The sequence below is a fragment of the Perna viridis genome, chromosome 12 (assembly GCF_037379345.1).
Source record: "Perna viridis isolate PV_CMFRI_1.1 ecotype Kerala chromosome 12, ASM3737934v1, whole genome shotgun sequence".
NCBI lineage: Eukaryota > Metazoa > Mollusca > Bivalvia > Mytilida > Mytilidae > Perna > Perna viridis.
In genome coordinates this window covers 25,166,159-25,301,141 of record NC_142456.1, presented here as the reverse complement: position 1 = coordinate 25,301,141, position 134,983 = coordinate 25,166,159, and the positions used below count along the sequence as shown (strand labels likewise).

Sequence of the window (134,983 nt, the reverse complement as noted above, 5' to 3'; positions counted from 1 at the left end):
TTTTAGTTAGTCTATGTTCTTTGTTGTGTATGTCTGTTTTCCATGTCTGGTCTTTGTCCCTGGATTACATTCTTTTGATTACCGCTATAACCTTGGTTCCCTTGATTACTCTTTGATTACCGCTATAACCTTGGTTCCCTTGGTTACTCTTTCAACAAATGACATACTTTATTACATACGACCTACATGTTACTACCTTCGCAGTAAGATGAATGTTTACCTGCAGGACATGATTTGCCATGTTGAAATATGCAGTATTTTCCTGGTCCCCATTGACTGGTTCCACCGACGTTTATTGACTTTCTGGTACAGAAAAACTTTTCCCAGTTTGTTTGATCTGTGTCAATCTGGGCACCTTCTATCGCTGACTTCTTGCTCAATAGTGTGGCGAACCTAATGCGCCCCTCGACAAACCCCTGGGGACATCCTGTCTTTGGTTTTAGAAGAGTAAAACCATCACCCGGCCAATTTAATGTTTGGGTAAGATCTTTTTGAAATTAAAAAAGAAATATCTAAATCTAAGTGCATTTTACATTTTATAGTAAGTTACTACAAATGGACAGCTGAACTCTTGATTAGGCAAAATTTAGAAGTGCCATCCACCGTATTTGCTAAAAATAAGTACCCTATTATTTATTTTTACTTTTTTAAAAATCTGTTTCCTTAAGTACTGTTTTCTATCATAGACTCTATGTTAAAGAAAGGAATAATAATATAAAAACCCCAAAATAATCCTTACCTACATTACCCTATTTTTCTGCAAGGCAGTACAGGAAACAGCACACATATATATTGGCTTTATATCAACATTGTGAGCCGTTTAAACATTTTCACATCTATCCTGTTATTTTACATAAGTTAGCACATGATTTAAGTTCTTTATTTCATTACAGTCGGGTTTTAAAGCTTGGTGTCACATACTATACACTACATGATGCATAGTCGTGTACGATTCAATCAAACGAGTCGCACGATCCACGCATACACTTCGCATGAATAAATCAAACGAGTCACACGATACACGCATTCGTTTCGCACGATTAAAACAAACGAAGGACACGATACACGCGTACGCTTTGCTTTTGAATTATTCATTCAAACTAGTCACACGATACACACACATACACTTCCAATGATTCGATCAAACGAGTCAAATAGTACACGCATATGCTTCGAATAATACATATACAAATGATTCTCATAGAATTCATGCTATTATTAGAACACTTATTGATCCATATAGATTTGACTGTTTATATGGCTTTTATCCACTTACACAGTCGGATAAATACGGACCATAATAACAATAATAATAAAACAAAAAATAAAAACAAAAAAAGAATGTTGGTGAAAATTTGTTTCAAATACAACTTGCCTTATGTGCATAACACTACAAAAATTAAATTAAAATACTAGTTCGTTTAATGTTGAGGTAACCGTTCACAAAATTATGTAGTAATTACCTGCAAAATAAATGGACGAACATGCTCTGTATGGATCGAGACCATCAATACACCTACACTGACATCTCCCGCGAATTCGAGTAAGATATCCAAAATTTTTACATTCAACATTATTGGCACAGTCGTTACCTGAAAAATAAAACTGAAGTTGTAATCCATTGTTGTGCTAGATACATATCACAACTCGTACAGGAAGTTAATATCAAATTATTTACATCATTTGCAAAATTAATAAATAGCCACACACGACATTGGAAATTAATCCACTCAATTGCAGCTAATTTTTTGTGACGAAATTCGGACGGCAACAATGCGCTTTATCTACATGTATCTCAAACTTTCGAAACGGATAATTTGCAAAGACCCCTTTTTAGATAAGTTGTTAACAGGATTAAAAGAGTAATCAAGGGAAACAAGGTCACAGCGGTAATCAAAAGAATGTAATCCAGGGACAAAGACCGGACATGGAAAACAGACATACACAACAAAGAACATTAAGTAACTAGAATGATACATACACAGTAACAAAAACAAATGAGCAACTCAGACTCTGCTAAAAACTGAGAGCATAGGCCAGGTGCGCCGATAGGGTAAGAGTCCTCTGCTTTTCCAGAGACTCCCTCCGAGTTGCTAATGAAAAAAGTCAAATCCGGGGTGACGAAAGAGGAAAGGAAAACTATGACACGATGAACAAATCAGTTTTCATGGTGCAGATGGATACACAAACATGTTTGCTAAATTAAGATTTTCTGAGAAAAAAAATGGTTTATTGATTGAGCTTAACGTCTTAAGGTAAATATTTCTTTCATTACGGGACAAACAGTTCCTGGTTTGTTTTATACAAACACGCTTGGTTGGATCTTTATTGTACTGATTCACAGCTTACAAATATCCAAAGCACACATTGGAACATGCTTTTATCATCACCCCGAGCACACAGCCAATCAGTCGTCACTCTCTTCCTTAAATACCGTGGACATACCGGTGAAGCTGTGTCTACTAATGTGAAAGTTTTGACTTTACCGAAATATAACACACGACCTACCGCAATCGAGGCGAGCATTTTACACTGAGATCATCGAAACAGTAATGTTATTCTGAAGCTAATAGGCATTTCAGACAAGTCACTTTTGTTAATAAACCTAGCGAAATCGCAGTGTTGATTATTTCAACATAAACATCACAGAAGGATATTAGGTTGGTTACAGTTAAAGCCAAGGTAATATAATGTTAACGCATTATTTTCCGCTATTTTTGCGGTGAATTGAAAAGCGCGAATAAGGTTTCCCCGCGAAATAAATTTTTAAATCTATGTAAAACTAATCAGTATTTTTCAACTCAGCGAAGAATAAACAAGTGCATTATACCAATAAATTGTTACCAACTCATTTGAAAAAAAAAGATTAAATATGTACTCACGAGAACAATTGCTTACATCCGAAATCACTTGAAATGAGTAAAAGTTATTCGGATCTCCGTTCAGAAGAAGTAACTTGTCATCGGGATCTAGAACACTCATGGTGTCTTGAAAGTTGCTGTTATAGACCTGTAGCATGTAGAATCGTGTATTAGGCTCTATTTAGGTCAAGGTGTCGAAAGCGTTTCTATTGCATACTATTATAATTATGAAGGAAAATATTAGACCAAAGTGTTTGACGTTTGTAAACATTTAACATTGTACGAACAAGCGGATTTTTCTAATGAAACAAACCTTGTTCCTGGCTATAATGAACATTTTAAGGTTTGAAATATTATTTAGGGATTTGACAAAAACTATATATTGTTTGATGATATTTCACAATATAAACTACACAAAGAGAAATGTGGTATATTTTGTAAGCTGCAATGTACATTCTGTTTATTATATTCTTTAAAGACAAAATGTTTCTCAGTCTGGAAGATCAAGTCGTAAGAACTAGCATTTAAAACAGTGGCGGATTCAGATTTCGTAAAAGGGAGGTCAAGATATATCGGGGATTCAACGCTATTATTGCTCATTTTTGTCAAAAGTTTGCACGAAATTTACAAAGTTTTCCAAAAAGATGGGGTTTCAACACCTTGAATACTCCGGTTCTGTCATTGTAATACTAGTAGTTTGTACTCTAAGACTTTCATGTAGTTACCGTTGGTCCGTAATGCATGACAGATGACAGATCATATCTTCCGTATGATCGTACAAGTTGTGGGCTTGATACTCTGAAGTTTGGCAACTTTGACTTTGCGACTGAAAGTTAATAGTAATACGAAACGTGCTGATCTAGACAAAGTGATTCACTAGGTATAGATGTAACAACATTATTTTGAACATCCATGATTTAAGTTGAGTTATTCGAAATTAGACTGGTTGCATTACATGGAGACGAATTAGCCGTCGTTTAATCGTGATCTTAAATATGTGTACAACTTTAAGTATTATATGAATGATAAACAATAAGATGCAATGTACAAGTGAGATCCATTTTGTGTCTTTTTATTAATAAATGTTAGTGCAGCATAAAAAGCTCTTATTTAAAGAAAACTTGAAATGTGACGTTAATGTAACAGAATATGACTTATAAAAAACATATTATAGCTTACTTTCCATATCCATATTTTCATGGATTATCTGAATGAAATCTCTCCTCAAGGGACTTTTCTGTTCGTGGTACATTCCAAACGCGTGAAAAAGTTCATGAACACAAACTTGCTGTAAGTATACGAGAGGACTATAATAAATACACCTTTTAAGTGAAACAAGTTTCATATATACGTATTTACATCATGCCTTTCTTATACATCAACCCAATTCCGCATTGTTAAATCACAGTTCGCAAATTGCTGTTGCTCTATTCCGAAACGGTTTTAGCTCCATGTACCATTTCTAATACATTATGCTCTCTATATGCATTTTCCATTGCAACATCTTCTGTATGCATTTTGCCATTGCTTTTTTTCCCATTTACCGTCCATTATTCCCCCACTCCCTCCTATTTGCCGATCAATGTTGCATTGGAATAGTGAAGCTAGCATTATTACTGATATCTAACAAAATGACTGATAGAAAGGTCCACAACCTTTCTTATCATATGTGATCCCTATATACAGGACTTGCATAGATCCTTAATTTCATTAATTGTACCACATTTGAAACATGAAAATGAGGAATTATGAGAGTCGGAAGCTGACATCATAGGAGAGTTGTGCAGTTTTCAGCTTTTTTGTTTTTTGTTTTTTTTTTTTTTGTCATTGCTTGAAGTCCCTTATTGATGCCTGTCTTCATCATTGTCATGACCGTGACATAGAAATTTATATCATTTTAACTGTGGTTTCTTCTCATTTGTTTTAAAACCCTATAATATTTATCAATGAATATACAATGGACGAAATTTAAGATACCGGACAAACACATGGAATGAAAAAAAAAATATATTTACATCTTCACAACAGTTGACATTTTGTCCATCTGAGGGAGATCTGCCCACTAAACTGTTGCACCTACAAATTACCAGACTTTTAAAAGAAATGCAGTACATGAAATTAGGATTTGGACAATGAAGGAATATGTATTGGTTTGCAGATATACCCTATACCTAGGATATGAAATTGTAAGTTTATACATCTCTAATTTTGTAATACCTATAAATATAACCAGCGATAGGTGGTAAGTTTGGATGATTGCTGAAGCTAAAAATGAGTGCAGAAATTATATCAAACAAGATTTATCGACCATATCACCATTCTTGATCTATAGGTTTCTTCAAATGTCATCTTCTTTAAAAAGGACAACACGTACTATGCTTCGCTCTGACATAGGATGAATGACATCGTCGTATTTTTTTTCTAATTTTTGCATAGTAAAAGTAGTTGACGAGGTAGATTTCAGTACCATTATGTGTAAGAAACAGGCAATGGTTGGTACATAATTCGATTTGGTCTTCTTTGTCTCAAACATATGTAATACATCTAGAAAATTACCAAAAAGCTTATTTAAATTAATCCGGAATTATCTGTGAAGTAGATATTTTGGCTCCTTAATTTTCCCACCATTTTTCCATGTGCATTTCAACTGAACTTGCAAACTTTACACACAATCTGATGTTTTTATTTAGAGGTAGTGATGTATAAATACTTGAATAATGCAAATAAATCTGTGCGGTTTTTTTCTTTATTTGCCACACTATATATATTTTGTCTGATTCTAAGACTGACAAGTACTGAAAATTCTAAACTGTTTAACAAAGACATTATTTGCAAAGCTGACTTCAATTACCCTCCATTTCTTGTCATAAATAGTTTGCTATCATGATTAAGCTCGTATTGCGCTTTGGTTTGGTCCGTCCATTCTACTAATCTTAAGCATGACCAGTATTGCAGGTGGTTGAAAGCTCTCATTACACCTCGTTTTCTGATGGCATTTTCTCCTATAAATAAAAAATTATAAGCAAGCCATGGTAGTTTTCGTTACCAGTATCAAATGAAATGTGTATATATTGTATGAACTAACTGGCATGTTAACTCATATACATTGTACTCATCGATTGAATATTGAAAGGCTTTGTTGCTTTATTTTTGACGGGAGATTACCTTGATAAGGTTCTGTCCACGTGTACGGGATAATACCATTTGGCCAGTATCTTTCTGAGTTGGCGGTAGCAAGTCGTTTGCTTCTCCTCTTCTCCTTATACGTATGTAAATAGGGGTATTTTGCCTTTAAAGTATAAAACCATATTTACTCGAAGTAGCCGTTTACGAACGAAACTAGATATAAGTATTTCAATAGATAAGTATTGGTTTAAAACAATAAGCATAAGGAAATGAGAAAAAGAAAAGAAAATCCATAATGAATTTAAACGGTTCAATACAATCACATCTGTAATATTTTAGCATTTCAGTGGATGCCAGTTTTGTGCTGCCTGTTTGTTTTGGATTTGTTTTAATGAATTCAAATAGAAAGACAAATTACAAACTGTGTTTTGCCAATGCACATCGTCCTTGTCAATATAAGTATGTAAATCAGAAGTTACGAGCTGAATTTCTGATTTGAGACTCGTTACATTATGTTTCGTTCGTGGGGAGATTCGGAATAATTTCACCAAAAGTTAATCAAAAATTATTTTCAATATAATCATGATCAATAAAAATTGTATGTTCTGCAATTAACAATCACACTTTCGGTCAAAGGGCACAAATCTGTTTGTTGCGCTACAGTCGTTCCATATTATTTTTGTAACGGATTACGATTTTCAAGGCAACTTCTGACATACCAGAAAATTCTTCAGTTTTGGGGATTTCCATATTTTCGTTGGATCTTTGCCTTCCATTTCTGCAGCTCTTTCCCGATATTCAAAGTCATCTAATTCTACCTCCTCGTCGTCAACGTAAGTTTTCTCTTTCGCGATTTTGTTCAAATTGTGTTTCTTCTTAAGTTTCTAAGAATAATCAAGGAAACCAAGGTGATAGCGGTAATCAAAAGAATGTTATTCAGGGACACGGACCAGAATTGGAAAACAGACATACACAGCAAAGAACATAAAGTAACTAAAATCATACATACAAAGTAACAGAAGCAAATATGTAACTCGGACTCCACTAACAACCGGGAGCATGAACCAGGTTACCGGTAAGCGTCCTCTGAATTTCTAAAAACATCGGCCGAGTTGCTGATAAAAAGTAAAGTCCGGGGTAGAGGAAAGAGGAAAGGAAAACTATGATACGTTGACCAAATCAGTTTTCATGGCGCAGAAATGCAATATGATAAATACAGTAATAAGAGTAATATGTTTTCATTACTGATGTTTATGTTTGAAATATTATTTGGCAAAGAAATATAACAAAAAACATAATAAGATTTTACCCGTCACATCGACAATAATGCTCTATTACATGTACATAAGTCGGTTATTTGAGTTTGATTATGAAGGTAGCAAGTTAAGTAATGCTTCGTCCTATGTATTATAGCATGATGATGGACGCATGGTATTCGATTTTTTTCATTTGTTAACCGGTTAAAGAAGCACTTTCGACCAAATGTTGACCTAAAACACTTAATCTGTAATAGTTTAATTATTGATATAAGATGTGCATTAACTTATTGGAATTCATAAGAGGAAGAATTATCAAAATGAAAGACTTATTACTGTATACTCTTCAAAAGTGGTAATTCTTTGACACACATCTTCAATTTGTTTCTTGAAATTTTGTGTTTCCTGAATTTGTCGAAAAAAATAGCAAAACTTGTTCGTTCACATTCAAAGATAAATAGTGGAAGTGTATCATCAATCCGTCCACGATAATTTCATTTGTTTGAGAGTGTGACGGGATGCAATTTAAAACACAAATGAATGATTTGTGGCGTACGAGGAAGTTGAAAACAAAACTTTTTACCAGGTCAGTGCAAATTTGTTTTCGAAGAGGTTGACATGCTGGCATTTCCAAATATTGTAACATTTGCGGCGATATTTTTACGTTCAAGTCTATATAAATTCAAACACTGCCTATGATCGAGATGATTTAAGTTGTAGACAAACCACCAAACAAACAATGCGTTTTCTGTGCACATTTGCTATATTATTACGTAACGATAGTCTTTTTATTTCTGTATTTCATACTCTTTGTTTAGAAAATCATATATTTATCTCCCACTGAAAACAACGAAATCAACCCTAGCAAGAATCATTACTCTTATTTATTGTCAATTACATACACAACTTGTATAACGTCTTTTTTTTTGTTCTAAAAAGTAAAACAACCGATTAACAAACTTAGTTATATGGTCTGCATAAGTTTCAAAATTAGAAATGAAAGTCAATTGAGTGAGTTTTTGACATGCATGAATCAGTCTGATTTTTATACAGACTGCTACTTAATACTAGTAAGAGGCCATGAATACAGACAGTTCATTTTGACAACTCAAAATAAAGGACCAATTGCCTTATAAATATGTTAACATATTCTCACCTAACACCAAATAAACAGAAAAAAAAATGTAACGATTACCCGTCCCGAATTATCACTCTTTGCCCACACCAATCCTTCGTATTCATATTAAAGTTGCAATACTTATGAAAAGTACATTTATGGGAGGGTGTTGGTATACGGGGGTTAAAGAGGTGAGAATCGATGGTTGAAAGATAAGGAACCGCGAGTGAAAGAAAGGGAAGCGGGGATTATGGTTGGGAACAATAATAGGGGTCGGGAAGCCATAGACGGGAGGGCGGTGGTCTAGAAAAAAAGCGGGATAAAATACCCCCTGTCAACCCCCTTATTTATAAGTAGCGTTAATAATGGTCCATGAATAATATGCTCATAAAATAAGTGTTATTTACCTTTCAGATGACGAAGATAATTTGGGTTATATTTATACTCACTTCACATTCCAACAATTTCTGGAAAATTTTATATTCACCAGCCTGACTTCCTGTGACGACTTCAATCGGTCGATACTCGTACTCATCCTCGAGTGCCTGTAAATTAAAATATAAGATCGGCGATTGGAGGAATGGGAAATCCGATTATTTGCATTCACACACATCAGAAATGTCTTGTTTCTGTTATTACAGGGAAACCATTAGCTGTTTTTGGAATGTAAAATAGAAACAATGGTCATAAAAGCAGCACGCTTATGCAACACGGTGCGAGAGATTTGTTGCATTTCGCAATGATAAAAGAATTGCTTTAACCATAACAAATACATGATAAATATATTGCAATTAACACTAACTGATTATGACTACGTGTACAGCAAAACGAAATGAAACATCTTTTAAGAAAGGCAATAAATTTAACGTATATATGTTGGATTGGGAAACAAACAAGTATATTAAAACATACATTCAACCAATAAATTGTCGGTTAATTTTCTTGTAAATTTGTAAAAATCACCTTTTATTTTTTGTTTCTACACTTTTCCCTATTTTATTCAGTTAATTTTCCCATTTATTCCAGATAGCTATATGTAAGCGCATACGAAGTAAGTTTCCTTTCTGGAACGTTGAGCTAGTGCTTAAGGATGTAGACCTAGGGTAAGAGACATAACTCTTGAAATCAGTGACATGTCTGAATCATTCAATTTCACCGAAGCTTATCAAGCTTTCATTTGAAATAGATTGAAACCAAACCAAGTTACTTTGATGCTTACACGAGATTGATGTGAAACACTGAATGCAAATGTTCTAATGATTTATAAGAGTTGTGTCCCTAATATTCCAGGGAGTGATTCATCATATCTCAAGACAATCAATGGAACTATTCCAAATATATTTGTAACGTCCTAAACATAACTCTTCTTAAGTCCATTTTATTGAGTCTGCAATATATGTCGTGAAATACTTTTTTGCCTTGTGTAGGTGTAAAAATTCTGCCGGGATATATTTCCATTCTTTTCTGTAGAAGTACGTTACCAAATTTTAGTATTAATATCACTAGAGGGAAACTTTCATTCGCACTTTTATTTTTAATCCTTGTTCGTTAATTGTATTTTTTGGTACCATCAAGCCTTATTGTTCTCTCAGCTTTCAATACCCGGAAGTATAATAAGTCCCCCGTCCGCTGTCTCAGACACCTGGGTACAACAAAAGACCAGTACCATCAGAATGTACTTACGGAAAATAAAATCGTCTGTTATCGCTGATTCTGCCTAAATGTACATACGGAAAATATAATCGTCTTTTATCGCTGATTCTGCCTAACTTTACATACGGAAAAATATAATCGTCTGTTATCGTTGATTCTGCCTAACTGTACTTACGGAAAATATAATCGTCCAACATTGCAGATTCTGCTTAATTGTATTATCTGTATGTACTTACGGAAAAAATAACATGTCTTCTTCCGTCATGACAGATTCCATTTGTACTACGTATGTCTAGATGTATTATCAAATTGTACTTACGTAACGTAAAAGGTCCTCGTCCGTTATTTCAGAATCCTCAATACTACAAAAACCTGGCTGAAACATCAGATAAACGACAAGTAACAACCTTCCTTTCTTCATGGTTATACTTCTTTTACGATTTTTGGCTGCAGACAGGAACCTCTATGTATTTGGTGATAATGTACCGTGCACCTAGTGATAAGATATTTCATTCTTAGTAAATTTAGTCAACTGTGTTTTATGAATTGATTTGTTTTTTTCCCTAATTGGTGCCAATTACACACCTGGGATATTTCAAGTACTAAAATGCACATTAAAGTTTGTAATTATTCCAATTACATGTAGTTTAAAGTTGTTTATGTTATGTACAATAAATTTCAAAAAGAGAACAAACAGTCTAAATTTTAATTATTCATTTATCTATTGAAAAGCATATTTTCTACATGGTTTGATCTAGAGAGACAAAAATACTGAAATTATGCACATAAACAAATAAATAACTAGGACAACAACAAAGACTACGTTCAGTTCGCAAATGAACGCGCACGGCAAAGTATTTATTAGTTCGTCTTTATAAACCAACTACCCACAATATGTTAAAATATGTCAAAAACTGACCAATTGATATGAATTCAAACCGGGCATCTATACGGGGCCAATATGAAAAAAGAGGGCAAATATGCATCAAACCAGGGCCAATACGGCATCATGACTTCCAATCGTTTTACACCGCCATTTTGGGTTAGAATTAGACTTCATGAACATTGTTCACCAGGCCTAAAAGCTGCAGAAACACAAAAAAAATCTTCTATTTTATACAAAATGATATTTAGGATTGATTAATGCAAGTAAACCTACGTGTTCTTGGTAAAACACGAAAACAACTGTTCTACAAATCATCTAGTTGAGTTGGTTCATAAAATTGTCAATAAATATGTAAATTCATATTGGCCCTTTTATAGGTTTCGGGCAATCATATTGGCCACAATAGCCGTATTGGACCTCGGCGATGCCTCGGGACCAATGCGACCGCCTCGACCAATATGACAGACCTAAAATCTATAACAGGGTCAATATGAAATTACATATTTATTAACATATAAAATTGTCGGAATAAATATTAATTAAATTGAAACAGAGCAAGCTTGCAGCATAGTACATCGGTAGTAACGTTTCAAGGTAAAGAAGGGACTCCGTCAGTCATTGTGGTGGAATCAACAATAAAAATAAGTTATATTTGCAGTTTTCGTGTGATTTTAATGTGTTGTGTACATTTAAAAAACAAGTATAGGCACAATTAAAAGACAATTTTGCGTTTAACTTAATCAGATGCTATAAATCTGATCCTAAAATAGCCTGAAAGGTGACCAGATGTAATGAATTGGTTGAAAAAATTCATGTTGTTTCTTTTTCTAAGTCTTTATAAAAATCAGTCACGAAATAATACGTGCATATCAAAAACCCATCTTTATAGAATTTGTATGAAATTGATTTTTATCGAACGCAATATTTGGGATTTTGTTAATTTCGGTGGCAAATGAATATACAATTATTTCTATATAAAAAAATAATGAATAAGTGAACGATAGCCACGTTTAAAAGCTGAAAAGGAACCACATACAAATAAAATATAAATAAAACGTAAAAAAAATTAGTGAGCCTTACGGCCTTCGTCAGGGACAAAAAGGGTTGGAAGAAAAGTATCCAAAATATTTTTCTCTATACATATCTATATCTATAAACAGATGTAAATACAGAAAGGACTGTTGTTTCATCAAAATTAAGCCTGTATAAACCGAAAAAGCACCTTTTGTTGACATTTTTTTACAAATCTGTACCATAGGTAGTGTCTGAATTGTAAATAGAAGAGTACTTAGTTATGACTTTTCATGGGGTCCTGTAAATAAATTGAATGCACTAAAACCTTTGACCATTGTTGTTTCCGAAACTGTTGTACTTTGAAACTATTGAAATTGTAACTTAAAAAAAAACATCAGAATGTTCAAATCCTTAATAAATGTCTTTATTTCTATCTCTGCACACAATTTGCTTTTAATTGTACAGCTAGACAAGACTTATAATTTAGGTTGGGGGTTCCAATTACTGCCCGTACTTCTTTTCATTTTTACACACTTTATTACAAGAATAACACCAGGGTTGGGACTGATTTCTTTCAAATGTACTAGTAATAGAATAAATCACGCTTGCTTATGATTTCAATGTAATTGATTACATGTGATTATTTTTGTGAAAATATCATTATACAATGATTACATTTAATTACTTATGATATTTCCATACATGACAAAACGAAACAAAATTTACTTCAATGGCATAGTGATGTAATGACACATCTAGCTAAATTATGTATATAATTCTAAAGCAGAAAAATAATTCATGTCTTTTATATATATAGTTTCAAGGCGGTGGTAAAACACGACTTTTGAAAATTGTCAATTGAACATTAAAATTGAAAATGTTCATTTTATTATTATTAGTTGACCATTTGTATATCACTCTAATAAGTTGACTTAGTATCTGTGTAAGTGAGGTGATAAAATTTGACATACAATTGTATAGCCTAAGAAAATATAATTACAAAAATAGCATTGAGTAATATGTAAGTTTTGTAATTATGTACATTTATTTATTCTTTCTATAGGGTATTCCTATCTAGTGGAGTCTGAGTTGCTCATTTACTTTATTACTTTGCATGTATTATTATATAGATAGCAGTGATTTACCGAATGTTCCAAGTGTAATTTTTTTCGATAATTCACACTGTGAAATAAATTCGGTAATTTCACTGCTCTCGCTTTCTTCCGCCAAAACGTCACAACACGAATATAAATACGCCGTTCACAAAATTTTTAATTTATGTTTAAAATAACAATGCATAACGGAGGAAATCAAAATAATAAATAGAATAATCAGTTGGTTATCGTGAATAACCAAAATATGATCACTCGTGCCAAGAATGCATTAAGATTTAACTCATGCGCGGAACAAGTTCTTACAAAAAGTTGCTTATAGAAGTGTAATCTATTACAGCAGAATACGATTACCCTATCCCTGAATAGCATGTAAGGACAAACATAATTTAATCTAAAGGCAAGAGTACAATACAAAGTCATGTTAAAAAATAATCACAAATAACAGACAGTACATAGAAACCCAAAGGTATCTCACAGACTGCTAAAAGTTATTTGCACTTTACAAGGGTATATTTAAAAAAGCGGGATATTTCCTGAAATACCAGTCATATAAATTGTTACTTCAATTCTACAAAGTTAAACGGTTAATATTTTTATAGTTCATGATATGAATGGAAATTATATCTGGCTTTAGTTTGTAAATCCCTTAAAATATACACATTGTATAAACTTTCGAATTAACGGCAAAACAAAACTATTCTTCAATAGTCGACAATAACACATAATAGCTAATAAAAAAGAAGGTTACATTAAAGAAAAAAAAACAAACAGACAAATGGCTAAGATAAAATCCATTTTAACTGTCTTTAAAGTCCAATAAAACGTAAAAATGCTGACACTAAGAAAGTCAACACGAAATTATAAACACACATACAAACAAACAGAAGGTCATCAATAAGAAAAAAAAATACAAAGACAAATACAAAAACAAGAAAAAACAAAAAAACTTTTTTAAAACAAGCAATTATACTAACCAAGCCACAGATCATGTTCCTTCAATGAGAGTCAATATAGTGCATAACGTCTTACCCCTTATATGCATAGATGGACCGGACCTTAAATATACAATTTAATCAGTGTTTATTTAAACAGGAGAATTGACAATTCACAATATTGTAGTATTGATTGCAACATATAATGGCAAAATATAATTTTTCTTTTGATATGTTGTCTTATTAATACGTGGTAATAACAACAACTTTATGTTTCATCATGCACAATAATTGATTGAAATGTTCCATGTCCACAAATGACTTTATCACTTTGAACTCTCGTAGAGGTGAATTGATTGTGGAGAATATTTACGTATCCTGTGTCCTCATTAATTCTTTCATTGTTATAAAAAAAATAGGTCCTTTACACACTTGAGTCTGTTTTATTTTGTCATGCGTCGAAATTTATTGACAAGAGTAGTGCGCTTGCAAGAAATGATGTGTAGTTTGGCTGAAGAGTAGTACAAACTCACAAAAAGGCTGCAAATATATTTGGTCAAAATGACCACCATACATATAAAAGAAAGCTAAAAAAGCACACTTACCTAGTCAGTAAGGTATGCAAAACGTGCTTTAATTTGTGGTCAGTGATATACGCAGTTCAATTTTCTTTCTCCTACGTTTCTTTTTATTATTTCCAGACTGTCACATACAGCGCAGCTGTGATCGTTGAACTTTCAATGAACTGAAAAAAAATATCCAGTACTTTTCTGGAAAATGGTATATGTATTACAGTCAAGGTGGGTGTATTTAAAAAGATGCTTGTTTTTTTTTTACATTTGTGTTTGAGGTGTTTTATACATCACTGACTTTCAAAACAAAACGTACATGAAACATGTCATCACAGAAAAAAAATGTAACTTAACTGAGGGTTCACTGGTGACGATCTATTTAGCAACTTTTAATGATTCCATTACTTTATAAGGAAAAAATATTTTTCAAAATTTCCCAAATATCGATTGCAAAGCATGGAAAATAAGGCTTTCAAAGTTATTACTGTGACAGAACGATGATCGTAAAAGTTTGAAACAAAATCGACTTAAATAGATAAAACAGCAGATCTTAAGATTTACTATTTCTGCTATCTGGCAGCATGGAGGCGAATTATTCACACGTGTGACCAATATGCGTATATTGTTGTAGTAAATGACAAATACAACTTTTAAGTAAACATTTCCAGTTTGATTTTGTCTAATTTGGATCGTCATACATACATATTATTACTTTACTGCATAAATCTAGCTTCCGTGTGTTTTGTTACTACATAGAGAGTTGGCCATTTAATGCAGGTGTTGCAAATGAGGCGGAAAGATCCGCAACATTTTCCTCTTGATTCAGTTAAATGTTTTCATGTACAAATAAAGTTTTTGGTCTTGGCTTGCTTGCTCTAAACCTTCTTCACACTACCATGTCCTTCCACTAAACACCAATGTTACATTACAATCCATGCGTGTGATTATAATATAAACCAAACTTAAGTCATTTTTTATCGCGACTCTATTCAGGCCAAATCAACACCAAAACGTAGTACATCCAAATTCTTGCACTATAATATAAGCTGTACATCAAGTTATATATTTTATTACCTAGTTCGGAAGCAATTATTCTACTTGTGTTGTCGTATCTTCCATTCTTTACTAGGGGGTCGAAAATGTGTTCAGACTAATGTGAAAATGAAACATCGTACATTCTTTTATTTTATTTTTATCTGTAAAACGTATAACAAACAATCGTGATTTTAGACTGATGGTGGTCTTATAAAAAGGGGAGTACTCACCTTCCCGATGCACTGCAATTTATTGCCGTTTTCATATGGCTTTTCTGTTTATTGTTCTGCGTGTACTATTTTGGTATTGTTCTTGTGTCATTTTTTCTTAGTGCTCCCTGATCTTTTTTTATTTTTCTTAATTACACCCCTCTTTTCAACCTTTGCTATAGCATCATCTTCCTATAGAGCTTACTTTGTTACATTTGCAACCTCAATATACATATATATCCTAATTAATTTTACAAATACGTATCAAAATGTGTAGTCATAATCATAAACTTTGTAGAACATATATTCGGTCGGACAATTCCTCAAGAGGGAAACTTACTCGACAGGACATGACGAAGACCAGGCAAGTCACATTTGTCGTGAAACATCTCAACCCCATATTAGAGACTATTTCAGGCAACATTGACATGGTTTTAAATATACTTAAATATACATTTTGATAAATTTAATGTAAACAATATCTTATTCAACATAAAGTAAAAACTATCACACAGCAGGCAAATTCTATGTGAGTCTTCTCCTAGGTTTTCATTTGTATTTATGCATATATTTAATTTTTGTATATTTTATCATAGAACTGCCATGTGATACAAACAAAAATAATATATAATAATATTTTAAAATATCATTCTTGACAATTGTGATGAATTATGCAAGTCTACATTTACTAAATTTAGTTGTGCATTTGCATTGTAAAGTAGGAGAGAAAATCATCAAAATATGTTTGAAACCTTTTTACAATTGTACAAAAGACTTAAAACACAGTAACACTAAACCAATGAGTGGAGTTATTCTGTACGAAAATTGACATCGGTTTGAGCCCTGCCTGATCTGCTGACGTTATTTCTTCGAATTAGATCTTTCAAGTAGATTTAAAACTTGCTTTAAGTACATATAATATTTGCATTTATGGGAATAAAAACCATAAACGGGTACGTTAAACTGCAAGCAAGAGCAAAAATTATAAAATATGACGAGAAAGACGTAAAAAAAATAAGAAGTGGGTAGCACATCAAAAACATAAATTTGTTTGGCAAAAAGTAAAAATTAAACTGCTTTTGATACGAAAATAATAAATTATCTCATAAAATTATCCAAGTATCTCTTAAACATATCTTTTAAATTATAAATGGTCTCATTACACATTTTTTTTTAAATTCTAATTTTTGGACTATTTATTTAAATGGAGAATAAAAATGTTTTTTACTGACAATTCATATACTATAAGTATTTACAAGGTAAGAAAAGAATGTGGTTTTTATTAACTTCCTGTTTCAAAGAAAAGATATGTAGTCTGTTTGAAGTAATCCTTCACTTGTAGTCACAGTGACATGTATATAAAACTCGTTCGGATATAGTGGCGTATATTTTTCATGCCTCTATTATTTTTACAGCATATTTACAGCTGCTCGAGTATCACTCGAAATGTATGACAACGTTTATGTAATCAAATGTTGATGTAACATGATTAATAAATGCACAAGTAAACCTAACATGGTGAACAAAGTGTGAAATTTTTTTCATTTAAACTACGAACGTGTCCATCATTTGGGACACATATGGGTGCTATGAAAAACAGAATGTTAATTCCTATTTACTACGTCAATACAAACAAAACATCAAACATAAAAATATGTAGGCTAGGCATTTCGGCCATATATCACATTATGCATGATTCTTGGATGAAGTGCTACTTACTATCAAAAATAAAAATTTGGAGTCTTTTTGGAGTTGTTTCGATATCCCATATTACAGAATCTGCATGACTCTTACAAGCAGTGCGCCTTGCATAGTGTTGCAGTACTCAATAGATACACTTGTACGTAACCCCTTTCTCTATTTTTCAACTGAAACTCTTAAAGAATTTTCACAGTCTTTCACAAAATCATTGAAGAATATAATGTGATTTATTTGTTCAGAACAAGGGAAAAATGATAATGCTTTTTTAATTTTCTCTCTTTAAATATTTCAGTGGCCTTGATAGCAACTACATGTAAGTGCAAATTACCAGGGTGATCCTGTACCAGGATATTTGGCAGATGATCAGGCGCGGATCCAAGGACTGGCGTACCGGGCGAATGAATCCCCCCCAATTGGTAAGAAAAACATTTTCACCACAAGTTTCACCCCATAATATTTTTGCCTTGCTTTGCACAGCATTTAATTCAATTAACGCCCCCCCCCCCTACACTCAAATCCTGGATCCGCCCCTGATGATAGTCCAAAATGTAAGACTTACTTTTGGAATTAAAGCAATTAAAGGTAGAACAAAGTGCTTGTTACTACACAACATACAAATGTAGCTCCACTTAATGAGTTGTAAATATTAAAACCTTACAGATACTTCTAAGCAACTAATGGTATTTTGATGAAGAGAGAAGGGGATTAGGGGATCATATCAGTCAAATAAAATTACACCTAGTGTTTTTTTTTACTTTTTATGTTTGCAACAAATAAAAATTAGTCCCATTATTGTCAATGTCTAGTTATGTTTTATAAATTATGATATATTTTATATGTATTGCATGGTATATGGTACTATACAATTTTGCTAATAATGTGGAGCATTTATAATGTTTTAGACTTTTTTTCATTTTTTAGGTTGGTTGTAAAGCTCACATTGTGAACAAAAAGAATGAAATACTGGAGAGCAATATTGAAGAAACTATATTATATTTTATATAATGAATATAAAAGATTTTAGGAAACAACTTTTATACATTTATGACTATCAATTAGAGATGGGTCTTATAATGGTACACGTTCATATATCCATCCGTCTGTCTGTGTTAACATGTAACATGGTAACTTTAAAATCCCTTGAATAATAAACCTTATTTTTATACTTTATTAAGTTCTTTGTTATCATGGTCTTATGATCTGTATACTTTTAAGACAAAATTCTAATTTAAGTTTCTAAGTTATGAGACTTTTCCAAAAAAAGGTGGAGGGTCAAGATTTTACAGTATTTTGGAAAATGCATATTCGATTTACTTCAAACTTTGCAAAGTTGTTTGCTACCACTGTATAAGGGGAATACATTTTGGTAAAAAACATATAGAAATATCCAACCAACACATTTGACTCTGTGGAGGGATTTTGTTCAAATTATGTAGGATTGTTAGTCACTATATGTAATTGATCACATTGGGCCACCATTTTGATTTAACAAGTTTTACAGGAGTTTTTGGACTTTGTTTAATTGTACATGTACTCTATAGAACACTTCTTGGACACAACTCCTTCGGATACAGCTGTATAGATCTTCTAATATGGGATTGATGGTCATCATACTTAATATACATGTAGTATTATTGTGTAAGGTTTTCATTTTGGTTTAGTTATTGGTCCAATATGGTCATCCGAGGACAAGTAACTCAGCCAATATGGAAAGTCTCACCTAATTATACCTGTATTAACTAACTAGTCCAATACCTCATATTGGTCTATGGAAATATGGATTTTTATTAAACCATTATGACGTATTAAACGGCTAAATCCTGTGTTTGTGCACTTTTGTTCTTTGTATTGTGTAGGCAGTTTTTAATATATAAATTTAGGCAAATATTCGAACATTAGTCAATAATTGATCATTTTCGGCTACCATTTTAATTTGACCAATTTTACAGGAGTTATGGGACTTCGATCAAATTGTGCATGCTACATAATAGGAGCACTTTATTGGATGCAACTCCTTGGAGACAGCAGTACAAATTTTGTTCAAAATTTATAGGATTGTTAGTCACCACATTACGTTGATCATATTGGGCCACCATTTGGATTTGACAAATTTTACAGGCGTTATGGGACTTTCTTAAATTTGGACATGCTACCCTAAAGGAACACTTTGTGGATGCAACACCTTGGGAGACAGCTATACAGGTTTTGTTCAAATTTTATCAGATTGTTAGTCACCATTGATTTGACTAATATACATGAGTTATGACTAATGAGAACCAAACTTGGTATAACTGTTCCTTGGGATATCCTGCTTAGAACTGATGTGGGGATATTTGATTCATCGAAAAACATGGCCGCCGTTACTAAAAATATAACATAGGGGGTGGGACAGTAGATTTTTGAAAATATCTCCAAAACCGTTAGGTTTTAGATTAATTCTGATAAAATAAAAGTGTTCAGCATGATAAGATCTACCTCTGATAAAGTTTTGGTTTTAATCTGTTAAGCCATGTTGGAGTTATTTCCCTTTTTCAACAATTTTTTGCTATTTTTAGTGTTATTTCTTTCAAAAATCTTCTTCTCTGACTACTTGACCAATTGAAACCAAACTTGGTATGAATATTTCTTGGGATATCCTGAGTGCATAGAACGGATGTGGGGATTTTTGATTCGTTGAAAAACATAGCCGCCATTACAAAAAATAGAACAGAGGGGTCAGCCGGTAGTTTTTCGCATATATCTCAAAACCGTTAGGTTTAGCCAAACTCTTTCAATTGCTGAAATGATCCTTATTATAAGGCCTTTAAAAGTCTTCAGAGATCAGAGTTGTCAGGCGACTCTTTGTAAGAGTTATTGTCCTTGAAAGATAAGAATTATTTTTTTAGTTTCAGCCAATATCTTGAAACCTATAATTGCTGAAATGATCCTTATGATAAGTCCTACCGAAGTCTTCTTGCGTCAAAATTGTTGGACATCTCCTTGTTAAATTTATTACCCTTGAAAGACAAATTTTAACCAGGTGAGCAATTCAGGCTCCTGGGAGCCTCTTGTTTTGCAGTTCTTTTCTTATTGTATTGTCTTATTGTTAATTTTTTAAGTTATTTTACCATTTTCTTTTTTTTCCAAGAACCTTATGCTATATATCAACATTTAACCTTATCGCATCAAGTTAAAATGTTGTGTCCTGAAATGCCTAAAGTGTTCTGAAATTGACCTTTGCAAATCCTTTTTATGAGTTTGGAAAAAAGGGTGGTTATATAATAGTATGCTGTTATCATTGTTTATAGACACTTCATGTCCGGACAAGAACTTGAGTATGAGTGTATATGTTTATACCAGAAACGAGCATTTTCATGATTTTCGGACAAAAACGTGAGTAATATGAATGAATCTCTTTGAAATTGTACCACAAGGTGTCATACCACGAAAGGAAGGCTAGGATTGAATTGGGGTTGTGCTTTGTGCTCATTGACGAATAAGGTTGCCACTGTGATTCTGGTAAAATTAGTTTCCTGTATTAAATATTGAATCGCAATCAAAATTCAGAACTGTATCTAGCTTGAAAGGTGTGTTAATACTTGGCCAAATTTTCAGGGTTCGATCTCTGTTGTTGCATCAAGCTGCGCTGAGTAGAGCACATTTTTTTGCTACGAGTTCTGACAGGTTTTCAGTTTACTTCCATATGGGGACGATTGTTACGTGTTCAGGGCACAGCTGTTTATATTTCCATGTATTAATTTATAATATTTTCCTTCTTTTATATATTATAGGAAAAAAACTAAATGTATTGTAAGTTGTTGATGTTCAAATAAATAGTAAATAAACGATTAAACATGATATTGATTATTCATATTTATACGTTAAAAATTGATGCTTTTTCGAAATAAAAAAAATAAAAAAGTCGTTCATTTAAATTTGTCATTCTTGTACTGAATAAAAAATGGTTATATAAAACAATCAAGAATGGTTGCATAACACATTCTGCTTGTAATTTTATATGTACATGTACCAAGTTTCATTATAATGTGTTCATATTCGAACAAATGAAAACTCATACAACTTACACAATTTAGAATGCATTTATCCAGAAATTACATGTAAATCGATATAACAATGGAAGGAAACCAGAACAAAATATCTCCAAAACGAATCTTAAAAAGATGTTTGGAGTTTGGTCCGCATAAAATTGTAAATTGGTGTAGGACAAAAAACTTTAAAAGAAGAAGACAACAATACCTATATTCAATGAAGGCATACTCATGAGAGGTGAAAAAAAATCAGTAAATATCATAGTTTCCTTTGAAATGAAAAAGTACTAAGGAACGACAGAAAACCACAGTATTGAAAAATGACTGAAATTTACAGTACTGAAAAATGTCAGTCATTTTTCAGTACTGAAAGTTGACTGAAACTTTCTGTACTGAAAATTAACTGAAAAATGGCTGAAATTTACAGTACTGAAAAATGAATAAAATTCAAAGTACTGGAAAATGACAAAAAAAGGTAAGTACTGATATTACCGAAAGAAATTCCTTACTGAAATGTTATTCGAAAGAAAAGTACTGATTTTATATCGGCATTAAAAGTACATGAAATCTGTAGTTAAATTCCTGGTTGTGTATTAAACTTTGAACTTAATTTAACTATCTAACGCAACACTTCCAAAAGTAGACATAAGTTTTGTGTTTTTGCATTTACCCTTCATATCTTCCTTCAATTCTTCGGGTGAAGTCATAAACATGTCACATTTTATTAACTTTAGCATTTTGGACGCGCCTTGCTCTGGCGTCTGAGGATGACGTGGTATATATTATCAAAAAGGGATAATGATTATAACAACAATAACAAATATATAATATTTGTTTTAGTCTGTGTGTCAATTTCGTTTTGTGTGAATACGCATTACGCATTAGTTTATGGTTACATTTGGACCTATTAACATCCAAGCAACCTCTTCTGTAGAATGTATATTCGTTGTTTCGCTTTTACACTTCTGATCCAATAAGTACTAAACCCCTCCACTTTGTGTGGTGCAGTACAATGGAAACCATTTCGAGGCTTTGTAATGAGCAGTGCTCATGCGTTTTGATTTTTAGATCCTGTATATCAGAGTCTTTAAACTAGTGGAGTAATTCTTCAATAAGGAAGAGTTCATACGTTTGCAGAAGAGTATGGCATCCAAATACTTTGGTGCCATAACATATCAGAATTTACACATTTGCGAGATCCATATTGCGTATTTGGTTGTTTTGTTTTGTTTTGTTTTTGTTTTCGTATTGTTTTGTTCTTGTATTTGTGGATCAAGTTAAACAGTTGTCTTGATACCATATAGTGAAACATAGTTATATACCAACATTATATCAATGTTAAAACAGAAAAAAAAAAACAATACAATTAGTATGTATTTTGGAATATCGACATCCCATCACTAAATATGGTAATAATATCAAACATGTCAATAAACGATAAGAGACACGACACAGATTTGTATTAGCGTTTGTACAACACACAATTATATTCAGTTAATATTGTTGACGTAAGCACTGTGTGAGGTCCGCTATTTTTTTAATTCTGAAAATTGAGCGATAAAAAGTCAATTATTATAAATTATAACAATATATTCTAGCTCGTTTATCTGTACCATAACCCCTGAATGACGAATCAATACACATAAAAAAGTGGATTTCATTGGCATTTTATGGGTACAAACAACTGGAAAAAAAGATACCTGTTTTAAAGAACCCTAAGGGGACGACCATTTGAATTTGAAGTGGATCCTGGCCTACTTTAGATAGTCATTTTATATATTTTGCAATTATAGGAGTCAGAATATTAATTTCAATTACATCGGCGCAGGATTTCCATTTCATTGTATGAAGTATCTGAGATCAGAAATTGTACTTACTTCGTAGGAGTTGTAGGCCAACTTATTTTCAACTTTTTCCAGAATACTTATTTACAAAATACCAGCCTACTCAAACTGAAATGGTATCCCTCAATAACTATTTCTATAAGATAAGGGTCATTCAACTTCGTGCCCTTCTGGTCGTCCGGCAGTATATACTTGTGTAATGAGCTGGGACCCAGTCGCACTACGGTCTCTTGAGAAAGATCATATGTGTTTCATTGTTATAAGAAGTATACACTACAAACAGATTAAGATACCGTAAACATACTCGTTTTCGTGGTGTACATGTACTATTTTTTGCTATTTTTTTGCGGTGGCAGATAATCGCGAAAAATAGTACATGTGAAATTGATTTTTAACACCGAATAACGCTTATAATTTTTTGAATCCGCGAAAATTGATATCCGCAAATATGTTCCGTTGACAGAATCCGCGAAAATTTAGCAACCGTGAAAATTATAACGTTTACAGTTTTTTATTTGCAAGAACGTTAATGCGTATCGTACGAGTGGGATCACACTTTATAGAGGCTAATACACTATTTTGTATAGGGGAGGGGGGCAAAATAGAATAAAAGATCTAAGCGAATCAAGGAAAAATATTAGGCTAAAATTTGTATAACTCAAGATCCAATACAAAACCAAATTCCCAGTTTTAGGGGAGAGCATACGTCAGTCCGCCCCTGGTGAATCCGTGTCAATACCAATGTTTATATACATCGTATTCCATGTGACTTCACAAGTATCTTTTCTATATTGATATTTATCATTTTAAATTTTTGTTATATTATGGGTATATAATAATACATTAACCGTTCAAAATTGTTCAGTTTAAATTCAAAAGCTGATAACGAGCAAATATTCCTACAGATCAACGAGGTATACAATATCAATTTGGAGTGTTTTCTATACAAAAGTAAATTAAGCTTTCAAATGCAATAACAGTAGATATTTCAAGTAAATAAATACTCCAGATTCAAAATCTACTTTACTGCATAGAAGATGTTTTGTCGAAAAAGGTATCACACGTTGATTATTTATATGACACTGCACAAAAGCAGTAAAACACACGACATGGAACAATCCCTACAACTGCATATACCATTCATGTACTTTGTTTTCTCAAATGTCAAACATGCCACATCTGAACGACAAACAGACTTTTTATGTGGTTGTTAATTGTTTCTGAATTAAAAATTAACCTGCATTTTGTGGGTGTTTGAAATGCATGAATCGCTTCTTATCTAACGATTATAAAGATAGCTGCTTAGAATGGGAAGACACTTTCGACAGACTTCATCACCTCGGTGGTCTCAGGGTAGAGTGATCGCATCGAGAGCAAGAGTCACAATGAGGGGATAGAGTGGTGACTAGTTGGCTAATTTTTCCGATTGGGGTGAAATGCCTACTTTCGGGCTGTTTTCTCTGTGAACTAGCACAATAAATATCCAGGTTAGTGTGTCGGTCTAGTGCAAAGCAGGATCTGTTCGATTGGTCATTAATTCTCGTCATGGGAAGGTATATCATATTCAATCAATCAATCAATCAATCAATTGGTCGAAGGTCTTATATCTGTGTCTATAAAGAACCATAATGTAACGCATCTACAACATTTTGACAGATGTAAAACAATAAAATACATGAAGTGTAAACATTAAAAAAATCTAGAAAAACAGTACTGTAAACTTATTTATTTTCGCGGTTGCCTCTAGAACGCAAAAATTAGTACCCGCGAAAATATATCCATATTACCTAGTCATTTTACTGTTCTAATCATGGTTTCCACAATTTTGAATAGAAAAGTCGTTTTGTGTAAGGGTCGTGTCATTCAATGCAATCAAGTATGAATTTATAATGAAGCCTTTTATCAAAACGTATATGGTAAAAGCATATTTATATCAATGTACATATAGTACCTGTTACATCAAAGAATAGAAAACAATACTGTGCAAACTTTTTTTATTCACAAAAAGAACAAAATGTAAGTGTTAAACGCACATTACAGGTCATCATCGATAAAAGGTTACCGTTTTACACACGCTGATAACTGTTAGGTAAAAGTTAAGCCGTAAACATGTAATTAAAGTGTCAAAAGTTAATCCCTACAATTACCTACGGCTTGGGCTATTAAGTGAATTATTTTAACACTGTTTGATTTAAATGGCCAGAGGAAACAATTTGGAATTGTCATATTAACGGCCGTCATTAATTTCATTGAAATATTAACGGTAAAGTAACTGATCAAACGAGAGAACACACACTGTCGAGACTATTGAAAAACTTAATTTCTTCAACATTGAGAAACGCGAAAATTAATACTTGCAAACATGTTAACTTTTCAAAAACATCGAATATTAGCTGCCGCGAAAATTAATACGTTTGTAGTATGTCTAAGAGTAATGACGGGAACAAAGATTCTAGTAAAAATCATTAGATTGTAATTCAGGGACAAAGACCAGACGTGAAAAAAAAACACACAAGCGCAACAAAGAACATAAAATAACCAAAATAATACATACAAAGTATAAGAAGTAAATGAATAACCCAGACTCCACTTAAAACTGAGAGCATGGACCAGGTGCACCGGTAGGGTAAGCGTCTTTTGCTTTTCTAAAAACACCCGTCGATCTCAACTGAGATCTCAAAATGAAAGACATGGGTCATCCAATATGAATGATTTGAAGTTGTACGAAATGTAAATCCCATAAATGACAGCTGTCCAATAGTCATAAGTTTTCTCGGTTTGTTTCTTAATATGGGAAACGTATCAGCGGTTGTTGCTATTTATGGATTTTATATACAAACGAGTTTTTATACATAACAATCCGAAATACTAACTTTGATCCCACTATTTTGTCCTCCTGGGCATCAAATGATAGAATTATGACAGTTAAGTAAAAAGAAACAATATGTCTGATTTATTCAATAGAAACGAATACTAAGACAATTTTCAAAATAGCTCAAAATGTTGAGTGTGGAAACAACAAAAATATGAAAGCAATGATCGAAACAACCTATTAATGACTGACTAATTCTTACAAGAAAACTTTGCTTTTTTACACTTATTCCAATGTAAGTACGTCGAGAAAAAACAATAGGAAATAGAAATATCTGGAGGCGGTCCATGTAAAAAGTCATATGATATTGGTGGCACATAATAGTTTTTTCCCACTGATTTTGTTTTTTTTTTTTTTTGTGCTCCAATGAAGTGTTAATATATCTGTCAAAAAGTGGTCATCAATGGTTGGATCAGACATTTATTTTAAGTTCTCTAAAGAAGCAAAACAAATTTGCATATAAAAAGGCATAAGACATAAGATAAGGCATCAAAATTTCTTCTGGCTTTTATACACGAATTTGATTATTCCACTTCAGGCCAGGCAGATGACTTGGAATCGCAATGCCGCTCCCTTACAAACTGTCAATCATAATACATGTGTTTGCATTATTCCATCGATCAATTGATGTTCAGCATCGTAGATCTGGAATCATCTGGTTTCCGATCGCGTCAATTTTCACCGTAAACCTATAAATCTGAATGTAATACTCGCTGTTTATACACTGCTACTGAGACAGGTAAGAACTGTGTCATTCATTGTGTCAATGTGAGAAAATACTATATGTTTTTTTTTCCAAAATATAAGTTTAAATGCATGTATGCTAAATCAATTAGAACTTACTAAATTTACTCGATTGTTTCATCTCTTAAATTCCATCGACTCAGTAAAAAAAACAAAATATTTAAGAAGCAGTTTGTAATAATAATAAAAAAAGCAGACAATAGGTGATTCACGCATGTCAAAAACCTACCTATGTAATTTTATTTCTTATTCAGAAACTGTAATAGACAACGTTCCCAGTCATAGTTTGTCAAAATGTTGATGCACTTTCGAGACAAAAATATAGATTGCGTATGAAATCAGTACTTTACAAGAGTTATCGTTTTTCATTTAGTTAACATGGTTGATTTTGGTTTGTGATGAATCTATGTTTTTATCAAAGTACACACCTAAATACAGGAAGGACTATCATTATGTAAACAATACAGCACATGTAGACTGATAATCATCGTTTGTTCGGTGAGTTTGTCTATACCATGAATCTCCTCTACCGTTTGTACCATCTGTACCATGAAAACTGATTTGTTGAACGTCTCACTGTTTTCCTGTACTCTTTCGTTCTCCCCGGACTTGACTTTTTATGAGCAACTCGGTGGATATTTCTAGAAAAGCAGAGGACTCTTACCCTACCGATGCACCTGGTCAATGCTCTCAGTTTGTAGTGGAATCTGAGTTGCTCATTTAATTTTGTTACTTCTTATGTAGATTTAGTTACTTTAAGAAACATCGGAAAAAAGCTACAGACATAGAAGAACACAACATTTTTTCCATGTCTGGTCTTTGTTCTTGGGGTACATTCTATTGATTTCTGCTAGAATATTGGTTCCCTTGATTACCTTTTGCAAAGTTTGAATTTTATATGGACTTGCATTTAAGTATATCATATCCATTTTTTTCTTTTTTTTTTTTTTTGTAAATGCAAGTAGGAAGCCTCCGTGCAAAATAAATTTGGATACCACAATCAAACTTAAAATAACGATTTTGTGTGCTTTTTAGTTTAGTAAAGCAGTGCCTATGTTTTATTTAATTTTCGGAATTCGAACTTTTCAATTCATTTCCAAAAATCAAGTCGCATGTATCGATTCGTCAAAGGCAAAGTGGACCGAACAAAATAAATTAATTTCCCTCATGACACAATTTTAACATTCCTTGGATAACAGGAATTAACAATAGTATAGCCCTGTCGTTTAGTCAATCATAATCATGTTACCAAAATCTCTCCTTTGAATGGTTTCCACAAGAAATTGATGAATCCGATTAAGATCACGTAAAAATATTTTTTTCTTATAAATCATCATACATCTGTTCGAACTTTATATAATCGCCAATCCTACGTCACATTTCTATATTCATTTAAACGTAATTATCCGGTGAAAAAAGAAAAAAATAACTGACATAAAAATGCAAAATATGAAGACAGAACATTCCATGTGTTCTATTGGTTTGATGTCTTTAATTTCATTTTGTTGTTTTCCGTTTTTTTTTATCTGATTTTGTTTGTTTGTTTGTTTGTTTGTTTTTCTTTTACTTTTTGGTATTATTTTTTATTATTTTGCTTTTTTCGTGGGTCTGAATTGTTTTTCTCCTTGGCCTTTAAAATTTATCTTTGTCTGACCTTTTTGTGGTCATTTGCAGATAGCTACAATGAACTATACAAAACAATATCCTTGGCATGGAACTAATTGCGATTTGTGATTCAACACGCACTATCAAACAATTGAGAACTAACAAATGAAAGATGTCTTTTTCTGCAATGACCAAAAACTGTGGTTTGATATTAATAGCGTACAATTTGTTACTTATAATCAAAGAAGTAAAATATCAAGAATAAAAATTTGATTTATTTAAGTATATGTCAATGACATATATCAATGACATAAAATATAATGCACATAATTTATAGAATAAGGTCGAAATAATTCTAATGTCATATGATACCCTACAAAGATGGGATGCATCCGAAAGCAAATGGTATCCATTTCAATGTAAAAATCAATTATTCAATGTAACGTACCAAAGTATTTAGTTATCAGTGGGATTACAGGAAACAACAATTTTACTTAACGAAATATCTTAACAAATTTTTTGTAACTACTCCAAATAACTTGAAATAAAGAATACTACAGCCACTGTATTATCAGCCTCTGATCTTGACCTACACTTAAAGATCGAGGGTAAAGGAAAACTATTGACCAAATTTTACAACAAAAGCGATGACTTTTCATTCTGTATTGTCAACTTTCCATTCATCTGTGGCAACATTCCTTCAACACATGCGTATGGAATTTCCATATTACAACTCATACGTTATACCAGAGCTACGCAGACTTTGTTTTGCGCTATCCTTCTTACAATTGCACCGGAAACACTGGATCGCGCTGCATTCTTGATTGTTCAGGCTACAGACATAGAAGAACACAACAAAATGCACTTTAATTAATATCAAATCTAGTTGCTTTGCAGTATATGTGGATGAAAAGTATAAGAAAATGTGGACATTTTTGTAACATTTGCGAGTTCCTTTATTTGTAAAGTTTTTGCCTAGTACAGTTGTTTGTTTTGGTCTGCTATTGTTCCTAGCTCTGTTTATCAATTGTGGCTTTTTTATACTTTTAAAATATTTATTAATGATGTTCGCTATCCTGTTAAGAATAACAATGATTTCGATAGGATATAACCTTTTTTAATCTTTCAAGCTCGAACAATATGATAAAAAATAATGACGTGTTAGTGTTCTTGTTTTGAGGTATACGTTTTGGCGCGAAAAGGATTTATTTTGAATTTCGATAGGTTTTGTCTCACTTAGTTTTATCTATAAAACAATCTCGAAGAAATAATGAGGATTTCATAAATAAAGCGTAAAAGAAAAGTGGGGTTCACTGGGAAAAAAGTTTTAATGCTATGAAATTGCTTAAATCAGAGGACTTTGAAAATCTGAAAAGAATGGTTGATCCTTAGCAGCTACAATCCTAAGTTATAATATTAAATTGCACTATTCTTTGGCGCTTCCATACATAAATTATTTCTATGCTCTCATGATAAGATTGTTTGATCTTTTTTAGATTGACACAATGGCAACAAAAAACAAGATAAACCCCATCAGAAGGTCTATTACTAGCCTAAGAGAAGTGGTCAGTCGGCTAGATAAGAGGGGATCAAGCTTAAGTAATATATCAATTTCGTTGTCTGGACTCAACGATGCCATTATTGGCATGATACAATCAGATTCAAAACTTCAGCAATGTAGACAAATCTGTGTTGGTAATTATCTGAATGTGAATCAATGTTACATAAAACGTTACTACACTAGAATAGGTGCAACCTATGTGTTTGAAATGTAAAAAAACCTTAAAAATATATGTCTTTCATTCAGTTTTCCATATAGGGCCATTACATCTATGGAAAAAAGTGTCTAAGATTTCCAAATCAAGAAAAATAAGTGAATATAAATCATATGGAAATTATATTTCTTCCAAAGGACTCAATTTATGGTTTTAACTAATTTTTAATCAATATAAATTTTATTATTTTTCACTGTGTGTAGAAATAAAGTTCACATACTTTGTTAATAAACATATGATATATTTTTTTAAACGAAGAAAATATATATGTTGCAATTATTCCTGTGTATAATCGTCTATTCATGCCTCCAATATTTATCAATATTTTTTGTTGCTATGACAAATTGTTCCATTTACCTGCAACTTGTAGTCATTTAAATGTTATGTATCTTCATTAAGTTTTGTTTATATTTACGTATTTTAAGTTTATTAACACGGACACAGACACGGAATTTTGTAAGAGCTTGTTTAGCTTGTTCCGAATCCTAATGTGTTTTGAATGTTAAATGTCATACTTGTAATTTTCGTAAATTTATCTGAATAGGTATGTTTGAATTTGCAGTATCTTCTGATTTAAAAGAATTGAAAGTAAAAAAGCGACGTAGTATTTCATCGACGAATAAGTCAATTTGATTAAACGAATAATGGACATTTTATTTTGCTGCAATTAAAAATGAAAAAAAAACTCTGATTTAGATCGCATCAAAAACACAAATCAATTAAGCAATGAAAATACAGTGACACCTGCCTAAACCGAACCTTGAATTATCCAAAAACCTGTGAAAACCAGATACTGTTTTAATTTTCCTCTATGCTAGTTTGAATTATGAAGTTTTTTTTTTCTTCGTAAATCTTATATCTGTCAAACCTACACAAACTGTTAAGTACAAAGGTGGTAGGTGTTAATGATATTTCATTTATACTAACGGGAATGATATTTTTAAAATGATCTTACCATTTTGATAATTCTAGGTAACCCTATTACTGTTGCGGGGAAGAGAAAGCAAATGGCGAAAATGCTTTTCCAAGTATTAATTCCATTAGTCATATTGATAACTATCACTGGGTTGGATTTCAAAAAGTCACTCACAAGCTACCTAGATACGTCTGAAATAATGAGTACCTTAGATTTTAGCGTAGAACTCGGCGAATTCCTAATGGTCCTCCAAAAAGAGCGAGATATGAGCTCCCTGTATCTGAGTAAAATTGGGTCTGAAACAAAAATCGATCTACTCCATTCTTATATCGAGACAGACAAAGCTTTGGAAAACATCAAATCATGGCCTTTAGGAAACAACAAAATTAAAGCTTTCCTGTCACGTGACAGTTACATCAATCACCTGAATAGACATCGCTATCAACTTGACACTAGTAATACTTCAGTAACAGAAGAAATGGACTTTTACTCTAACGACATTGAAATCTTTATGATGTGGATGTATGCTGCTATCAAAGAAGTAGAAACTGGAACAATATGGAAAACACTTGTCGGATTCCAAGAATTAATCATCGCAAGCGAGTACATCGGTCGTGAAAGAGGCTATGGTATATACTTCTACTCTGTAGGTTCATTCAGGAATATAAGCCATTACCTTCGATTTGTTGAAAGTCAGGACACTGCCATGACATTATTTGAGTCCGCTAGGTTGTATTCGGTCACTGCAGCAGACATCTACGAACAAACCCTAGCAACACAAAACGCAACTTTAGTAGAAATACAAAAGATGCGCCATGAAATTAAAACAAATAATTCCTCAGTAGTGAATGGTTCTATTTCAATGGCAAAATACTGGTATTCCAATATGAGTTTGTATCAGGAAGTCATGCGCCATACTCAAAACATGTTGACAGAGAAGATAAACCGACTCCTGGAAAAGAACGCTACATCTAATGTTGCTGATATGGTCATTGCTGGTGCAATATCTGCAGGCATACTTTTGATTAGTCCAGTTATAGTATTTTCGGTGTTTAAACTTACATCCAACATTCAAAAGTATTCCATAAACATAGCTAAAAAGTAAGTACAAGTACTTTAATTTGTGTAATTAATAACTTTTGGCTACTACTTGTCATGTGCGATGATTTCATATTGATTAAGTTTTTGTAAAAAAAAGTCAAAGTTGAAAAATATAGAAACATGCATATCAAAACCACACCGATCTGACAGAATAATTTCATTCAAAGATGCTTTCTCTATTTTAAAAGACCATCCTTTGATCTCTGGATTTGCTCAGAAATTATTCAATTTAAAGTTAGAAAATGAGGTTTCTGATTGAGTTATCAGCCTTTGATGTGCTCATTTACAATGCATATCAATGATATCAATTTAACAAAATGATATGGAAATCCTTGTCCTTTTTGCTTGATTCTGGTGGCTTAAGTACTCAAATCAAACTTTCAAAATGGTGGGTTTTTTTCATACCCGGTTTCACCCACTGCCTGATTCTTACAGAGACAGGCACTTAAAAGGGACCTTAACATAAAGACTTAAACAGTATCACTCATTAAAAACTCAGAAGTTGCTTCAGGATATAACGTCTTCATTAACATTTTTTTCAAAATGAGATTTATAATTATTTCGATTGCAGTTCGGTATATTGTATTTGTATTAATTTTTGTTTATTTTTGTTTCATTTTGGATGTGTGTTTGTGTATACCTCAATATTTATTATACTATTAATGTTAAAGTTGATAGATTTAAATTCAATTAATCAATTACTTCTAGAACAAAAGCTGTGAGTAGGGAAAAGAAACAGAGTGAAACAATCTTGTTTCAAATGCTTCCCAGAGCAGTAGCGGAGAGCCTAAAACAGAACGAATCTGTACAAGCTGAAATATTTGATGATTGCACAATCTTCCAAAGTGACATGGTCGGTTTCACGAATTTGTCGTCTAACAGTTCTCCTCTTATGGTCACTAAAATGTTAAACAACCTGTTTTCATTATTTGACAACAGAATTAGTCTATATGACGTTTACAAGGTAGAAACCATTGGCGATGGTTATCTAGTTGTGTCAGGTAATTGAATATATAAGCAAATTATACTATATTTAATAATAAATAATTTAATATCCCAACTGGTCGTTTTTTACCGTGAATTTTGTTTTTTCTAAGAGTATGAAATTGATTTTTGAATTGAGAATTTTATCTTCTGTATTAACAATTCGTTCTCAAAAAAGGTGAACATTTTAAATATAACATGTTTAATATCATTCTTATGGACTATATTTATTTTTAATTCCACGAATCGTTTTCTCAATATGTTTTTATTGTTAATTTAGATGTGCCCTCTTTGCTTTTTATTCAAAATGATATTATAAACAACCTTACGGAGGTAGACCTAGGGTAAGGGACACAATACTTAAAAATCACCGGAACGTTTTTATCCAGCATTTAACATCAATATTATGTAAGAGTAATCAAGGGAACCAAGGTTATAGCGGTAATCAAAAGAATGTAATCCAGGGACAAAGACCAGACATGGAAAACAGACATTCACAACAAAGAGCATATAGTAACTAAAATTATACATACAAAGTAACAAAAGTAAATGAGCAACTCGGACGCCACTAAAAACTGGGACATGGACCAGGTGCACCGGTAGGGTAAGCGCTTTTCTGCTTTTCTAGAAACACCCGCCGAGTTGCTCATAAAAAGTCAAGTCCGGAAAGGAAAACTATGACCCGTTGAATACATCAGTTTTCATGGTGCTGATGGATACTCCATAACGATCCACGAGTTAATGATGACGACCATAAAACTTCTGTAGTGATGACTTCAATCTTGTACAACATAACCCTGTTCCAGAAGCCTATTTGTTAGAGTTCAAGCGCGATACAAAAAGTCTGCGTAATTTCGGCAAGCTCTGGCATAACGTATGAGTTGTGATATGAACACTCCATATGCAGGAGCCGAAGGGATGTTGCCACATATGAAAGGAAAGTTAACAATTCTGAATGAAAAGTCATCACGTTTGTCGTAAAGTTTGGTCAATAGTTTTCCTTTACCATCGATTTCTAAGAGTAGGTCAAGATATTAGGCTGACTTGACAGTGTCTGTTGTATCCTTAGCATCTAATTAACTTGGATTCATTTTATTCTGCTTCAAACGAAAGCTTGAGAGGCTTTGGTGAAATTGAATATAATACAAACATATCACTGATTGTATGAGTTATGTCCCTTACCCTAGGTCTACCTCCCTAAGTCCGTCTTGATATTTACTCTCGTTGTTTGCAGGTGTTCCACGACGTAATGGCGATCGACATGCAGCAGAAATAGGTACAATGTCATTGGATATTTTGTACCATGTGAATAGGCTTGAGCTACCTCAGTTTGCAGGGGAAAAATATAAACTACGGATAGGATGTCATTCAGGTAATAGCCCACAGATGATTACTTGGTAAATATTCTACTAAAAAAGCGCAAGATTGCCAAATAAAAAATGATATCACGGTTAAGACGCTATTCAGATTTCGAATGTAAATGGACAAAAAACATGCCAGGAAAACAAATAAAGGAACACTAAACAAAAAACAACAACTTGAAGCAAACTCAAAACAAAATATACATATTGAGGAATGACCACCTTAAACAGAGAGTGAGGTAAGTCTTGTCATATTTTGACGTCATATTCGGTTGTTTGTATTAGAAGAAAACCGGCGCAAAGAAAAAAAAGGTTTATGAATTTGCTATTATGGTTTGACATACACATACCTTACAGGCCATTCTCATGATACACAATTTTTTTGAAATGGAAATGGACAAGTCAAACAAAACTAACCAAAGCTCTAAAAATTCGCTATCCACTTTTTAGCACTTTGTCTTTCGATATCATTAACACTTGCTTTAGCCAACAATGAAGAAAACGGCCCAATATCTCTATATATTGCATTACATCTTGACTATTTTCATTAACTCTTCATTAGCGGGGAAAACGCATATGGTCTCTCATTTGTAAAATACGTAATGTTAATCGTACTTGATAATTTTCTAATGAAAAACTAGTTTATTTCGGATTAAATGTTTAGTAATACTACTGAATGACGTGAGAGGTAAACAACAACTCCATCATAAAATGTCTTGTTGATCCTTAGGATTTGTTTGGTTTTTAGACAGCTATTTGATAAGCCAAGTTACATAATACTAATAGATTGTAGTGGATAATAACGGAACAAAAAGGAGTCTGGTTAAGACAGATTTTTGAATTTAGGATTCGATTTTGGCATGTTTTACTATAAAACGATATTGGATTGACATACTCTATTTCAAATATGAAAAACAAAAATGTTACAAACCAAAACAATAGCATTTGTTTTCAAACATTGAATTATAATGCTGCTGAAGTTATGTTAATGCTTATTACCATCCATAAATTCAGAAAATACCAAATCATTAATTAGATATGAGGATTTTAGAAATGTTAAATACAAGAATTTCTACAAAACAGGTAAATGTGAAACATATGAAATGATTTAAATAAAACACTCATATATACCTCAGGTATTACAAAAGTGCTGTATCTATTTGAGAAAAAACAAATGATCACTGCATCACAGTAGACATCTTTTGAAAATATGTTTTTACATCTAGAGAATTGAAACTTTATGTTAATACTGCCTTTAAACTTTTCATTTGCAGTGTATTTCAATGAAATCACATTTCATTTTACCAAACTTATAAACTTGTAAATAATGATGTCGTTTTGTCTAGATTCTAATGGTACAGGTAGACAAAATACTCCGTCAGAGTTGTTTATAATTTCATACCATGTTTCAACAACTACCTGATTTTTATAGAGACAGCCACTTAAATGCTTCTTTGTTTGTTATATTACTGTTTTCAACTTTTCTGTCCGATAGGTCACGTAGTGGCAGGAGTGGTAGGATCAAAGAACCCTAGATATTGTTTGTTTGGGTCTACAGTACGAGTGGCGGCTTTGATGGAGTCGTCCAGTGAAAGTAAGAATTTTGTTTAGTTTAATATACGTATTATTCTTTTTACTAAATGTTACTATATTTCTAATATATATAGTCCATCCGTTAATATTTATAGAAAGCCACGTTGTTGTTTGTAATATTAATGTTGTTTTTATGCTATAAAAAATAGTATATATGGTATGCTTGCCAATAAGACACTCATCCAAAGAAAGCCAAGCACAAACAATTAAACTTCTACAGGTCACCGTACGGTCTTCTATGTTTAGCAAAAACCATAACTTAAAGCAGGGTTTAAAATGCCCCAAAATAAATGATGTGAAACTATTCATAAAAGACAAAAAAATGACCTAATCTACCCTACTTCCAGTAAATAGTGTGACAGGTGCTGCTGCCGGTGCAGCATATGCCAATCCAGGGTTTTTTTTTAGGGGGTGCTGTTTATATTGCTTGTGCTTTCGTTTTTGTATATTCTTTAAGTCCAGTATTTTTTTCATTTAATCTACTTAATTTTATTGTGTATGTAGATAGTCTTTATTTCCTTTTTTACGAGGCCATTTACGAGGATTTTGGCGAATCTAAATTGTCGCATTGTTGACGTTTCGGTGTTTTTCCCGACTTCCTCCATATTTGAATGAAAAAAAGATTTTTCAAAATATCATAGTCTTTAAAAAAAATAGCATTTTTCCTTTTCTAACTAACATAAATTGTCCATAGCAGGGTCATGTGAAACAAATATGATATAATCATTTGAGACGCTTGTTTTAAAGAGTAATCAAGGCAACCAAGGTTATAACGGTAATCAAAAGAATGTAATCCAGAGACAAAGACAAGACATGAAAAACAGACATACACAACACAGAACGTAAAGTAACTAAAATCATACATATAAAGTAACAAAAACAAATGAGCACCTCGGACCCCACTTAAAACTGGGAGCATGGACCAGATGCACCGGTAAGGTAAGCGCCCTCTGCTTTTCTAGAAACACTCGCTGAGTTGCTCATAAAAAGTCAAATACGGGGTAGACGAAAGAGGAAAGGAAAACTATGACACGTTGAACAAACCAGTTTTCATGGCGCAGATGGATACACCGTAACAATCCACGAGTTCACGATGACCCATAAAACATTCGTAGTGATGACTTCAATCTTGTACAACATAACTCTGCTCCAGAAGCCTATTTGTTAGAATTCTAGCGCGATACAAAAGTCTACGTAGTCTCGACAAATTCTGGCATAACGTTAAAGTATCTTTGTGTTAAAACGATAATAAGGTGGATATATATAGATGTGTCACTTCACGTGTGTCACTCTTTTCACTGTTTTATGCAAACTTTCTAAACGTCTTTACATTCAATTACAGCCAACTGCATACAAATAAGTCAGTCGACAATGTCACATCTGCAGTCAATAGAAGGATTTGAGATGGTTGAGAGAACTGATCTTCCACTAAATGTAAGCAAAGAATCGTGTTTCATAAAATATCTCTGATTACATTTTTTATTATCACCTATATTTTTTTGCATTTGAGTGTGGTATCAGTACTGTAGGTATTTAGGATATATTTAGTGAAAACCATTCACAATTACTGTATTCTTACGTATAAACGTCTGAAGAATTTTGAAAATAATATGTTCCCTACTTACGTGTTTCAAAAAATATCTCTGATTATATTTTTATTATCATCTATATTTTTTTGCATTTGAGTGTGGTACCAGTACTCTAGGTATTTAGGATATATTTAGTGAAAACCATTAACAATTACTGTATTCTTACATGTAAACGTCAGATGAATTTTGAAAATAATATTTTCCCTATTTACGGAGTGAGTAGTATATTGAAATCATCTTGTCCTTTAGGCCGTTTCAGGTTCGTTGCAAATATCAAATCCAATGGATTGATTTTCAATTTTGGATTGCATATGTGGCTTATAATTTTTACCCAATTTTGATTACTGTCCGACGTCAACTTAATGTTTCGTGGGTTTTTTCATCACCAAATAGAACGAATTTTGTACGACAACAAAGATGGATCAGATTACTTTCAATGTAATTGATTAAATTAAATTAATTTTTACAGCATTCCTGACAATAATTAATTAAATTAATGATTACATTGGCAAGTAATCATGATTACATCTGATTACGATGAATTTGCAAATAACTTTGAATTAATTGAAATTTTGTTTACGTTATTTGTATTTTTTCATAAGGTCTTGAATTCTTTGAATTTATATAATATTGTATTTTTAAGTATAGTAGAACATCAATCTTTACCAAGTATTAAACCGCATAGATCTATAAATATATTCAAGTTCAATATAACAAATGTGTGACTTTCACTTGCATTTTTAAGAACCATTGCACTTGATTCATATACAGTTATGCCATTAGGGATGTTTGAATATAAAAGACAAAAAAGCCATAATTCCCTTGGGTCTCACTTTTTTACTTCTTATCAAATTCATTTAAACAATTATATAGATTTTGTTGATAGCTCTTACATTTTTTCATTACAATGATTAGATATTTACCTGTTGGTATGGAACTAACATTTTGTAAGATATTCACAAAAAAGAAGAAATAACAAGTGAAAAATTTACTCAAAGAAGCATTGAATGATTAACAATAATTTCACTCTTTTTTTGTTGTTAACATAATGCATTGTCCATAGATACCTTTTAAGTTAATATTTCCATTGTAATTATAATGTAATCATAAAGTAATCAGTATTACAGGGTATTTTGAAAAGTATTTGATTAAATTAAATTACATGTAATCAGATGTTTGGCTGATTAATGATCACAATGATTATTTGAAGAAATGTAATCAATTACAGCTGATTAACGATTACAATTACAATTACCCCATCTCTGTACGACAACGCTTGCAACGGTTATTTGCAGTGCAATTTTTAAAGTAGGTTAAAGAAGTGAAAGTATTAATATTCATCATGTTTGTATATGAACTTCCCTTAAGAGTAACTGGTGGATTCACCTAAGACTATGTCATATTAAATTCCTTAACCATAAAACCATAGCGATATGGACTAAAGTAACAACACAGTTGGGGATGAATAGTTTTCTGTGGGTTTAAATACCATTGGTGTTGGAAAATGTTGTAAATTGCGTTGACAATTTTGGCATAAATATGCAGATAATAGTTTCAACACTCCCCCATACTTTTAAAAATCTCTGAATTGCCCATATATCATGCACCAAAATACTAGATTGACAGCTTAAAAGAAAATAACTATTATGAAAATAAATTGCAAATATAATGAGCAAACGATCCATGTGTTATTTCTATAACAATAATTCTTTATTTTGTAGGTAAAAGACATTCTTCGAAGTCACGGTTGCGAAGAAAGAGCATATTGGTTACTAGGGAAGCAGATTTTTGATACGCGAGAAGATTCCTCTGTATTGTCAGCGTCAATCTCATTCGGGAGCTCATTACATTCATAATAATAATTCATCAGTTTTACTTTTTTGATGGAACTTACTATGTCGTAAGAACTGGTGTTTGGACGTTGCTGTTTAATGCGTGAACATTGTTCTTATATAGCTCAATTTTACGAAGGGTTTATGTTGATGGTACAAATTTGTGTACTATTTGATAACAAATTTACTTCTTGTGATTTTATTATTATAATTGATATCAAAGAACATGAGTAAATGTCTTTTTTTGTTTTTGTATTTCTTTTTGTTTTCTTTTTTTTTTAGTTTGTTTGTTTGGTTGGTTTTTTTTTTTTTATTTTAAAGCTTTACTCCATCGACGATTGTTAGCTAATCTCGCGAGCAAGGAAAAATCGTTGTTATATTTCGCCGCATTATCTCCCTTTAGTCGGAATAAGTTGCAAGAATTTAACTCCCTAAAATAAATAGTATTGAATTTGAACTGAACATCATGAAACGTGGAAAAAAGGATCCACGAAAAAGTTATTTTACGGTGACTAAATGAATGTGAATTAATTGATTAATTAAGACCACATATTATTATATACAGTATGGTAAGGTTATATTCTTTGTTATCAATGTATGAATTTAAAGTTGTTTTCAGAAATGAATTTAAATCCATTCCATAGACAATTTAATGAAGGTGTTTTTAAAAAGAAACAAAACACAAATATCAAATATATACATTTGCTAATTACATGTAGTTATGAAATTTATGCTTCATCCATCACAAGTTTGACGTCAAAAATACGCAAAATATTATATGCACATACACACATGCCTAATAAAATTGGGGCTAATTAATATTCTACCCAATAACTGTATTTCAATATCATTTCAAAGATCAAATTACAAAAATAAGTTAGTTAACACTATCGTGCAAAATGTGATACATGGTTGGAAAGCCTACATATTGTTTAAAATGCTTAATTCAACTGAAAATAACCTGTATTTTCATAGAACCCTTGTTCATAATATATATGTAAATTATATAGAATGCATTGTAGAATTCAAAAATAAGGGAGATAACTCTTTAAATGAAACAAAAATACCGTGGAAAACCTTCGCTTTTCAATGTGAATCATCTCCTAAGAGCAGACGGATTTGAATGAATGAATATGCATTTCATCATAAAGACCTATAAATAAACTTAATAACATAAATACAAATTTTAAGCCTTCTTTTTGGTGTACACGTGTTACAGAATTTGCATGATTCTTACAAAGACTGATACTTAACTGTTGAGATTTTTTTTTGTGATAAGAAGATGGTGTTACAAACGATTAAAGTTTGCCGGCAAGCTCATTTGTTACAGACGCCAGGATATATGATGCCCCTTCAAGATACGCAATTAGTGATTACCACCAAATCAAATGTACAGGACTATCTTTGTGATCTAGAAAGTTCCTCGCCGTATCAACTGCCAAGGCACGCTCAAGTTCAACCACAAGTAAACATTTACATAAAGAAGTCTGCCTCTTCAAGCAAATTGTCATCCGGCAAAATTGCTTCGACGAGTAATGTGTTGAACGTCTAGTACAATACATAAACGTATGGCTAAACGCGACTAGAAAATAAGCCTCTCGGTTAATTCGAAAACTTAATACGGAGTACTCTACTCTATCAGCACCCAATGCTTAAATAAGTTCAAAGTATTAAAAACAAATAATCCGAAATTATAAATTAAACCCAACTTCAGAACAATGATTATATTTACTATATGTAAAAAGAAAAATGTAATAGTGCTTATTTCAAATACAAAAGCCGCTGAATGGGATGTGTAATGAAGTAAAAAAAATATTTAATTGACATGATTAAAACATATTTAATTGTATTGCGCAGTGAATAATTTCATGTTTTCTTCATGTCACGTGACATGTCATTGGCTAATCGAATTCTAAATTCTTATTGAATGCAACAGTTACATGGATGAAAATGATGGAAACATAATTGTTATATTTATTCATCAACGCAAAAATCAGTTCTGCAAAAGCTTTGCATTTATAATTATTTTATTGTTTAGAAAAATTCTCGGCTGATTCAAATTAAAACAGGTAAATTTTACTCAAGAGTTAGGTTTTTATTTATAATGTGTAAAGCTTTAATTTGCACCCGATATCACGACCGGATATTTGTTTAAACGAATGATATTTTGTTTATTAAATGATCGGAGAAATGTATCTTATAAAAAGAGTAACAGAAAGACCCATGGATGGCAGTTGTACTTGTACTACAATGATTCTTGTAGTATTGTATATTATCCGATAGTAAATTTTGATATTACCCTTCATTAATTCAATTTCAAATGTAACACCTTTCTGATTGGATAAAAAAAATTACCATCATCTTATAGAACCTGTGACTGTGACTTCATCAAGCATTTTTGCTGATTTATTCCTTAAATTTTGATACTAAAATTGAATTAAAAGGAATGACTGTTATCTTTTTCAGTCTGTTTGAAGTAATCTCAATGCCCATGGTGCACACTCGACATTAACCTGCTACGCAGGTTTTTTAGTTTTTAGTGAACTCATTTCCTCATATATCGAAAGATATAAAAGCAATTCCATAATTGTTTATAGATGTTTAAATTTACTTGACCCAGTTGGAGTCAATACGATTAATCATTCTGCGTATTAAAATGGACGAATTGAAATTAGTAAAAATCTTGAGACCACTTTTTGCCAATTAATGCGAAACAAAGGCCCCATTCAACAACTAAATTGGAATTAACGCGCGAAGAAAAAAAGAAACTATCGGATTCCATCATTACATACATGTATGACTTGAAAAAAAAAAGTTAAAACGTACAATGCAATTCTCAAAGGTTAAGTTCATAATTGAAAGAAAATCAGACATTAGTCACATTGGACATATCACGCAAAAGTAATTAAATGTTATTGAAACAATTAGACCTATAATGTACTCGATAATTAGATATAATACAATGTAGCAAAGAATGATAAACGAGTCATTACGGCTGTTATGCGGAAGGTTGAGCGTCCGTCAATGCTGATAAAAGGGTGTCCATGCAAAGACAAGGCAGTTGGTTGGTTTATTAGGGAATTTTAAAATCTTTTTCCGATCCATCCATTGTCGTTGTTAACAAAATCGTTTTGCTATTTGACATACATATGATATAAACATTATATTGGAACAAAGATTCAGTGAAGTAAAAGAGTAATCAAGGGAACACAGATTCTATCGGAAATAAAAAGAATGTAATCCAGGGACAAAGACCAAACATGGAAAACGGACAAACATAACAAAGAACATAAAATAACCAAAATAATACATACTAATTAACAAAAGTAAATGAGCAACTGAGACTCCACTAAAACGTAGAAACATGGACCAGGTGCACCGATAGGGTAAACGTCCTCTCCTTTACTAGAAAACCCGCCTAGTTGCTCATAAAAAGTCAAGTTCGGGGTAGACGAAAGAGGGAGGAAAGTAAAACTAAGACATGCTGAACAAATCAGTTTTCATGGTGCAGATGAATACACCGTAACAATCCACGAGTTCATGATGAGGACCATAAAACTTTCTGTAGTGATGACTTCAATTTTTCTCGTAGCCCTGTTCCAGAAGCCTAATTGTAAGAGGTCTGGCGCGATATAAAAAGAGGCGTACTTACGACAAACTCTAGCATAAAGTATGAATTGTGATATGAAAACTCTATACGCAGGTGCTGAAGGGATGTTGCAAGAAAGAAAGGAAAGTTAACAATACACAAATACAAGTCATCGCGTTTGTCGTATAGTTAGGACAATAGTTTTCCTTAACCATCGATTTCTATGTGTAGTCAAGATATGAGGTAGACGTCACAATGTCTGTAGTATCTTATATACCAAGCTATAAACTCAACCTCATAAGAATAGGTCAGCAAGTAGAGGAGCATAATTTATTTCCATAGAAATGTCCCTGGACAAATATGTTGTCGAGGGACATTTCCAGCATTTTTAAAACAGCTCTTTCGGTATATTTGTAAGATGGTTAGGAAATATTTTTACAAAGTATGAGAATCTCTACCACGAACTTCGTGTATCGTCTTGTTTGGAGTAACAACGATATATAATATTTTTGAGTCGGGATTATAACTGAGCATGAGAAATAGAAGTATAAAGATTTGAAAAATCATAGGCTTTATTGCTTATGTATTCTGATAATAATCTTGAATTGTAGGTTTTCAGAAGATCTTTCGAGTTTTTCAGGCTTCACATTGAATTAATACCACTACGGGAGAAACAAGTGTTGAAGATCGGCGATCCTCTTTGACAGCTGTGAGGATAAACGTTTTGAAAGAGGTTTGGTGGAACATTTTGCATATCCAGCGATGTAGCGTTGTTTGTATGGTTTCTTGTGGAGTTAAGGAATCCAGTACATAAACGGTAGATCACAATTATCGTCTTTGGTAAGGAGACCAAAAGATGATAGCACAGATTTATGGTTTTCTCCTATCTCTTCTGTGGAGAGTGTAGTGATAGTATAGGTCTTATCACTGCTACTATTTTCTACGTCTACATTTGATAATAAAAAATGGATGTAATACGTCTTGTAGACAAAACAATGTTATTTGAAACTTTGTCTGCTGGTAATACAACATATTTGTTATGTATAGTTGACAATGTTTTAGCTACATCGGATTTTGATAACTGATGCAGCATTGACACTCATTGACCTACTTAAACTTTCATACGTTTTAAAATTGAAGACCTTAAAGTCACTCCACACTCTTACAGAGAATCAATGTCTTCGTTTATACATTTTCTTGCGTAGTCCTTCACGGCATCCATGAGAACTTTAAATTTACAAACGGAACTTTTGGAAAGAACCGTACGGAGATATTTGTTTTCGATGATTTGTAAGAGTTGTATCTCTTACCCACAAGTTATACCGCCTTAAAAGAATATTTGTGGAAAACACGCTTTGTCCTTTTTTTTAACAAAAACAATTGATATATCAAAAGCAATTATATTTTCCAGAATGAAGGTGTTTTATTTCAAATTAAAATATATCTTCCAGATGTGTAATATGCAACATAATAATTGTAAAGTCCTGCTGCTAGCTTTTCCCTCAGATCTCCCTTAATTGAAATTAAAATGAACCTAGTTGACTCTTCGATTAAGAAAAATCAATTTTATCGAAGTATTTCATTTCATAAAACCTTAACTATTTTTTTCAAGATGTCCCTTTTCACTTACGGTGAAATGTCTTTGGCTGTGGATTTATTAATGAAACCCTAGATTTTGATTGGACTACTTTCTAATATAAAATTCATATACAAAAGTGTTACGCCTTTACTTACCGCGTATACGTAAGTGTTAGTGAAACATTTTTAAAAAGTAGTTAATGTAGATTAAAAACAGCGAAACCTGTCTTAACTGGACCCTGAGTAAACAAATAACTGTTCAAACCACCCTGAGTAAACAGATAAACTGTTCAAACCACCTTTTGAGTAAACAGATAAACAGTTCAAACCACTCTGAGTAAACAGTTTAACTGTTCAAACCAGATTTCTTTTATTAAATAAACTTCATTAGGTTTTAAACCTGTATAAACCAAACATCTTCCTAATCCGAACAATATCTTCAATCCCAAAGAAGTTTAGTTTTGATAGGTTTCAATGATAAACATTGGTTGATATTATGATTGGTTGAAATCACAAGATCTTCATTCCTTGTTTTGTGCATAATTGGGTATGGTCTAAAATGTATAACCCATATTTTAGCAAAACATTATTTGGGTACGGGGAAAAGCTGGTACGGGTACGGGTTACATATTTTAGACTCTTCCGCATAATAGAGCCTCTCAGTTATGGATTTTGCTTCCTGTGTAAATAACTGAAATATTGAGTATTTCTAGTATAAAACTAAATTTTGGATTAAGATCTGCCTATATATTTAAAATATAATGTGCTGACGAAAGGTTACTGCTTGACACACGTGTACATTATATTGAAATTTGTAACGTTTGATTTGCATTTTTCGTAGTTCAAATACACGGGGTAAACATTGGATACAATCAGCGTTCATGCAAACCAAAATCGAAAGTGCTTAGAATTATACGTTCGTAACATTATGTCAAAGTTTTAAAAGATTTGGTTGATCGCATTATTTCTTTCAATATCAACCGACAACCATACTGCTAATAAATTACAGTGAAGCGTTTTTTCCCTATTCAAATGCAGTACCATCAAAATGTATATGCATGGCACAATATGGGTAAATAACCTTTATATCAAGTGTTGGTAAATATTTATTTTAAAGGAACAACAAAAACATCTTTTAACTTTTTTAATGTACATAAATCTTAAAACAGATTTTAGAAATTGAGAAAATTGCAACATGTATAACTTTATGTACAAAATCATATTAAAATTTGAAAGGTCAAATATTTCATTGATTTGGCATATCATAATATCATAATCACTTTGATATGTGCCTATTTGACAATGAAATTTTATCTCAATCGGTTGAGGACATGACTAATACAACATGACAGGCCACATAGTTTGTGACTATTTCAAAATAAATAAGTAGCATGGTTTTTAAAAGACTTGCCACAAATTGACTAGTCACATGATAAATATATGACTTGCTGGTCTGACTTATAGTGAGCTGATAATAGAGGCAGAATCAGACAAAACTGACGAATCTTCGACCCAATCTTGTATGTCTTTTTTCAGCAGCCAGAATGTCCTCAGTTGACAGCTATGTGAATATAGAGCTGATTTTACCTAAAAGAAGAATAGAAAACCGGTATCATATTTTAATCTTGTACCATGCCTTTTATAGCGTCTTTTTCACAACGCTAATGGACAAAAAATGCGTTTGTTAAGTATAAGTTATTGTAAGAATGAGGCAAAATGAAACAAAAATCAAAAACATGCATGTCCAAACCCTACCAATCTGACAATATTAATTCACTCAAGGATACTTTCTTTATTACTTGATCTCTGCATCACTGGATTCGCTCAGAATTTTTTCAATAGAATGTTCGAAAATGAGAATTTTGACATTTATTTGCCCTTGAAATGCTACTTTAATGTGTATTTCAATGAAAATGATATCTCAATATACCAACACGATATGGAAAATTTTCTCCTATTTCATTGTTTCGGAAAGTGCAAATAGTCAAATTACACTTTCAAAATGGTAGTTTTTTTTTACAAATTTACCATGAATCACAATGATTGATTCTTACAGAGAAACAATTAGGTAACGCCGATTCAACTTTCATTGCTACTAGTGTCATAAGTCTTATAAATATTTTAGAGGTAACTCTTAATTTTAGTGTTTAGTGTTTACAGTGTACACATTATTCATTCACAGTTAAGACGCCTCTACAAATAAAAAGTGGCACCTTAAATTTCCCCACGTAATTATACTATGTCAAACGAGTAATGAACCTTATTTAATTCTTAACGCCAACACAACAATCTGGATTTATACCTTTTACCAGTCCACCAAATGATTGTGTGATGCGTACTGCCATGTGATGGGCTACGGGAGACAACCCAGACAGAAAACCGGAGAGATTATATCCGTTAGCAAGGTAATGCAATCATCTACGGGAAGGACAATCCAGAGAGAAAACCCGGCCCAACAGAGTGGAAGCATTGGGCTAACAACCCTATCCTAAACCAAAACAGCGTGTTACAGAAACCATAAAAATAGTTTAGAAGTTAACTCCGAAAATGGTCTCTTAGATGACTCCAGCCATGAAGACATCAATGGCAGTATGACGGCTCCTATTGAAATCCCTATACACGAAGCTAGAAGGCTGAACAAGAGCTTCTTTAAGATCAAAGCTGGAGCTTGGAACGTACGTACTTTATATGAAACTTCCAAGTCTGCTCAAGTCACGAAAGAAATGAAGAAATATGATATAGATATCCTTGGGTTAAGTGAATGCCGATGGACGGGATCAGGAAAATGAGATTGAACTGTGGGCATACTATTCTACACTCAGGACAAAGTACCAACCATGTCAGCGGAGTAGCTATTATCATCAGCAAAGAAGTAGACAAAAAAAAAAAACATCATGCAGTGGCAACAAATCAATGACTGTCCAATAACAGCTAGGTTTAATTCCAATTTCTGTAAGCTGACCATTATACAGTGCAATGCTCCTACTAACGATTCGGATGAAGAGAACAAGAATAAATTCTACGACCAGTTAAAAGCAGTTTTTGATAGAATTCCTCAACACGACATGGTATTTCTTATTGGAGATCTCAATGCTAAAGTAGGAACTGAGAATACCAACATAAAGCATGTAATCGGAAAACATGGTAATGGCATGCAAAACGAAAATGGCGAACAACTCAATGATTTCTGTTTGACCAATAGATGTGTAATCGAAGGCACCATATTTCCTCACAAGAACATCCACAAATTGACTTGGAAGTCCCCAGATGGAACAAATTGTAACCAGATAGATTATGTGATCATCAAATCCAAGTGGCGAAGATCTCTCTTGGATGTTAGAGCATACAGGGTTGCAGATATTAACAGTGACCATTATTTGATACGAGTTGTTATCCACTCAAGTTCAGAAAAACACCCAAACAAAGAAATATCAGAAAAAAAAATAGACATACCACGACTGAACATCCTAGCAAGAAGAAGAACATTGAATTTGGAATTACAACAAGGTTGTATATTGTCACCTATACTGTTTCTGATGACCATCAATTGGATACAACAAAAAACGTCAACATCACGGAATACAATGGACAATGTTCATTCAGCTCAAAGATCTCGATTTTGCTGACGATAATGCTGAAATTTCACCAACAAGGCCACATCTGCAGGATAAAACAACTTCTCTACATAATTATGCAGAAGAAGCTGGTCTCAAAATAAATACCACCAAGACAAATGGTGGTATTTAAAAAAAAATACATACCACCACAAAAAAAAAGTGATGACAATTAACACTTTACACTATCTGGACCCATCACTATAAACAACAACCCAGTAGAGTCAGTTGATGATTTTACATATCTTCGAAGTGTAATAAGTGCAGACAACGGCACCAAGAAAGCTATTAAGACCAGATTGTCCAAAGGCTGATCAGCCTTTGCAAGATTAAAAGCCATCTGGAAGTCAAAGGTTTGTAGCAAGAAAACAAACATACAGATCTACAACAGTAACGTTAAGCCAGTATTGTTGTGTGGGTCAGAATGTTGGCGTATCATCCAGAGCGATATACAGAAGTTGGAAGTATTTCAAAACAACTGCCTGAGGATAATCCAAGGAATATTTTTGCCAGAGAAAATCAGAATCGATGAATTGCTGAAGTTCAATTGCCAACCAATCGCAATATCATGCAACTAAAAAAGAGGCATTTCAGATGGCTGGGCCACGTGTTACGGATGCCAAGTGAACGCCTGCTGAACGTTGCCCTACAATAGACACCACCTGTTCAAAGAAAACTTGGCAGACCCCGTACAACCTGGAGGTACCAACAGTCCTAGCCGAGCTTAAAGATCTTGGAAACAGCTTGGGACAAGCACAACATGTGGCGAAGGACAGAGGGAAATGGAGTGAACTTACTGCGGCCTTATGTCCCACCAGGAACGAAGAGGATAGGAGAGGTGTGATGTAAATCTTTTACCAACAATAATATAAGTAGGACATCCAGCCATAAATGTATAAATCCCAACTTACGACATCATTCAAATCTGTTCTCTCTGTAACATCAAATCCTTCGATTTCTTGTAGATGTACATTTGTAGCATGACTTATCTGGATCTTATTTGCTGAAAGATCAATTTGTATAATTTACCATCTTAAAATTATGCATAATTGGTATGTTCCTTATCTAATTAATCAGTGAAGCTTCCGTTATCATAAGCATAAGACACACCAATTAATAAAAAGCGAATATCCACTTTTGTATTGTCAATTCGATAACCAAGAAAAAAACATAGATAACTGCAGAAGTTTATAAATAGTAATAACCAAAGCATGTACCGAAGAGTAACTAGGTGTAATGAGTATGCGGAACTTGTTCATCATACAAGTTATATCTTTTAAGAATTTTTGTCATCATTTATAATATTTTGGTCGTTTTTAATAATGTATTGCTTTTTTATTACAGGTTTTAATTTTTTTCTATCGGCAGCTCGATTTTCATGTTGCAACGTTTTGGTTGCCAGAGAGTGAAATTGTCGAATGTATTACACACTGTGAATTATTAATATATTTAGGCAGTGAATATTCAATAAATTTGAAGTCTGTAGAAATGGTGAAAATGCTACACAAAAGCAACCCAACGAACCACGGTCTTAAAGGTTAAACATTGACCAATCATTAGTTTTATATTAGATTACCATTGTTGACTATATTTGCAAAAGGAATCAGTCACGTATTTCAAATAGGTGAAAAGCATTGTGTATTATGATTTGTACTTGTCTGCACTGTTTAAGTACCAGTTCATATAAAATTCAGACAATGCCTATGGCAGTGGTTATTCATGGCGTAGAAAAAAAACACCAAACAAACGATTTTTTTATGGTCTACAAATGCTAGTAGTTTTACCTTACAGTTGTCGTTTTTGTGTTCAGATCTGAATTTTTGAGAAAAACTACATTTATATTCCACTAAAATCAACAAAATAGAAGAAAATCAAGAACGATAACTCTTGGAAAGTGTCAATTTTGTTACACAATCTATATAATTGCAACAACCGAAAGACAAACTGAGACTAGTTATGTGGTCCGTAGCTGTTTTCTGAATTAGAAATGAAATGAATTAGATGAGGTATTTACATGCATAAATCACCTCCTGTCTGATTTTTAAAAAGTTTGCTTTGTTAAATAAACAAGTATGTGTTTCCCTTACTTAATCCTGATGACTCCATTAATCCTGCCACGCGCACCGTAGACCCAAATAGACAGTATCTTGGGTTCTTTGATCCTACCACGCCTGCCACTACATGACCTAAAACAATGGTACAATAAAAGACTTTGGAAGATTATCAATTACACATTTGGAATTTTGTATCTGTTATTGCTCACGTTGAAGCCTTTATCCTATATTGAGTTTTATTACACTTATATACGTTCTATTTTTTTTTTATAAATTCTCGGTACTTATAAACAAATGAAATTGTTAATATTAATCACAACAGTAATATTACAGATTTCAAAAGTATACCAATTACACACTTAATCTTTACAACGAGCATAAATACATACAACGAAATAATTACTACAAAAAACCCTGGTGAGGAACTACGTAGTTGTGTCAGAGTAATGTTAATAGTTGGTGCATATATGGTACAACTGTACCTAGTTTTAACCTACCAGAATGGCAACCTATTCGTATCTTGTAACTCTCCCCGGGAAATTGAGGAAGTTCTAATCTGTTAACATGGTATAGTATATCAAGCGACATTGTTGCTATTTCTGAAGCATGTCGGATACCGTTCCTTCTTGGCACACCTATATATTAATATATCAATTGTTATAATTTTGAAAAAAAAAACACATATAAGACGAAAAAAAGTTATGTAAAAGGTGGACATTAAGACTTAATTTTTATCATGTTAGAATAACATTTAGTATAGTTAAGAGTAGACAATCAAATAAGTGTTTCTTACCCCATTTACCCACCCGAACGTGACATGTTATGAGTAACCTGATTGGTGGTTTAGATAACCAGGGTACACATACTCTACCAATGAATCTGCGCCATGATTCTAGTTTTTAGTGTAGTCTGGGTTGCTAATATTCCTTTTATTTCTATGTGTTAGTTGTGTTGATTTGGTTATTTTATGTTCATTGTTGCCTGAATGTTTTTTCTTTGTCTATCCGTAATCTGTGGATTGTGTTTTTATCTTCTTGATTTCCCTCTTGTTAATTTGTTGTTGCCGCATATGCGTGACATTCTGAAAACTACATATATGTACATGTACATTTGCGGGTGATATCATATGATTCATTTTAACTAGTACATTTTTAAGGGTTAATTGTATAGGAAGGCCCTCTTGGATATATTATTTAATGACGTGTTTTCATTAGTAATAGTCTTTTTGATTGGTTGATTTGAAATTCGTTTTTATGACAATAAAATGATTCTAAAAGCGATGTAATATTACCTAGCTAACACAAAAAAAAAAAATTAATCGCCTACAAATTTATTTTATACCTATATTTAAACCCGTTATTGTGTGGCATACCTGGAATTTAGTTCATGGTGTCATAAAGCTCAAGTACTATTGGAAGAACATTAATTTCTTGTAATGTTAATGTTGTACAGAACTTACTGAAAATTTTTAAAATAAATATATTTATCTGGAATCATCTATTTTAAGTTACAGTTTTGTAACGAAAGAGGCAAAATGGGAAAAATTAGAAAAACGCATATAAAAATCCGAACTACATGTATCAGACAATATTTTTCACTCAAGGATTCCTTTCACTATTTGAAAAGACCACTATTCGGTGCATTTCATAACTCAATTTATCGAGATAATTTGTCTTTTTTCCTGGATTCTGATTGTGCAAATAGTCAAATTATACTTTCAAAACAGTGGGTTTCTTATACCATGTTTTACTTTCTGATTGATTGACACTTTTTTTTCAATTATGATTATTAAAAAAATATATCTTTTCTCAACCTGCATTTCGCATATTCTTTACACAAATCTTTAATAACTACTAATACATCACCATTAGTCAAAAGTTCTTATTCCAAATTAACCAGTTATCGCAAAGGAAAATGGTGTTTACTGAATATGTATTAAGTGCAAGTATTTATAAGAATCAGGCAAAATGGAAAAAAAATCTGAAACATGCATGTCAAAACCCCACCGATCTGATAATATAAATTCCCTCAAGGATGCTTCCTCTACTTGAAAAGTAAATTATTTGATCTCTGCATCACTGGATTTGCTTAGACATTTTTCAATAGAATGTTAGTAAATGAAGGTTTTTTGACAGAGTTATCTGCCTTTGAAATGTTTATTTACAATGTTCAATGAAATTGAGTCTCAATAAACTAAAGTGATATTGAAAATATTGCCTTTTTCTTGATTCTGATGGCATAAATTGTCAAATTAAACCATGAAAATAGTTTTTTCTTCATTCAATGTTTCACTCACGACCTGATTCTTACAGATACTGGCACTTAAGAGAGAAATACTTATAGCGGATATATTGATTAATATTGATCAAATGTACTATGTGATTTGTTAGCCATAGAAGATTTTTTTTTATTTTGAAGTGCAAGAAATAAGGTGACTTGAGGAAACGATGCATCAGGCTATACATTTTGACAAAATTTTTGACATTTAGACTTGTATCACTATTTCTGTTCGTTGCATATTAAAAGTATATTTTAATGTCTTGCTGAAAAGATAAAACATTATTTTCAAATGTAATTCAAACGATTCTCTGTACTGATTCTGTTTCATTGTTTACTTCTTGCAGTTTTCTTTCGATTAAGAGTACAAATCTATAGTCATTAATATAACATCTCAATTCTCGAGTTTACAGCCATTGAATGGTATATAACCTTCCCATGTACACCATTTATCATTAAAACATTCTCCTTTTCCTAATTCCTAATGCGCTTTATTATCTTATTTTTTTCAACTTAAGTTATGTATCTAATTTACTTTTATCTTCAAGTATATAAATTACTATTTTTCACCAATTTCGCTATTCTATACATGTAAATGCCAATACCCACCAAATCCCAATCCACCGTCCTTCATATTACCTTTCCCCACCCCTAATAAACCAAAGAATGGGAAGTTTACGCCATGCATGTACTGTATTATTTCTATAACATTGAATGCTTTCAAAACAGCGCTGCGTTTGCAAAAAAGTATTGCTATTACAATCACCTGATACAACCAGATAACCGTCACCAACCGTTTCAACTTTGTACACATCATATAGCCCAATTCTATTGTCGAAACATGAGAATAGACTGTTCAGCATAACAGTGACTTGAAAGGGTGAGCTGTTTGAGGAGAGCTTTGTAAACCCAACCATGTCGCTCTGGAAAATAGTACAGTTGGAAAACATTTCAGCACTGACTACCCCGTTTTGCTTAAGATGTTCTGCTATAGATTTCGGTAACATTTGGTATAGTATTGCTTCACTTTGCTTCTTTTCTTTGTTGAGTGCTTTTGTCCTTAAATAATAAATTATACATATTAGGCATTAGAAAGTAAATGCCTATTACTCAGTGCACGTAGATTTTTTATTTGAATTATTTTTTTAATAAATAGATCAGAAACCAAGGAAACACATTTACCGATACTGAAAGATAAATGACATTTATTTTGTACCTGATTTGTAGACTATATGATAGTATAATTTAGTTTCCTGGTCAATATCATAAGCTACCAAAGGATCGCAACAATATAGACTCAGGTCACCACGCACCAATGGATATGCACAATATAACATGTATGAGTAAATTGTCGCTTATGAAATAAAATACAAAGATACATGAAATTACATGTATCTAAATTAACTTAATTATTGTGCATTTGTATCGGAAGATGATATAAGTAATTAGATAAAATTGTTTAAACGTATTTCTTTTTAAGTTTGAATATTAGACCGTATAAAGTAAATAGAACAACGTCATATTCGCTCAGCCAATCAAAAGACAGCTGAAGACGTCACTGCCGACCCGAGATTATATTTGAGAGAAACTTGTGGAACGGACTTCCAGGTTATATGATATTATAGTTTAGGAATCACACGTTTTCTTTCGCTCTCAGTAGTTCTTTAATATTAAGTGAATGCTGGAAGTCACAAACCTTAATGGTGTGTATACAGAATGTACCAATCATCAAATAAATTGTAAATATTCGGGAAAATCTACTTATTTGTTGTAAAAAGCCTGGTAGGTCAAAAGACTAAAACCTCCGAGATAGCACTATATTGATATGTTTAAATAGTGTTACTTACTTTCTCGCAATACTGAGTGAATATTTCTGAATATTTGCTGTCATCTTGTATACAAAAAATACAATCACTGGACTTATCAACATTATACCAAGAAAAATTCCACCTGATACAATTATATCGGCCAAGGCGGTAAATGAGTTTTTCTCGAGCAGAGCGTTGATTTTATCAGTGACCACTCTTTGTGTATGTTTCATAACATTTCGATAGACACTCATATTGGAAAACCAATACTTCGCCAAGGTAACTGACCCGTTAAGAAAGGAAGAGTTGTTTATCTTGATTTCTTCTCTCATTCTCTGTATTTCTACAATTGTGATGTTCTGGGTATCTAAGCTCTGTTGATATGTATCTGCAGCTGTAGCAGAATACATCCTCGCAGATTCGAAAAATGTTTTTGCTGTGTCTTGGCTTTCTACAAATCTTAAATAATGGCTTTTGTCCCTGAAAGATCCGACGGCATAAAAGTAAATACCATATCCTCTTTCACGACCAATGTACTCGCTGGCTATTATTAGCTCCTGAAACCCGACAAGCGTCTTCCAGATCACTCCAGTATCAACTTCACTAACGGCATCATACATCCATTTGATAAAAATTTCAATGTCTTGAGAGTAAAAATTAATTTCTTCCGTGGCTGTTGTATTTGCTAAATCTAATTGATACCGATGCCTGTTAATATGATTGATATAACGGTCACGTGTTTGAAATTCTCTTTGTTGATTTGTCGAACTCACCGGCCATGATTTGAGACTGTCCAAAGCACTATCAGTCTCAACATACGCCTGGAGGAGGTCGAATTTTGTATCTGAACCAATTCGACTTAGATACAATGAACTCATATCGCGCTCTTTTTGGAGTACCATTAAAAACTCTCCAAGGTCAATGCTGAAATCTAGCCTTTTGATGACCTCGGCCGTGTTCATGTAAGTCGCAAGAGAGTTCGAAAAACCGACAGCGGTAATGGTAGTAAGTATAACCAATGGAAATAATACTACAGCCAACATTTTTGCCATCTGTTTTCTTTGTCCTGCTCTTGTTATTGGATTACCTAAGCAAAAGATCACAAATTTAACACACGTATGCGCCTGTTTAACAAATTAAGTGTGATCTGCAACAACCGCCAATTTCTATTTTTTTTGTGTCAATATCGGTATGTTTTGAAAATATATAAACTGGAAAAAAACTAAGGCGGCGAATCAGGTTTTCAATTCGCAAACTACTTTATGAGGGTAGGTTTTACTATAAGTTAAGTGGAGTTTCGCTGCTTTAATCGACACGAGACATTGCGTTTTTAAGGCAAAAACATTTTTTGTTCAACCAGTGTACATTGTATTTGAACAACTTGCCTTGTATGGCATAAGTGTGCCAATCCTGTAGATGTAAAACTGTTTTATCTGTACTTATATCAAAACTTACCGAGACAAATTTGTTTACAAGGCTGGAATTTTGAATCGATGTTAATCATCCCCATTATAGCATCGTTCAGTTCATTTGGCGATAGGGAGAGACTACTTAAACTTGATCCTCTCTTGTCATAGTTCTTTGCTGCAAGTTTAAGGCTTTGCATGGAACTTTTCATAGGAATTATCTTATTTTTGCCTGCCATGGTTGATGTCTCTGCAATTGATTATCAAAAATATAGCTTTCGCTGGTCGGGTCATTCCTCCTCGTAGGATTAATCTAGGGCTGTAACTTCGTACACGATGTATGGTAGTACGGGACAGTTCATCTAGGTGTTATTATGTAGGATAGAGGATCAAATTAATGATGCATGTCACAACAAATCGATATTGTACAACGTCTCAGAATGTGACGACTCTATTCGCTACACTGCTCCATCGGATCAAATTGATACAGGGAAGATAACGTAAACTTATAGAAGGGTCTGAAAAATTCCCAACGATGTTAGAACTGTCAAATTTGCGAAGCAAAGTTTTGGTCGTTCCCTCCGCGGGACTCGAACTCGAACGGTGTTCCCATAGATGTCACAGCGGTACGAGTTCCGCGGAGGGAACGACCAAAAATTTGCTTCGTAAATTTGACAGTTCTAACATCGTTGGGAATTTTTCAGACCCTTCTATAAAGTCTAAAGGAATCTGCCAACTAGCAAACTTAATGGGTATCGGATCGTCCAGTCATGACGATGCAGCACAAACAAAAATAATTATATAAGTCTAAAGGATTGTACAACGATACATGTATATATATCTTAGCTGGCCGAGTGGTCTAGGGCGCTGGACTTAGTGCAGGCGGTGTTGCCATAGATGTCACAGCGGTAGGAGTTCGAGTCATGCGGAGGGAACGACCAAACATTTGCTTTGCAAATTCGACAGTTCTAACATCATTGGAAATTTTTCAGGCCTCTCTCTCTCTCTCTCTCTCTCTCTCTCTCTCTCTCTCTCTATATATATATATATATATATATATATATATATATATTTATATATATATATATGTTACCGATTTCTGTATGTCTACCTGTACAGAAAGTTGCACTGCAGTATGTTTACATAATAACCGTTCGATGAATAAAACGAGTTTCATACTGTGAGAGTACTTTAATTCGTGGATACTAACTTTTGTGGTTCAGGGAAGAAACATAAGTTCGTGGATTCTGGAATTCGTGGTTTGAATGTGTTCTGTGTACACATCAATTGGAATCTCTTATTCGTTGGGAACCAAATTTGGTGGTTTGGTCTACCCACGAAAATTGGAAACCCACGAACAATAGTACTTTCACAATTATAGAAGAATAAAAGATTAGAGCTACCTACCTCTTGAAATTCTTTCCTGTTATGGTGCACGCTATATGGTGACAATAATATATAGAACGACTTTATGTGATAATTGTAAGTGGTTAACTCTTTCCTGCAATACTATCGTTCAGACAGAGGTAATTAATTGGCACAAATGAGAAATTAGATTTTGTTTCTACAATACAACTGCTTATTTTGTTTGTATGTCTGTTTGACTGTTTCCAAGGTTATTATTTACTTTGACACCTACAGTAAATTCCGTTAGAAACCAGACTAGCTCCTACATTTTCGTAATTCTTTACAGTTATCACGAAACATGCGATTAAAAGTATTTTATCCCAAGTCAGATTTTTAGTGTGGTTATCGTATAAAACGTCCCAATCAAAAGTTATGTATTCGGTTTTTTTTTTTTTGCCGTCTGTAGTTTCTTTGTATTTCATCGGGTTTCTGTCTAATTTTTATTTATTCTAAGATGTTTACAACTTTTTGTTTGTCGTTTGTTTGTTTTCTCGGTTATTGTATAATTGTTAGTAGTTTTTGGAAGTGCGTTTTCCTACAGGTCTATGATTTAAGTATTTTTAGAACACTTTGTACACAGGAAACGCACTGTCCAGTCTTTTGGAGCACCTTTTTCGTGGAGTTTCGTGTTATTTATTTTCTGTGTTTCGTTCTTTAACTCCAGTGATCACACCTCCTTGAGGACTTTGAGAATATATGTTTGCGGTTAGTTTCCACGTGCATCTTTTATATTGTTGTCCTATAATGCTTTAATACCCCCCCATTTGATTGCGCAAAGCATTAAACAGAGGAGTACATGTACTGATCTCACTTGCGATATATAATTCTAGAAATAAAAAGTCTAAACATTTTGTCATGTCTTCACCGAAGTTGATCTGTTGCGCTGTTGTTGACTTTAATTTCGTAATACTTAAAGGGCGGATCTAGGATTTAAGATAAGTAGGGGCGCACAGTTAAATTTTTTTTTAGGTTAAATTTTTGAAATATTCTTCTAGAGTGGGTGCAACGTAGATGTCTTTTGTGGTAAAATTAGCGAGAAATTAAAGTTTCAACCTACACCGCCTAAATCCACCCCTGACAACAAGTGCTTTGCAAATTTTAGGGGGGCACGCCCACCACGCCCCCGCCTGAATCCGCCCCTTCTTTTTGTGATCTACATGAATTTGTCACATGATCACACGTCTTTGGTGGTATTTTAGCTTTGAATCCAGAGAAGATATTGGATAAGGCTCAGTCTCTGAATATTCTTCACAACGTTGTACATTTATTTGTAAATTATGAATAGTGAACCGTCCAGTAAACAAATATTCAGGCTGATGTTATCCTAATACTGACTACGAACATACACTTCACAAATAAGACTTCATGAAAAACCCTTTTTTATCGGATAATGGAGGATATAATGAAAAGACTAACAGAAGTTTACAGATCAATATTTGCCATTAATCTTTTCTTTGGTGACCTGACATTATTTTTTTCACATTTTTAAGTAAATGTGGTTTCCGTTTTAGTCTTATAATAACATTTACTGTTCTGCATCGAGTAGTAACTTCTTGATTTAATGGCGGTTGATACTGATCGTCTGCCCATCTTAATTAAGCGGCAAACATCGAACGGTCATAGACAATGTTCTTTGATATGTAACTCTTATGAATGGTCTTTTGCATATTTTCTGGGGACTTGATTTTTCTTTTGTCTTAATTCGCTGAATTTCAAAAATTTGGAAGGAAACGTCTCTAACGGAGAATAAGTTAGGATATGAACGCCTGCTGCTATGTAAGAACAATCCCGTCACACTGTCAAGCAAGATAAACACACGGATGACGATTGAAAAGTATTGCAGCTTCAATGTGAAGCAGGGCGTGAACAACAATTTTATTACTTGACAGGGATAAATGAGTTTTTTTCCGATTAAGGACGTAGACCTAGGGTAAGGGACAGAACTCGTGAAATCAGTGATATGTTTGTATTATATTCAATTTCACCGAAAGCCTCTCAAGCTTTAATTTGAAGCAGAATAAAATGAATCCAAGTTAATTAGATGCTTACATAAGAGTGATGTAAAATCATGAATACAAACGTTCCAATGACTTTTAAGAGTTATGTCCCTTACCCTAGGTCTACCTCCTTAAGTCTGATGGGTCATCAATCTCATGTCGTGTTGATACATTGCCATAGTTTTCAGTTAACATTTATCGGTGTCTTAGCAACGGTTACTACGAAATTATTTTCACAAAGTGCACAATTACAAAACAGCAATTACTTGACAAATTAAGTAAGGCATGAACAAGCATTATAGGTTTTGTTTTTTTGATACAAATAGAACAAAAGGCGATAATTGCAACGCAAGTTCAATCCCTTAACGATCGTTTATCACATCAACGTCAAAAGAAAATGCTTCGCCAGGCATTGCAAAACCAGTATAACGAATTATAATGTTGGACAAAATGAAGTGGTTAATAGGAGCAGATGTTTCATTTCCAAAGCATTAAGTATATGACTGTGTAACCAAATCATGCAAAAGAAGGCGGAAACTTTTACATAGTAAACTTATGCCCTTTGACCAAGAAGACCTGAAGGTGATCCGATTATGATGCCACGTGGTACAATTATGGAAGTTATTAGACAATTCGGTCCACGGATATGTCGTCCAAAGAATATTAAACATTTTATGTCACCCAATTTATAATATTAACATATATATATCACTAAGGTCTAATGTAACCTAATATGGGGTAGGCACTACCTAAATCAGCGAGCACCGTGAGCTTTACCATACATGTACCGCTTGTATGGGACTCGTAAAAATAATAAAGGACATTACAAATGGGAGGGGGTCGACCCGCATGAAAATGTTGCTTCGCAAGTGCAATATTTTTATTTTTATTTAAGCAGCAAGCAAAATAAATATTTTCATTTAAAAATCCGCATTGTTAATTAATGGGGGAGTTTTTTTTTTCAGTGAATGAATAACTTTTGAGAAAACAACGTTTTTTTTTTTCAAAATTCCAACCCCATAACCCCTTTCCCCTCGCTCTCAAAATGGTCGGTAACTTTATAGCACTTCGCTACACTTAACATATTTTACCCCTTAAGGGCATCTCCAGCAATGTCCCTTTCAGTTTTGGTCCTTCATATCAATCTGTACAGATATCGTAAATATTGCAGTTCTCCACGGATTGTGGGAATATTTTACACATATCATGTGACGTAAACAAAATTCAGACGATAGCTGCGAATTCCAAACAAGAAAAATGATTTCCTTTCCTATCTTAGAAAAGCTATGCTTCGATTTGGATAATACAATAGGAGTTATATTTTTCCAAAGCGGGTTAGATTCTTGACAACAGCGACAGTGGAACAGCGAAGATACACGTACGTACATCCACGTGTTTCACGAAAAAATCATCACATTTACTTCATTAATTTGTCCAAAAAAAAAATAGAGAAAGACTCAAAAACTATCAGAAAAGATAAATTTATTTTTACTGAAACGTAGTCTTAACCTGTATATTTTTATTTGTTTGATATAAGGTCCTTTTTATTCGTAAAATATTCCCTCTCAACGTAGATATCTATCGCTTTTTTTTAAATATAGCCCTCTCCATTGTCTGCAATTTTAAGTCATAATCACTCTCCTCTCTTTAATTCGCGTTTTTCACAAATGACTCTGAATTCCAGATCTGACGAATCTGAATCGACTGTTCTCCAGAAATATAACCAAAGCGCAGACATCGCCACGCATTTGCCGTCGCCGTATAACGGAAAGCCTTCATCCCATTTAGTAAATGTGAATATTGAACCATCATTCTTACGCCAACTTAAAGATACCATATCAATAATTCCACTGAGAAAAAATGGCTGTTGAATCGAATGGTAACTAGAAACGTTTTGGAAGAAAATTTGTTTTTGTAGTGAGTCAATTTCTATCAAATGTGCACTCTGTTCAAGGCACATGTTCTTTGAATATGAACAATTGTTAGCAGACTTAGTAATGATTTTGTAGCAAAGGTTTAGATGGCGCACGTAAACAAAATTATCAGGAACGTTGCACCATTTTCTGTTTATCATGTGATGAATGCCCGAAAGTGGGAATGATTGCGGATATCCGTTAAAAATTGCACATGCGTTTTTCCTATATTCCAACGATAAACAGTTCTCCACTTCTGCGCAGTTAATCATGCATTCAATTTTGGAACGAACGGTGTAGTTCCCCAGTAATCCGAAAGGTAGAAATCTAGCAAATGAGGGAACATCAGGTCGTCCAAGAAAAATGTATTGTTGGAGACGATCATTATTACTTATTGCTAAGTGAGAAATATTTGTCAGAACCAAAGCAAAAAAACATAACGTTTTACCTATCAACATCATTGCAGCCTGTCGAATGCAAAACTGTTCAAAGTCTTTAATTACTAAGTATTTGAAAATTATGAATATGTCGTTCACCTTTCGGAGTAAATGACTGAGCAATTAAAAGGATGAACAGATTGGTCCTATGTAATATGCAATAATAATACCCTTATCCTCTGAGGACTCTGTGCACACTGGTTTATCTATGTCAGATTCTATCGTTTAATTGTCACATACGCAATTATGTTTGTTTACATTTTGAAGTCTATGATTAGAAATATAATTACTATTTGATTTGTTTCATCTTTTTTTTTCATTCATGATGGAAAGTACATTTTCGCTAATGCTGTGCAATAAAAAAATAATTCATTTACAGGAACTTGGGTTTACTTAGACTGGTACAAAAGAACAGAACGAATTGATTGTCCTTTAACGCAATCTCGTGTGTAAAGGTACGTACACGTTTTATTTCAAGAAGACTGGCACATATCCATTTCCGGGGAGAAAACAAGCTTTAGGGAAAATCTAAAAACCCACTCAAATTAAAAACAAATCATTTTCCCTAAAAACATAAAATGGTATAAAATAAGCCTAAATCAGGGTCGAACCATAAACCTTTCCCTCTCACTATAATGTTGGAACGATTATCAGAACAACTGGGTTACGGACGCTACACTTAATTTGTGTCTTACCCAGTGCAGGTCCAGGTGTCAAAAGAATAGGTCTGCAGCAGCGCTAAGCTTGTCGTAAAAGGCGACTAAATAGTGCTCAGATACCTAGCCGGTGGCTAGGCGCTCTCCCCACAGAGCAACTGGGATGTGTGCCCCAGGTGGTGGAAGGGGTACCCCTAGCATGTTACATGCTGGGGTTGTCAGGCTATAATACGGAAAACCTGACCGCAAACCATAGTGGTGCACCGTGTTGGGAAAGATGTCACGTTCCTCGCACGTTAAAGAACCCTGCTGTGGTATTCGATAGGAGTAGGAACCTTTGCGCTCCGCCACAGGAAGCTGAATTGCCCGACCTTACCCGTCCCCCTTTTTCTAGTGGCAATCAAAATTTGTCGACCCTATTATCCTTGTGTCCCATCCCATTTTTCTTTTCATCATCATTTCATGTTCATTTATCATCCTTTTCATGTTCATTGTCTGAATATAGTTGAAATATTGCTGCTCGGACGTTAAACCCCAACAAACAAACAAACAAACCCCCCTTTCTGCTAATTGCACACAAACTTTAACAAATGAAGTGTTTTTTTTTACAAAATGATTTTTTATGAGTGGAATAATGTCTGAGTATGAACAAATGCAATTTAAGGATTTTAAATAACAGCACAATGAGAAATAGTATCGTTCTACCTACAAAACAGATCGACAGACATGTACATGTATTTAAAAGAATATCTGTTGTATTTTTTTTTATTTTGTATATTCGATATCTATGGCCATAATTCGTGTGATCTGGCCCTAAAATAAGTTCCAAATGAAAGAAGTTTTCAGATATTACGGACGCCATTGCGGTCATGTTGAAAAGTCACACCTGCCTTCACTATAATGACTATTGCACACATTACAGTAATAATATAGAAGATTTCTTTAATTTGGAATTAGAAGGGCAATTTCTCATAAATATTCAGTGAGAAATTTTTATCATAATTCTATCTATGCACTTTTTCATCCGTACAATTTTGATACATGGATATCATTATGAATTGAATAATATATATTTTTTTCTTCTTTACAAAATAGATATATTCACTCCACAAAGGAATGTTGTTTATAGATTAATCATCATTAACTGTTAGTGTTCATCAATTCAACCGTAACCATAACCATTCAAGTTAGATTTGTGAGATGATAAACAAAAAATTGTTCCTCCAATACACGACCTATATCTTATGAACTTAGCAAGTAATCATTGATAGAATTTTGATACTCAAGATAAGGTATAAAATGAATTGTTTGATTACAGTTCGTGTATGGGAAAAACTTACCACTTACTCCATACCCCATTGCCCCATCCCCCATTCCCCATTGCCCGTTACCCTATTGTCCCATGCCCCATTCCCCATAGCACCTTCCCCCCATTGCCCCATACCCCATTTTCTATAGCCCCAAAAAATACCAAGGGATCTCTATCAGATCAGTAAAAATATTCAACATAGTGTATTCTTACTTGCAAACAAAACTTTTGTTTTTATTTGTTCCCATACAGAATGGATTCACTAGGATACAATTTGACAAATTTTGGAAAAAACATATGATTTACATATATCTTGTTCACACATTTAAATAAAATAATAATATGACCATAAAAGCCTTTTGTATCATGAAATTTGTTGACAAAATATTTAGCATTCTTGAAGTATGTCGCCAAAATGCCAAAACTACATGTAAACCTCCTAATTTTGAAAAAAAAAAAATTACAACACAATTTTTATAACTGCTTGTAATTATTCTGTTCATGAGTTTAGTAATTTCATATGCAAATAAGATCTATATATTGTACTGGTACAATAACAAGTAATCAAGAAACATGGCAATATTTTTTACATTGTATGTTCTTTTTTCTTCTTCTTTATATTCTTATTTGCAGTTAAATTTTTACATAATTGTCTTTAAAATTATTCCTAAACAATTCTTTTATCTTGGGTTATTTTTTTTATTCAGAAATTTTTTAACGATAACAAAATTAACCTTGATTTCTAAAAATGACAAAAACATAGTGTTTTGTGCTTTCTAGTCCACATACATGGAAAAAATATCTAATTGATACAAAACAACATACTTTATATGATGTAAAAATCATAAAATAAACATACATACCATGAAAGATATGCCAAGTACACAATAAATTGACTATTTTTTTCTTAATCCCGGAGATAGGCTGATAACAATAACAATACAGCACTTTACATATACTGAGTTCCTTCAAAACTAATAGGAAAACATTACCATTCCAAATGAACACAAACATTATCTAAAAATCTATTTTTTTCTATGAAAGTAGTTACACAGGATCATTAAAGTAACTCATTTGTTATGATATGATAAAACCAATCAGTGACAGGTGATTGTGGTAATATATACATGTATATTATGTATATTAAAATTCATTACATTTCAATCACATTTGAGGTCATTCACCTGATGCCCATGCTGATCTTGTCATTTACAATATACATTGTAGATAATTGTAAACATAGTTGTATCATCAATTAATGTTATCGGTTATTATTCACTACTAGGAGAATATTTTTTTCTTAAATGGCTCACAATCTATAACTCTGCATATTGGATGGTAAAATATACAATCATAAATGCATACCTTAGTAACCTACTATCTTTCCACTATGTGCCCTAATGATAATAAAAACAAACGCATCATTGTTCTGAATTGCTAATGTGGTTGAAAATACATATTCTACAATGTATTCCTATCCTGAGTTAGATATGGTGTCTTCTCAATCTCACAACTGCAGTTTGTATTCCTACACAAATACAAACTATGAAATGAACAAGGACAGAAAACATTATTCTTAGTTCCAGTTTTTTGGTGTATTTTATAACTCAATTATACATTCTTTGAAAAATGGTTTAACTCTAAGAAAATCAAAATATTCTAGTTGTAAGTAAATTTTTTTCTAACAAAAACAATAAGGTCATCATTGGAAACTCTTCAAACTTTGGAGAAAAACATAATTCAATGTCACTGTGAAGAAATTATCTATCATTAAGTACATCCATTTTCTTTTTAACACAAACATTTGAATTCTGTATTAAAAATATTATTTAAATATATTTTTAATATTACAATTGTTTTATATTCTTACCTGCAGTATCACATATTTTAGCAGAGTATAAAACTGTTCCCCGGCTATTGCTGTCCTTTTCTTCAAGTGAAATCCAGGTTTGCTTTTCTTAAATAAAATATTCAAAACTATCTTCTTTACCATCTGCATTCAGCAATAACAAACACTGTACTTGAAATATTCCTTTACAATACATTTAATGTAAATTAAATGTACAAAAATAGCACCTGTCTTATGAGAAAACAATTTACTGCCCTACGAAAGGTCATTTAAGGTAGGTTTGACGGCAGCCTGATCATACAAGAAGTCTCCCATGAAATTCTTTGAAACTTCATATTATTTTGCTCGGAAGATTCTCACTTAATTTGAATTTCAAATAAAGAAAAAATCCAGTGTTTTATCACTGTTCTATGAAAAGTTATAAAAAAAATACATAACTAATAAACTCTAAGCATAGTCAAAGGAATAGTTAACAAGAGACTCCCACAAGCCTGAATCGCTCACCTGGTTTAACTGTGCCTTTCAAAGGCAATAAATTAACACGAAGTTGTCCAACGACGACAAACGATGACTTCGACCAGCTGAGCCATTAATGGGTTTAATTTAAGACAGGAATGGCCAGATACGCCAAGCTGTTAAACAGGAATTTACTAAGAAGTGTGTTAGATCTGAAATCCTTCCCATGATATGGGACCCCATTCTGAAGGTCCGTACCAAATATCAAGTGGATGTGATTTGTAGTTGCTGAGACAAATGTTAGGAACATGTTTTCCCATTACGCCAGACATTATTCACCATTCTATAAACCGTTTTGCACTAGTGAAGCCCAGTCAAAAAGGAAAGTCAGTACAAGAAAAAGCATTATCGAGGTAAAAACAAGAAAACTGAAAGCCACCGCAATGGTCCTGACTTGGTACAGGTGTTAATAATGGAATATAGTGTAGGTGGGTTTAACCGCCCCGTGCAGGTCCGGGTGTTAAAAGAATAGGCCTGCAGCAGCGCTACGCTTGTCGTAAAAGGCGACTAAATAGTGCTCAGAACCCTAGCCGGGGGCTAGGGCACTCTGCCCACAGAGCAACTGGGATGTGTGCCCAATGTGGTGGAATGGGGTACCCCTGGCGTGTTACATGCTGGGGTTGTCAGGCTATAATACGGAAAACCTGACCGCAAACCATAGTGGTGCAAAGTGTTGGGAAAGATGCCACGTTCCTCGCACGTTAAATAACCCTACTGTGATATTCTCCCGGAGTAGGAACCATAGGGCTCCGCCACAGGAGGCTAAATTGCCCGACCCTACCCACTTCTCCCTATTTCCAGTGGCAATCAAAATTTGTCGACCCCATTGTCCTTGTGTCCCATCCCTTTTTCATTTCATCATTTCATGTTCATTTTATCATCAATTTCATGTTCATCGTCTGAATATAGCTGAAATATTGCTGCTCGGACGTTAAACCCCAACAAACAAGCAAACGAAAGGTGGGTTTAACCAAGTTTTAAAATGTCTTACATCTCCCTCTTATAGTACTGTTAATCATTTTTAATTTAAGAAGAAAACGTATTTAAGTCAAAATGCTTACCAATAACTTGTACAACTGCATTTGTAGAACCAGTCTCATAAGTAGCTATACCAGGATAACTGCTCCAAACACATTAATTTTCTGTACCACAATGAGTGTGAATAACAGATTCCTATATAAGCGTTGGCACATCATCTCTGTACGGTAGTATGTAAAATAATTATATGCTTTCCTGAAAACATATAAATACACATTGATTGACATTATTTATACACATTCGTGAAATATCATTAAAAAGTACATCTTATAAATTAATAATGATATATTGTAACCTGCCAGTGGATAAAAAAATGATGTTGATAAAGCTCATTTGTTGCAAAAGAAAGGTCAAAACTATGAGTAGTATATAGCAATTTCTAACAATCTACGTCCTTATAGTAATGAATAAAATATGAATTGATTATTGATTTTATTCAATATTCTCAGGTGGATTACATAATTAACCAAATTCCTTCAGCTTAAATTTATCATTGGACATCAGACTAAACAAGATGTCCCCGTTTTAAGCTCATCTGGCTAAAGGCTACGCAAGCTTTTGCCTTCACTTGCCATCCATCGTCATTGCTGTCTGTCGTTGTTGATGCGTTTTCAAAACTCTACTCTTCTAAAATTACTTGACGCGTTAAAACCAAATTTTAGATGAATGTTCCTTGGGGTATTACCTGCATAGAACTGATGAGGGGATGTTTTAATCTGCCGCAAAAAAATTCCAAAATTCAGTTATATGCAGACTACCATAAGGTACACTCACACAAAGTTTGTTTTTAATTTGTCAATTAGTTTTAGAGGAGAAGAGTTTTAAAAATGTAAATGACGACGAAATATGTCAAATGATGGTAATAGCACATTTGGCCATTTTGGCCAGAGGAACTAGAACATATGAGATTTTAATATACGTGTACTACCTGAGTTTTTCTTCCGTTTTGCCTGTGAAGGTTTCTTAGCCGGCAGTTTTACTTGTGGGACATGTTGAAACAGTGAAAATATAAATGTTTACAGAATAATAATAAATAATCATATACCTTTCGTTAAAACAAATATCTGCTATACAAATTAAAATTGAGTTTTATACTTCTTCAATGTGATTTAAATAAGACCTTTCAATAATTTCAATCACTTGCAATGACAATAAATGATATGTTTAATTTGAATTAAATTGACACTTTTTATATTTTTATGGATATGTATCTCCAGCTAAAACGATACCAGTGTACATATAGCTTAGTCAAGGAACCAACTTTCTCATGTAGTTAATAAAAATAAAAAGTCATGCTGACATTTACATCTATACAATAAGTGAATGTGTTGCTATAAGAATGTTATACATGAAAACATATAAATATGTTCACAAACAATAAGGATAAATTGCAAAATACCAGCAACACTTACCTTTTGCACAGTACAAAACCTGTCTAAATAAACCCATTTTTGACTGTGGAAATCATTCAGGTTATAAAATGTTTTGCTACCTTAAGCTTTAAATACATGTTAGCTAACATCACAGCAACAGTTTAGACAAATTTCTCTGTAATTGCTAATATGAACTATTAAATATTTTGGTACTCACCATAGAATAAGTTGATAAGTTGATGTTTGGTACAAATAGAGATACAGGAGTTGTCCCAAAACCCCATTTGATACACATCAAAGGATCTAACAGTTACAATAGTATATTTCTGAACATATACCTACCCAAATTCCAGGTTCCCTTATACATGGACCTTTTCCTTCACGAGGACATGGAAGCTCTGGTAAGATGGCCTGATGAAAAAAACGCTTTCAATTATGTCATTCCAAACATTATTATCTCTGAAAATTCTTTCTGTGGATAAATGATATGGATTTAATGTCCTCACAACAAAATCAATCCAATTTTTATTGCAAATTTGAAGAAGGCCTTGACACCAAAAATAGTAAATATGGTTTTCCTTTAGTCTTAACTTTCCATCATTTTTTTCTAAGCAGAATGTTTTGTTTTCAGTGGCTTCCCAAAGATTGATAGGTTTTGAATGAAGTAAATTTTTAATTTTTATGAGCCCATCTCCATCTGATGTAGAAGACACCAAACCATCAGGACTTTCAGCAAGATATTTCTCTGTTTGGTGTATCACTAGACCACAGCGTGAAACTATAATGTTTTTATTTTCTTCAGTCTTTTTTTTTCAATTTATACTCCTCCATTGTGGTGTCTTCTTGGAGAATACTATTCCTTGTATGTCTTGTACCAATAAATTTAGAATACAAAAGAGAAGAGTACGAACAAATTAAGCAACTGGTATTGATATCTTCCTTTTGATAACTGATCCAAAATTTGATGCTGTAAGCCGTTTAGTTCTTTCTGAGTGCCAAAGTCTTGACTGTGATCGATTAACAGTTTATAGAGTAATATTTTTAATTTGTTCTGAGGAAATATCAGTGTGGTGTTCAAAATATTTTTGTCATGGTAATCAAGGGTCTGTGGAAGAACATCTTCAACAACATATATTGCATTGGCTCCATATGATTTCTTGGCTTTTCTACTGAGTTGGCCCTCCAACTTGAAACTTTTTTCCCATCTCTTGTTTTTCACTGAGAGTTTAAATTTGTGCCTTATGGAATTCATCAATGTTTTTTTCTCCTTTTGCATAGAGTTTCCTGAAATGTTCGCCTGGATCTGTAGCTGTACTGCCTTCCCATACAGAACATGACCACTGTGCTCCGAGGTTCATTCTCAAAGGGCCCCCGTAACAACGTGCATGCCAAGACCCTCTATTACAAAGGTTATACACCTTTCCACCGTCAAATTTGGTGCCGATGCGCTTCTAAGACTCTAAAGTAGTTATTGAATGACTTATCAGCCTGTCTGCCTTATTAGCAATTCTGCGTAACAGTTGTGAAACGTCTTTTGATGATATGATCCTCTACATCGCTGCATTTAATAGATGTTCCTAATCTTGATTCATCTTGAGATGTAATTGAGCAGCTATCACTGCAGAAAGATGTTTGATCAATTATAACATCATCAGATTCTTCAATATCCACTACTATCTCTGATTTTGATTGCTTTGCCTTGCTGTCTCTTACTTTACAAAAATCTGAGCAGTTATCATTTTTTTTCCAAAAACATGAAAACCGAATTTCTAATGTCATGATCTAAATGTTTGATAGCAACCGACTTATCTGATTCTTTTAACCTTAAACGAATAGCACAACGTAAAGCACTAACAAGCCTCACTCTGGTGGCCTTTGTTAAATGGTTTTTCCTATATCTGCCCCATCCATGTATTTCCTCTCTAATTTGAGCAAAAACAGAAGAATCCCCATCTCCAATTACTCTCATGTATCTAAGACCATGCTTAGACTCAGCTTCAGGAAAACCCTCTACAATAATATCTGCTTCCATAGACTGGCTATCAAGTTCCCAGGTCTTAAAACATGTATGTTTTTTGACAGCATCATATTTATCACTACTTCAAACATAACAGTACTTTTTTCTTACGCCAATATGAATATGAAGTAGTTTCTTTTTCTCTTTACCGATGATGATGGCAACACCACCAGCTGCATTATATGTGTGCTTGTGAGTTCTTAGATCATCCACCATCAGTTATAACTGTTTTTGCTGGTGCTTCTTCGTGATAATCATTTCGCTCAATAGCAAGACGTCTTTCTTCTTGACCTATTGTGATAAATATATGGTCAATTTAAAGAGCAGCTTTGCCAAAACTATGCAGAATTTTTATACCGGGCTAGATTTCTAACAATGAAATATCTGGAACAGGCTAAAATATGTTGCTACAATATTGAAATTATCACTACAGAACTTTTATGGTTGTCATAATGATCTTGCTGACTGTTTAATATGGTGTATTCATCTGCCAAATGAGAAGTGATTTGTTCACCATGTCATAATTTTTATGAGCACTTTTGCATGTGTACCCAGAAAAAAAGAGGCTAACAGAAGCCTGAATCAATCACATGGTAATTTCGTTGTCTTTCAAGGGCACTAACTCTAATAAGGAGCTTTCTAACAATTTTTACGCAATAATTATTAGGACTTATCAAAAGGATCATTTGATCAATTGAAAGTATCATTCTATCTATCACAGTCTTCAAAATATTGGCTGAAAACTTTGAAAGACTTTTGTGGGCCTTATAATTGGATCATTTCAGAAATAAAAAAGAACTTTAACAGTTTAGGAGTTATATACGAAAAAAGTATTGAATGACCCTATGTTCTATTTTTAGTAATGGCAGCCATGTTTTACGATGAGTCAAGTGATTTTCCATGTATTGTGGATGTGCTTGTTTTTGCATCTTTATGGCTTAATTCATTCATGATTCAAGTCACATCCCCTTAAATCATTCCCAACCTTTATTTTGATGTATGGCACCATGCAGTAAAATTTCTAAATTGTTCAGGTTACAACAGAAAAATGAACCAAAGCTTTTTTGCAGGCCATTATGATGCAATTCCATAAAAAATCTTTACCTTTATACTCGTGTTTTTTGTCTGGATACCAACTGTTAAAGGATGCTAGAAGACAAAAGAAAACGCTGACCAAGACTTAGTACTATGAGGGAATGGTACTCATTATACAAACCAAATTGGTGATAAAATAAAATAAATTTTTTTAGGCAAATAACTCTATAAGAATAATGAATATGTGAACAATAGCCATGTTTAAAATGTAAAATGTTTACAGCCTTTGTCAGGGGCAGAAAGTATTGAGGCGAAAACTTACATCTGCTCATTCATACCACAGAGACAAGGTGTCCTTCAAATTTGATTTTGATGGTTGTGAAGATGCATCAAGTTCAAGATGAAAAATTATATGCGAGTTGGTGGAAAGCAATTGAAAACCAGGTTGTGGTGACTAAATAATACTTGCTTTGACATTTATCTCTATAAATATTAATACCTAATGGAGATTTTTATAGGTATCACTATAATGATTGTTTCATAAATTGAATCTCATGGGCTAAAACACATTGTAAGGTGCAAGTATGGCCACAATTTTCAAGCTAGATACTGCTTAGACAAAGGATAAGAACTTGACTAGAATTCAGGTGACACCCTTTTAGTCCCTTATTTGTAAATGATTCCAGTCACTATAACAAAAACCAACCCAAGCGTTCCTTTTGTGGTATAGCAACCTAGTGATACAGTTTCATACAGATTCATACTCTTTTACTTAAGTAATTCTATGGAAACCAATTGTTTTTGGATGCATGCAAGGAGCCCAAAAAAGAAGACGACCACATGGTATGAGTTTATGACAGCTATTTCTTAATGGACTAATAAAAACCGCTAATAGTAATAACTTCTATTTTAGGCCAATAATTCAAAAACAGAAAGTCATCTTATAACCTTTTATCATATGGACACTTTGAAAAGTTCTTCAAGGCAAAGATTTTTTTCTATACATGTACAGTCAATATTTGTTTAATAAAACTTAAAAAGTTGGCTTTATCATCCCTCCATGATTGATATATAAACACACATGGCAGCCATGTTTATTACATATCAAATGCAAATATTTGCAAGATTTCCAAGGTATAATGTCATATTCATGTTTGTTTTTGATTGCATCTTAATTGGTCCAATAAATGAGCACTTTGATTACATTACTTTTTCTGCCTATGTAATAGAGTAATCAAGGGAACCAAGGTTATAGCGGTAATCAATAGAATGTAATCCAGGGACAAAGACCAGACATGGAAAACAGACATACACAACAAAGAACATAAAGTAATTCAAATCATACAAATAAAAATGAGCAACTGGGAGCATGTATTGAATCTTACATTATATATAGGTTAAGATGAAATATTGCAGATTTTTACTGATACATTGTATTTATGCAATATAAGCAAATGCTTAAATATACAATGCACATAAATTCGAGCACCATTTTGAAAATAGAAAGTGATATTGACCACTAGACATACATTTTATAACCAAATAGATATATTTAGTTTTTTAGTGAGCAGCTTTTTTTTGCATCTGTCCAAAGTCTGTTTTTTATGGCCACAGTATCTCTTTGTTTTGTTTTCACTTTCGGTTTTCTTTTATAATGTTAAAGTATACAGGAGCAACTACTTCGCAGTGTATGCTTTGGAACAAGCTGCAGCTTGTCCTGTGTTTGAGGATTTCCTTGCTAGGCGAATACCTCCTAATAACATAACTTTCTCCAAAGCAGCATACCACCATTTGCTGATGTCATTTTCTATTGACGTGAACGAAGGCTGAGAAAGACCTGGCGCGTCAAGCGTTGCCATTAACTCATTCAAATGTGCTGGCCAATTACCCGTCACCATGCTTCCCGAAACTGCTCTTACATTAACTTCATATCTCTTCGTTCCTGGAATTCTGAGACTACTATTCATGGTGAATATTTTACCACATGTACCCATTGCACTTAGCAGACATCACACATGCCAAGCCAAGAGAGTTAACTTCAGTTGATATCTGTAACTACAAAGTATAAAGAAACACATCTCTCTTCCAGTAAAGGTTTGTTTGCTTGTTTGTTCGTTAGGGTTTAACGTCCAAGCAGCAATATTTCAGCTATATTCAGACGATGAACATGAATCCAGTAAAGGTAACAGTGGTGAAAACAGATTGAAACATAAACAAAATAAATTGAAAAGAAAAGTAAAATAAAGAAATAAACAAAGCTCATTTCTAAATGGGATTGGGTGATCAGAAAACTAGTTTCAGTCAGGAATTTCGTATACAAACCGAAGGTTTGAGACATATTGAAATATTTCCTTTTGCACGATCTTACATGTTCATCATTTGTGTATAATACTTTCTGCATTACAAAAAAAAACAAACAAACAAACAAACAAAACAGAACAAAACCAAAAATAAAACAAAATAAAAGTAATTAATAATTCATTCGGATTGAAAATCGGACTATGTACTGCATATTCCGTTTATTGGTTTGAAGGTAAAAGTCAAACACACATAACCACATGTATCATGTGATCTATTTATAACTTTGTCAAGATTGTAATGTAAATAAATATATGGGACATTTAAATGCCATATGGATTTACGACGCTTGAAGCTTTTATTCTTTCTTTAGATCAGATAAGGTAGGACACTTTAAAGGTATACATGATAAGGATAGTAAGTATTACACAAGGGTTTTCCTTACGGGTATAAATATACTTTAGGATGGACAAAAATAAAAAGTCATGATAAATAATATTAAGTATGGGTTCATTTGTTCATATTTTTTTTATACTTTATGTTCATAACTACGGTTGACAGGTATCTATCTATAGAGGTCTTCAATGTAATTTACTTCTTTTATCAACACTTTCTCAGAGTCTTCATCTTTGATTGCAAAAATTCTCCCATCAAATGTCCAAAATGAATCAATCTTTTTTCCCGTCTAAGCCCATGCAGTGATTTGATCATAACGTGCCTGTACTTTGTCAGGTCTTCAGTGATAAAAGTATTATCAGGATTATTCTTCATCTACTGTACATGTCAACGCTGGTTCTAAATTTAGTTTGGTGTTTACTATGTTGACTACAAGGTTATCCGTTTTTTGTAGAACATCTTTGGTTATTGGTACATTATAAAATCTTAATGATGTCCTACGACCGTACTGTTCTAGTTCTTCGTGCTCAGTTCGCATTGTGTACATTTCTGTCCTGATTGATCTATTTTCTGCGCTGAGTTAATTATTGACCTTTTTTAATTCTTCAACTTGTGTATCAGTACTCTCCTTTAATGTTTTGTTTTGATCTTCAACAGATTTGACCTTTTGGTCGACATAAAGTTTGAGGTTCTGATTTTCTTCATCAAGTTTTTTTTTATTTTTATCTTTTGATTATGCTCTGGAAGAAGTGTATTTAGCGGTGCAATAGCCGTTGTTACTGCCGTAGATACAACTTCAGACACAATCGTTTTAATATCTGTTTTAAGTTGAGAAACAAGGTCGTTTTTTATCTCTGTTATCAATGAAGAACTTATGGACTTGACTACGTCTGGTTGAGCGAGTGTTTTAATGATTAGATCCGACAAATAGGGTATGTAAGTCTCGTCACGCGACTCCGTGTTTTCATGAGAATGGGTCCTCATCTCCCATTCAAATGCATTGAGATTCGTCATTAACATAGCAATGAGTTCAATGTTAAAAGCAAAATATCTTTTTGTGAGAAAAAAATACTGATAAAAAATGACTACTGAATAAAAATGTTAAGAAAAGCATAAAATAGAAGATTTCGCGACACAGCGTTTTAATTTCCCGGAAGTGAACAATCAAATGCAGACCGGTCTTCGGATTTCAATTTGTTTGTTTGTTTGTTTGTTGGGGTTTAATGTCCGGGCAGCAATATTTCAGCTATATTCAGACGATGAACATGAAATTGATAATAAAATGAACATGAAATGATGATGAAATGAAAAAGGGATGGGACACAACGACAATGGGGTCGACAAATTTTGATTGCCACTGGAAATAGGGGGAGGTGGGTAGGGTCGGGCAATTTAGCCTCCTGTGGCGGAGCCCTATGGTTCCTACTCCAGGAGAATACCACAGTAGGGTTCTTTAACATGCGAGGAACGTGGCATCTTTCCCAACATGGTGCACCACTATGGGTTGCGGTCAGGTTTTCCGTATCATAGCCTGACAACCCTAGCATGTAACACGTCAGGGGTACCCCATTCCACCACCTGGGGCACACATCCCAGTTGCTCTGTGGGCAGAGCGCCCTAGTCCCAAGCTAGGGTTCTGAGCACTATTTAGTCGCCTTTTACGACAAGCTTAGCACTGCTACAGGCCTATTCTTTTAACTCCCGGACCTGCACGGGGCTCGGATTTCAATAATTCTACATCTAAAATTCCGGAAGGAAAACTGAAACTAGAACGAGACTTACCAACCCTATTAAAGCTTTCCTATGGCAAGCCAAAGTGGACAAAAATGAGTATTTTCTAATATTAAAAAAAATGGCTTTTTAATATTACAAATTCATCCTCTAATATTACAAATTAGATTTCTTATATCACCAAACACTTTTTTAATATCAAAAAATCATTTTTAATATTAAAAAATTCAACTGAATTTCCAATATTAAAAAACGATTTTCTAATATTAGAAAATGGATTTGATGGATTCAATTACGATTTTTTAATATTAGAAAATCATTTTGTAATGTTAAAAAATGTGACTGATTTTGCAATATTACAAAGTGATTTTCTAATATTATAAATTCATTTTCTGATATTACAAATTCAATTTGTAATATTACAAAATGTGTGATATTTTATAATACATGTATTACTAAATCAGGAATTTGTAATATTAGAAAATGAATTTTTAATATTACAAAATGAATTGATAGTATTAAAAAAAATATTTTCTGATATTAAAAATGATTTTGTAATATTAAAAAAGTATGTTTGCTAATATTACAAAATAAGTGTTTTCTAAATATTAAATAATGATTTTTCAATATTACAAATTCATTTTCTAATATTACAAATTAGATTTCTAATATCACAAAACACTTTTTTAATATTAAAAATAAATTGAATTTCTAATATTATTTTTTAATATTAGAAATTGATTTTCTAACATTATAAATTGGAATTGTCGTTTCAATTACGATTGTTTTAATATTAGAAAATCATTTTGTAATATTAAAAATGTGACTGATTTTGCAATACAACAACGGGTAATCAAGGGAACCAAGGTTATAGCGGTAATCAAAAGAATGTAATCCAGGGACAAAGACCAGACATGGAAAACAGACATACACAACAAAGAACATAAAGTAACTAAAATCATACATACAAAGTAACAAAAGTAAATGAGCAACTCGGATTCCACTAAAAACTGGGAGCATGGACCAGGTGCACCGGTAGGGTAGGCGTCCTCTGCTTTTATAGAATTATAAAAATATATAGAAACACCCGCCGAGTTGCTCATAGAAAGTCAAGTCCGGGGTAGACAACCGAGGAAAGGAAAACTATGACCCGTTGAATAAATCAGTTTTCATGGTGCTGATGGATACACCATATCGATTCATAGTGATTTTCTAATATTACAAATTCTTTTTCTAATATTACAAATTCAATTTGTAATATTACAAAATGTGTGATGTTTTATAATATAACTAAATCAGGAATTTGTAATATTGGAAAATGAATTTTTAATATTACAAAATGAATTTCTTATATTAAAAAATCTTTTCTTATATTAAAAAAAAGATTTTGTAATATTAAAAATTCATTTTCTAATATTACAAAATATTGATTTTTGTCCACTTTGGTTTGCCATATTTTCCCCTTGTGTTTTGAATGTTACGGGGTTGATCATAGGGGGTCCACTCGACACATGTTTGATTTATGATTATGGGACACAGATTGTGATCTTGGACGACTGGCCGGCGGTTCTATTTGTTCATTGGATGTTTTAGAAAGGTTCCTTTTTCTACATGCACTCCTACCTCTAGCCAAATTGTCTTCATTTGGTTGGTTTGTTGAAGTTTGAGGAGGTCGGCCATTTTTTTTTTTACGTTTGACAAAACGGTTAGCAAATGTTCTTGTATAGGAATATGCAAGTCCTTTTAAATGTTAAAGTTGATTTTTTCAATAAGTTATCCATAAAACTAAGTCAACATCATGTTTACAATTCACTGTGAATTGTAAACATGATGTTGACTTAGTTTTAATAATTAATACATAATCGTGTAAACGTTTTGGAGCTGATGCACTACGTCATTACTTTGTCGCCATCTTGCTAAAGAAAAAAGTCCGAGGTTTAATCGGTTTCAGAATTTATCGGATTGAAGCAAAACTTGTTTGTAAATAAATCCAGGATTGGCGAAAAAAAAATTGTAGAATATACTTTATTTTTTCATAAAAATATAATCGTACTATATTTTTTCTTATTAAGTCGAGGCAAAACAATGACTAAAATAATATTTTTTCAATGGCTGCTCTATAATTTTTTTTATAGAAAACCCAAAATATTTTGAAGTTCAAATTTCATTTGCAATTGCTTACATGGATTTTAAATATTTTGATTTCAGGTAGTTTTATATTCATTTGATATTTTTTTAACTTTCAATTGGAACCAACAAGAAATTGTAAGTCAGCTGAACACTTTTTTCTTTAAGGTATACAACATTATGGAATGGTTAAATGTGGATGTACAGACGGTACTTGTTGGTTTACTTGTGATATTGTTGATGTTCAGATTTATGGAAAGATTCAAGTACAATCTTCCACCCGGACCGTTTGCCTTGCCAATAATTGGAAACTTTCAATGTAAGGAGTAATTATTCTAAAGTCTTTTTGTTAACAAAATAATCAATCACAACTTATACAGCCACGTGTATATTTTTAAAAATAACTAAAATTGTATGTTTCGGCGTTTGCTACAAGGAAATAGAAAATGGAAATATAACCTAATCACAGAAATTAACGCAAACTAATTGTCACGTGATAGACCCTTTCGCGTTAAAACAATGATCATGCGTGATATACACTTTCGCGAAGAAGGGCTGAAGTAGATCAAATTAACAATTTTGCTAATCGACCATCCATCATTTATCACGATAAGGTCTATTTCTCTCCAAAGTATTTAAACCACCTACGCAACTGGCGACAACAATGCAGATGCTTCAATCGAGATCTTAGATACGGAAATGTGATACAAGCTACCTATCTTCTACGTGCTAAGTCTACGAAGAACTAACGTCCTACAAACAAAACACAGCACAACAATAGTTAAGCACAACAAAACACAACACGACAAACATAAAGCATAACACAACGCAACAATTAAGCAAAGCACAACAAAAACAACAATTAAAAACAACAATAATGGATGAATGAGTTAAGGAATTTTGAATTGTTATCTATGCACACAGCTATATATAAATTGTTTGAATTAATTTTTTTAATAATCACTTCTGGTATAGTGCTTCTGACAAAAGACTTCCAGAGAAAATGGCGGGAATACAAACAAAAATATGGCCCAGTTTTCACGATACAATTAGGTAAGCCATAATAATATTAAATAGCATTTGGTAAGAGGCATTACAATGATGAATATTATGGAGAAAATGTAATGGATATAGTTTTAACTTTACCACCGCTTATTGTGGCAAACCAATAAATTAGCTTTAACTCTATAGGTATGCTGAAAGATCTCTACTCGGTGACAGAGGGGGACAGGTTAAACTGCAAATGTTAATTTGAATTAAACGTAGCTGAATATCCCATAACAATTAGAAATTCGGAATCATTCCAAGATGGTTTGCTTGATCTCCTGGGCCTGGGTCCAACAGTGAGCAATTTAACGTAAGAATTGTACAGTCTCAATACTAGTAAATGAAAGATAGTATTCTTCAATCCTACAAAATATAGATAAATACGAGCAGCATCTAATTTACACAATATTTCAGCTTGAGATATATGCTAATAGCCAATTAAGATAAAAAAAATTTTGATGGAATACATTTTTTCCACCCTGACAGATTTTTTTTGAGAAATGAATTGTCAAGATCTTACTAGTTACATGTACCTAACCATTATTCTGAACGACAACGCGTCACCATGTATCTTTATCAATAAATGTCCGTCAGACTACAAAAATGATATCTTTACGACCTCTTAATGCAAACATTAGTATAATACCCAAGTATAATTCGTCTAAATAATAGTCAACAATAAGTTATGCAAGGCAATAATAAGTCTTTCAATACATTATGAATACAGATTCCCTCAGGCCCCCTTAATTTATTATATAGATAGGTTACCTCAGACACCCTCTTCGGTACATTATATATACATGCTACCCTGACCCCTTCTTGATTATATTATAAAAACAGATTTTACCTCAGGCACCCTCTTGAGTACATTATAAAAATATGTTACCCCAGGTCCCCTTTCCCTCTTCAATACAGTAATGATGGAGAACAGCTCAGGGCACAGGTTACCTGAGGGTATTTTGAATGGACCTGTTTTCCCGGGAAATCGACCATATACATGTAAGAGTTATTACCCTTTGTACGTCGGTAATGTTCGAATAAGTCAACATAGTACGGAAGCGACGGGCGCCTGGTTGTTTTGCGGAGAAGAAAATAACAGAACAGAAATGTCTACAGTGCAACGATAGTCAAGCTTAAGCTGTCAATTAAAATAATGTATACAATGATGAGGCCCTGTCTAGCAATCAACATGTAGTAGGACGCTTGTAATCAGACAAGTTCCAATATATCACAATTGAAAAAAATATCAATTAAGCGGCTATAAGTCAAGTATTTGAATTTGAAGTCAGACTACTGCTGTCCATTGTTCCATTCGGGTAGTGAACAAGTATGTCGGGTTGGAGAAGTACTTACCTTTACTCAAACTTAAAAAAAAAACGAAGTCAAAGACGAGAATATGAACAAAAAATAACGTATAATGAGTAGATATGAATTTGAGACGGTGAACAAAGATTTGTATTTTACTTTTTCTATCATGCGTGATTTATGAACGTTCGTTAGTTACAAGAAATCAGTGAGTATATCAGATATAAATCCTAAGAGTTGTTCTATATAATGTGGTCAATAAATAATTGTTAAATCGAACTAGAGTCTTGATATTTTCGGGAAGTTCGAGTACTAGTTTTATACAATCGAGTAAAGTCATGTGCGATCGAGAATTCAGTTGTTTTATTTAGCAAAATTTCGGAAATCGGAATGATAGAGGATATTTGACCTTTTCGAGTGTGAAACTACTTAAAGGATTTAAAAGAACTACAGAGCTTGTTTTTCTTTTCTTTTTTTTCAAGTGTGTCCAACATGTATAACATGAATCGAGATAGAGTTACGCACGCTATTGCGGCACATTCGGTAACGTCAGAATTCGACGTTTGTCGACACTTTTCGTTTCTTGCTTGCTTATTGAAACACGGATACAGTCAAGCAAAATAATTTCTGATTGGTAACAATTGAAACAGCTTGAACATTTCTTAGAAAAAGCGAACAGATTAATTAATTTGATGATCAGTACTACCGGTAAAGTAAACTTGCACATGCATGCGCACCGCAGCGTGGAATGCAACCGCAACATATATGCACACTCTGTCTGTCGAGAGGGAAAATTGGAACTTTCTCTTGCGATAAATAAGCATGTGCATTTTGATATACATGTATTAATTTATGTTACATGTACAAATAGCAGAATTTGGACCTATCACAACTTAGTATTTCGATTGAAAGAGCTTTCTATTCTTCAGAAAATCGGGCTTTCATCAACATCCATTAGATAGCCGCTCATTGATGAAGATTTTCATTTCATTTGCTCATTTGTGTTTTCCGAAATAAAAAATGTTTATGACTTCCTTTTCTACACACATTTTATCTATTAGCATTCTGCCTTTCTATACCTTTGTTAAGTTCTGTCAACTTTATTTTGCGTTTCAGTCATTCCACTCCGATCGAGTTCCTATGAACTATAACAATTTATTCTATTCTTTTTTTGGCTTATTCTTTCATTTGTTAAGAACACAAAATAAAGATTCTTTTAGTCTTTCTGAATCTCACTGATTTCGATTTCTGTATCTTTCAGTTGCATGATCTATATTTCGTAATCGCAGAGACGAGTATAAGTGTCTGGTTCTTGTTATCTAAAGCAGAAATTATTTCCGTTTTATTTCCCCATTTCCCGATCGACAGAAAACGTTCCAAACGTTCAAAAAGTGAAAGTTCGAAAAATCGACAGACATTCGTTTTTTTTTTAATTTTCTCCGTTTTAAACGGTTTAAAGCATAAAAATGAAATATGTTTATTCCTAAGTGTATTTACAATTACAAAGTATCATTATTTCATAGAAGAAATTGCCAATTGATTGTAAAATTGCTTCGGAGCATGAACTTTTCTCAACGAACCCAGAAAATATTGACATCTGACATTTCGCTAGACATTTTCAAAAAGACTTTTTTGTTTGTACTGAAAATTTTATCAAATGCCGACGTAGAATTGCTGAAAGTAGGTACATTTTTAGGAAATATTAACCGGAAAAGAATACTGTGTAAATAAGTTCTGACATTAATGATAAAATTTGATTACTGAATACTTTTAGAAATCTGACCATTTACTAACACTTTCATTTTTGAATTGAATATTTTTGTTTTGCATAAAGTTAACGCAATTTCGATAATTATCTTGAAAAGATCATATGAAATTATTCTTCCATGCAAAATTTGGCGAATTTCGTACCCTCTGCAATAGCGATTCACTATTTTAGCTTTTTTGGACCTACAGTGTGTTACACCTGACATACGGAATTTTGACGTTTTTACGGGTTTTTGGAAAGTTTAATTGAGTATAAAGAATTAGAAGTACCATGTTCGACAAATATTCAGAAATTATAATTTGTCCTGATTCCAACAGTATACAGCTTTCACATAATCACATTTTTTTTTTTTTTTTTTTTCCAACACAGTCGCAATAGTGTGCGTAACGTCGATAGTTTTGAAAACTCCGAGAAAAATTAAAATCGTTTTCGGTAAGTACAATTGCCTCAATTCCGTAATGCAGTACTTTTGTAGCTCTTATTTTCAATTATACATAGGTTCTCAAAGGATAATCATGTTAAATGATAAAGATGTGGTTTTAGAGGCCCTGGTGAAAAGAGGAGGTGATTTTGCCAACAGATCAAAACAGCCAACACGTAGGTATACAAAAGGCGTCGCTTGATTAATTGTTCACGTCGACATCTAACAACACTGTGGGGCTAAACCCATCAAATGTCTAGATTTCCAAAAACTTTTCCATACTCTGATCTTGGTTCCAACAGTTTTCCAACATGGAGTATCGAACTTTAATTTCCTTGTCATAAAACCTGTCGTTCGAATTTTAGAAGGATAGTTTAGCAATTTTAAATGCTCCAAAATGTTTTAATTACATGTAGCAGATATTGCACTTTGCCTCTAAATCTTGTTGCTAGAGAAAATAATACTGCTTGCAGAAGTAATGGAATCGAATACGGTTATCCAAATTTCATGTATGAATTTTAGATTAAGGGTAGGCGACTATTATTTCAGTTCTTGTATCTAGAAAACGTACCATATTCAAACTTCTGTTTACATATTTACCTTTCTCATTTACCACACTCCCAATAACTTCTGTTTACATGTACTTTCCTCATTTACCATACTCCCATGAACTCCTCTCCATTTATGGCATAATTCTTTAAGGACAAGGATATTTTTATGTAAAAGTGTCATTAATTGTAACGACCAGCAGTGAACTACATTGTCTATTTGACAATAATTTATAGAAGATAATTTGCATTTGAGCCAAAGAATCAATCCATAGATTGATTATTGTTTAACATCCTGTGATATTTCAGGATGAGCAAACATACTCTGCTTTGTACTAGTCCGAAACACACGGCCGGATTTTAGTGTGCTATCCCACAGAAGCAACAGTCCGCAGGTAGGCATGCCATCCCAATTAAACACGTTATTTTGACTCCGAGAAAATCAATCGTCTATCTATTTCCTTGAATTTCGCGTGCTTGGTGGAGAAGCAGTGACTACCAATTTTGAAGTCTGTTGTGAATCGGTCGGGGATCGACTACTCGAGGCGAGCACGCTACTATCAGACTACAGAGGCGGTTAAAATCAATTGAAGAATAAATGATGAAGACATCACCCAATCATTCAAATAAACAAATAAAACAAGTCTGCTTTCCACGTTCTTCATCGCTATTATCTCCATATCCTATCCTCTGTCGCTTTTGTACTTTTCTCACCCCCCCCCCCCCCCGATGTACCAACACCAACAATGGAAAGTTGTCTATAATATATGTAAAAAGACAGATAACTGGAAACAAGCTTTGTCTACAGCATTTCATTGCTTTATGTCATTTAATGTAATTTTGATTTCATATTTTATCAAAAATAAATACTTAACAACCGATGTCATACACATTTAGTGGCGGATCCAGAGGGGGGTTCAGGGGGTTAGCAGAGGCGGACTCAGGTGGGGGCGTGGCGGGCGTGCGCGCCCTAAAATTTGCAAAGCATGGGTTGTCAAGTGTAGATTTAGGCGGTTTTAGGTTGAAACTTTAATTTTTCGCTAATTTCACCACAAAAGATATGTACATTGCACCCACTCTAGAAGAATATTTCAAAAATTTAACCTCTAAATATTTTTTCGCTTTGCTCCGCTCGGCGAAATTTTAACTGTGTGCCCCCTCCCTCAAATCTAAAATCCTGGATCCGCCCCTGGTTAACACTCCTTTTTTATTGGAAAATGTGTCATTTTCGTGTAAAGTTGTGTAAAATAATGGTAAATAACGTCCTAGCACCCCCTTTTTCTGAGGAACCTCGGCTATCACCCCTCCTCTTCAAAGCGTCTGGATCTGGCCCTGCACATTTCTCGTATATTCTTAACACCGAACAACGAAAATTCTAAAGCAAAATTTACGACATACAGTCATATTACAGTCACACTGCAATGACGTCATGTACCAACTCTTTACAGATATAATTTTGTCACAAGGTGGGAAAAATATCGGCTTCGGTGATTACACTCCACTATGGAAAATACAGAAAAGAAAAGCAGGACAGGCCTTAAGGTAAGCATACAATTTGCATTTCTGCATCTGAATTGCTTAGGGCTAGGTAACGTTTGGTGTCTGTAGGATGTCATGTAACAATTACTTCTTGGGTAAGGCAGCCGAGCCGTCTATTTCTACTTCATTTTTCTTAGTAAAAATATGGAAGAACCATATTCTACGGAAGCGCTTTAGAGCCCCTTGTATGTAGTTTTTTTTCAAATTATCGACTTAAAAGTTGGAATATCGACTTTGAAGTAGGAAATTCCAAATTTGAAAAAAAAGTAAAAATACAAAACAGAAGACCTAATAATTATAAAAATTAAGGATTAAAAAGAAATAAAGTACAACTTGTAGCATTACGAAAATGTAACTTTAAGTACCAGTCTTTATAAAAAATCATAAGATTCATGCATGTCAAAAACCCATTGAATTCAGTTTTATTTCTTGTTCAGAAATAGTGATCACATAACCATCCTTAGTTTTTCATTTGGTTGTTGCAATTATATAAATTGTACGTGATATTGGCACTTTGCAAGAGTTATCGTTCTTGATTTTGTTTGATTTGGTTGATTTTAGTGGTTGATGAAGTTACGATTTTCTAAAAAGTGCAGATCTGAATGCAGAAAAGATTGTTGTTTTGTAAAAGTATAGCATATGTATACTTAACAATCATCATTTGTTTGCTGGGTTTTTCTTGGCCAAGAACCACTTCACCATTGGCAGTGTCTGAATTTTATGTGGACTGGAAATTAAATAAAATAAAATTATTGTTGCTTGATTTTTTTTCCTCGAGTTAATGGGTTCCAGAGTCGAAATCTGAGTTAGTTTTTTCGAGTAATTCTTACTTGTTATTATTGTTACTTTCGGCCTCACTGATATTCTGAGTAGATCAACTCAGTTTTTGCTGAGATGTTTTTGGTCTGTGCTTTTAATTGGCAGGTCCAGGGGAAGGGGGTTTGTTAGAAGTTTCCTTTGTCAAGGAGGTAGACCTAGGGTAAGGGACACAACTCTTGAAATCAGTGATAAGCTTGTATAATATTCAATTCAACAATATTGTTTACAGGAGATTGATGTAAAATGCTTAATATAAACATTAAATAAAACATAACCAGTAGTAGCCAGGAACGGGTCTATTTTTCTGGGGTCCCATTTCAAAATCACTGTATCCGCGCATGAATATACAGCAATGTTTTCGTTTTTTTTTCCTTTAAGTTAATTGTCTCCAAGGACATACACGATGAATGTTTAAGTAACATGTATTTCACGTGATATTGAAATACTAGGCGGATTGAGAATTTACCTTTTTTCTTCTAACAAACATGAGTTTTAATTTACCGGTTATCAATGATTTCAGATTTGTAACAAGAACAAATTCTAAATTGAAATCTAGCTAACATTGCAAAACATTTACCTTTTCAGCCTACCAATCTGACATTTACCTTTTCAGCCTACCAATCTGACATTTACCTTTTCAGCCTACCAATCTGACATTTTTGGGGGTATTTTTTTTTTTAAAGTATTGCAATGTGCAACACATCTGTTTTATTTTAGTAACAGTCTTTATAAGAATCAGACAAGAGGTGATTCTTGCCTTTGAAAAAAAAAACAACACCAAATACACTTTTATTTTTAATTCCATGCGGGTCCGGGTGTCAAAAGAATAGGACCGCAGCAATGCTAACCTTGTCGTAAATGTAGTGCTCAGAACCATGGCCGGGGGCTAGGGCGATGCCTACAGAGTAACTGCGTTGTGTGCCCCAGGTTTTGGAATAGGATACCCCTGGCATGCTAAAAGCTGCGGTCGTCAGGCCATAATACGGAAAACCTGACAGCAAAGCATAGCGGTGTAATGTGTTGGGAAAGATGCCACGTTCTTGCACATATGCTGTGGTATTCGATAGGAATAGGAATCTCAGCGCTCCGCGACAGGAAGCTAAATTGCCTGACCCTGCACACACTTCCTATTTCCAATGGCAATCAAAATTTGTCGACACTATTATCCTTGTGTCCCATCCCATTTTTCATTTCAACATCATTTCATGTTCATCGCCCGGATATAGCTGAAATACTGCTCTTTGGTGTTAAACACAAACAAACAATCAATCAATCAATCAATCTAATTCAGAAACAATTACAGACCACATAACCAGTCGTAGTTGTGGTCATTCGGTTGTTGCACTTTGAGATAAAAAATATATAGAGATTGTGTATGATATTCGCACTCTACGCAAAAGTTATCGTTTTTTTGGTTGTTTGGTCTTTGTCCATGGATTACATTCTTTTGATTACCGCTATAACCTTGGTTCCCTTGATTACTCTATATTTGGTTTGATTTGGTAGACTTTGGTGGGAGATGAATGTATGGCTTCTCAAAAATACAGATCTTAGTACAGAAAGGACTATTGTTATGTAAAAAGAAATATATAGCATAGAAAAATAATTGCATATCTGGTGGGTTTTTTTACACCGTGAATCACCTCTGCTTGCAGGTACTTCTCTGTCTAAGAATCAGGCAAAATGTGTGTAAGGTGTGGCACATGCAGAAAAAAAACGTTCTTTTATTTTATCGCACGATCCAAGTAATCATACCTCATAATCTCCAAAAATAACCATCAAAGTGTTTGTAAAGTTTGCCTTGTTAAGATATTGAAAGGTCAAACTTAGTTGAAATGAACTATGGAAAAATGGCGGGATAATTTTCCCTCACTTTTTCTCTATATAAGCAGTAAAAATTATCTACATTACAGATGCTCCAGGAAAAATTTTAATGTTTTTTGGTCAGTTTTTTTTCTAGATTATTGAATATATTTAATTTAAAAAGACCAATTGAGTGAAATAATATGAACTAATTGCCTGATTCTCATACAGAATGATTCTTAAATATCAATTAATTGCGTATACGTGATAATCATTTGATGACTGGGATTATGTATCTTAACGAACATGTATTACCCTGTTTGAACTATTTTGAACTATTTGTACTGATTTTGTATCACTAAAGGACCCAACATGATGCAGTACAAATTAAAGTATTAAATAAACAATTGAAAACAATGCATGAACAATTGCATATAAACATATAAAACATGTGATACATAATTTAATTTAATTTCCGACCCTTATATATGGCAACACTGCCTGCACAAAGTCCGGCGCCCTAGACCACTCGGCCGCACTTATTTTTACAACAACACCATGCCTGTTTACTTTTCCTAGCGGTTTTAAAGTGCCTGAAAGTTTAGAAAACCTGTATTTTGACAGTCAGTTTTTATATAAATATAAATATTTCATAAAAATAATTTTCTTTTTCATTTTTTCATCAGATTACAATAGCTACAGATTTTAATGACAAAATATTAACATAATATAACTGCAAATTTTTGCGTATTCACCACCTTATTGCCCGTTTTGTATCCCTCCCCCCCCCCCCGAAAAATATCAGTGAGTTTTAATTCAGAAATACCTTAAATTTGCGCATGGGCAGGTGTGACAGATCGAGTTGTAGCTTTAAGTCTTAATTTTATTGGCTGTTGTACAAACTGCGTAACTTTTTAGTGCGTTTCATTAAAAAAAAACCTTTCAAGCCATACTGTGCGCATGTGCGTGAGCGGGAGATCAGTTTAGTATTTAAATTATTCAATTTTTTTTTTAAAGTTTGCATTGAAACAGGCAAAAGGGGTAGATGAGTAATGGATACGAGTACACGGGAAGTGCTTTCTTTTTCAACTTTATTGTTATAAGATTTTATTTCGTGAACTGTGTGTTTCGTATTTCAATTATTTAATTGGTTCAACAAGTATACTATTTCCAATTATTAAATATATGAAAGAATATTCGCGATTCAATACATAAACGTGATTAACCATGTAAAATATTCCGGACACCAATGCCTCTGATGGTACATGGAACTTCACGGTTGCCATCACTTTTGTCCAATGAAATGCGATGCTGTACGCTCAATCGGTTACTTTGCCCTGGTTAAGCATCATTGGTGTCACGTGCTGTCAAAGCAACCTCATACCGACTGCGTCGGGGAAATGGTCATTCTTCACTTGAACAAACATATATACCAAAATATTTGTTTTATAAATCGAGAAAAAGAGAACAAAACAAAGAAATCTAATACAATAATTATGTCAGCTCAGTGCATGCTAAGTCATGTTTTATGGAACTATGAAAAAATATCGACCTCGGCTATCGGCCTCAGTCAATGTCTCTAAAAAGTGTTCCATGAAATATGATATCACATGTCATAATTTTATAATATTGATTAAGTATTGTGCCTACTCAGCTGATGTTGCAAAATCTTTTGAGTTTCAATTCATTTTACCGTTCTGTATCTCCTTAGTGAAACAGGAAGCCAGTCTATGTGATGTATGAATTATGTCCCTTTATCTCTTAACATCAAAAGACTAAACAAATGACAATATTGCTATCCCATAAGTCCATGGGTACTAATTGAGTGGCTTTATTTCAGGACATACATGAATGGAGACCTGTATGAGAGGACGATCCATCACTTACTGAGACTGGTCTTAGACAAAATGGCTTCGCAGAATGGAGGATTTAATCCAGAGCCATTTTTGGACTGGTTAATCTTCAATGACCTACATTCTGTTTGCTTCAGTGAATGGTAAACTATCGAAATTGGAATTAAAATATGCACAAGTGTAATCACATGTACAAAATAAATGTACATGAAGTGGTAGCTTCCTTTAACAGATACATTTAAATACTGCACTCCATTGCTCGTTGGTTCTTTTATCTCAGTGTGTAGTGATAGTGCCAAACAGATAACAAACGAATCTGGGTACCTTTCCTGTTACAATTGTGAATTTTGTCGAAGGCACTCAAGCTCTACCCAGGGGCAGACATTAGTTTCATTTCTTGTTAACCCTTACAGGCACTTGGACATTATTCAAATGAAACGTCCTTGATAATCGGATAACATGTGTAAAATCATTCACTTCACTCTTTCCTGACTTTGCAAGATTAATGCATTTTCTATGGAGTTGGCTTCAGTGTCTTAAGTGAATTTGAAACATCAAACGCTGTTAGGAGCTTGGATGGAACCGAGCTCTACTGTAATCTTTTAGGTTGGAAAATCGGTATTTTCGAATCTATAGATCTAGAAATATTTTATCCTTTATTATTACAGTTGTTTTTTTTTCTGTTATGAATATAAAATTTTGTTTTTCGCCTTATTTAAACAGGTTCTTGGTAAAGTTATCTTCTTTTGTTACAAAATATAAATTGTATAAATTAATCATATAAGTTTGGTTTCAAGTATATTATATGTACCCATACTATATACTCATTTTTATTTTTTTTTTAATCAACGAAGCAAAGATATAGATGACCCGATAGTACAGCGTTTCATGGAACTTGAAAAGGCGATTGATAGCGAACTAGGTGTGGGTTTTATCGAAGATAAATACCCGGTTTTGTTGAAGGTATGGGAAACACGAAGAATGAAGAAATTCAAACAGGTTGTGGAAGATTTTACAAATTTGGTTCGTGACAGTTGGAATAATCATCATGCTACTTTCGATGCTGGTGAGTATAGTCATCAAATATCGACCTTCGTCACTCGCCAATGTTTACAGCTTTTTGAGTGTATGTTATATATAGTCGCTAATGGCGCCAATGAAGCAATCGAACCTTAGTTAACTCACCGTTCATGCAATGTCACTGATTCGGAGTATGTTGGTCAATATCATGCAGGATTTTTAAACAGGAATTTGCAGGGGCGGATCCAGGATATGAGTTTAGGGGTGGGGCGTTCATTGAATTAAATGCCGTGCATAGCAAGACAAAATATTACAGGGTGAAGCTTGTGGTGAAAAATCTAAGATTTCATGGAAAATTTTTTTCCTATCGATTTAGGGGGGGGCGTACTACGCCCGGCACGTCCGTCCTTGGATCCGCGCCCGCTTTGACAACTGTGATATTTAGCAAACCACACTTACATTGTATAGCGAGAATGGATATGATGAATTTGTCATTGAAACAACGACCCCTCCAGTATGAAAAATGTCAGTTCAAGGCCACCCACGGGTTTGCATTGTACGACGATAAAATTCGGCTTGTGCTGGCTTTATCTTAATAAACGTAAACTAGGAGTTTCTTTACCAGTCTGTAGAATGATGAAAGTAGTGTTATAGTCATTGTCAACAACCACATGTTCTCGGAGCACCTGATTCCTCTATCGGTTTTTTTTTTGTGGGAGTTCATATTGCTAGCGCTTAAAATTTTTTTTGCGTGTTACGTCTTGTTTTTCTTATCTTTAGCTATGCAATTTGCTTCGAGCAATTCGCTCCATTGTGTACATATGTGTGTGTGTAAATCGTCTTTGTTTCCTATTTAAATGTTCAGTGTGACAAAGGGAGAACAAACCTTTCATTTTTTATGAAAGGGAACTAGTTGGTAGTAAAAAGGAATATATTTTTCCCTCAAAAGTTTAGTATTAGTATCTTAACATAGAAATAAATGGTGAAATTCATCCCCAATACCATCAAAGCATAATTTACAAAATCTATTCTCCCTTATTTACATTAGCCCATCTTCCAGTTTCAATGGGTATATTAATATTATTTGTTCTTAGTTTACACAGTCAACTCCTTGCAGATTGACAATGTGCATTAACAAAAGTGTAATTTTGTCTTTAAAGCATTGTTGCGACGTCAACCTACTGTTAAATTGTAAAGCAGTGGATAAATACAATGCGCATAAACAATAGTGTAATTTGTCTTAAAGCATTGTTGTGACGTCAACCTATTGTTAAATTGTAAAGTAGTGGATTTTTTTTACCGCATTAGCTATGCCCAGTTTTCAAATATAACGTTGGAGAAGTATATATCTGAAAAATGGGCATAGAATAAACAGGATTAAAAAGCAAGCGGACATGTCAGAGAACACAAATAATAACTCAATTCTTGAAACCAAATGATTTATTGATATTTTTTTATCCAAAAAAAAAAAAGAAATCCTAGTCCTATGGGCCTGTATTCATGATGGGTTTTCGCTAGATCCTTTGTCAGTTTTTATTTATTACTATTTTTTCCGACGCAGTCGGTATAGTTTAGCTTTTTACCCTTTGACCTTCTATGGAAACGTAAGTCACCTGGTCGCAATTCTGGCCAAATACTGATAACTTAATGGCATTCGAAAAATCTGTATTGAAAATTTTGAATTGCGTGCCATGTGTTATTTTCTTGAAAGAAATGTAGAAACTTAAAGAAGTTAAAAGAACAAATTTTTACTGCGTCGGCTATCTTTTTTAAAAGATATTACTTGTTTATTATTATTTTTTTATTTCAGGAACAATCGAAACGTCTTTCTAACGTTTGCTGAATGAATGCAAATTATGTTGCAAATACCCAATATATACCAGAAGCGAATTAAGCTCACAGGAATTACACAAAAGGCCTCAATGGAATTCAAAACCGATAAATATTAGGATGTCAAAATTTAAGTAACAGAAACAATGAAATGCTGTTGATTCGTAAAAAAATCAGTTTCTTTTCGTGCGCGCGTGTTCTTATGCGAACCACGGCTTTTCATTGTATCCTTTTTTACTGAATGTATCATAAGATGATTAAATAAGAATAAGCTTATACAAATGCTTGATAACATTTCTTCATTTCAACAGATAACATTCGCGATTTAGCAGATGCTTTGATACTTGTAAATAAGCAAGATATGGACGACGAACAGAAAGATGATGTATCAAAATTAACGGACATCCACATGTTTCAAGCTCTTATAGATATTATGCGAGGTAAGTGCAAAAAGATTTAAAATATATATTCTATTCAAGAGTGCAAAATGCATTGAGCTGCATGTCATTGATGCATAAACAATATGCTAAGCAATAATTATATAAGTCTTTTCATTGGCTCGACTCAAGTGTAAAATTCTCAATGTACCTGTCAGAGACGATTCACAAATTATGCGCGTATGCATATTACGGTCAAGATAATTTGCATAACAATTAAATTGGCTGACCTACTAATTGACAACAAATGATACGACAATTTTTATCGTTATTAAATGAATTGTTCACTTCCAATTTGGCATATTTTAATTCCCTATGAACCAAATTCACTAAACTCTTAAGATTAATTTCAAATCTCGTTATTTTTTAACGAACTATAATATTTATTTGCGGTAAGATTTTGTAGGGCGGTGCCCCTCAATCCCATCTGTAAAGTGCATCTTTATATTAATTTGAATGCATTTTGAACCTTGCTGGTAAACATAACACTTTTCTAAACTGAACCTGTTGTAAAGATCGAAAGGTATTCGTTTTCGATAGGTTTCACAGTACATGTATCTCCTCCCACTTCTATTACAATCCTCAGTTACCATCAATCGCTGGTGATCACTGTGGATATTTTCTGCCCATATCACAAGAATCACTTCGAAACCACAGTTTATCGGCAACTTTATTGTTTTTCCATTGTTCTTACTGCCCGATATTTTCTATCCCAGGTTACTGTCGTGATTTTGAGTAATATCGATAATTTCCAATGACAACGTTACGTCATATTGACAGTAGCGTCGCCGATGAACAGAATCGCGGCAACAAAACTATTGTTTATTTTGTATTTAACATTAGTAATTTCATCAAAAATGGATTTAAGTATTCTCGTTGAACCACCGGAAGTGCAGTTTAGACACATAATTTTATGCGCCATTTTCAGTGACCTACCACGACGTCGGGACATTTTTGTCGCATTTTGCGGTAAGAAAATATGACACCGGAAATGACATTTTCATCTTTTTGTAGATACTGTATTCGAGTGGTGATTTTTATTATTTTTTTAAACGCTGTTTTTTTTTTTTTTTTTGGTGGCAAGGGGTTGATTCAATACCATGCATTTCCCATTTTTTAATTCCTGTTCCTTGGATGTGAAGTCAGAAATTATTTACATCGCAGCAAAGTTAAACATTAAAATCAATTTAAAAATTCAACGTACGCATCTGTTGCTAGAGTTTGCCTTATTCCGATAAACGTACCCTGTAAATCAACTTTTGTCAGTTTCAGGCCTTGAAACTGATAAATTGCAATAATGCGTTCAAAAACGAAATCAGAAACAGCAATGCAACTTCAGTTATTTTATTTCCACAAAATGAATTTATAGCAGTCAGACATGGTACCAGTCCGCATAAAATTCAGTCACTGCTAATAGTAAAGTGATTCATGATGTAAAAAAAAAAACACCAAACAAACGATGCTTTTTAAGTCTACGTATGTTATACTTTCGCATAACGATAATTATTTCTGCATTCAGATTTGCACTTTTTGGAAAATCAAACATTCATCTCCCACTAAAATCAACCACATGAAACAAAATCAAGAACGAAAACTCTTGCTTATTTATTTGCATATATATTATCTTGCTTTGTTATTTCAAAAGCGCAACAACCTAGTATTGAAAAGCTATGACTGGTTATGTGTTCAGTAACTGTTTCTGAACAAGAAATAAAACTGAATTCGGTGGGTTTTTGACATGCATGAATCACCTTCTGTCTGATTTTTTATACAGACTGCTACTTAAAATGCGCACTACCAATAGCAAGTATCCTCTGTGATACATTCTGTTCATATCACAAGGATAATGCAGAGCGTCATAACTAAAATCAAAATGATTCAAGATCAAGGACGTATACAAAACATTTTGTTCGAACGAAAAAGAAAAAAAAAATAATTTAACTTAATTTTTGTTAAAGGATGTTCGCTGCATGCTCATGATCAGACATTTTTGTCAGATGTTCATACTTCAGATGTTATCCATTTCATAGCATTTGGAACTTTTTAATGAAATCCTTCGTATTTTGTCAGTGTTTTAATGGATAAAATCTACAAAGACAAAAGCTATGGAAAATCTAGGAAAAAATCCTCTTCCCGCCAAAATTTTAAATGCTTATACATGTATCTCAAAGGCAAACACACTGACCCATCTAATTTTTCTTGTTGTTATGTTCTACCATGAAATATTTTGAAAGTTTTCGCAACATTTTGGAATCCTTGTTGTTAAATAGAGCGGCAAACACCCAGAATCAAGGACTAGTAGAGCTGGGGTTGTGAATCAAGGACTAGTAGAGCTGGGGTTGTCAATCTCAAACAGAATCAAGGACTAGTAGAGCTGGGGTTGTCAATCTCAAACAGAATCAAGGACTAGTAGAGCTGGGGTTGTGAATCAAGGACTAGTAGAGCTGGGGTTGTGAATCTCAAATTATATATAAACAAAACTAACGTCACAAAAGCATGAATTGCAGACTCAACTCCAACCGGATGATAACAAAAATATTTCCCGATCAATAAAACTAGCCCAATAAAAAAGGTTGACCTAAAATCGAATCCGAAAACAATGCGAACGGAGTTCTCCATCAAGTGCATATGATATTTTTCTATGTGCAGAAGTTGAAACAACAGAAAAACAAATGAAAGACAATGTATCATCAATACCATGCGGCATACTGGACTCAAGACAAATAGTGAAGACCAGTATGCACAGTATACATGTGTAGCATGTACAAAGCCGCTTATTCTTTATAAAGTACAGTAGCTAAATAAAAAAGAATACCAATTTTAAATAAAATCTCCGAAGATGTTTACTAAGATTAGTGTTGTATACCAAAATGACTAGCTCCTTTTAAGCTTAAGACACAACAAAAATTGGCAATGCACAAATGTCCGGAAAATCAACACTTTCTTAAATTTAGTGATAAATTATTGACGTACAAAGTTGATATATATTTTATTCATTTTACATTTTAAGCTGGATCTGATACATCAAGAATGATACTGTATTATGCTTTACGATATATGGCCAGTAACCAGGATGTTCAGACCAAATGCCAGGAAGAAATAGACAGAGTTGTAGGTATGTCTAGTTGTAAGTTTGCTTATTACAGCGCATACAATGATGATGTTCATTGGATAGAGTGGAAAATAAAAAAAAAAAAAAACTCGTGTCATAAAAATAGTCCAATATTACATGTATGTATATAAAGCGGGTTCTGTTATAACTATGGAACGCAGCAACTGTCTTTTGTTGATGGTTTTCTATATACGCAGTACATTTCTCGTTATACACAGTGCATTTCATGGTATACATAGTGTATTTCACATTATACGTGGTCATGGACTCATTATACGCGGTGCATATAACTTTATATGCAGTATAACTGTCATTATACGTGGTGCGTTTTTCATTATATGCAGTACAAAACTGTGTATACGCAGTACTTTTTACATTATACGTGGTACATATATCGTTATACGCAGTGCATTTTGCAATATACGCTGTACATTTCATGTTATATGCAGTACATTTTCTAATATGAGCAGTAGATTTCACAGTATGAGGAAAGACATTATACGCAGTATTTTACGCCTTATTTGCAGTAGTTTCAACTTTATACATAGTGCTTTGTTTTGTATATGCAGTGGAAAATTCACTGGATATACGCAGTGCATTTGTCATTATACGTGGTTCTTTCGACATTATACGCAGTAGATATTTCGTTATGATGATGATCATTTATTCTCGTTAGTTTCCGTAAATGTTCAACTACAAACGAAGTGAATCCAAAAAAGCGGTTTTTTTACTTAGGCGAAATTCATACGCACCGTAACCAATGGACTCCAACATGCAGACGAACGTCTCAGTAACTTCTATTTTAACCAAACTGAACCTAACAAGCCTAGTTCCAAAATTCGCAGAGGAGAAAATCTGACCAGATATTTTTGTAAGCTTTCAAGACAGGATTTTCATGACTTAGGAGTCACTGACAGAAACATTATTATGAAATTAAGAACCGAATACATTACGTTTGGCGGGCGTCAACCAGACAGAATCGACAAGCACTTCGAAATACCAAAAGTTACACTGGAAAGTCTTTTAGAATTAAAGTTTTCCATTACTTATATCAGCCGCATGTTATGCGTTTCTGAAAATACTATATACAGACGGATTCAACAGTTTGGTCTTAGTAAGAGACTTTTTTCTGTCATAGAAGATGAAATACTTGATAAACGTGTAAAAAAAAAATTACAAATGAATTTCCTCATTGTGATGAGTCTATGCTAAGGAAACTTCTTAAAGTAGAAGTTACAGAGACGTTCGTCTGCATGTTGGAGTCCATTGGTTACGGTGCGTGTGAATTTCGCCTAAGTAAAAAAAAAACGCTTTTTGGATTCACTTCGTTTGTAGTTGTACATTTACGGAAAGTAACGAGAATAAATGATCATCATCATAACGAAATATCTATTGCGTATAATGTCGAAAGAACCACGTATAATGACAAATGCACTGCGTATATCCAGTGAATTTTCCACTGCATATACAAAACAAAGTACTATGTATAAAGTTGAAACTACTGCAAATAAGGCGTAAATACTGCGTATAATGTCTTTCCTCATACTGTGAAATCTACTGCTCATATTAGAAAATGTACTGCGTATAACATGAAATGTACAGCGTATATTGCAAAATGTACTGCGTATAACGATATATGTACCACGTATAATGTAAAAAGTACTGCGTATACACAGTTTTGTACTGCATATAATGAAAAACGCACCACGTATAATGACAGTTATACTGCACATAAAGTTATATGCACCGCGTATAATGAGTCCACGACCACGTATAATGTGAAATACACTATGTATACCGTAAAATGTAAGATGTATAAAAAGAAATGTACTGTGTATATAGAAAACCATCAACAAAAGACAGTTGGGGCGTTCCATATATAACAGTTATGAAAACAAAACAGATGATATAAACCATGTATATTAAGAATATTATATACATTTTCTTCTAAGTTTATTTAACAACAGTTCAATATAATATGGTATTGATTAATGAATCTACATTCTTTCAGATGGTCTTCTTGACGCTGTTATTTTGATCATACTTTAAAGTGTTTAGTAATGAAAACAGATGCATACAGGTATATTCAAGATAATACTTATATTAGTGTTACAAGTATCACATAAGGTTTATCATTTATCGAGATACTCTTACAACACCATCTGTAATTTTTATTTATTATTAAGGGAACGATGTATTGCCTGGAATTAATGACAGACAAAATCTACAATACTGCCAGGCGACTCTACGTGAGGTCATGAGGCTTGGAACATTTATTCCCCTTGGGATACCCCATGCAACCGCTTGTGACACTACCGTTGGTGAGTTGTATACTTAAAGCAATTAATCGATTTGTTTTGTACTTCGGCACATTAGAAGATATGGCGACAATTTCATGCTTGATAAAAAAATTATTCATATTTTGAAATTCGATTAATTTCGAAGTAGATATTCCTCACGTTATACTTAATTCATGCCTTGCCATTGCATGTACGTGCAAATTCAGCTTTTATGAATGTGTCCCCAACAGGAACCAGAGTGCACGTTAATTATCAAACATGATTTATTGGTAAATACTTTTAAAATTGTTCATGGAAATTGTATGTCATTAAATGGTTTAATCAGAGGCATTTTGGGAGAAAATGTTTCGAACAAGCAGCAAATCTCACGGTGTCTGTCAATGCATGATTTAAACATTTTCTGGAGTAGTCGGATACTTCAGCTAAGGTAGATTGTTGTATCTTCGACTTCTACATCATATCCATTCGCCTTACATTGATATCAAATTTGTTCTGCTCTTCAGGGTTAATTTTGAAATCACTCATCCAGTAAGTCAGAATATTAAAGTACAATATAATTTGTGGTTACTTGTCTTTTTACACAGATTTTATCTTTTTATATCTTATCATTGTTCACTTGGACAAAAAAAATTAAATTTGATATATTTTTTACCCCCCCCCCTTTAAATAAAACAGTTCAATGCCATACATTTTAGGTGGATATGATATTCCAATGAATACAACCGTCCTCATCAACCACTGGGAACTTCACCACGATCCACATGTCTGGGGCGACCCGGACAAATTTGATCCGACAAGATATTTAGACGACACCGGAAATTTACAACGTAAACCTGAGAATTGGTTAGCTTTTTCTGCCGGGCCACGTGTTTGTTCCGGGGAGACTGTAGCAAAACAAGGACTGCTCATTATGTTTGCGGCTATTTTACAGCGTTTTAGAATTAAACTGACTCCTAATACAAGTCAAAAAGTAGAATTGAATGAGACCTTTTGGTTAATGGTACCAAAAGACTACAGAATAATGGTTACAGAAAGAAATGCATAATTAGGAAATTAAAGAAATATTTCATTGGCAAATTTTACATTTTTTTAATCATAAACTACTACATGAAACCATATTTCAATTGGTACATGAATCCTTCTGATAGATATATGATCTAACAACGGAGTTATATTATAACTGGAATGGACTAACTTTCAATATATAATTTCGATAATTCTACTTAAGCCCTGTAATCACTAACAAAATTTGCGTTGTCCAAAAATCAAAGAAAATTTTGACCAAGAAAAATGTAAAGATCTTCTTTTAGTAGCTATCACTGTTTTTCTGGTGACTTCACAGAAAAAATACGTAGTTATAATATTGTGTGGTCGGTATACAACTGATGGCGATGAAATCATTAGAGGCACATTCTTATGAAACTATATGATTATTCCTTTTTATTCGTTTTTGTGTCCTTATCTTGGATAAATGAACAACAGTTCATGTCATAGAAAGTGTCAAACCTTGACACACTTGCTTGAAGAGTTAATTTATTAATTAGTCATTCATATACTTTAACAATTAATTATGCTCAATGTGTCCTAAGCCTAGATTTAATTTATGTTTAGATATTGTAGCTATCTTTCATTTAAGTCTACTTCTTATATTGTGTATATCGGCATATGATGGATTAAATCATTTATTGACAGAGAAGTATTTTTTTTTCTATTATATATTGTGTAATGATAGTAAAAGCGTAGGTTTGAGATGAAATCAAGAGAACATATTCCAAGAATAAAGCATGGCAAGGAAAATAGACACACACAATAAAGAACATAAATTAATCAAAATAATAAAAGTAAAAGTGCAACCGGGACTGCACTAAAATTGGTAGCATGTAACAGGTGCACCGGTAAGGTTTTCAATATGCAGATGAATACACCATTACAAACCACGAGTTCATGATGACGACCATGAATTTTTTATGGTGATGACTTTCATCTTGCAGTAACATTACCATGTTCTAGAAACCTAAGTGTAAGAAGTTTAGCATAGTACAAAAAAACCGCACAGGTTCGGCAAGCTCTGGCATTACCTATGAGCTGTAATATGAAAACACCATATGCAGGTGTCGGAAAGATGTTGCAAAAGATGAAGGGAAAGTTGATACTAAGGAATGAGATGTCATTGCGTTTATCGTATGTTTTAATCATTAGTATTCCTTTTCCATTGATCTGTAAGTGTAAGTCAAGATACATTATGAGGCTGACCTTATAAAGTCTATAGTGTATCTCAAATTCTTTGGGGTAGATGCGATGAATAAAATCCCCTAAAATAGGATTGTTAAAAATCAATACGTCATCTAACTAGCGGATCCAAATGCATCAGTGAATACCTCTCAGAATCACAGAATAACTGTACTGCTCCCATTTAAGTGTTACCTTTGTAGACATATAAGCGCTTCCTGATTTAATTTGTATCATCCCATTACTTACATCCTCTGCTATATAAGCTGTGAAGTATTACAAGGTATCGGCAATACTCATTAAAATTTTTTCTGTATTATTCTTATTTATTTATTCCTCATAAAGAGGTAGGATTTAGCATTGAGTGTGACATGAGTTGTCAAATCTAGTTACTGCCTGTTTTAGACCGACAAGATATCATCACAATTTTCTTCAGAGCTAACTTAAAGGTATGTTAACATTTGTTTAGGATATTTTTGGTGACCTCTGTAAGTATATACTATTTTGAAATTTGGTTATATGCCGGTGCATTTCACCAATATTGAATTTCTATTCCGCACAAAAGGTCATACCTCAACGACTTCGATTAATTCATATTTTTACTAGACCACAATTTGTTCATATTCATTTGGTCTAAGAATCAGACGAAATGTGTATAAGGTGTGGCACATGAAGGAAAAAAACAGAGATTTTATTGCGTTAACCAAGTATTTATACCCGATAACCTCCAGAAATAGCCATAAAAGTGTTTGTGAAATTTGTCATTTTAAGATATTGATGGGTCAAATTTAGTTCATATGTACTACGGAAAAATGGCGGGAACATTTTACCACACTTTTTCTTTAAATAAGCAATCAAAAATATCTACGTCACATATGCTTCAGGATAAATTAAATAAATGTTCAGTTTTCTAGATGTACTCAATATATTTGATGCAAAAATAGACCAAATTGAGATATGTGATGTGCCACCCTCTGCCTGATTCTTACAAAGAATGGTACTTAAATCAGAAATACAAAAAAGTCATACTGTCAAATTAAGATATGATTGAGTAATTCCAATACATGACCATCCAAGTTCTTACAAAGCAAGCGTAATTCTATTCCATCAAATTATTTTAATCTATTGATCAGTTTTTAATGACTGAAAAAATCCTTCAATCCCATAGACGAACAGAGACAACGGATGTAACCGCTGCAACAAAGCGTTTCCTGTTTTTTTTTTATATTTAAACCATTATAAAACCATTTTTTAAATTGAGGAACAAATACCTACTCGCTGAGCAATTGACTATCGTATTTTCCATCTTGAAAGTTAATCATTGAAATATCTCGGAATAGACTGGAAATTCAGAAGTTTAACCGTCTCGATTGAAATTCAATAGTCGGTTAATGCCAGAGTAATATTATGTATTTAAGTCTTTTCTATTTTATCGTTCTGAGAAGAACATGTTTTTCTCACTTAAATTGTCTTTAAATTCAACAGATGGCTATAACAACTTGTAGATAATGTTAAACGATATGTTTGGATGTTATGTTAAAAAATATTCACTACATCTGGGAACAATAACCGGACAGTAACCGTATGTTCTCCAAGTAAAAGATAAAACACTTTTTACCGATTTAAGACATAAAATAATGTAACGTTCAATTTCTATGCAGACATGTAGATTAATGTGCGATTGCTTATAATGTACAGTCACATTAGAAACAAAAACATCCTTTCATGCAAAAATCGTAATATGATGGGCACTTTTGTACATTTTTTTCTCGGCGGGTGTTTCTAGAAAGGCAGAGGACGCTTACCCTACCGATGCACCTAGTCCATGCTCCCAGTTAATAGTGCAGTCCGAGTTGCTCGTTTGCTTTTGTTACTTTGTATGTATGATTTTAGTTACTTTGTGTTCTTTCTTGTGTATATCTGTTTTCCATGTCTGGAGTTTGTCCCTGGATTACATTCTTTTGATTACCACTATAACCTTGGTTCCCTTTACTACTCTTTCTAGCAATTCGTGTTTATGTATATAAACAATCAGCAATCAATCTTAAGATATGTTCACAGAGTTGATAAAAGTTATGATATGAATTGGCAAATTGTCGGTCCTTTTTTACATTGTTGCTGAGTCTGAGTATTTGGTAACTAGCAGTCTTCTTAACCTGCCCTCTTCCTTTTATAATTTAGAATTTTGAATATAACTACGATTATCGTGAAATCATATTTTGCCAAATATTAATCAAATGGATACTTTCAATTTTCTATATCTTAATATGATTACATTGTGTAAAGAAGAACTCCGGAAAACGAACATATTGGTTCGTCAGGTTCCCCATGAACTGTAACTGGCGTTGTCAGCTTATAATGTCTCACCCACACCATTTCTCCTTGTTCCAATAGTACGGGGATTGTATGGGAACCGGCATTATATTCCTCAGTCGATGCTTCATTGGATACAAGTTGGACGCCATCTTTGACCAGTTCCACGAAAATGCTTTCTGCTATGTGATTCTTCATCGTTGAAACAGATATGAGATATACACCTTTGGTTGGTGCCGTAAAATGTCCGTGTCTTGGGTCGTATCCGTGACCGATATTAAGTAGAACTTTATCATACTTTATTTCTTGTAGTTGACCTAATATCACTTTTTGTGTTAAAACTGCTGAAAACGCTATGATTGACGTCGATTGAGTGCCTAAAGAGGACAATAAAACAGTTTGACTTACATTTGTTAACCTTTGAGAATGTTAACTTAGTAATACACCCAACAATTACCTAAATTAATTTAAGTATATTTCCGTTCAAGCATTTAGTCAGAAATTCCCATAAGACATTAGCTTAACTATTCAGCAGGAAAATTGTATATAAAATTACAATGAACAATATTTGTCATGAAAAGAGGGTGATAAATGTTTAATGTATCATAGAGAATAACCATTTATCAATCTAAACATATAAGCTCAAACCCAATGAAATACACCAGGATTGTCTTTCCTTTACCAATTTAATGGACTGTTAAGGTTATGTACATTAACGGTTATCTCTTAAAGTATGAGTATAAACAACCTGTCTGTATATAAATATCCAAAAACCTGTCTAAACCAGGCACTTTTTAAAGTTTCTCCTTGTCAAATTTTATGTAATTTGAAACTTGGTTAACCGAACATCAGTCTAAAACGATCTGACTTCATACATGTTTTGGATTTGGACGTATTTGAATCATGGATGATCCTACAGCTGACGCTTCAGTATTTCTGGCCGATATTTATATATTTCAACTCTGCGGGTGTTTCTAGAAAGCAGAAATCTCTTATTATAACATTGGTTCGTCATGTGTCATGCTCAGACAATATTACTTATCGTTTTTAATGATAACATACCACTTAAAAGTCTACTGCCTCTATATATCTCTTCTTGACCTCTGTTATTGCACTGACATTTACTAGGAATCTGCGTTTCGACCTTCTCTTTAAGCTGATTCAACGCAGCAGTTAACATTTGTATACTCCATTTTAATTGTGCTATTTCGTCTAAAATTGAGAAGTGTAAAGAAACATTTAATAGAAAGAAACACTGAACAAAGAACCGTGATAGAAGGAACAAATAAAAAAATCTAAAGTAAAAAAACAACCTCCGCCAAAACGTTTAATTCATAAACTAAAAACAATATTATACTAACACAAGCGAATTCTATTTTGGAATTAAAGGAGTAATTCTAACATTACACAACGCATACGTTTCTACGATTAGTTGATATACCCGCTTAATTATGAGTCGTAAAACGTTCGAGCCAATCTTGTAGACAAATATGATAGAAGGCAATAATTAAGCTTGGGCGTGAACTAATAAAGAAACAGAATCGGAGAAAGAACAAAGTATTCCACCCTATATTTTATGGCAATATTCTCCATAAAGCACGGAAATCTGAATACTCACTCAATAAGTTTTGTTAACCGTTAAAACGGCTAATTTGTAAGGGATATAGTGAGTTTTGTCAAACCATTAAGTAAAGCATTTTTTCTATTAACATTGAATCGCTTATAGGGCCTTTACAAAGAAACTAACACAGTATACATGTATCTAAAAATTTTTGGCATGACATGTACTGTGTGCTTATTGTATGACTTATGATGTAGCGTGGTTCTCAACCCTGCATGGAAAGAATTGGATAGATATATAATGAAGACAGAACTTTTTGTAGGTTAAAACATGTCTGAAGCTGGCTAGTAGACCCTTGTTTGTGTATTTGTGAAACGTATAGTCAGTTTCAATATTTATATCTTAACACGGGAATCAGACCTTTTATGACCTGATATTTAAGTATGTATAATTTTGTTATCTATTTTCCTAAGTGGCAAATTTTAAAAATTGAAGGTTTGTGATCACGACAAGCCGCATTTTTGTTTTTTGCGCCTTTATCTGTCTTGTTTCGTTTTCAGTTTCGGTTTGTTTTTTCCTGGAGTATATAGAGGCAACTATTTTGCTGTACATGTGGATAATGTTATTTTGGTGCCAGCTACAGCCTGCCATGTTGTGTGAGTGTTTCCTTATCGTTCATTGAAGATTGACAGGTGGCCCAGAGCTGACATTTTTCATCTCGACGGGGTTGTTGTCTCTGACATTTTCACCATACCCATTCTCCTTATACAATGAAACAACAAGAATGACCTACATAACATTTTTATTTTTTTTTTGCAAACAAGGAAATGAAAAAAGAAATAGTAGTCCGTTATTTATGAAAAGAAACATAAAAAAACATAAAACAATAAAACATATGAAATAAAAAAAAGTTTGCACATATTATGTTTGCATTATTTGACTTTACTTTCTTTGTAAGCTTACATTCTAGTATACTGAAGATACATTGGTACACCCGTTACGAAATATTTAAGCTATTAATATCATTAAGATAACAAAATAAGAAAAAATCTAGCGTAAGACAGAAATAAGTTCAATAAAGGAAGGAGATTACTGGTAGAGGGTAATTCTTACTTGTACCAAAACGAAGTAAATGTAGTACTACCATCTTGACTGGCTGAGCTCATTACAATATCATGGGAATCAACAGTCAGCAAGAACAACGCCGTGGAAAAGCAAGATATAGCAATATACCCAAGTATCGTCTTTGTCATCTTATATCCTCTAAAAGGTTGGGTTCAAGGTTATCTTTATCTTTATCACAAACACTTCTAATGTTATTGGTTTATTTATTGTAATGGTGAAATGGAAATGAAATGGAAACCTTCCTTTAATAAATTGTTGGTCCTCTCGTTTTCGCGAAGATTTCATGATATAATGAATATGCATAAAGTGTTGAATTTTACAAAATTATACAAATACATCTACCGACATAAAATTATTAACAACTTAAAAAACCAAATGAAAATGCTTTAGAAAATCCATATAGTCATATAGTTAGACAATCTGTAATTCTTATGAAAATTATACTTACTGTAAAATCAATGGCTTCTAGATGTGTATCTGAAATCTTATCTGTACTTTCAGAGTATTACCAATTCAAATATTGATAAGAAGATTTTGAATGAGAAAATGGATCTTACCTTTGTTATTATTTTGCTGTGCGTCAACGTTTATACAAGGTGCGCGTTATGCCGTGTATCAACGTTGACGAACATTTAACGTTGATACAATGTGCGCGTTATGCCTGCTGTGTGTATTACTATCGTCAGAATGATAGTTTGGTTGTATGTGACATTATTAATAATTTATGCGTATGCATATCTCAATATGTAACTTGGAATATACAGCAGTGCTTGAGAATTGTATTGCATTTGTTTAATTTGAAACATACAGTTAAAAAGTAAAGTTTGTTCCATTATCAAAAAGAGTAAACAAATTCCTTTATAGTAATTTCTCTTTTATCAGATCGTATTTTTTGTGTCACTCCTAAATATGTATAATTAAGGATACGGAAACATTGGAACTTGTTATCTGAAACTAGCATCGTCTTTGATATTCACAGTTTGAACAAATACTAAATTGGTTTTTCAAAAGCATTTTGTTCGTATGTGTTGTCTATTTAAGATTTTTCCGACGTCGTCCATATAGTTTCGCTTTCTATGCTTTGACCTTAAAGACGCTCTTCCATGGAAACGCAAGTCACCTGTTCAAAATTCTGTTTCTCGATTGGCCAAATACTGATAATTTGTTTTTATAAGATAGTACTTGTTTCTCTTATTGTTTCAGCAATTTCAATGCCAGTGACATGGAAGATACATACTTACTTTCATAGTAACTTTGTTTTGGGGATATGAACAATCAGTTACATTTTTTTTCAGATTGCATCGTTCACTATTTTCATCACCGAAATACATGTACAGTCAAAATTTATTTCATGAAAAAAACTTTGGAAATTAAATATTATGCGGTTATTCTAATCTACTCCCATGCAGGAAAAAGCTAATATACTACTTTCGTATTATAGGAAAAGTTTTAATTTATACGGTCAGCAGAAATTATTTGGTGATTAAATCATTCCATTACATGCAGCGCGAAAAACATGGTTTCGATTTCAACATATATTTTCCATGTGCTTTGATAAACACAAATGCATGTTTGTCGAATATATGTCTAACATGAAACACAAAAACTATCCGGTTAATAGGGTATGCACGTCTCGTCATGTGACCCCATAATTTCACGAGAATGGTCCTAGTCTACCATTCAAAAGCACGGAGATAAGTGATTTAGAGAGCGTTGAATTCAGTGTTAAGGGCAAAACATCTTTTTGTGTAAACAATATCGATAAAAATGACATATATCTATTTCTACATGATAAAGGTATTAAGAAAAAAAACATAAAATAGAAGATTTTGCATTGTTATACAGCGTTTCGAGTACCCGGAAGTAAACAATTAAATGCAAACCGGTCTTCGGTTTTCGATACATTCTACGTCGGAAATTCCGGTAAAGAATAGGAAACCAGAACGAGACTTACATATCCTATTCTTGAAAACAGTTTGTAAATAAAAGTCACGGACCCGTTAATATAGTTCATGCATAACTGTAGCATTGTTTTTGTATTATTCTGCAAAACATGTTTATATGTTTTTAATGCATTTCTTTTCAAGTCGGTCAAAAACATATGGTAAAATTAAACACGCAAAAGAAAGCAATAATTCCATGTATTTAACAGAGTTATCATGGCGTTATAACTTTTATAATGCTGGTCGTATAATAAATAGCTCTCTAAATTCTAAATAACTCCAGCATGATAATACTAATTTCAATTGTAACATAACTTAGATTTCACCACAAACCATAAAATTTATATGTTTGTTCAAAGGGTGGGCTAGAAAAATGGGCCGACTATGTTCCTGCAGTGGCAGCCAATCAACTTCCTGTCTCCCTTGTGAACCCACGGGATACAACAAGGCTTGTATTCAAGATAGCTGTCAATCGAGAATTGTTGAAAGTTAATTTGTGTCTGATCTAACAGCATCAGATTGGATGCCAAGTAGGCAGGTATAGCATTTTATTTTTGATACACTGTTCTTACATGTAGCTATGTAAGAACGATATTAATTATAATTCACCTACGTACATTAAGTTGCTACATTGGAATATTTGTGTTTGTATTTTTAATAACAAGTCATACTGAACGTTAGGAACGTATCTAGTAATAAGTTTGGAGAGAATTGCTTCTTCAGAATCAAAAGGAACGTGGGTGCCTGTGGAGTCAAAAATTGGTCACGACACACATCTTACAAAAATAATTCGATACTGCAAATTACTTACTACGTATATTTTACATGTATTACCAATATTTAGGGAAAAACAATACATAGGACAGAGCAGTTTTCTCTGTGAAAACAGCTTTACACAATGTCAGGACTTGCACACGTTAATAGGTGTATAACATTCTATATATTAGATGAAAAATACTGTAAGAGAAAAAAATCAAAGTTCAGAATATAACACACTTAAAACAAGAAAAAAGAAAGAAACGTAACTGTAAGTGAAAACTTTACCACCCTACATTGAAAGGATCAGTACAAAGAACCAAATTATGTGCGATTCTCTTGGAAGTATTATTTTCCGAATTTTACATATTAAGGGAAAAAAGTAGTAATTCCAAATATATCTGAAATATTCATAATTAACCGAAATGCTTTGATTATTTAAAAGAGTAATCAAGGGAACCAAGGTTATAGCGGTAATCAAAAGAATGTATTCCATGGACAAAGACCAGAAAACAGACATACACAACAAAGAACACAAAGTAACTAGAATCATACATACAAAGTAACAAAAGCAAATGAGCAACTCGGACTCCACTTGAAACAGGGAGCATGGACCAGGTGCACCGGTAGGGTAAGCGTCTTCTGCTTTTCTAGAAACACCCGCCGAGTTGCTCATAAAAAGTCAAGTCCGGAGTAGACAAACGCGGAAAGGAAAACTATGACCAGTTGAAAATAAATAAGTTTTCATGGTGCAGATGGATACACCACAAAGATCCACGAGTTCAGGATAACGACCATAAAATTTCTGTATTGATGACTTCAATCTTGTGGCAACATAACCCTGTTCCAGAAGCCTATTTGTTAGAGTTCTTAGACTAGCGCGATACAAAAAGTCTGTGTAGTTTCGGCAAGCTCTGGCATAACGTATAAGTTGTGATATGAACACTACATATGCAGGTGCTGAAGGGAAGTGGTCACAGATAAAAGGAAAGTTGACATGAATGAAAAGTCATCACGTTTGTCGTAATGATTGGTCAATATCATGACTTTATTCTCAAATAGTGTGGATACCCCCCTTTTTCAACCCTCCACGCTAATACATTTATAGGGTTATTGACTCAATGTGGAATAGCCTAGCAACATATCACAAGTATGTAAAATTTTCGTTTTTTACCTTTTCATCACACATAAAAAAGTGAAATACGGTGTATAAAATTCTCTAATATACAGTAAATACAATGTGATTACGTTCGCCTATCAATGTATAAATACATATTCACTGACTTGTGTTATTTTTATACTGATTTCAGTTGCACTAAAATAAAATAGCATAAGCGTAACCTTTTGTTTAGGAAAACTACTCAAATATATGTATTGATTGTCTCAAAAGAAGAGAAACGGACATGCATTTTCTCACCTTCCCAAATATACATTGCCCTAGCATGGCGGCGACTGTTGCAACTAGAAGAAAGTATTTTTTTAAGGAGGCTGCTACTTACACAAATACAATGCTTCAACAAGATTCATAGCTACAGTACCTGAATGAGGTAATTAGGTTAAGAAGAATGCGAAAAGGGTTTAGCGCTATGGGGAACTATGCGCAAATGTCGAATGTGGAATGGACACAGTTGATTGGGGAATCGGTATTAATAAGGCGATCTTTGATGATTAACACATCTTTACTTTAATCATAAAAGTAAAATATTGTATCAAATAATATGGTTATTTTTTTTCTTCACTTGCATACTCCGTGAATATTACTAACAGGGTGATGTTGAATAGTAACAAATACTATTTTTTCAAAATAAGATAGCCGATGCTGTAAAAGTTTGTTTTGTTTTGTTTTTTGTTTTTTGTTTTTTTTTTTGTTTCTACATTTCTGACAAGAAAATAACACATGGCACGCAATTTCAAACTTTCGATTGTTTTTTCGAACGCAATTTCAAATTTCGATCCAACGCCACTAAGTTAGCAGTATTTGGCAAATCGGGAAACATAATTGCGATCAGGTGATTTGCGTTTCCATAGAAGAGAGTCCTTAAGGTCAAAGGGTTAAAAGCGAAACTACACCGACTGCGTCGGAAAAAGAATATGAACATGGAGGATAGGGCATTGGAAAATTGGTGATAGGGGGTTGGGAAGAGTGGGAAGTTTAACACCATTGAAGAACTGTACTTGTATTTATGGATATTTTTATCATAATGTATTATTTATTTCAATGAGATAACATATGATGACAAAGTAAATTGTTATAATTGTGATATGACACAACAACCCGATTAAACATTTATCAATTATTTGATCATTATAAAGGTCCAAATACCGTGGACTAACAATGGAGATATTTAGGGGGATCATTTTCACTATCCTTTCGTTACATGCTGTTCAATGGTAAGACAAAGTATGGTTATTTTTATTTTGTGATTCTATCATTAGTTTAACGTTTCTTTAGAGACACATACCCACTAAAAACTGGGAGCATGGAGCAGGTGCACCGGTAAGGTAAGCATCCTCTGATTTAAAGCTTTACAACATATACATGCTGGCAAAAGAAACTAGCATGTATTTTAGATACATAGGTTATTGTACTATCACCCGCTATCCTACTAACGTTGAATGTTCGAGAATTGCTTCTGGTCTATTTCAACATTAAGCATAGTTATATTTCGTTCAATGTAGGGTGGAGAACCACTTACTTTATTTAATTTTGACAAGGTTTTCTTAAAACGATTTCAGTATGTTTTGCCAGATATGAAAGAGCCTTCTAAATGATTCAAATAGTTCATTTAATCAGAAATCAGATAGAAAGGTTTTATTGTATAAAAGTGGGTGATTATATTATCTACATTTTTAGTTATTATCCAGAGGACACTGAAGGTGCCAAACATTTGTTTCAGTAAGTATATATTTAAAGCTGCATTAGCTGCCAAATTTGTTCAGTTTTGATTCCACTGCATTCAGCTGATGCAGTGAAATAATGAAATTGAAGCAATTAATATCCATAATACCTATATAATATTGTGCAAATAATGTTATTTTAGTCAGCGAATATCGGTAGGTCTGATCTAATTATTTTTCGCTACTACTTCCGAAGATTGCCGACAGGACATTCACCGAAAAAAATATTTTAACCTTGGCAAAAAAAATAACAAAAACGAATACACAAGTAAGCATGTGTCTTTTTTTCATTTCATTTCATCTATTTCTTGCTTTGTTTATTTTTGTAAATAATGCCCATATTTGAGCCGCATTTTATCACAATACGTAAATTTCAAAAGGATCCTTGCGTTATATTCAAACCGTTTTCTTTTACGGCTTGAGTCCGTCGGTCTTCCTTGCCGTTGAATAACCACTTTCGCTTTGCTATCTGATTTGTTATTAAAGAAGCGACCCTTACAGCACATGCGCGGATTAACGTCACCAGAAGTCATATGCATACGAACTTATCTAGGTCGAGTTTTTGTCTTGCAAGACAATAAACATATAGACACCGATTTCATGTATTTAATGCATTTTATTTGTGGATATCAAATGAAATTGTACAAGTACTATTTAGTAGAAATAATTCAAAGTTAAGATATATTTCAAAAGAAACAAAAATTTACGAAAATGAAAGATAATGCAGCTTTAATTGTTATTTGCCTTACTCCTTTCAGTTTGTAGTGGTTTTCCAATATATCATACCTTAACTGTATGAGTGATACTTGTGGTACATAATGTACAATCGTATCGAGGGTGTGTTTCTTGGTTTTGTCCCCCAACGTAGACGTAAACATTATTTTGTTATCGCTATTAAATAATGAATGTAACACCCGCATACACCCAGACACACACACACACACACACACAGACAAATCAAGAACATTGAACAATAAATCAAACATAAAAAGATGCACTATATTTAACGAAAAATAGGTTTATACTACAAATATTTTGAACTTCTGTAATTTAACAGATCTTGGAAGAATGAGCATGGGAAGGAATATCATCTCCTCGGTGAGGAATTCGGAAGATTTCAAATATTCCAAGATAACTTGAAATACATTAACAAACTTAACAATATGTACAAGTGAGTATAAGCTTGCTATTAATTACACATATATTATTGCACAATAAAACATAAAAGAACGTTTTGCAGTTAGAGTAAACTCTCCTTAAAACTAAATGGAAATGCACCTTATTTACTTTTTATTACTATTTAGCTATAGCGAAAGTAGAATCGTTTCCCAAATTGAATTGAGTGTTCATCGTCTTTGTACTTGATTGTGCAAACTACTGTCTATTTTATAAAGTCTTTTCTAGGGATAAAATGTCGTTTGAAGCAAACAAATTTACTGATTTGACGCCGGCGGAATTTTCAAAAAAGATTCTGATGCCAAAAAGATCGGCTCCTCTGTTTGAAAAGTCCAGGTATATATTTATCACTCTTGACCAAGAAATACTATATTTCCCCGTTGTTTTGATACAGATCTATACTTTTGCTTTAATATTAGTGAGTCACAACTTAAGTAGTAGTCTTTGAATGAATCATGCAAAATCTGAAAAATGTGATACACCTCAAGAAAAATCTACATATTTTCATTTTTGTAAATAAGTTGTTTTATGGGTCTATATTGTGAAATGTGTAATTATTCATTCATATCTGCCTGCTCTTGGGAGATAATCAACATTGAAAATCCAATATATTCTATTGTATTTGAGTGTCATTTACTGAGTTATCTCCCTTAATTTTGAAATCTACAGTGCATTCTATATAATTTCTATCTCCTAAGTACATGGGTTATATATATAAGAAAAATGGCACGTTGCTTTCTGTTTAATTTGACATTTTAAACAAAATATCAGAAATAAAGATATGTAAGCTTTCCAACCATGAATCACATTTTGCATGATTCTTATGTGGAGTGCTACTTAAAATGACACTGTTTCTCTTAACATCAAAAAGATGAAGGGAGAAAATTCTTTCGCCATTCGGAGCAAAATTGTTGATTTTGAACACTATAAAATGTATACAAAATGTATTCAATAGAATGGGAATTATCTTTTTAATGTAAACGTCAACAGCATCCCTATTTAGATAATAGTATATATGTATGGTTTCGTTTGCTTTACATGTGAATATTGCAATTTTCATCAATATTGTAGATACATTACACAAAAGGTTGAAGATCCATTGCCCGATTCATTTGATTGGGTGCCTAAGAATATGGTAACATCTGTGAAAGATCAAGGTATTGAATGTGTTTTGATGTAAAGAAATTGTGTCGCATATCAGAAAATGTCTACATCCTACATTTTAAGAGTCATTTAAGTTATCTGATGTTAGTATTAAAAGTTTACCGAGTAAATCATCAAAACATTTATTACGTCACGGTCAAATAGTACAATTTTGTGTATAAGATGGAAAGAGATCATGTTACCCAATCAAAAAACATTTTCTTAATTCTGAAATTTAATTATTCAAAAACATATACAAGATAACTTTCCGCGCCGTGCTTCAAGATTTACAAACATGAAGTTACAATACATAACAAAAGTGAACCAAGATTTATTCAGTTAACCTTAGTGGACGTTTAAAGGTCTGATTTTATCTACGTCTTATCTTCATTGAATTTGGTGATACGATGACAAAATGGAACTGCTTTACAGAATACTTACTTATTTAATTTTGTGCATATATTACGGCTCTAAAATGTGTTTGTATTTCAGGGTCTGCTGGATCGTGCTGGGCCTTTAGGTAAATACCAATTTTAATCAAAATTATCCCAATATTCATGTAGCTACAGAAAAAAGTAATTTCAGGTACTTATTGGACATTCATTTGTTAAAATATGTCGTGTCCAAACTGTGATTGTAATAATAATATCAAGCCACACGAAGGCGTTAAACTGAAAGAGAAATAGCTATATCTATGCAATTAAGAGGTCAGTATATGAATTCTCTGGGGTACAAAGATATATTTACGGTATAAGAAAAGCGTGTAAAAATATCAAACATATCTGTCTGTCAAAAAAGGTCTTGGAACAAATGAATGTATAATTTCAGCACTGTGGAGAATATTGAGGGACAATGGGCAATGTCAGGGAAACCCCTTACCAACCTGTCTGTAGAACAAGTTGTGGAATGTGATGGAAGTGAAGACATACAGAAGTGAGCAATATGCGTTTAAAAGGCAAAAATGATATGATAAGTTATAACTTCTGACTATTCTAATACTTATTCACTTTCAAGTGTGTCAGTATGTTGCGTGCGGTCACATAAAGGTTTCTTCTTTGGGGGTAGTATTGTACTTACAAATTCAAAAGGCCTGACTGGCTTGACACTTGTATGTATTTATGTTTTACGAAATATGAAGATATTCAGCACATCAGATATGCTCGTACATCAAAATTAATTTTCCTTCATTGTGGTTTCACCAATCCATAATTATACGAAATTGTGAAATCATCAATCATAATCATACACCATTGTGGTTTCAAAAAATCAATCATCATACAACAGTGTACGTGCTTTCACCAATCATACATCATACAACATAAACAATCTGACATATTTACTGATTACTAAACTATGCCTTCATGACTCGTTCGTTATTTTAAAATCAGAACATTGACATTTCAGCAAAAGAGCTGATTGTGGAGTTTTTGGTGGTTGGCCATATCTAGCCTACAATTATATACGTAAAGCAGTAAGTATAGCATCCATCAGTGTAGGCATATAGGGTGGAATATGCAAGTCGAATTTAAGGAGGTAGACCTAAGCTAAGGGACACAACTCTTAAAAATCATTGGAATGTTTGTATTCAGCATTTGACATCAATCTCATATAAGCATCAAAGTAACTTGGGCTGCTTTTATTCTGTTTCAAATGAAAGCTTGATAGGGTTTTGTGAAATTGAATATAATACAATCATATCACTGATTTCAAGAGTTATGTCCCTTACCTTAGGTCTACCTCCTTAACCAACAGATCCTGCGTATACCTTGATCATCAAATCCATGAGTTAATTCATGTCCCATCACCACACCCATAGCTAAGATATGCATCCACGAATAAATCGTTTACAAGAAGTAATAAAAAACCAAAAAATATCGAAATAGGAAGCCGAGTCCAGCAACTAGAAGTTCTGTCGTGTGTAGTACAAGAAATTAAGCTTCAATGTTTTTGCATTATGTGACACTGCATTTTTAGGGTGGTTTGTCCTCCTGGGAAAGTTACCCGTATTGTAGTGGTGATACTGCGACAAAAAAGAATCCTGGTATAAATTGTATGCCATGTCCTGCTCCAGGATATAACACCAGTCTATGTGGACCACCTGTGCCCTACTGTAACATGTCACAGAGTTGTTTGGCTAAATTAGACAAGTCCAAGTTCGTTTCTGGGTTACAAGTGGTCGATTGGAAAGCGATTGAAGAGGTAAGATAATTCCGTAGTAACCTTTTTGGAAACTCGTGTTTCTATTCATTAATATTGTTTTAATTCATTTAACTATATCCTATCCCTGAAAACACAAATATGGTGAAAAATTAAACATCTCCAAGTCATTTTAGCTGTCTGTCTTTCCCTCCACAATTCTTGTAAGCGCAATTCCCCATGAACCACTGGGGGATGAAATATTATAGAAAAGTTGGACATCATATGTAGTTCTATTCAGAGGATTATAATTACTATCGGGGACTACTACGGGGGATAATGTACCGAGTAAGCGCAACTCTTCTTCAACTTCTCTAGGAATTTTGTGAAATTTTTAAGGCAGTTTGGGCAGTTTTGTGTATAGATGTGAATGAATGAAAATAATTACTATCTGAGGATACAAAGGAACTTAATTGGCTAACGACAGTATCAGTAGCTAATCAAGCATTTGAAATTTTATGTATTTTCAAAAAGAGTAATTAAGGGAACCAAGATTCTAGTGGAAATCAAAAGAATATAATCCAGGGACAAAGACAAGACATGGAAAACAGACAAACACAACAAAGAACAGAAAGTAACTAAAATAAAACATATAAAGTAACAAAAATGATGAATAACAGTACAATTTAAAATTGAACATACGAGAAAATGCTTTTGAAATTAGAATTGTTTTAATCAGACGAAATGTGTCTTTTTCTTGCTCAGAATGAAACAGTAATTGCAGAAAAGCTAATGCAGATTGGACCGTTGTCTATAGCGCTGAATGCAGCATTGTTACAATTCTACCATAAAGGAGTTTTTGAACCACGTCATTGCGACCCGGCCAATCTGGATCACGGTAAATTAAATACGTTTTGTAAATATCAGAATTTGACCTGTTGTAAGAATGTTTTATGCGGAGATCACTGCCGTTTGCAAGCACAGTACGAATTGTGCAAGTGTATAGCATCTTATATATTATAAAAAGTTGTTTTTTTTGGGGTATTTTTTTATATCTGAGACAAATAAGCTAATCTATTGGTTAAACCGTGGTCATATGGTGTTTGTTAATGTGCGTTTCAGTGGAAAGAGAGCACTACCGTGTCATAACGCTACAGATTCGACGATGAAATATGAACACAAAGGTTGCCTATATAAAGAACGTTAGCAAAAAATCGATCGCTCTGTGGGTGCAACTGATATTGACTGCAATATTTATGGTGCCCTCGTCTGCGTCTCGCGGCTTTCTTACGTTTCATGCAATATCACTGTCCCTAATGCAGTCGATATATTATGATAACGCTCTCTATACGCAAGAAACTTTCGTACTCAAAAAGATGCGGATGAGTAGTTTTATTTTTTGATTTATTAATTTATGCTTGATTTTGATTTTTCTGTTGCGTTTTATTTTTGTGATTCAATATTATTCTTCCGACATTTTCAGCTGTTCTATTGGTCGGTTTTGGGAAAGAGAAGACTTTATTTGGAGAAAAATTGTATTGGAAAGTTAAGAACTCTTGGGGAACTAAATGGGGAGAAGGTGGATATTTTAGGATTAAACGAAATGTTGGAGAATGTGGTATGAATACTCAGGTTACCACTGCAGTTTTGGGATCTTAAAAATGGCATCGCAAATCGGAGACAACAGTTACAAATTTGATGTTTAATATTGTGAAATAAATTTTAATGAAAGTCATCTTTTATTTTTAATAATTCCAGGATTTAATTATAATACACATTGGTACAATGTATGTTGTATGCAAAACGGCTTATAAGCCGTGGGTTATTGTGCACGTGATAACCAATATGCTTTTGTTGGTGTTTTAAAAACGCAATTATTATATTTTCATCTGTATATATTTTTAAAGCACTCATTAAATGTTTTATTGAATACTAAAGAACAAGATATTTTATAAATATATTGAACAGATATGCCTGAAACAAAAACGATAATAGAGTATATAATGATGAATAAATTATGAGATATATAATAACAGGACTCCAACTTTGTTTAGAAAATAATTAACACAACTAAGGACAAGAAAATTACCCATGCGCACTACTAATATGTTCCATAAGTGTAATTAAGTGTCATATTTATGAATATTTAACCAGTATACCTATTAAAGCATTTTTGTAGTTGGTACACGTACTGGTACATACATCGGGTCATCTTAACTTTTTTTTTTTTGGTCAATACTGTCCGTCGTACACTGTTCTATTTATAACACGGTTTGTTTTGAAAATGGCGAGATCACATGACGTCTTTGTGCTGTTAATTTTGATACATAATGCTGTCAGGTAAGTTATAAAGCTAATAACAGTAGTGAAGTTGTATTGTTTTTATTAATTTGCGTTTTTTAACCACCATTCAATGTTATTTCTAAATATAACGAAAATGCTTGTCACAGTCCTTTGTTGACATCGAGTAACTTAAAACATTACAGATCTACGGTGCGCCATCGGACACATATTTAATATAGTGTCTGTTGTATCGATTTCGTTTTCGTCTTATTCGTGTTTAATAAGAAAAATATTAGGGGAAAAAACGATACAAACATTTATACTAATTCAAATAGGGGCGTGTATTAATGATTGGAATACTGACATTTGTATAATATTATAATTATTTTTGTCTCTACATGTAGAAAAAGATATCACATATAATTTAATTGTGTAAACTGTACTTGCATAATGATTGTTCATGTTCTAAATCATAGAAATCAATTGACAAATGTAATAAACTTTAGTTATGTCGACTTTGTACTTTTAAATTTAACACCTATACCGGCCATAGGGACTTCCTCCCACTATCAAATAAAAGTTTACTACGGAGAAGAGCTCTGGGATTCGCTAAACAAAGAGCATCTCTAATTATTGTCATTCAGTAATAAATTGATTGGTGCTTTATTTGAAAATGAATACTCATGACGCAAGCATACATTTTTTTTTTAGTAATTTAGCAATTTAACATGTACAATATGTTCTTACAAGCTTGTAACCGTACTCTGGTAAATATAGTTTGTTTTCTTTTTAGCCTTATGTACCCAGAAGATCATGTAGAAGCAAAAGAACTATTTAGGTATTTAAAAAATAAAAATGTGTGACGGTCATGTTGGTTGTATCTATGCAGGTTATTATAGTTTGCACTTAAATACGGAGAGTTTCTAAATTCATATTTAAAGTGGTACTTCAATGTTTTACATATAACTTAACACTTGAACAAATATATAGAATTAGAGAATTTGTTTCCTCTTTGATTCCGGACTTGAATAATATATTTATCATATATGATCTATTATTCGTATTTGCTATAAATTGCTGTTTGAATTTTGGCCTCAATGTCGGGAGTACGTTAATGGCTCTAGCTGGTTCTGGTCTGACTAGTCTTAGCTCAAATTGAAATCTTACGAAAGGGGAAGTTAATATCAAGGGGCAAAAGAAGCTATTTATTCATTAATTGTTTCTAGGGGAGGAGGAACCCAGGATTACAATCCCATTAAAATCATGATGTTGGACATTGAATGTATCGGTGTTTTTTTCTTTGAGGTCCTCTCTGTGACAATGACATTGCAAATAGAGGGTGAATTCTCAGAGATACCATTTCAATTCGGGGACGATAATGGACAAATAAATCTTGGTTTCAAATCCCTGAACAACCAAACAACCAGTTGTGTTAAAATCCCATTGTCTGTAAGCTGAACTGATGTAGTTATATACATGTATGTTATCTCATTATAACTTGTTCTAGTGCATCTCGTCTTTCTTGGTTTTGACTGACCACTTGATGACATGGTTGTCCGCAATTTGAAATTGAAGTTTTAAATGAATTACTTAGCCAATTCGTTTGTCTTTCAAAAATGTTGACGTCGCATTGAAAATATGTTCTATTAAACAAAAATTACAGTTTCAAACTTTCTATTGGCTCATTTGTTTGTGGAAGCGGTTGTATAAGCGGCAGTCATGTTCATTCATATTTTTGAAAAAGTGACATGTACAGGGTTACATGTAGCAACCAACAATTGAATTTTACATAGTGTACTAAAATTTAGAAGAAATCGCGAATCACTTGTTATAATTTACATAAAACTGTTCCAAGAATTCAAAAAAATATATTCAAAATTTTAACTATTATTTTGCAGGTCCTGGAAGCAACAACATGAAAAAGAATATAATCTTCTTGGTGAAGAATATGGAAGATTCTTAACTTTTCTAGAAAACCTGAAACAAATAAATAAACTGAATAAAATGCACAGGTAAGAAGATTGCTGAATGAGGTAATTTGTCGGGTATACATACATGAACAGTGTAATTAAGTACTTCTCCGTCTACGAATCAGGCAAAATTTGTATTAGGTGTGGCACATGAATGGAAAAAAACACTGATTTTATTGCATAAACCAAGTATTTATACCCGATAACCTCCAGTAACCATCGAAGTACAATTTGTAAAATTTGCCTTTTTAAGGTATTGATAGGTCAGATTTAGTTGAAATGCACTATGAAAAAATGGCTGGAAATTTTTTCCGGACGTCTTCCTTATATAAGCAGTCAAGAAATATCTACGTCACAGATGCTTTAGGATAAATTTAAATAGCTTTTTAGTTGGTTTCTAGTTGAATATATTTGAGGCAAAAAAGACCAGATTGAGAAATATTATGTGCCACCCGTTGCCTGATTCTTACACAGAATGCTACTTAATTACTAACATGTTAACCTTAACTGATTTGCTTTACATAGCAAAAATGTTGAGCCCGTTTTATTGCAGTCCCAATCCAGACATTGCTTATGGTAGGGGCCGGTGATTCGTCATAAAGAAAAGGCCACGAACAAACGCTGCTTTTTCAATCTATATACGGCATATGTCAGATTTTACGTAATTATATGCATACAGATCTGCATTTTTGAGAAATTCGATAACTTGCAAGGTGACTGTTTCATGTACAGTCTGTATAGAGTGCAACACCCGAATGCAAAAAAAACTAAGAGGGTTTAAGCTGTAACTGTTACCGTACCGTACCGAATAAGAAATAAAGTGACTTTTATGGGGTTTTGACACGCACCCATCACCTTTTGTCTGTCACTTACGTGGAGAAAGGCTGATAATTAAACACTTAGTACAGAAGTACTTACAATTGGTAATATATGCACGGAATCACATGAGTTACGTACTAACTGTCACGTGGGACTAGCAGATTTTATACAGATCTCTGGCATGACTGTTGTTCCTTTTGGGTAGAAAATATTTCAGTTATAGCTATTTAAATCATTTTCATACCAGCGACATGATTTCATTTTTATATATTCAGATTATTTAATGCCAACCTACGTATAGTTTGAGAAAGCTCTCGAAGAATATGCACATCGTAATTTACTGCTTATTTAATTTGACAGTGGCAATACAAAATTTTCTTTAAACCAATTTGCCGACATGACATTGGCAGAATTTAAAAAGAAAATACTGATGCCTGACAGGGAGCCTCCAGTTTTTGAAAATGAAAGGTAACTTAATGAGATCGTATATGTACTGAAAGAACTACTATACTGATACGGAGAGTCAGGCGGAAGCCAAAAGGGGGTCGGATTTTATCCTAAAGTTGTATTTCTGTTAAATTTTCGTGTAAAATTCCGAATTCTATATTGTTATGGCGATAGCCCAGGATTGTTACTAGTCCGGATATTCTCTGACCCTGCAACCCTCCTCTTTTTTATTTGGATATTGATATGTCGGGTATCAATATCCAAATAAAAAAGAGGAGGGTTGCAGGGTCAGAGGAAATTCGGACTAGATTGTTTCGTATACAATAAGTCGGAATTGCGACGGTAGGAAAAAATGTTGAAGAGTTAGAGATAAAATGGATAGTATGTTAATAATTTAAAATAACTTTAAATCATAATGAGTTGGTTTCTTTCTTGCTATAGATCTATGATTTCAACAATGGTATAAACTTGTAAGTTTTTTCTATTATATGTGTTGATTAACAAGTGCATGTACGTAACTTATATTACATATTTCGATTCTAGATATATTAAAAAAGGGGGAAGTTTTGCTCTACCGGATTCCTTTGATTGGGTTCCAAAGAATGTCGTCACATCCGTCAAAAACCAAGGTAAGATACTTGCCACTTGTTTTTGCTAGTACTAGTACATCGAGTAAAATTTAGTTTAATCATTTGTGATAGTAGATATTAATTTGATTACAGATGTGATTGCTGTATTTATTGATTTTTATTTATTTTATTTTTATTTTTATTAAACTTAATGTCATGTTACAATGCAATATCAACATTCTGCAAGATATTATATGAATCTGACACAAGTACGAGTGCAAGATCGAGGGTAATAGGGCAAGATATAATGGTTTTCTAAGGAGGCTTATTATATTTTATGGGAAAGTGCGCATGTTTGAGATATAAAATCTCGCACAGCAAAAAATAGAAACTTTCTTGACACTTTAGTGGAAAAAAGTGATGATGTGTTTGTTCATTCAAATGTTACAGCCGAATAGCTTTCACAGTCTTTAATGAAGTGGATTTCAGAGGGCTAAGTTATATGGAAATGCAACCAGCAATGATGCAAAAATGCAAAATTCATAAATCTCTAGTGTATTACTGGGTACATGTATGATAATTTGATTGTAAATTAAATACATAAATGCAGTCTCATGATTGGGTTGTTACATGTTTACTAATGTCCGCCTGTCTGTTCGTTAGGTGCAGCTGGGTCTTGTTGGGCTTTTAGGTAAGTAGATTTATGATTAGTTGCTTTACAATGTAGTAAAGTTGTCAATCTAAATGGTTGACACGAAAATCCAAATTTAGATAAACGTGCTTAGTATAGTGATAGCCGAGTGCTGGCCCTTTTCAGCAAGTTCAAGTGCTATATACAGAAGTGACAGATCCAGAGATTTTTTAAAAGGACTGGGTTCCAGAGGGTTCCGAACGAAAAGGGATTCCACTATTATTTGCTCATTTTGCAAAAAAATATACACGAAATCAACATATTATTCTGACAGAAGGAAGGTCTTTGGGGTTGGAACTTTACTCCTGGGTCTGCCACAGTACAATTCGCTTCGAAAATCCAAAACAAAGAAAGATATAAGCACTTAAAATTATTGTTCATTACAATGATTCATGTATCTATTTCAGCACTATTGGTAACATTGAAGGACAATGGGCCATATCAGGCAAACCATTAACCAACCTGTCTGTGGAACAAGTCGTGGATTGTGATGGGTTTGAAGATGTGAAAAGGTATTTTTAAGAGATCTTTTATTGAAATAGTAATTTATTGAACCCTGATCTGTGGAATTCAAAAGATTATATTCCAAGGATAAAGACTAGATAATGAGAAGAGACACAGACAATAAATGACATAAAATACCTAAAGCAGCACATGTAAAGAAACAAAAGTAAACAAGCAACCCGGAATCCGCTAAAATCTGGGAGCATGGATCAGGTGCACCGGTAGTGTAGAGTCCTCTGATTTTGTAGATACACCTGCGAAGTTGCTTAAAAATGTCACGGTCGGGAGTAGATGAATACAGAAAGAATTCAGTGTATAATATTTGAAAATTTTCTTCAGGTTTGTTTTTTCTTGTTACAGTCTTGGTAATTGTTCATTTTAAGTTGAGGATAACTGTTTAGTATGATGATATTGATTTAATCTATGCAAAATAGGTATCACTGTTAAACTTCATTTATGTTCGGATGCAAAAATGTCTAGAACATGTTAAATACATAACGAAAACCCAAGCTAAGACGGAATGAAAACACTTTGAAATGCATTTTATTTTTTCTCAAAACTTTAAGCTTACGTTTTTGTTTGTTTGGTTTTTTTTAAGGAAGAATGCAGATTGTGGTGTATTTGGTGGGTGGCCATATTTGGCATATCAGTACATTATAAGAGCTGTAGGTATTCTGTTTTACTGTATTTCTACCTTAAGATTAAATGTCCATGAATATTAATTATGTTTCCAACTACATTTTTTTGTAGTCAGTTTGTCCAGTGGATCGGTGCCTGATGACCTTAGTTCCCATATCTAAATCATTGTATTGACCTGCTAGAAAGCACCACTTAATACTGTACCAACCAATTTTGTTTTGTTTTTTTTTATTTTTGAAACTTCGCACACATGATGAAGGAAACGATATACTGTATCGTTATTCATACAGGGTATTAGATTTTTGTCGCTGCAATTGTGAGTTCTTTTTAATATTGCTGAAATAATTTTAATCGGAAAATTTTACAGCCCACCAATCAACTTCTTTGACTTGTAGTCTGTTTAGCCTCACAATAAATATAAAACTTACATGATTTTCCTCCCTACGTTAGGGTGGCTTAGAGAGCTGGACCGACTATCCATACTGTAGTGGTGACACTGATACAAAACACCAAGAAAACAACTGCCTACCCTGCCCAGCTCCTGGGTTTAACCAGTCCCTGTGTGGACCTCCTGTCCCGTACTGTAACATGACGCAGAGTTGTCTAGCCAAGCTGGACAAATCAAGATATGTCCGTGGACTTAAAGTGGCAGAATGGAAGGCCATCGATAAAGTATGTACATATATATAGATTTTTAACCGCTATTCAAAGTGGATGGTATATTGGAATATCTTTGTCAGGCATTCCGTCCGTCTGAGTTTCGTTGCAATTATCTTGGCTCCTCATGGATGAATTGATTAGAAATTTGGTATATGACTTTATAAAGATTGGGCATACCTTGCTAGAAATTTCGGTTGCTGCCCGATATCAACTACCTATACGAGTATGGATAAGCTTAGCACAACAAGGCGTGCAACTTCGTGTAGGGTTTGTCATCTACATTGTGTGTATGCTAGTCTTTCTTTCTTGTTTTCGCGTTTTGGCCATTTACTTCGATTTTGATATCTCTGAACTGTCCTTCTATTTTGATGCTAGGGTAATTTTTTAGCCGATATTTTGTTTGTTTCCATTCATGAGATAATGTGATTATGGGAATTCGTGAAAGCCATACATCTTTATGTGACGTACATGTATAGGACTTGATATTACATGTATGTGAAGAATATTGGCACAGTGTCGACTGATGGTACATGAAGTCCTGTGTGCATTTTATCACTATTTCTTTGGTGAATTTTGTAGAGAACATTGATGTTTACTGTAGTTAGGTTTGGTCTGCGTTTTCCGTCATTGTTGTAGCCATTATTTTATTTTTTGTCTCTGTTTTGGTTTCCTTCCTTTCGTTTTTTTGAAACTCAAGTCATTTGTTTTTGCTTTGCGGGATATAATATGCATGTTCATTCAATACACAAGATTTTTTAATTCAAATGTATTAGCTGTTCTAACATATTCACAGTGTTAAAGCGGAAAAGGGAACACTTTTTTCATCTAATAAAATCCTTTTTTTTTCATCTTTTACAGAACGAAACACTTATTGCAGAACAGTTAATGAAGATTGGACCACTCTCTATTGCACTGAATGCTGATTGGTTGATGTTCTACCACAGTGGTGTTTTATCTCCTCCATTTTTCTGTGACCCAAAGAGCATTAATCACGGTATGTTATAGTTTTTGTTGTGTACATGTAAAACAATTTTGAAATCTTTTAGTTACTGTTTTATCATTCAATACTCATATACCCAAATTCATTACCAACTTTGTAATTTCTCCCGATTGTCTTGAATTATAGTGAGCACAAATGTAACTGACAATGATTCAGACACCTTATATCTCAATACTGTGTTTTCACTGCTCATGCAACTAATTTCATTCTCACGTGGACTGTCGACAACAATCTCTGATCTCCAAGGTTGGGCTGACTTAATTGATCAGGCTCAGTCAGGAACTAGCTAGTCCTTCCACAGCTCTTTTCTTTTTCTCCATACACAAAAATAAGATTTCTCTACTTGTATTTACACTCTTCCAACCATACTTCTTAAAAGCCCAGTCAGTTCAAGAGACACCAAATGCACAGCATGTTCCTTTGCCAAACTGCTCAATCTGTTTTAGTAATCACTTTTTGAAATTTATCAATATAATTATATTTACTTTTCAGCTGTTTTGTTGGTTGGATTTGGCAAGGAGAAATCTTGGTTCGGAGAAAAACCTTACTGGAAAGTGAAAAATTCTTGGGGTCCAACTTGGGGAGAAAATGGATATTTTAGAATAAAAAGAGGTGCAGGTGTATGTGGTGTAAATACCCAGGTTACAACAGCTGTATTAGGTGTAAACTAAGTCTGTGGAACTTACGGTGTATGTGATTTTAGAACTTTTATCACAATCATTTTTGTCATACAAGGGACTAGAGTGACAAACTATCGATCATAGAGAGTTCATTCACATGCATGCACACTTTTCATACTAGGCCGATCCAGTTGGGGCGGGCCTGTTCCCCACTAAATGCTTGAAAAGTTTAAATTAGTTGATTATATAGACAATATAACAAAATGCTGGAGCGTCCCCCCTTGGTATTTGGAATTCAGAGTTCCTGGATCGACACCCGTTTCCAGTTTTTTAGTGGAGTCCGAGTTGCTCATTTATTTTTGTTACTTTGTATGTATTGTTTTTGGTCATTATATTTATGTACCTTGTTGTTTTTGTTTGTTTTCCATGTCTGGTATTTGTCCCTTGATTACATTCTTTTGATTCCTGCTAGAATCTTGATTCTTTCGATTATAAACTCTTTCATTGGTATGTTGTTGACAAATAAGAAAAGTTTGGTGTATTATACACCGGAAGTCCATGCCAAGTTTAATTGGACAGGTTGTAGTATCCATCATTTGAACGTGACGCTTTTTTTATGATTCAGTTGTAATTATATGATGTACAGAATAACTGTTATGTTGCTGACACGAAATTGGACAACAAAAATGACCAGATGTCTTTCATTTGAACTTTGATTATTGAATATGTATTGAAATTCATTAAAGATTTGTATTGCTATCTTTGTGTATTCCTAGTGTTTTACAACTGTCAGTCTCTGTAAGAATCAGGCAGTGTGTTAAACAATGGAATGAAGAAAAAAAAACATTTTGAAAGTTTCACTAAAAATGAACAGTTCAAGGGCATATAACTCTGTCTAAAACCTCATTTTTCTATAATATTCTAATGAAAAAAATCTGAACAAGTCCAATGATGCAGAGATACAAATAGAGAAATTATCTTTGAGTGAAGTAACATTGTCAGATCGGTTGGTTTTTGACATGTATGTTTCTTTTTATTTCTGATTTTTACCACTTTGCCTGATTCTTGTAAGAAACTTTTACTGGGGGTGTAAACGTATTCATTCTGACTCTCCACTTTCAATTATTTTGTTTTCTTTTTTTTTATTTTATATCCCCGCTTTTCATGTCAATGGCGGTATAGTGATTTGCATGGCGCATTCGTCTGTCACATTTTTTGTTTGCTTGAAAAATTGACCAAATATTTCCACAATTTACATCGACTTTCGTAAGGTAACTTTAAAGAACAGAGCTGATGAAATGTTACTGGATCGTTGAAAAGGTAATCAGAAAGTTCAAGATTTAAATACCTGTTTTAAGGAGGTTAGGACCTAGGATAAGGGACATAACTGTAGAAATCAGTGATATATTTGCAGCTTATTCAACTTGACCCCAGCTTATCAAGCTTTCGCTTGAAACAGAATGAAATCAATCCAATTTACTTTTACGCTTTCTTAAGATTGATGTATAATGCTGAAAAACGTTCCAATGATTTGTAAGAGTTGTGTCCCTATCCTAGGTCTGCCTCCTTAAATCTCATTGTCAATTGTCCAATTAACAAATAGAAGAGGCGATAAAGGCCTAAAATACAATTGAAATTAATAATACAACTTTAAATCACAAAAAATGAGAAAACATAAAATTCGTGATTATTCTTCCATTGAAAGGACAAATAGAGTTGCTTAAAGTTTTTTTTTTCAAAGTAAGATATTTTGGAAATGTACCTTTGATCAATTTTTGTTCATATTTTTGGCAAGGACTCAAACAAACCAACATAATTTACAATTCTCAGCCGTAACGTATAGTTGTGGCATTCGTTATGATGTAATTACAATGAACTAATGCCACAAGCATTCTTTTTAACATTTTAATCAACAGGATCATTCAAATTGAATCCTTTCTATGAAAGTTTGTAGTCTTGAAAAAAAATATACCATCCAACGAACAGTCCTGTCCTAAGCTATCGTTGGAAAATAGGAATACTGGATACGCAGAACAGGTACTGCAATACCTTACGGGTTAAGTGACAGAATAAACAGTACAGGAAGTAAAGGAAACTTCAAGCAAATTGAACAATAACATGGGTGTGATTTATTTATTTGACAAAAATCCATGGCGGATAAGGATTCATGGCCATCGCCACTATACATCACCTAAGATGCGTGGTGTCTCCATAGATGGTCTTCATTTCATATAAAAACTAAACTCTATTCTATACCTCTCACTCTATTACACTCACTTTTCAAAACAGGTCTAGACACTCCTGTTTGTGAACCTACCTCATCATTATATAGACTTGTAGCCCTCAGTTTGGATATTGGTTTCCATAGACTCTTTAAACCAGTTTGTGTTGAAGGTCAAGATGAAGAAAAACGAACGTTTCTTCCACTAATATTCCTATACAGCACCTCCTGCATCCAAAATTTTCAATTATAAAAGGTTATTGCAGGACATCGAGATTAAGGACTTCAAGACTAGTCGATCTAAGTACCGTGAACCACGCTCCATAAATTGGAATTATAACTTTAAAATTCTTATGGGTGCTGTGGAGGACTGTGGACAAAACGAGAACAATAATACATGGATTCTCTGCCAGAGTGAGTAAAGGCTGTGGGGGCTTTAATTTTGAAATGTATGAAAGTTTTAAGTAGGTCAATGAGTGTCAATGCTACATCAGTTTTCAAAGACCTTGTAGCAAAAAAATTGTCTACTATAGACGACAAATATTTTGTCGTACCAGCAGATAAAGTCCAAAACAGCATTGTTTTTGTTTGCAAAACATATTACATTGTTTATTGTCAGAGGTAGACGTAGGAAATAATAGCAATAATTAGACCTATACTGCTACCACACTTTCCAAAGAAGAGATAGTGAAAATTCATAAATCTGTGCTATCCTCTTTTGGTCTCTCTACGATGATCTACGTCTATGTACTGGATTCCTATAATCGACAAGAATCCATAATGCAACGCTAAATGTACCATCAAACCTCTTTCAAAACGTCTGAAGTCACAGCTGTCAAAAGGGTCTCTAGTCCTACCACGACACTTGGCAATTAGTATTAATTCAATGTGGATCCTGAAAAATTCGAAAGATACCGTCAATTCAAGATTATTATTAGAATACAATAACATAAAAAACTATGATTTATCAACTCTTTATACTTCTATTCCCCATACTTGGTTAAAATCCCGACTCAGAAACATTATACATCTATGTTACTCAAAAAAGATGGTGCACCTAGGTAATGTAGTTCTTGGTAGAGATTCCTCATACTTTGTAAAAAAACAATTCCAGATCAAGTTCTTGGTAGAGATTCCTCTTACTTTGTAAAAAAAACAATTCCAGATCATCTTCCAAAGATACCGAAGAAAATGTTTTCAAAATAATGGAATTTTTTACCGACAACGTATTTGTCCAGTGTGGTGGACACGTTTTTCAACAAACGGTCGGCATTCCAGTGGGAACAAATTGTGCTCCTCTACTTGCTATCCTTTTCCTTCACTCTTATGAGACTGACTTTATAGCTGATCTGATCCAAAAGAAGGAACATCGTTTAGTTGGATCCTTTATTCTCCTTTCCGCTATACATTTTACAGACGTATTATCGTTAAACAATCCTATATTTGGGGGTTGTTATATCGTATCTATCCCAAAGAACTTAAGATAAAGGATACTACCGACACTGTGAACTCAGCCTCATATCTTGACCTACACTTAGAGATCGTTTGTAAAGGAAAACTATTGACCAAACTATACGACAAACGCGCTAGACTTCTTACAATATATTAGGCTTCTGGAACAGGGCTATGTTGCTACAAGTTCGAAGTCATCACTGAGGAAGTTTTTTGGTCGTCATCATGAACTCGTGGAACGTTACGGTGTATCCATCTGCGACATGAAAACTGATTTGTTCAACTTGTCATAGTTTTCCTTCTCTCTTTCGTCTACCCTAGATTTAACTTTTTATGAGTGGCGGGTGTTCCTTGAAAAGCAGAGGACACTTACCCTACCGGTGCATCTGGCCCATGCTTCCAGTTTTTAATGCTTGGAGTTCGAGTTGCTCATTTACATTTGTTACTTTGTATGTAAGATTTTAGTTACTTTATGTTCTTTGTTGTGTATGTCAGGTTTTTCATGTCTGGTCTTTGTCCCTGGATTACATTCTTTTGATTACCGCTATAACTTTGGTTCCCTTGATTACTCTTTAACTTGTTTATTGAAGAAAAGTTGTACATGTTTATTTTGAACATTCGCCTCATAGGCATATTTATGAGGGGAGCTGGACCCCCCCCCACCTCAATGCACATAAATCATGGTTAGTTTATATAGAAAAAAGGAGCAAGGCCCTCCCCATGTGTCAAATAGCACCCCTCTCCAATCCCCAAATTTCTTAAACAGAGGTAATTGTACCTCCTACGTCTATCAAACAGGGACAAAGGAACTACGCGACCTCTTGTTTCGAATATTGCTCCCTCTTCCTCCATGCTCAGGTTGATTATATAGAAACATTAGAAACCTTTGGAACGGGCCCTCTTGGCCATTTCCCCCAATACACACACATACATACACGTGCACTCTTTAGGAATTATTTCTACTGAGGCTTCATTCTTAGTATTACATATTGTAGAACCTCTCGGGGATGGAGTAGACGTTTTCGTTTGGAGTGCTTCTTGTATACAATTGATTTTTTATTGAGATCTCTCAATATACATTTGAATCTAATGCTGCTGATAAGAGGTTACTCCTTGAAACACGTCTACAGAATATCGATATTTGCTACATATTTCTATATATGATTGGTATTTTTATATTTCTTATTAAGAGAAATAGGGCACCATAAGGCACCCTTGTATCCGCCATTAACTGCCAGTATGTGCCAATTGAAATATTGCTCTTTATTAAACTCCGAACCGTGACTGTTGCCCTGAAATCTAAATACAGTAAATAAGTTTGTAAACCTAATCAAATTTATTGTCTTACGACAGCTCTCATAACAAGTTCAAGTGCTAGTGAGATCTAAAAGCCCCCGAATTAAATGCCTTTTAACATTGATTGTTACAGTAATGATGGTTGTAGCAATTTCTAAGCTCATTTCTTATAGAATTTAATTATCCGTAATTTGTTTGAGTTTTACGGGACTCTATTTGCTGTCAAGTTATGAAAATGTTTAAACAACACCAGTACGTGGAAGTAGATGAGAAACAATAGAGAACCATAAAACATTTGTTGTATATCGAGTCTTGCCTTGAAATCATTTCATTTCTGATTACTTGAAAAATCAAAGTACGCATATACTGAATCAAGTCATATCGCGATCGTTTGAATTTTTACGCCTCAAAGAATCGTGAAATTGCCAAAAATATGGGTAGTACGGGAATCGAATTCAAACGTATCTTAACAAAGGCTTGTTAAAAATATGGTTAAAATTGATCTCTTTGTTTTATTTTTAAATTTATCATTCTGATTACGAAGGACATTTAAAGGAAGCACACACACCAACTAAAATTCTTGATGCATTGTAGCAGTGCGCAAATGCGTTATATATGTGGAACACCTAGATGAATGAATACAAAATTATCCAACATTGTGCATAATATATATTGAACTTCAAACTACTAGTTGGCCATCCAAGTTTTTAAATTTACTCGTCGAAATTCAATTGATCGACCTCCAGGCCGAAGCTGTCTGTTAAATCATTCAAACTTAAGCCACAGACATTGAAATAAATCATATCAGTGCAATAACCAGGAATTTTGAAAGGCGGTGCAACCGTATACAGTTTCATCTTTCAAACACAAAAAATACCAGTTTTATATATTGTAAATTTCGATATGCTGTACACATGTTTCAAGGAGTAACCTCTCATCAGCAGCATTAAAATCAAATATGTAGGAAGATCATAATCAAAATATTAGTTGTATACAAGAAGTACTCATAACCAAATCTATCGAAAGAGGAAGCCAAATCCATCACCGAGAGGTTCTACCATATGCAATGGAAGGAATGAAGCCTCAGTGTTGTACGCATTTTTAAATTTGGAATATTCCAATATTTAACAATTAGGGTCGATAAAATATATTATTCGGGGTCATTCAAGTCTGACTACTAGGTTGGTGAATACCCACGTGGACCACAGGTTCACCAGCAGTGGTATCGACCCAATGGTTCTTAAATACAAAAAAATACCAGTTTTATATTTTGTAAATTTCGATATGCTGTACACGTGTTTCAAGGAGTAACCTCTCATCAGCAGCATTAAAATCAAATATGTAGGAAGATCATAATCAAAATATTAGTTGTATACAAGAAGTACTCATAACCAAATCTATCGAAAGAAGAAGCCAAATCCATCACCGAGGAAAGATCATAATCAAAATATGCTACGGCCAAGCATAAATCTTAGATACATGTTCCTCTCAACTAGCTACATTTCTCAGTTAATAAGCTCAAAATTCAAGTGCTACAAGTTGTTTCATAGACATCAATTTGGCATGTAAAAGAGTTTAGTTTCTGGGCACCTAGTTCCAGAGACACGTACACTGACATAAACGATAAAATCTTAGAATATAATTTTAAGGCCTTGAAGTACCTATACAGCTCTATTATAATTACAATAATATTGCCAAAATAGCCAAAGAGAGTGATTATTGCAAAAAGCAATAACACCAGACTAAAAATGCATTATCGAAATTCCTATACCATCTTCTGTACAAAGTTTCATTTTTATTTGTCATCTCCGGGCTTCCGATGTCACGAGGAGGTAACCGTTATAAAAATACACGATACTTTTGTAAAGAAAATGGCCAAAATTAAGAAGAGCGGAAAATAATTGAAACCCTTTCCATATACAAGTTTCTTGATCGGAACCACTGTTCTTTTTTACCCGCCAGGGCTTGCACGAGGTGTATGGAGACAGCTCCTCCAATTGGTACGGGTGGCTAATGGGACTTGATGTCTCTGTAATCAAAATCAATTTTGTGTCACAAAATTTATTTTTTTTTGTGCTAAATAGTTTACAGAAGCCTTTGGGTATGCAAATAAATTCTCTCATTACGATTTTGTAATACGGCCTCTCATTGGATATAATAACCGCGGGTCTCCGTGTTATAAATTTTGTTCATCTGAACTCATTTTTGTTGAACAAAATTCACTTTTTTCTGTATGAAATTGAATTTTGCGTACAAAACCACAAGTATCCCATTCGGCGCCCCGTAATTGGTACTCAGCATTTCGCTCTATATTTCAATTCTATGATTGATGACTACTTATAATCTTGCAGGGTTTTCATTTCTAGCTAAGCATCAAATGGTTTATTATGCGTCTGAAAGTAAATAGTCAACTTGAAGATATCGACACTGAACGACTGGTTTATACGGGTAAATGCATAGAAATAAACAGGTACTGATAAGAGGATAGAGGTCTGAACTATTTTTAATTGGGTGCCAAATTAATCAGCATATTTAGTTTGCAGTAAAAGTTGTTTATTGGATGTGTTTATTGGCGTAAATAACATATATCAAATTTGATATATTAGAGATACCTACAACGTGAACTTAACTATCTGCATTTGAACCTTAATGGGGTATGCGGATGGAACTATTTTCTTGCGGTATGGAAAGATAATTGCAGATGCTACCAGGCTTCACAAATACATTGTACAAAGGCTCTGGCGACTGCTATATCAATTCTGATCTTCGATCTATATTGATAAAAATACACTTTAATATGCACAAATTAACTAAAGAGGAATTTGATATTATACTTAATCTACCCAAAAGAACTTGAGATAATTAAAAGATATTACAGACATATTGTGAAGTCAACCTCATATCTTGACCTACACTTAGAAATCGATGGTAAAGAAAAACTATTGACAAAACTATACGACAACTTGACACGATGACTTTTCATCCCATATTTCAACTTTCCTTCCACCTGTAGCAAAATCCCTTCAGCACCTGCGTATAGTTTTCACATCACAAATCATACGCTATGCTTGAGCTTGCCGTAACTACGCCGATTTTTGTATCGCGCTATACTTCTTACAATAAGAATTCTGGAACAGGGTTATGTTGCTAGAAGATTGAATTCATCACTACAGTAGTTTTATGGTCTTCATCATGAACTCGTGGAATGTTATGGTATGCATATCCATCTGCCTTTTCGGTGTGTCATAGTTTTCCTTTCCTTTTCGTCCACCCAGGACGTGACTTTTTATAAGTAACTCGGCGGGTGTTTCTGCAAAAGCAGAATACCCTTACCGTACATGTGCATCTGGTCCATGCTCCCAGTTTTTGGTGGAGTCCGAGATACTCATTTACTTTTGTTACTTTGTACATATTACTTTGGTCAATGTCTGTTATTTGTTGTGTGTGTCTGTTTTCCATGTCTGGTGTTTGTCCTTGGATTACATTCTTTTGATTTCCGCTAGAATCTTGGTTCCCTTGATTAATAATTTAAGTCTGCAATCCTATAAATTTCTAGCATAATTTTTTCCTAACAAAAACCATTAGATCTTTTAACATTTATAATTCAATAATCATACGTACCGAAATGAGTTGTGGGGTCTTATCGTGATAAACATAATTAAAGTTTATGTTCCGCAAAATGTGAAGCAAGTCACCTTCCGTCAGCATATTGCTCCGAAAGCTCAAAATTTAGAATCGGCACATTATGTTCGCTCTTAAAACAAACTTGAGCTAAATCGTAGCATTTTGAATTTTTTGTTGGAAAATTGGTATCCATGTCAATGGTGTCTTTCGAATGGGCTCGAAACCCCAAATTTCGGATTCGGGTTAATCATTTTCAGCCGAAAAAAAAAAGTTCATCCAAATAGGACCATTTTGAAATTTTGGGGGAAAGGTTGCCACGGCCTAGCGTTTCCGGTATTTTTGCACAATATTTTTCAACATGGCATACTCTACCACTTTAACAAATTTCAAGTTTCTGTTCACCTAGGTTTTCAAGATGTTCCCTTTTCCTATATTTCAATATGGCTGCCTTTTTTGCAGTTTGTTAAACCAGAGGTGCAATTTCAGATGGTAACGGATATGCGTGCAGAGTTTCATAAGAATCAGCCATATGGTTTCTAATACTGTGTCCGGAAAAGTTTATTGATAAGAATCAAGACGAAGAATGACGCCAAAATAATAAAAATAAAAACGAAGTTTAAACAATAAGTCGATACCACTTCGTGGTCGATACTTTCATATATAAGATACACTTATATTTTCTGAAATAAGGGGAGGGGTCAGTCATTAATTCAACCTTCATTAGAAGTTTAAAGCTGCGGTTCTATTTTAGCAAATATGTAAGTACCACGATTGTCAGCTTGCTAAAACATTTTGAGGGGTTGCCGGTACATACTGTCCCGCAATGAGCTACAATTCGAGATTTTTTTTTAGGAATACTGTACGTTTTACTTTTTTTGCTTTAATTCTTTCATTAAAAACTATGAACCAGACACCGTGTCAGATTCCTAAGCTTGAAAACTCAACTGAAATTGTATCTTA

General features: G+C 33.4%; 7 protein-coding genes and 2 pseudogenes across 12 annotated transcripts in view; 4 read left to right on the top strand and 5 right to left on the bottom strand.

Annotated features, from left to right (window-relative positions):
* LOC148601808 (uncharacterized) overlaps positions 1-10,511 on the bottom strand; it is a 31,587-nt gene extending 21,076 nt beyond the window's left edge. Inside the window, 11 exon segments of the mRNA XM_088556228.1 lie at positions 221-487; positions 1,464-1,592; positions 2,883-3,009; positions 3,587-3,679; positions 4,027-4,149; positions 4,877-4,937; positions 5,713-5,863; positions 6,027-6,150; positions 6,707-6,871; positions 8,810-8,905; positions 10,333-10,511. Of these exon segments, the coding sequence (XP_088412354.1) occupies positions 221-487; positions 1,464-1,592; positions 2,883-3,009; positions 3,587-3,679; positions 4,027-4,149; positions 4,877-4,937; positions 5,713-5,863; positions 6,027-6,150; positions 6,707-6,871; positions 8,810-8,905; positions 10,333-10,434 (1,438 nt within the window). The 5' untranslated portion in view covers positions 10,435-10,511.
* A 19,564-nt stretch (positions 10,512-30,075) lies between these two features.
* On the top strand, positions 30,076-39,745 carry LOC148601807 (uncharacterized). The gene is made up of 7 exons (XM_088554434.1): positions 30,076-30,265; positions 31,318-32,362; positions 33,071-33,363; positions 34,581-34,718; positions 36,203-36,301; positions 37,643-37,734; positions 39,611-39,745. The coding sequence occupies exons 1-7, from the start codon at positions 30,076-30,078 to the stop codon at positions 39,743-39,745; spliced, it is 1,992 nt and encodes a 663-aa protein (XP_088410560.1).
* Positions 39,746-46,188: 6,443 nt separating this feature from the next.
* On the bottom strand, positions 46,189-56,523 carry LOC148601806 (uncharacterized). Its single transcript, XM_088555345.1, has 7 exons — positions 56,097-56,523; positions 54,681-55,728; positions 53,600-53,892; positions 51,054-51,191; positions 50,590-50,688; positions 49,414-49,505; positions 46,189-46,475 (listed from the first exon to the last, which is right to left on the bottom strand). The coding sequence occupies exons 1-7, from the start codon at positions 56,284-56,286 to the stop codon at positions 46,347-46,349; spliced, it is 1,989 nt and encodes a 662-aa protein (XP_088411471.1). The 5' UTR covers positions 56,287-56,523; the 3' UTR covers positions 46,189-46,346.
* Positions 56,524-68,845: 12,322 nt separating this feature from the next.
* Positions 68,846-69,567, bottom strand: LOC148601805 (uncharacterized; annotated as a pseudogene).
* Positions 69,568-69,768: 201 nt separating this feature from the next.
* LOC148601804 (uncharacterized) lies at positions 69,769-73,995 on the bottom strand (annotated as a pseudogene).
* A 284-nt stretch (positions 73,996-74,279) lies between these two features.
* LOC148601803 (steroid 17-alpha-hydroxylase/17,20 lyase-like) lies at positions 74,280-99,644 on the top strand. Its single transcript, XM_088556859.1, has 11 exons — positions 74,280-74,309; positions 78,315-78,465; positions 79,122-79,199; positions 82,765-82,863; positions 84,684-84,777; positions 89,237-89,392; positions 90,104-90,315; positions 92,411-92,539; positions 95,547-95,663; positions 97,835-97,969; positions 98,644-99,644. Exons 1-11 carry the CDS (start codon positions 74,298-74,300, stop codon positions 98,991-98,993), a joined length of 1,533 nt encoding a protein of 510 aa, XP_088412985.1. The 5' UTR covers positions 74,280-74,297; the 3' UTR covers positions 98,994-99,644.
* A 136-nt stretch (positions 99,645-99,780) lies between these two features.
* On the bottom strand, positions 99,781-105,840 carry LOC148601802 (complement C1q-like protein 2). 6 transcript variants are annotated; one of them, XM_088556864.1, is made up of 5 exons: positions 105,734-105,840; positions 105,196-105,314; positions 103,553-103,702; positions 102,453-102,867; positions 99,781-100,260 (listed from the first exon to the last, which is right to left on the bottom strand). In XM_088556864.1, the coding sequence occupies exons 2-5, from the start codon at positions 105,302-105,304 to the stop codon at positions 100,224-100,226; spliced, it is 711 nt and encodes a 236-aa protein (XP_088412990.1). In that variant the 5' UTR covers positions 105,305-105,314; positions 105,734-105,840; the 3' UTR covers positions 99,781-100,223. The 6 variants fall into 6 exon arrangements, with proteins under 6 accessions (XP_088412990.1, XP_088412988.1, XP_088412989.1 ...); XM_088556862.1 differs by lacking the exon at positions 105,734-105,840 and adding an exon at positions 105,625-105,666; XM_088556863.1 differs by lacking the exon at positions 105,734-105,840 and adding an exon at positions 105,625-105,660 and having other exon boundaries at positions 105,196-105,344.
* A 4,270-nt stretch (positions 105,841-110,110) lies between these two features.
* On the top strand, positions 110,111-116,963 carry LOC148601801 (cysteine proteinase 1-like). Its single transcript, XM_088556861.1, has 11 exons — positions 110,111-110,266; positions 110,730-110,771; positions 111,831-111,944; positions 112,178-112,285; positions 113,021-113,106; positions 113,585-113,612; positions 113,921-114,025; positions 114,497-114,563; positions 115,067-115,291; positions 115,994-116,126; positions 116,712-116,963. Exons 1-11 carry the CDS (start codon positions 110,211-110,213, stop codon positions 116,885-116,887), a joined length of 1,140 nt encoding a protein of 379 aa, XP_088412987.1. The 5' UTR covers positions 110,111-110,210; the 3' UTR covers positions 116,888-116,963.
* A 144-nt stretch (positions 116,964-117,107) lies between these two features.
* On the top strand, positions 117,108-126,189 carry LOC148601800 (cysteine proteinase 1-like). The gene is made up of 11 exons (XM_088556860.1): positions 117,108-117,568; positions 118,305-118,349; positions 119,410-119,523; positions 120,661-120,768; positions 121,291-121,376; positions 121,980-122,007; positions 122,415-122,519; positions 123,110-123,176; positions 123,601-123,822; positions 124,669-124,804; positions 125,303-126,189. The coding sequence occupies exons 1-11, from the start codon at positions 117,513-117,515 to the stop codon at positions 125,479-125,481; spliced, it is 1,146 nt and encodes a 381-aa protein (XP_088412986.1). The 5' UTR covers positions 117,108-117,512; the 3' UTR covers positions 125,482-126,189.
* The last annotated feature ends 8,794 nt before the right edge of the window (positions 126,190-134,983 follow it).

Coding starts and splice junctions, on each gene's coding strand:
- LOC148601806 (XM_088555345.1), bottom strand. CDS start 56,286: ATGGCAGGCAAAAATAAGATAATTCCTATGAAAAGTTCCATGCAAAGC. Junction 51,192..53,599: donor CGGTTATCTGGTTGTATCAG/GTGATTGTAATA, acceptor ATTAATATATAG/GTGTGCCAAGAAGGAACGGT. Junction 50,689..51,053: donor ACGAATAGGTTGCCATTCTG/GTAGGTTAAAAC, acceptor CCATTGTTTTAG/GTCATGTAGTGGCAGGCGTG.
- LOC148601801 (XM_088556861.1), top strand. CDS start 110,211: ATGGAGATATTTAGGGGGATCATTTTCACTATCCTTTCGTTACATGCT. Junction 110,772..111,830: donor GGTGCCAAACATTTGTTTCA/GTAAGTATATAT, acceptor GTAATTTAACAG/ATCTTGGAAGAATGAGCATG. Junction 113,107..113,584: donor AACATCTGTGAAAGATCAAG/GTATTGAATGTG, acceptor TTTGTATTTCAG/GGTCTGCTGGATCGTGCTGG.
- LOC148601803 (XM_088556859.1), top strand. Junction 79,200..82,764: donor AGTTTTCACGATACAATTAG/GTAAGCCATAAT, acceptor AATTATACATAG/GTTCTCAAAGGATAATCATG. Junction 90,316..92,410: donor TCATGCTACTTTCGATGCTG/GTGAGTATAGTC, acceptor TCATTTCAACAG/ATAACATTCGCGATTTAGCA.
- LOC148601802 (XM_088556864.1), bottom strand. CDS start 105,304: ATGACAAAGACGATACTTGGGTATATTGCTATATCTTGCTTTTCCACG. Junction 102,868..103,552: donor AGGCAGTAGACTTTTAAGTG/GTATGTTATCAT, acceptor TGTCCTCTTTAG/GCACTCAATCGACGTCAATC. Junction 100,261..102,452: donor GGAGTTCTTCTTTACACAAT/GTAATCATATTA, acceptor ATCCTATTTTAG/GGGATTTTATTCATCGCATC.
- LOC148601807 (XM_088554434.1), top strand. CDS start 30,076: ATGGCAACAAAAAACAAGATAAACCCCATCAGAAGGTCTATTACTAGC. Junction 32,363..33,070: donor TCCATAAACATAGCTAAAAA/GTAAGTACAAGT, acceptor AATTACTTCTAG/AACAAAAGCTGTGAGTAGGG. Junction 37,735..39,610: donor GAACTGATCTTCCACTAAAT/GTAAGCAAAGAA, acceptor TTTATTTTGTAG/GTAAAAGACATTCTTCGAAG.
- LOC148601800 (XM_088556860.1), top strand. CDS start 117,513: ATGGCGAGATCACATGACGTCTTTGTGCTGTTAATTTTGATACATAAT. Junction 122,008..122,414: donor GGGTCTTGTTGGGCTTTTAG/GTAAGTAGATTT, acceptor TATCTATTTCAG/CACTATTGGTAACATTGAAG. Junction 123,823..124,668: donor AATGGAAGGCCATCGATAAA/GTATGTACATAT, acceptor CATCTTTTACAG/AACGAAACACTTATTGCAGA.